Raw genomic sequence first — 144179 nt, forward strand, 5'->3', positions numbered from 1 at the left:
TACCAAGATGTATACTTGAGTGCCAAAAATATCACATATAAACTGGCTTCTCTCCCACCTCTTCGGAGCAGTTTACTCAGAGCTACTGAGTAGCTGTCTGCTGGGCTATAGTCCTCAGTAAGACCTTGAATAAAACTCATAACTCTCACTCACTTTGCTGTACAGCAGAAACTAACACAACATTGTAAATCAACTATACCCCAATAAAAGTTAATTTAAAAAATTTCTTTCAGGGACCTCCCTGGTGGTCCAGGGGTTAAGTGTCCGCCTTCCAATGCAGGGAACGCAGGTTCAATCTCTGGTGAGGAAACTAGGATCCCACATGCCGTAGGGCAAGCAAGCTCAAGAGCTCTAGAGAGCAGCAACTGGAGAGCCCTCATGCCGCAACGAAAGATCCTGCATGCCACAGCAAAGATGCCGTGTGCTGCAACTAAGACCTGACACAGCCAAATAAATAAATATTCAAAAAAATTCTTTCAGTTGACTTGAATCCTTTTAGCTTTATTGAGACTTGTTTTACAATCTGGAATATGGGCTTACCTTAGTAAATATTCTGGATGCACTTTCAAAAGAATGTGTATTCTGCTATTGTTGGATGGAGTGTTCTATAAATGCTAATTATGTCAAATTGGTTGGTTGAATTGTTCAAGTCTTCTATACCCTTAGTGATTTTCTGTCTACTTGTTCTGCCAGTTACTGAGTATCGGTATTGAAATCTTTGACTATACTTGTGGATTTGTCTATTTCTCATTTTATTATTTCCATCAGTTTTACTTCACATATTTTAAAAATCTGTTATTATGTATAAATGTTTAGGATCATTATGTCCTCCTGACGAATTGACCACATTGTCATACACAGTGACTTTCTTTGGCCCTGGTAATATTCTTTCTTCTGAAATCTACTGGTCTGATATTAATATAGTCTCTCTAGTTTTCCTTTTATTAGTGTTAGTATACCTATGTGTGTGTTTATATTTAAGGTGCATTTCTGGTTGGCAGCGTGTCTTGCTCTTTTATCCAATCCGATAATCCCTAACTTTTAATTGGAGTGCTTAGATCATTTATATATAATGCGATTACAGACATGATTAGGTTTAAATCTGTCATATTGATATTTATTGTCTATTTGTCCCATTTGAGTTTGTTTTCTTTTCCTCTTTTACTTTTTTTTTTTTTTGAATTCCATTTATTTCCTTTGTTGGGTTATTAGCTATAGTGCTTCCTTTTGTTATTTTATTGGTTTATAGGGTTCATAGTATATTTAATAATTCCCCGCTAGGACTTTCCCCGAGAGAAATGAAAGCATATATCCACACAAAGACTTATACATGAATGTTCATAGCAGCTTTATTTGTAATAGCCAAAAACTAGAAACAGTCTAAATGTCCATCAATACATGAATGGATAAACGAATCTGGTATATCCATACAGTGGAATACTACTATCAATAAAAAGGAATGAACTGTTGACAGCCATAAGAACAAGAATGATTCCCAAAATAATTATGCTGAAAGAAGGCAGACCAAAAATGTACATACTATATAATTCTATTTATATAAATTCAAAAAATGCAAACTATTCCATAGTTAAATAAACTATATTTGTGGTTGTCTGGGGATTGGTGGGGGATAGGGTAAGCAAAGAGGAATGGGTGGGAAGGATTCCAAAAGGGCACATGGACACTTTGTGGGGCAAGGTTTAATTATCTCGCTTGTGGTGATGATTTCATGAGTGTATACATATGTCAAAATCCATCAAATTATACACTTTAAACATGTGCAGATTATTGTAGGTCAAGTGCATCTCATAAAGTTTTAAAAAGAAAATGGAAGAGAATTTCCTGGCGGCCCAGTGGTTAGGCCTCGGCACTCACTGCCGTGGCCGAGGTTCAATCCCTCTTTGGGGACCTGCAAGCCACACAAGAAAGAAAAAAAGAGAGAGAGAGAAGGAAAGAAAGAAAGAAGGAAAGAAAGGAAGGAAGGAAGGAAGGGAGGAAGGAAGGAAGGAAGGAAGGAAGGAAGGAAGGAAGGAAGGAAGGAAGGAAGAAAGAAGGAAAGGAAGAAAGAAGGAAAGGAAGAAGGAAAGAAAGAAAATAAAATTGGAAAGTAAGGAAATAAAAAGTGTAATTTATAATCTTACCACCCAAATATGATAACTATTAGCAACTTGTTCACTATCAAACTCTATAGACACATTTTCAGATACCCAAGTGGTATCTGAAAATTTTCACAAACTGTAATATTCCATTATGTTAAAAATAGTTTGACGTTTCTCCCATTGCTAGCGTCAGTTTATATTTGCCAAGGTAGTAGTTGCTATTATTGTTATAATTATACTGAAATGAATACTTTTATTATACAGTCATCCAGACAACAGATCTTGAAACCTTCCTAGGTATACCTCTCTTACCACCAAAATCAACTGATCGCTAAATTCTGTCATTTCTACCTTCTCAATATCTCTCATATGTCACCTCCTTTCCACTCTCATCTTTAATGTGTTAAGTTAGTATAATTGTGTTAGGCTTGCATAAATTACAAACAAGAACACAAAAATCATACAACAGAGACTCTACTGTAAGGGGATGTGTTCCCTCTGGCCTTGCAGAGAGTGATGGGGATGAGTAGCTGTATCAAGGCTCTGAGGACCAACGTCCCCAGGAGTGACCCTCATTATTCTTCTGAAAAAGTGAAATAATATCTCTCATTCTTTTATCATAATGTTAAAGATATTAAACCAATAAATCTAGTAAAATGTGAAAAAATCAATTTTTCTTGGACATTTAAATGTTGATTACAAGCTGATCAATTAACTATATTTTATATATCTGAGTATTAATCACACACATATATATATTTGCATGGGCTCAACAACTCTTTCTCAGCCAAATACACCTCCCTTGAAAGGCTTTACCGAACTCTCCCTGCAATTTTCTACTCTAAGCTCTCTAGTGACTTAAGTTTGCACCACTTAAGACATGTCTATAAGTGTTTAATAGCCTCTGAATCCTCAGAGGACAAAGACAGGTACTTAATACTAGCTGTTAAATTTTATGTGAATGAGTGTTTTCTCCTTTGTCCACATACACACTGATTCCCCTCAAGGCAGCTAACTAGTTAGGGATGATTTTCTTTGTGCAAGTATCTAGTTGTATTGGCTTATATGTTTAGTGATCCTATGGATTTGCCTAGTACAGAACCAATCTTTTCAGAGTACCCTCAGGACTTCTTAAGGAAGGGAATTGTTTTATCAAGTGTATACCACAATGTCCATGTAAAAATGTTACCCAATAGTTCCATGGTTTTTCATTCTTGATTTTGTCCAGAATTTTGGGGAGAGTAAGATCCAGTGCTGGGGATTTATCAACGAGGTTTAATAGCATTTATTATCTATAACCCAAGTGGCTTGTAGCATATGGCAACTTGTACTATGTCTTATTTAATTTTAAATTAACATAGTATTCATTAATCATAGCAGGTTGAACCCAGGTGTATACTACTGCTAACTCACAGTATGTCACATTCAAGTAATAAAAAATAATAATAGTAAAAATAAACCCACTGAAACAGCACAAACAGGAGAGGAGTACACAGGGGCACAGTTTCTTACATAAACTTAGCACCACTCTTTCTGTCTTCGAGCACTCCCTGCACCTTGGCTGATGAGTATATTGTACCATCAAGTTTGGAGCCTTTGCAAAGTTCTGTGGCATAAATTGGTTTGCTTACTGTTGACTTTCTGTCACTGTAGACCAACAATTTGGCCTTGTTTTGTTGTTTAAGTTGGCATTCAGGATTCTATCAACTTTCCAGCTTCCAAAAGAGTTGCAATTTCTCATGTTTCATCTCCTCTACTTTTCTCTTTGCCTTATGGGTTTATGCTCTTTGTTTCTTTTCTACCATTTTAGTTAGGTGTGTAATAAACATGGGTTCAATTTGCTATGTTTCAATGAAAGTCTTCTTTCCGTTGCTCTCAATGATTTTGTGTGTGTCTCCCCAACGGATAGTGAACTCCAAGGAAATCACTGTTGAAGTGTTATTTATACATCGTGGTACAGTACCTTCCAAATAGGAGTTATACTGTTTGTGTTTATTACTGATTACCTTGAATAGCAGGTACAAGTGTCTTTGGGGGTACACAAAAGACTTTTCAAGGACATTGGCAATTTCCAGGTCCTCAACTTCCATCTGTAACCTCTCCTAAAATTCATCTGAGAATGTCTGCAACCCAGGTATTGTACTGGCTTTCCTTTCTCTCTTCCTCTCTCACACTGCCTTTCTCCCTCTTTCACACACACCACCACCACCACCACCACCACACCTACATCTTTTTATTTATTTATTTATGGCTGCCTTGGGTTTTCGCTGCTGCGCGCAGGCTTTTCCCACTTGCGGAGAGTGGGGGCTACTCTTCGTTGTGGTGCGCGGGCTTCTCATTGAAGTGGCTTCTCTTGTTGCGGAGCACGGGCTCTAGATGCGTGGGCTTCAGTAGTTGTGGCAAGTGGGCTCAGTAGTTGTGGCTCGCGGGCTCTAGAGTGCGGGCTCAGAAGTTGTGGTGCACGGGCTTAGTTGCTCCGTGGCATGTGGGAATCTTCCCAGACCAGGGATCAAACCAATGTTCCCTGCACTGGCATGCGGATTCTTAACCACTGCGCCACCAGGAAAGTCCCCACACCTAAATCTTTTTATGGCACAATTTTCCCAGGATGTATAAACCCACAGGACAGTATATAAAAATACAATTTGAAATATTACTTTGGGCCAATTTCTTTCAATTAAGGCACTATAACCCAAGGTCTGAATATGGATATATATTTGGCCTATGTCTCAATTTAGATATACTATAGAGTGGGGGATGGGAGGAAGTAATGACAAATTTTTTTTTTTTTTGACTGCACGGCGCAGAATGTGGGATTTTAGTTTCCCCGACCAGGGATCGAAACCTCGTCCTCCGTCCTCTGCATTGGAACCACGGAGTCTTAACCACTGGACCACCAGGGAAGTCTCTAATGGCAATTTTTAATTAAAGACTTTGTCTCTTCCACCTGTTGTCAAAGAGCTTTGCTGCTGAGGAAGAGTCCTGTGAAAGTAAAAAAAGCTAACCTGAGAAATGTTGAATTAACTAATTTCTTCCTGCTAATGGCAGGTCTCCATGTCTTAACTACCTACCTTAGAACACTATTATACAAAATGTATAAGAAATCTACTAAGACAGCACCCAGATCATGGATTCTAAACACCATTCTCCAATTAAAAACCAGGGCAGGCCCCTTGGAGAAGTGGTTGCTTCCAAAGATGGGGCAAGGAGTCCACAAGATGAACCCGGAACATCTTGTGGTCCCACAAAGTAAGGAAGTCCTAACAAAAAGATGAGGATTTGTTGAAAGAATGAAGGAGCCTACGTGAAGGAACTCTTCTAATAGCCAAAGGTGTAAGAATTTGAGCAACAAAGGAACACTATTATTGAATTTTAACCCACAGAACAAAATAAACATCCAGGAGTCCACAGTACCATTGATTAAATGAATGGGGGAGAAGAGGCAGCTCTTCCTTAGAGTATAATTCCAATTAGTGTAGAAGTAAAGAGGGAAATGGAAAATCACCATTTGCAAAACATCACAGTAATAATTGTTCTAGACAAGATCCACTAAAAGTAGTGGCTGACTGTAAGGACAATTTGCAAAGTCTCAAAGTATCTCCTCCAAGATATCTATCAACTAAAAGGGGAAAGACAGTAACTTTGCAATGGAGAAACCTGATGAAACCACCTTCACCAAGTAAGTAATCAAGGTCAACATCACCAATAATAAATGACTTATTGACATTGGGAATTCTTCATTTCTGTGATATTCTTCCAAAAAGCATAACATGAGTTCAGTCATGAGAAAACACTAGGCAAACCCAAATTGAGGGACATTAGACAAAATAACTGATCAATACTCTTCAAAAGTGACAAGGGCATGAAAGACAAGGAAAGACTAAGGAACTCAGCCGCAGACTTAGAAGTAACTAAATGTACTTTCTGGGTAATATAATGGAACAGAAATAGAACATTACTGCGAAAGCTGATGAAATATGAGTAAGGCTTTTGATTTAATTAACAGTAGTTTATCAAATATTAATTTCTTGGTTCTGATCATTGTACTATGGTTATATAAGATGCTAACATTAGGGGAAGCTAGGTGAGGTATACACGGAAATTGTAATATTTTTACAAATTTTCTGTAAATCTACAGTCAGTTCAAAATAGCAAGTTAAAAAAGTAAATAGCGGGGCTTCCCTGGTGGTGCAGTGGTTGAGAATCTGCCTGCCGATGCAGGGGACACGGGTTCGTGCTCCGGTCCGGGAAGATCCCACATGCCGCGGAGCGGCTGGGCCCGTGAGCCATGGCCGCTGAGCCTGCGCGTCCGGAGCCTGTGCTCTGTGACGGGAGAGGCCCCAACAGTGAGAGGCCTGCATACCGCAATTAAAAAAAAAAAAAAAGTAAATAAAACCATGACTATAAAGTACACCTTCTCTGTATTTTTTTCCATTTCCAGTGCTAACTTGGCCTAATGCCATCTTTTGATCCCAAGACAAATTTACTATATTATATAGTCATACTAACAAATGTTTGTGGAGTGAAACCTATCATCTAATTATGTCTCCTTTTGATATGTTTGTGGTTGTGGTTGAGAAATAATACATTTATTACATTTGCCAGGGATTCAACATCCAGAGTTCTGCTTTTAGGCAGGATGGAGAGAAACTCTTTGGAAGTTACTCTCCACTTTGCCATTGATTCTGCTTTTTTGAGTAAACTGTGTGACTAGAATAAAGTTCCTGTCCTCTGTACTTTCCCAGGTATACCTTTTAACATCTGTAATAGTAAAAATAATTAGAATTTAAATGCTCTTACCATGTAAATAGATAAGAAGTGGCATTAAGTAAAACAGCAGAGATAAAAGCAGCTTATTAAGCTCGTCAGCACAAACTGAGCTTTATTTAACTGCAAGTGATGTAACCTATGTACACATTTGTTTCCCTTCCAAGTTTAACTGCTAAAATTGCCCTTACAGAGATTACATTGTAAACTGTATTTCGTTAGTAATTTATTAAATTTGCCTGTCAATTGACACATTCTGTATGGAGCCTTAAAATGATGTTTTGAGAGTTTATTTACAATCATTGAAAGCAACGGTTCTGTAAAACGGGTAATTACAGCTCTTTAAGCTCACAACATACATATACTTAAACATTTAAATAGAAGTCCATTTTCTTCAAAAGTAATTTTCTACTGCTTTTTCATAAAAATATAAAAAGACAACATCTGTAGTTTTAAAAAACCTATATTTAACCCAAATCAAGATTTTTCTACAAATGATACCTCTTTCCAAAAAGTTTAAAAGACATCACAAAATAATGTGATGTTAAACCAAATAATTTCACCATGGCCTGGTACTTTACTTTTAAGAAATACTGTGCAGTATTTCTTTTTAAACTTTCATGCTAGATGTCAACTGTGTATATGCTATGTCAACACACCAGATTAATCCAAGTCATTCATATTTATGCAGTAGACTGTCATATACGACCAGTTACCATATGAACTGTCATACCACAATTGCAAAATGGTAAAAGGCAATCTTTATGAAAACTTAATATTTTAGTAAAAGGCAACCAACATCACTCTAATTTTCTGTAAAAATTACCTCTCTTCCTCCTACCATTTTTTTCCCCCTTTGAATGGTACCTTTTATAGCATATCAACACACAAAGGTATTTATATCACTTTTACTTAAGTTAGCTTTTTTTTTTGCCGTATGCGGGCCTCTCACTGTTGTGGCCTCTCCCATTGCGGAGCACAGGCTCTGGACGCGCAGGCTCAGCGGCCATGGCTCACGGGCCCAGCCGCTCCGCGGCATGTGGGATCTTCCCGGACCGGAGCACGAACCCGTGTCCCCTGCATCGGCAGGAGGACTCTCAACCACTGTGCCACCAGGGAAGCCCTAAGTTAGCTTTTTAAATGACTGTTTTCTTTTCTGATACAATGAATTTATCAAAAGGCACCAAGATTAGAGTCCTATGTAGTTTCAGAATTTTGTTCCTTTTTAAGTTCCTCTAGAATAATTTTTGTCATAAAAGGGTAACTCTAAGAACCAGAAGAAAATGAATGATACAACACAGTAACTTAAAACTTGTACCATCAAAAAGGTATAAATTTATTAATAGATTCCTTGAACTTTTCACTTAGAAGAAGAAGTCAGAAGAACTTTCTGAACATAAACATAAAAATAGAGCACATGTATTAACAGTAGGAAAACTCTAAGCTTATAGAGGTATTAAATCTTACATAGTAACATACAGCCAAAAGCATTAGAAATTCACCGCCAGATAGATATTCTGATGCATTATCCTGAAAACGTGTCTGATACATAGCACTAACATGTAACAAAGTATGGCATTTATTTCACAGGGAGAAAAGATAGGTTTCATCACAAAAAGATTTACTAGAGGGGCCTCCCTGGTGGCACAGTGGTTGAGAGTCCGCCTGCCGATGCAGGGGACACGGGTTCGTGCCCCGGTCCGGGAGGATCCCACATGCCGCAGAGCGGCTGGGCCCGTGAGCCATGGCCGCTGAGCCTGCGCGTCCGGAGCCTGTGCTCTGCAACGGGAGAGGCCACAGCAGTGAGGCCTGCGTATCGCCAAAAAAAAAAAAAAAAAAAAAGATTTACTAGATTTCAGCTTTGATTAATTTTAGAGATATATTTTAAAGATTAAAAAAAAAGATTCACCCCTAAAATAAAAAAGTCTTTATATATATAATCCATTATTAATACTCTTTATGCTCCTACAATGTAAAACATTTAGAAACTTTTGAACTCTAAAAATTTTGATCAGTTAACCTATTTGGTCTTAACACATTCTAAATTCCCTTCTGAGAATCGCATTAACGTTTTTAGTCCATCAGTCCAACATGGATGGAACAATTCTATTTCTTTTTCTTCTTCTTTGGTGGTTCATCCTCAGAGCTACTATTTGTGCTGCTGCTGCTGCTACTGGAAGAGCTGGAATCTGAGTCTGAATCGGAGGACGAGGAAGAGCTTGTGGAGGAGGCTGAAGATGATGAACTGGAGGAGCTTTCATCAGAGTCACTGTCCTCTGAGGAGGATGAGGTAGAGGTCTCTTCACTCTCTGACGAAGAATCACTGGCTGAACTGTCACTGCTATTGCTACTGGAACTAGTTACACTCTTAGACCTATTAGACAATTATATGCATGAGAAGCTGACATTTAATAGAATGTTTAAAAGCAATTTCACTTGAGTATTATGTATATATATATACACTGAAGCTTTGCTAGCATGTTATCTCTAGATCTGATGTTTTGAGGATTCCCTAACTGTAATAACCCCACCGTGCCCACCCTCTCCCCTCAACCACAAGGTCTTTTACTACAGCAATTTAACTCTCTTGGATGGAGTCTGAGATAAGTGTATCTACTATACTATGCTCCAGAGTGAATGATGTTAGAATAAAGTTGCAGTTTAACAACTGGGTTTATTTAAACCTCATGTAGAGTGGTAAATGCTTCATAACCTTAACTACTTTATACCAGATACAGCTGGTCAATAATTTCTTACCACTCTAATAACATTTCCTAATCTAAGACAAGAGAAATTACTATTTCCAGGTATAAGGACTCTAGAAAGTTGGAGAAAAAGGATAAATGAAGGAAGAAACTCCAGATAGGTAAACAGAGGAACATATCAGAAAACAGGATGATATTTAATCATGAATTGCAAACAAGAGACTTCAGATCCAAATCTTTTAACTATTATTTTAAAATCACACACCCCATCCCTCCAACTAGTATTATATATTATCTATATAATACTAAAACCACACATACCTTTTTTTCTTGGTCTTTCTTTCTACATTAGTTTCTCCAATGCTGATAAATGTGAAGGGGGGGAAAAGCTCCTGTTAATACAGTGATTATAAACAGCTCAAATGCTTCTGCTATCCCCAAAACTTTTTTCATTGGAAAAACACTTTGTCTTTTATAACATGTACTGAGAGTCCAGTGTTTATTGCTATAATCAAGAGGAAAGTTTCCTGTTGCAGGTGTATATGGTACATACAGTCAACTTAACCAGCACTTAAGCAAGACAAATGTTATCAACTGTACTTTAGAAGCGAGGTTAAGTTAGTAGTTAAGATGACCAAACGCACCAATTTGATTGTTTTTTAGTTTTTTCCCAACTCATCTATTTTATTTATTCATTCTTGGCTGCACTGGGTCTCCGTTGCTGTGCACAGGCCCTCACCAGTTGCAGCGAGCAGGGGCCACTCTTCTTTGCTGTGTGCGGGCCCCTCACCACGGTGGCCTCCCCTGTTGCGGAGCATGGGCTCTAGGTGCGTGGGCCCCAGCAGCCATAGCACACAGGCCCAGTAGTTGTGGCTCACAGGCTCCAGAGCACAGGCTCAGCAGCTGTGGCGCACAGGCCCAGCTGCTCCGTGGCATGTGGGATCCTCCCAGACCAGGGCTCGAACCCGTGCCCCCTGCATTGGCAGGCGGACTTCCAACCACTGTGGCACCAGGGAAGCCCCTCTTTTTTAGTTTTGAACTTAGACTGACATGGCTAAATCGACTATTTAGTGAACAACAGAACAAAGCAAGTAATAGCACAACAGCTGTAATTTATAATTTGGGTTTCTAGAATGGTATTATAAATGGCCATTTCATATAAAAAAAAAGCAACCTTTAATTTAAAAAACCATTTCTTAATTGATTCACTTTGCTGTACACCTGAAACGAACACAACATTGTAAATCAACTATACTCCAATAAAAATAAAAAGTAAAAATAATTAAAAAATAATTAAAAACTATTTCTTGTGACCTCCTTGGCAGTCTAGTAGTTAAGACTCTGTGCTTCCACTGCAGGAAGCCCGGGTTTGATCCCTGGTCTGGGAACTAAGATCCTGCATGCCGCGAGGAAAGGCCAAAAAACAAAAACAAACAAACAAACAAAATACTTCTTTTTCTGCATGTCCCCCAAACGTTCAGTTATTTACTGCTTAAGAACCAGAGACTTAATACTTCAAGACTGTGTTCCCTCACATTATTTATAAAGAACAAAGTCTGGAGATTTCTGAGTGAAATACACAAATGGCTTGCTGCTATACCGCTGCCAAACAACATGCATAGTAAATCAGGCTTTCAAATTACAGATTTACTTCTATTACTATATACTGTCCTGTAAATTTAACATTTTTATATTCTGAACTTCTCTATATTTCCTAGATAACATTATATCCTTATTTCCTGGGTCCTCAAATATAAATATGTATTTATGTAAAGCTGTTTTACACGATGGAATTACTTACTGGAGAATTGTAATTTTTGCAGTAAAATAAGTGGTAGAAGTACATTTGTTAAGTCACACCACAAGAATGCAAGATCACTGAAATTCACACACTTCCATAATTTTATCATTGAACCAAAAAATCAGCAGTCTTTACGTAACAGAGCCAAAACTAAAATTCATGTAGTTCTATGTATTTTTAAGACCAAGATAGTTGTGTAATACAACTAGAAAAACAAAAGTAAATGTTGAAATGAAATTATTCATAACTCTTATATTTTATTCTTTAGGACAGAGTCTTCAAACATTTTTTGCTTACATTCCTAATAAAAGAAGTTTGAAAAATTATGTTTTTCCCCTCAAAGGTTATAAAGTCTGGCATATTATATATTAAATATTGATATTTTAAAAAGAAAATCGTTACATCATTTTGGTAACTGTAAATACCACAAAATTTGATATGTATCATAATTAATTTTAAAAAATAAATGAACAAGCTTATCTTTAACAATTGGTACTTTTACACTGTCCTTTTTCCTCTTTGAACTTGAATTTTTATTCTCCTTTCCCCACAGAATGTATCCTAATATATTTTCATGCCTGAAAATTTTAGTGATCACTTACATTTCTCTGCAGTAAAAATATAGACATAACTTAATATTGTATCTTTTAATTACTTGTGATCATAAGGTTTTAAAAGTGTTTAAAAATTCTGAGTTGAATTACTATTATCATTACTACTATACAAATTGATTAAAACAATGTAAAATATATTATAACTTTTTGTAACTATTATACATAAAAAAATTTCACTGGAACTGTACCTCTTAATGACATGGATTTTTTTTTTCTAGCTTATGTATCCATGGATCTTATTGCTTGACTATGACAGGGTTCAGTATCAATTTAATTCCTATATTTAACTTTTACAGATTGCACCCTGAGAAAGCTTGTTAACCTGAACAGGTAGATGGGAATAGAAAGAGTTTTGCTGTAGCAATGTCACTCAGTTCTCTGAATTCCTCCCATGTTATATTCCACAAGTCACGTAATGATGTATCATTAAAATATACTTTTAAATTGACAACTCAATTAGATCCTCCTTCAATTTTGCTGAGAAAAAAAATTACAAAAGAACTTGCTCCCAATAATTTGGGCCTTTTACTTTCTTACAAACACCAGTATTTTGAAAAGTCTCTAGGATTTTATACATGAGCACAATATACCAAGGTAAGATTAGAGATAGGCGAGAGGTATGCCTTTCTTTTGTGAAATTAGAGAGGGGTAGGCAAGGTCTCATACAGATTTATCTTTGGAAGAAACATATATGAATATTGATAATCTAGAAACTGATTACCTGTCTATTCCTGTATAACCCTTGAAGAGTCTTCCTGTCCACAAACTGGAAGACTGTTGCCTGGAAAATCCAGATGTTTAAGACACTATTATATTGCTAACGGTCCTCATGAAGGTGCTACTTCTAATATGCAGCACTAAGTAGACCTGACACCTTCCTGTTTCAGTTACTCTGAAACACATAAGCTTACTTATTTCATGGGAATTTGAAAAGCTTTATTCAAAGGGCATAAAAGGATAAATAACAATTTTTCCCTCCTACCCAGTTCTCCTTCTAGAAAAGAACCACTATTATCAACCACTTATAATCCCCCCCCAAAAAAAGCTCCATTATTCCTTTTTTCTTCCTTTTTAACATAAATGATAGTATATTATATATACTGTTCTCTACCTTGTTTATATACTTAGTATAAGTATCTTGGGTACTTACTTTGGATATCTTTCCATATCAGTTCATATAATCTACCTCATAGTATTCTGCTGTCATTTCATTGGCAGTTGAGGCAAGAAAAGCAAAGTGATTAAGAGCATGGACTCTGGAGACTGGCTAGTTGGTTTAACACTTAACTTTTCTACTTACTTGCTGTGTGACACTGAGCAAGTTACTGAATCTCTCCATGCCTCAGCTTCTTCATATGTAAAATGGGAATTATAATAGTACTTACCTTAACGGTATAGATGTGATGCTGAAATAAGCTAATACTTGTAAAGACCTTAGTACGGTGCCTGGCACACAGTAACACTCATTAAACATTAGCTAATATTACAATATAATCTAAATCTGGATAACCACCGTGAGATATTTAGTCCCTTAATAAATTTTATAAATACAAATAAATATTCCTTTGGATACCATATGTAACCTTACCTTTGCTGTAATAATAATCTGTTTTCTTTTTCTTTTAAAGCTTTCTTTAGTTCTGCTGTTCTTGAAGGCCTATGTAGGTACTTTCTTTTTCCTGTGCATTCATAAGTCCAATGCCCAAATTCCAAGCATTTCTGACATCTTACATGTTGTTTATTTGCTTCACTGCAGAGTAAAAAATAGAATACAGGCCTTAAATTTTTGACCTGACATTTTCTGTCATGAGAAGCATAAACAATATAAGCATAAAATGATGCTTATGTAAAGGTACAATCCAAAAATAAGCATCATTTTACACTTTAAATTATTTGTTAGATTTAATCACAAAGCAATATAGTAAGTGGTTAAGAGCATGGACCTGGGAGTTAGACAGAACTGAGTACAAATCTTCTTTCCTCAATTCCATTCCAGTAATGGCAGACCAGGTAACTCAGACCAACTCTTCAGCTCAGAACTAGAAAAGACAGTCAAAACATTTTTAACAATGTGCTCGAGGTATCAGAGAACTAACAAGAGATTAAAGAATAACCAAGCCAAGATATGGAAGAAGCTGGAAACCCAGAGTGGTCAGTCCTACGTTTAAGTCAACTCTGGGTTTTTTTCCCAACTCAGGAGGGTAAGCAAGCATCACTTACAAGGAGCAAGGGAGACAAATTATGCATTCAGAGTTGGGACTCTGAAGGGCTTTACTCTAAGAATAAAGCAACTGCTTATCAAGTGCAGCCCAGATTCTAGTCACCTAGGAGACTAAGAAAAATCTCAGTCCCTGAAATTGAATTAAGGTGTGGCAAGTGAAGAAAAATAGATAAAGGAATTAGAAAGGAAGAAATAAAATTGTCATTCCTTACTGATGATGTATCATGTAAATGGCAAATCCAACAGACTCTACAGATAAAAAAAATTTTTTTTGGCCCTGCCATGCGGCATGTGGGATCTTACTTCCCCAACCAGGGATCAAACCCTTGCCCCCTACATTAGGAGCGTGGAGTCCTAATCGCTGGATTGCCGGGGGAGTCCCAAAACATTTTTCAATAATTAGAATTCATAAGTGAGTTTAGGAAGGTTTTATATTGGGGTCAGTAAACTTTGTCTATAAAGTGTCAGAGTCAATATTTTAGGCTTTGCAGACCAAGAGGCAAAATTTAATATATTACAAAGGTATTTATATCACAAGAGAGAAAACAAATTTCTACAAATATTTTATTAATGAAAATATTTCAAATAAAAGAGGTTTATTAATGAGAAGAATGGAATTCTTTTCTATAACATTTCACTCAATTGAGGTTCAAAATTAGTGTTCTCTATCATCAAATTGATCATATATATACAAACATATGTAAAAAGCATTCTTGGTTTGCAAGCCTACAACAGGCAGCAGGCAGGATTCAGTGGACTATCGTTTGCCAAACTTTCTATTAGATATTAGGTCAACACATAAAATCAATTGAGTTTCTACTTAACAAAAACAGTTAAAAATAAAAATTTAAAAGGTGGTATTTATGGGCTTCCCTGATGGCGCAGTGGTTGAGAGTCCGCCTGCCGATGCAGGGGACACGGGTTCGTGCCCCAGTCCGGGAAGACCCCACATGCAGCAGAGCGGCTAGGCCCGTGAGCCATGGCCGCTGAGGCTGCGCGTCCGGAGCCTGTGCTCCGCAGCGGGAGAGGCCACAACAGTGAGAGGCCCGCGTACCGCAAAAAAAAAAAAAAAAAAGGTGGTATTTATAACATTCTGAAAAATAACAAGCACTTATAAATAAGTGAAAGAAAATATGTGCAAGAATTCTATGCAGAAAACAAACATTACTGAGAGAAATTAAACATCTAAATAAGTAGCTAAGTAAAAGGATTACCATGTTCATAGACTGAAAGACTCAATATTGTAAAAACTGTCCATTCTCCCCAAACTGATCTATAGATTCAAAGCAATGCCAATCAGAATCTCAACAGGTGTTTGTTTGGTATGGAACTTAAACTTATTCCCTAAAATGTATATGGACATTCAAAAGGCCAAGAATAGCCAAAATACCCTTATAAAGGAACAAGTAGGGAAGACTTAGATTAAAATAAATTGACTTGTGGTGATCATTTTGTAATGTACGGAAATATTGAATCTCTTTGTTGTACACCTGGAACTAATGTAGTGTTGTAGGTAAATGATATTTCAAAAACAAACAAAAAAATCATAAAAAAAGAGTTCAGATTTGTGGTTAACAGAGGTGGGGGATAGGGGGAGCAGCAACCAGATGAAGGCAGTCAAAGTACAAACTTCTAGTTATAAGATAAATAAGTACTAGGGATGTAATGTACAACACGATTAATGAAATTAACAGCTGTATGTTATACGTGAAAATTGTTAAGAGTAAATCTTAAAAGTTCTCATCACAAGAAAAAAACTTTTTTCTTCTGTTTCTTTAATTTTGTATCTATATGAGATGATGGATGTTCACTAAACTTATTGTTAACAGTGACTTCATGACGTATGTAAATCAAATCATTATCCTTAAACTTATACAGTGCTGTACGTCAACTATATCTCAATAAGACTGAAAGAAAAAAATAAAAGACAGTGACTTATGATACAGCTATAATAACTTAGAATGTGAGACTGGAGCAAATATATACAAATATGCCAGTGGAACAGAACAGAATGTCCAGAAATAGACTAATGTATACATGAACAATTTATGACAACCATGGCATTAAAGAGCAGTGGGGGGAAAGGTTAGATTATAAATGATGTAGGGACAACTGGTTATGCACATGGTAAAAATAAGACTTAACCATAAGCCCAAAATGATTACAAACTTGGTCAAACAATAAGGTTTAAAAGATAGTATAAAAAAAGTGACATATTTGAGTTAGGAATTCTTGAGAAACAAAAACAAAGCACTAAGACTTCCCTGGTGGTGCAGTGGTTAAGAATCCGCCTGCCAATGCAGGGGATACGGGTTCGAGCTCTGGTACAGGAAGATCCCACATGCTGCGAAGCAACTAAGCCCGTGCGCCACAACTACTGAGCCTGCACTCTAGAGCCTGCAAGCCACAACTACTGAGCCCATGTGCCACAACTACTGAAGCCCACGTGCCTAGAGCCCGTGCTCCACAACAAGAGAAGCCACCGCAGTGAGAACCCTGCGTACCGCAATGGAGAGTAGCCCCCGCTCACCGCAACTAGAGAAAGCCCACGTGCAGCAACGAAGACCCAACGCAGCCAAAAATAATAAATAAATACATTAATTTTACAAAAAGCACTAATCATAAAAGATTGATAAATTAGAATTACTAAAATTAAGAATTTTCAAAAATTAAGAATTTCTGTTCATCAAAATATACTATAAAGAGAGTAAAAAGAGAAGCCAAAGAGTGGGAGAAGATATTTGTAACACATTTTGCCAACAGCTTCATCTTAAGTATACAAAGAACTCTTATGAATCATTAAGGAAATGATGTACAATAGAAAAATAAGATAAAGTGGAAGATGGAAAGGCAGTACAAAAATGGGATTGGGAAACAAATTAATAAACACATGAAAAGGTGCTCATTACTAACATAAGAAAAAGCAAAAACCACTATAGTTGAAGAAATGCATACTCCACAGTCCAGCAATTCCACTTGCAGGTACTTACACAACAGAAATCTACAAAAAACTATACCAGATAACATGTGTAAGAATATTGGAATATTGCTTTCCTTTACGTAGCTTTTAAAAGTTTTGAAATAGTCACAACCTTATAGAAAAGCTGTTAAGTACAGTTCAAAGAACTATTTTTCCTAAATCATTTGTGAACTGTTTTTGCTGAGCCATTTGTAAGTTGCCAACCTGATGCCTCATCAAACCAGAATACTTTACTGCATGTTTTCTATAAACTAGGACATTCTCATATATACAATGTAACCATCAAAATCAAGAAGTTAATGTTGATACCTTCAAGATCCCATTTAAGTTTAATCTTCAGACCCCATTTAAGTTTCATCAAATGTCCCAAAAACATTCTCTATAGCAAAATCCAGTTCTGCATCAATGTTGCACATGTTGTCATGTCTCTTCCTTCTTCTGGAAGAGTTCCTCAGTCCTGTGTCTTGCTTTACATGACCTTGACACTTTTTGATGATTACAGCCAGTTATTTTGTAGAATGTGCTTCAATTTGAGTTGGAGGATTTCCTTCCAAGTTCACTCATGTGGCTAACGGGAGGCTTCAGTTCCTTACCTGCTGGCCTCTCCATCGGGCTGCTTACAACATGGTTTTACCCAGGGAGAGTAACCAAGATAACTCAAGAAAGAAGTCAGTCTTTTATCACCCAATCTTGGAAATGACATACCATTACTTTTGCTATATTCTACTGGTCATACAGACCAACTCTGGTACTCTCTGGAAGAGAGTACACATGAAGCAGGGATCACTGCAGATCATCTTGGAGGCTGGCTACAACATCTGATATCTCTATATGATTAGATTCAAGCCATGTATTTTTGGCAGGAATATAACAGAAATGTGCCGTGTTCTTCTCACTGTATTCCTGTCAGGTGACACAAGACTACAATTTGTCTTGTTACTGATGATGTTCGTTTTGATCCCTTCATTATGGAGGGTCAACCAGATTTTGCAATATAAAGTTATTTTTTGTCCTTTTGTAATTGAGGTGGTTTTAAATTATGTCCACAAATTCTATGATATCCTTACTTCAAGGGTTGGAGCCTAACTACCCTCCCCTTAAGTGTGGCTAAGACTTAGTGACTTGCTTCTAACTAACAGAATAAAGCAGGGTGATGGAGCGTGACTTTAAAGATTAGCTCATGGGCTTCCCTGGTGGCGCAGTGGTTGAGAGTCCGCCTGCCGATGCAGGGGACACGGGTTCGTGCCCCGGTCCGGGAAGATCCCACATACCGCGGAGCGGCTGGGCCCATGAGCCATGGCCGCTGAGCCTGCGCGTCCGGAGCCTGTGCTCCGCAACGGGAGAGGCCACAGCAGTGAGAGGCCCGCGTACCGCAAAAAAAAAAAAAGATTAGCTCATGTAGCTGCCATGTCATGAAAACACTCCCTGGTGGTCCAGCGGTAAAGAAGCCGCTTTACAATGCAGGGTACGCGGGTTCGATCCCTGATTGGGGAACTAAGATCCCACATGCCGCAGGGCAACTAAGCCCGCGCACCACAACTACTGAGCTCCTGCGCCTCAACTAGAGTTCGCGAGCCGCAAACTACATAGCCCATGTGCTCTGGAACCCACGTGCCACACTACAGAGCCCATGTGCCCTGGAGCCTGCGTGCCACAACTAGAAAAGAGAAAACCCACATGCCAATAGAGAGAAGCTCACACGCCACAACAAAAGATCACGCATGCCTCAATGAAGATCCCGCGTGCCACAACTAACACCTGAGGCAGCCCCCCCTACAAAAAAAAAAAGAAGAAAGAAAAAAGAACTACGCAGCTAAGTCACTCCTGAATTCCTGACCACAGAACTGAGATGTTTATTGTTAGAAGTCACTAAATTCTGGGGTAATTTGTTATACAACTATAATTAATATCTAATAAAGCAATTAATAAGTATTTTGTGGGTTGGTATTTGAAAGTACATAAATATCCTGCTCATTAAATTTTTAGTTCATTTATTCATCTATCAGTATGAAGTCTATTTTTCTATTTTATTGAATGAGTTACTATCCATTACCATGATTTATTTTGATGCTCAGATTGCCCTAGATTTGGTCAGTGGGAATCCCTCCAAGTTGGATTCTGTGTTCTTTTGACATGGTTCCTTCATTCTTTGAGCACTTCCTTGCTTTCTGGTACAACAAAAAATTCCAGGCTCATCTTATACTTTCCCTGTCCTAAAATCAGGCCTTTCCAGGCCTGAAATCAGCCTGATGGAACCCTGATGACATTCAGAGTCAAGATCAGGGCACACATGTGCTCACTGTAACTGGAATGTTGCTGCTCCCAGATACCCTCAGTGGACAGAGCTAGGGAACAACACACACATTACTATCCATGTATCAAATACACACATCTACAGCTATATTTAACTATATATTTTGAAAACCATGAATTCATACCGATACCTTTAATTCCAATTCAACTTCACAGAATTTACTCTATTTTCTCCTTCCCCATACCTCCTCCTCCTTCAGTGAGAAATCTGGCTCCCATTATCCTTAACAGATTTAGTTATTTGGTCAATCTGTCTTACGAAACCAATTGCCCATTGTTGCCCCCTCCCCCTTACAGATGCCCTCTTTACTCCATGTGGGCTCTGGTACTCTGCCCTTTGCTGTCCTCCCACACTCCCCATGTGAACATGCTCCTCACCCTGCTTGGGCTCTGACTTCCACTGCCGGGCCAGTCCACCTCACATGAACTCATTTCTCTTTCTATTTAGACTGTGCCACCCCACATCAAATTATACCTCCCCTCCCCCATGGAGACATTCTCCCCACTAGGGTGACAACTTGTGTTAAATGGCCCTCCCTGTGTGGAAACCCCCCTCACTCTGCTTGGGATCTGGTGCCCTGCATTGGACCTTCACTCAACTGGATGCCCTCTGCACCCTGCTGGCACTGCACGCCAGTTCACGTCCCTATGTGGATGCCCTAGTTACTCCCCTTCAGCTCTAATACTCCAGTGCCAAGTCAGTCCTCTGCATGGATCTATACCACCTCATGGCTTTAGGACTGACTTGTTCAAGTAGGGAAGAGGAAGAGGAAGAACTATAGTAATATTCTTAACAACAAGATTTGTAAAATCCTCTAAATTGGAAATAATATCAAAGAAGAATGGATGATCTGTGGTATAGAATACACTGGAATACTTCATAGTGATAAAAATGAACAAATTCCAGCTTAATATAACTCAGATGGAGCTTAGATATAAGAAGCTAAACTCAAAAGAATCTAAATTGTCTGATTCTGTGTAAAGGTTAAAGACAGGCAAAATTAAACTCTAGTGAATAGTTAGATGGTAAAAGCACAGAACAGAAGCAAGTTAGTAATTACCATAAATGTTGGGATAGTGGTTACTTTAGGAAGGAGGGAGGAGGTTGTGATTGGGAAAGCTTGGTGGCATCTAGTATATTGGCAATTTTTTATTAAATACTTGATCTGGGTAGTGGTTACATGGGTTAAGAATTATAAAAATTGAAAAAAAAAGAAAAAAAAGAATTATAAACATTACCTATTAAGGACATATTTATGTTGTCTGAACTTTTTTGTAGATGTGTTATAGTTCACAACAATAAAATTTTTTTAAAATCTTGGCTCTTTCACTACACAGCTTTAGGCTCATTAGCAAGCTAGTTTTTGAACTTCAGTTTCTATTCTAAAAAATGGGATAATATCTACTTCACTAGGTTATTGTGAGAATTAGATAAGACTATAACCGTGGTTTATACTTACTGTGTGCCAGGAATTTAGCTAAGTAGTATTTATGTATGTATTTATACATAAATACATCTAATCCCCATGATAACCCAATGAGTTTGAGAACAATATCCCCATTCTACAGACTGGGATGTTTGTATAGAAAGCAGTAAGGAATCTGGCATAAAGTAATAGACAAATAAATGGGAGTTGTGAATATCAATCCACACATTAGGCTAATCAATTATCTGGACTAACGAAACATGGCAATTTAAATTTTCTCAAAACATGGTTGCATGATGGGATGCTAGATTCTTAATTTCGACCTAGAGCAGTCACCTTTTTATCCCTGGAGAACACATAATTGGTGTTCAGTAAATGTTTCTAAAATGACTGACTGTTTAAATAGGCAAGGGTTTAAGAGGACATATATTGTTTATAGTATGCTTTTCATTAATGAATTCCCACATCATCAGCCAGCTTCTGTAATTTTGACAGTAATTTATTTTTAGCGTTTGTTCAAAAATTAAGCCAATCCTAACATGAAGAACTAATGTTTCAAGCAAGGAAATACTACTCAGTAGTAGTTTCTTTTTTTAAATAAATTTATTTATTTTTGACTGCATTGGGTCTTCGTTGCTGAGCAGGGACTACTCTTCGTTGTGGTGTGCAGGCTTCTCATTGAGGTGGCTTCTCTTGTTGCGAGCACGGGCTCTAGGTGCACAGGCTTCAATAGTTGTGGCACGTGAGCTCAAGTAGTTGTGGCTCGCTGGCTCTAGAGCGCAGGCTCAGTAGTTGTGGCGCACGGGCTTAGTTGCTCCGCGGCATGTGGGATCTTCCCGGACCAGGGCTCGAACCCGCGTTCCCTGCATTGGCAGGCGGATTCTTAACCACTGCACCACCAGGGAAGTCCTGAGTGGTAGTATTGAAAGATAATAAAGAAGAGTCAGCTTTTTACCATAATAGTAATAGTTCATAAATTTCAGTAAGCAACTGCCAGAACCACGACTATAACTTCAGAGCTTATCTGAATGTGTAATGTAGCAAATTGTTAAGGCTATCAATAATAAAACACTCTATGGACTTAATATTAAGTTGCCCACTTTTCAGGCAAAAAGAACCACTAACACACTTAATATATACACAATTGTGATATGCATTCCAGAAATAATAAATTCAAAAACATTAAAGGATAATTAGTAAAAAATGTAAAATCATGACTCTCATATAAATATAAAGTGAACACATGTCAAAGGTTTTATTTAATCATTAATTAATAAGGGAACCAGTAAGATGTTGCAGTTGGTTCAAAACAGAATCCAAACAACACACATATATGAGCAATCAGGAACACAGGAAACGAATTTACAGATAGCTAAAAACTGGTCAAAAAAAAACCAAACAAAACTGGTCAATAGACACAGGGCAAGAATCAGTTGTACTGTCTTTTCATGGGTAAGAATCTTTTCTACCAGCTTTCTACAATTTACAGAGTCATTTTAAAATAGCTCAAAGAGGGCTTCCCTGGTGGCGCAGCGGTTAAGAATCCGCCTGCCAATGCAAGGAACACGGATTCGAGCCCTGGTCTGCAAAGATGCCACATGCCGCGGAGCAACCAAGCCCGTGAGTCTGGGAAGATCCCACATGCCGCGGAGCAACTAAGCCCGTGGGCCACAATTACTGAGCCTGCGCTCTAGAGCCCGTGAGCCTCAACTACTGAAGCCCACGTGCTTAGAGCCCGTGCTCCACAACAAGAGAAGCCACCACAATGAGAAGTCCGCGCACCGCAACGAAGAGTAGCCCCCGCTCGCCGCAACTAGAGAAAGCCTGCGCGCAGCAACAAAGACCCAACTCAGCCAAAAATAAATTAAAAAACAAAACAAAAAACAAAACATATATATATATATCAAAGACAGTGAGGCACAGGCCGTCACAGAGTCACTAGCCAGGACAGGGAATTAGACAAATCAGCCAGTAATCTTTATTTTTTAATCCATTTCAAAGCCTTTCACAATATTTCCTAACAATGAAAAATGGAGGAGTGTGGAAGCCTCTCAGAATCAAGGAAATAAAGTCTTCTCCAACTCATAGTTTGTTTTCCCAATATTAAGAAACTTATAACCTGAGATCACAGCCATTAAAAATATTATCTACCAGCACTGTGGAGTTTGCTTTTTGTTGTTATAAACAAAACATTCACCAATACCTAAAGCCCACCTATGATGTTCTAAACATTAACACCCCTAAAAATACTTAAATCTTCCAGATAGAATACTGAATGAGGCACACCTATAATTTCAAAATAAACACAAGATCAGCATTTATTTCTTTTCAAATGAATACCCTATTTTTTTTTTTTTTTGGTGGTACGCGGGCCTCTCACTGTTGTGGCCTCTCCCGTTGCGGAGCACAGGCTCCAGACGCGCAGGCTCAGCGGCCATGGCTCACGGGCCCAGCCACTCCATGGCATGCGGGATCCTCCTGGACCAGGTCACGAACCCGTGTCCCCTGCATCGGCAGGCAGACTCTCAACCACTGCGCCACCAGGGAAGCCCTGAACACCCTATTTAATAATATTCCATTTCTATATTCTAAGCTAAGGCTTAAGGAAGTGTTTTAATGGTACAGCCTTTTTGGGTGAAACCACCTTCTTTGATACCATTTCTGTCAGATTGGCAAAGCTGTTTTTTAAGCCGATTGTTGGCAAAGATGGAGAATGGGCACCCTAAATGTAGTAAGATACACATTCTTAATTGCTGGTAAGAATGTAAGTTGCAGATACTTTCTGAAGGGCTATTTGGTAATATGCAACAAAAATCTTAAAAATGTACATACCAAATAAACAAAAAATATAATATAAATGATGATTATCTACCTAGAAAATCCCTAAGAATCCAAAATGGAGCTATTAGGACTACTAAATGAGTTTAATAAGGTCACAGGATACAAGGTCAACATACAAAAGTCAATATACTAGCAACAAACAGTTGGACATGGAAATTTTTAAAAAATACTATTACAATACTTACTTTTACCCTTGTTAAATTTCTTCTTGTTAGACTCAACATAGAGTTCCAGCCTGTCAAGACCTTTCTGGATTGGGATTGCGTCATCCATTGTATTAGTTATCCCTCTCAGCTTTGTGTTAACTGCAGGTTTGATAAACACGCACATGTGTCCTCATCCAAGTCATTTATAAAAATGTTGACAAGACCAAACTGAGGACCAAACTCTGCAGGCCACCATGGGATACCTCTATATATTTACTTAAACCCATTAAACAATACTCTTTGTCCATGATGTTCAACTGATGTACCTAATTGTTCTGTTTTCAGAAGAATATTGTGAGAGACTTTTCAAGATGGCTTTTTGAAATCCAAATACCTAAAAGGCAAAAAGGGTATCAATCTGTAATGACTTGATACCTGATGATCTTGGCTTTTCTTTCTGCACGTATTTAATAAATCGAGCCAGAATTTTGGCTGGAATGGATATCAAGTTCACTGGTCTGGTTTGTGGAATCTACCTTTCTCACTTTGAAAATCAAAACAGCATTTGCCTACTTCCAGTCCTTAAGCACCACTCCTGTTTGCCAGGGGTTCTCAGATTACCAGAAGCAGTACAGCCATGTCGCCTGGAAAATCTCTGTTATGCTGGGGAGCAATCACATGGGTCAAGTGCCTTAAACACATTCAGAGTGGAATAGGGCTCTATAACTCACTCCTATCTTCTCATGCTGCATATAATTATATGTGAGTGAAATCTGATTCAAAGTTAAGTCCCTGAAAGATCTGCTGAATGAAAAGTTCAAATTTCCCCCCTTTCCTCCTTTAGTCCAAAGACTTTTAAAAACAATGTCAATAGTACTTTCTCACTTCTCATAACTTGTAGTTTAAGACTTGTTCTTATGGAAGTGCTATATGCTCTTTATAAATAAAATTAAATCTTTTTGATGAATATAAAATGAAAAGTAAAGGCTCCTCGTCTGCTTTCCCCCCCCAAAATATTCCAAATTCTCCTGGACTCCCCTTGCCTCTAAAGGCCCTCCCTCTCCAACTCCCTGGGAATTGTCCCGACAGTCTGCAAACCATGACAGGTTTCATTATAAACCATGTTTTCTTTCCAGTAAGACTAGAAGCTCCTAAAGCTAAGATTGTCTTTTACTTCTGTGTAGCTCATGTACCAAATACAAGCATACTGCAGAAATAGAACATTTGTTTAACTGTGTGATACTCCAAAACTTATGTTAAAAGCACCAGAAGTCTTACTTTCAGCTTCATATTTAAGTGGACATTGGTTGGTTTTGTCAATCTAGCAATCATTACCTCCTCTGACCTACCCACCCATTCGTTTATTTTTATTTTATTTTTTTACCACCCATTGGTTTATAAGGATCCATTCAATTATCCTGGGAAGAGAATGAGGTCCAAGTCAATCAAAGCTTCATAATCCCATAGACATGGTTCAGGGTAGGGTATGTAACCCAACCTAGACAATGAGATGCTATCAACTTGAAGCTGAAAGGATATAAAGGACCCTAGATACTGCAGCCATCTTAGGACCAAAGGAGTGATCTAACCAAGTATGGAACCAACACCCAAAAGGGCAAACCTGAGAGAGATTAGACCCTGGTGACATCATTTACTGCACATCTATTAAGTATTACTGTTACTCCATTCTTGATCTCAGAACCATATGACTTCAAAGCCTTCTTCCTCCACCAAGCATACTACTAATTCATTCTGATTCCTTAAGTCTTTATCCTTATGTTCAAGGAACCTCATCAGGCATAAGAGGTAGTCTGATGAAAGGGAGAAGAGAAGGATCAGGGCTCTTAGAATAAAAAATATAAATATAAAAAGAAATACAGGGCTTCCCTGGTGGTGCAGTGGTTGAGAATCTGCCTGCTAATACAGGGGACACGGGTTCGAGCCCTGGTCTGGGAAGATCCCATATGCCACGGAGCAACTAGGCCCGTGAGCCACAACTACTGAGCCTGCGCGTCTGGAGCCTGTGCTCCGCAACAAGAGAGGCCGCGATAGTGAGAGGCCCGCGCACCGCGATGAAGAGTGGCCCCCGCTTGCCACAACTAGAGAAAGCCCTCGCACAGAAACGAAGACCCAACACAGTCAAAAATAAATTAATTAATTAAAAAAAAAGAAATACAGGGGTTTCCCTGGTGGAGCAGTGGTTAAGAATCTGCCTGCCAATGCAGGGGAAACGGGTTTGAGCCCTGGGTCCGGGAAGATCCCTCATGCCATGGAGCAACTAAGCCCGTGCGCCAACAACTACTGAGCCTGCGCTCTAGAACCCGTGAGCCACAACTACTGGGCCCACATGCCACAACTACTGAAGCCCTCACACCTATAGCCTGTGCTCTCCAACCAGACATGCCACCGCAATGAGAAGCCCGCGCACCACAAGGAAGAGTAGCCCTCACTCGCCGCAACTAGAGAAAGCCCGCGCGCAGCAACGAAGACCCAATGCAGCCAAAAATAAATAAATAAATTTATTTAAAAAGAAATATAAATATACACATTAGAGCAGACTGTGAGCGATATATTATTAACGGGCAAATGGTGATGCCATGAAAAGCTGACAGAGTGAAAAAGTGTCGGACGTTGTTTGGGTATGCAGACTGATAGAAGAAAAAAAGGTTTCACAAGAAAGGGACATCTGGCACAAACTCCTGCATTATCTGTTCACAGAAAACCTCTTGTGCTATTCTCTCTCGCTCATTATCCACAATGGCCATCTTTCATTTCTTAAAAACTAAGTTCTTTGCTGTCTCAAAACAATTATGCTAGTCTGGGTGCTCTTTCCCCAAATCCTCTCATGACTGGTTCCTTTCTCACATTTCCGATCTCTGTTCAAATACCATCTCTTCAGAGATGCCTTTCCAGTCCAACCAACCTAACCTGTACCTTTTTCTCTTTCCATCACCTCTTATTTCCTTCAAAGCTCTTATCATCAACTGTATTTACTTAAAATGCTTAGTTTATCGACTCTTTCCACCAATAGAATGTAAGCTTCCTGAAAGCAGGGATTCCGTCTTGAACACCTCTTTTTACTTACACCCAAATACCGGCATAGAGCGATAGGTAATGCATAAATTAATATTTGTTGGAGAATGAATGGCAGAAAGTGAGAAGAGAGCTGGACAGAAAAGTCAGGCTGTTCCTAGGGAAGGCGATAGGAATGCGGCAGGAAAAGCCAGTGGGCTGGAGGCTGCACAGGAAGCTGAAGGTTTACGTCGGCGAGAGTAGGCGGTGTTGGACGAGGGCTACAGGCTTCGCCCGGTCACGCGTGGGGTGGGCGGCCGGGTTGGCAAAGGGGCATAGAACTCTTAGCGACCAACTCCTGGGCGTTCCCTTCGCGGGAACCAAACACGAGACTCTCTTCAGGCACCCCCTAGGTCCCACCCAGCGGTCTTACGCAGCCGTCTTCCACGAAATCGCTAATCCACAGACATCAAACTTACCGCCCCGGCCCGAGCCCCTCGCGGGCAGGCGACGTGTGAGAAAAACGGCCAACCTCCGCCTGACCACGCTGAGGATCCCACACCGACCCCGCATACCGTCGCCCGCTCACTAGCCGGCTGACGCGCTTCTCCCCGCCCCCAGCCCGCCCAGCGGCCCGACTCCGGCCCTAACTTACGCTTGTCTCCGGGCTATGAGGCGATGCATGGGAGTCGCCATCTTAGCGCGGCTGAGGCCTGCCGCGCTGGGTTTTGGGAAACTCCTCGGAGGGGGCGGGGACTTAGAACCCCGGAGGCCGTAGGCGTGGGCGGGACCAGTCGGGCCTGGAGAGTTAATGGGTCAGCTTTTGGGGCAAGTAGTGGTTAGGGCCTGGTCTGTTGTGTTTCCTGTGTGCGTCTGTAGTTTGAGGGAGAGGAATGAGGCAGGTTGATCGGTCAGAATGAGGGATTTTAAGGATGGGTCCACGTATATTGCGTGGAGAGTCAGAGAAGAACATTCTCGAATGAGGGATCCATCTATCCATCTTTATATACAAATGAATTTATATATATATATAAATATAAATATAAATGAATAAAACTGCATTGTTCAGGACACTAGAAGTAGTTTGGATAGCAAAATAAAAAGGAATGAGTTCAACAAGATTGGGACCATCAATTGAAAAAGAATGACTTTAGGACTTACCTGGTGGCGCAGTGGTTGAGAGTCCACCTGCCGATGCAGAGGACACGGGTTCGTGCCCCTCTCCGGGAAGATCCCACATGCCGCGGAGCGGCTGGGCCCGTGAGCCATGGCCGCTGAGCCTGCGCGTCTGGAGCCTGTGCTCCGCAACGGGAGAGGCCACAACAGTGAGAGGCCCGCGTACCGCAAAAAAAAAAGAAAGAAAAAGAAAAAGAATGACTTTAGCAAATTATAAAATGCAAATATATGTTGTTTATATTTTTCATAATGATGTTATAAGGCTATATAGGTAAAACTGCTTTTTCAACTGGAAAAAGATTATACAAATATTAATTAAGGATATTTTAGTATTTAGTGTCAGTCATAGAAATTTATTCTCTTAAATCCAGTCTTTGAAATATAGATAACTTTTTTTTAACATCTTTATTGGAGTATAATTGCTTTACAATGGTGTGTCAGTTTCTGCTTTATAACAAAGTGAATCAGTTATACATATACATATATCCCCATATCTCTTCCCTCTTGCGTCTCCCTGCCTCCCACCCTCCCTATCCCACCCCTCTAGGTGGTCACAAAGCACTGAGCTGATCTCCCTGTGCCATGCGGCTGCTTCCCACTAGCTATGGGTTTTACATTTGGTGGTGTATATATGACCATGCCACTCTCTCACTTTGTCCCAGCTTTCCCTTCCCCCTCCCCGTGTCCTCAAGTCCATTCTCTAGTAGGTCTGCGTATAGATAACTTTTTGAAATATATATATGTATGTATGTTTCTGTGTCTCCATTCATTTTTTTTAATTTATGTTTTTCAATTAAAATGTTTGAGGAACTGAAGGCAGAGCATTGATCAAATAAAGTCGTTGTACACATGGAGCTTTCTACAGACAATAAACAAACGCAATGTCCAACGTGTGTGAATACTCTAAAGAAAAATAATTTAGCGTAAGGGGTAAAGAGTGATTCAGCAATGGGAGTTAGAGAAGGTGATGTCATGCAACCTTTGTGCACATCTTGTTCCTTAAAAAGTGGAATCTTACTCTCTGTTCTGTTCCTCAGCTTGCTTTGTTCATTCCTCACTGTGTTTATGGACATCTTTTCCCATATCAGCACATGCAGATCCAATTCATTCTTTTCATGTATTATGTTATATGGATTACATGGATATTCCACAATTTATCCAACCAGTATCCTGTTGTTGAACAATTACATCATTTAACACAAAGATGGAATGAACAGATTTTTAAGCACTCACCCATGTTTCTGTAACTTGACTTCCTAGAAGTAAAAGTGCTGGGTCAAAGGATATGTGTATTTTAAATTTTGATAGATTATACATTTTGCTCTTTTTAAAAAAATATTTATTTATTTAGGCTGCCCCAGTCTTAGATGCTGCATGCAGGATATTTTAGATGCAGCACATGGACGCTTAGTTGCAACACGCGGACTTCCTAGTTGCAGCATGCATGTGGGATCTAGTTCCCTGACCAGGGATCGAACTCAGGCCCCCTGCATTGGGAGTGCAGAGTCTTAGCCACTGGACCACCAGGGAAGTCCCTATGGCTATATATATATATTTGTTTGTTTGTTTGTTTGTTTGTTTTGCGGTTCACGGGCCTCTCACTGTTGTGGCCTCTCCCGTTGTGGAGCATAGGCTCTGGACGTGCAGGCTCAGTGGCCATGGCTCACGGGCCCAGCCACTCCGCAGTATGTGGGATCTTCCCGGACCGGGGCACGAACCTGTGTCCCCTGCATCGGCAGGCAGACTCTCTACCACTGCGCCACCAGGGAAGCCCTATCACTTCTTTATTGACTTGAAATGCCACTCCTTCATAACTAAATATGTACAAATTTAATTTGTTTGGACATTCTGTTTTCTTCCAAAGATCTGTTTGTGCCAGGATTTGTACTGCTTTAATTTCCATAATTTTATAGAATATTTTGATATCTGGTAGGGCAAGTCCCTCCTAAATATTCTTCTTTTCCTCAGTTTTCTTTATTGCTCCTAGGTATTTATTTTTCTAGATGAACTTTATTCACAAACTTTCAAGTTTTCCACAAAACGATATTAAGATGTATTTGTCAGGTAACTTTAAAAAAAAAAAAATTTTTTTTTTTTTTTGGTCACACTGTGCAGCTTGCAGGATCTTAGTTCCCTGACCTGGGATCAAACCCTGGCCCTTGGCATTGAAAGCGCAGAGTTTCTGGACCGCCAGGGAATTCCCATTTGTCAGCTAATTTTAAAAGAAATTGCACTGCAGGGACTTCCCTGGTGGTCCAGTGGTTAAGACTCCCCACTCCCAATGCAGGGGGCCCAGGTTCAACCCCAGGTTGGGGAACTAAGATCCCACATACCGCAACTAAGCACGCATGCCGCAACTACTGAGCCCTTGCACTCTAGAGCCCATGCACCACAACTAGAGAAGCCTGTGGGCTGCAATGAAGAGCCCTCGTGCCACAGTGAAGACCCACAGCAGCTAAAATAAATTAATTAATTAATTTTAAAAAAAGGAAACAAATGGCTCAGGAAGAGCTTTAAAAAAAAAAGAAAGAAATTGCACTACAGCAAATGTAAAATGGCAAGAGACAGAATAAGATATAAGAAATAGAGAGGAGGAAGCAAATGACATTTTTTGTGGTGATTTGGTTTGCACACCTGGAAAACCTACAAGAGTTAACTGAAAGCATCTAGATACAGGGGCCAGATACACACACACACACACACACACACACACACACACAATACAATAATGTTTTGCTTTTTCAGGACTTCCCTGGTGGTCCAGTGGTTAAGAATCTGCCTTCCAATGCAGGGGACAAGGGTTCAATCCCTGGTCAGGGAACTAAGATCCCACATGCAGGGCAACTAATCCCGTGCGCCGCAACTAAGACCCGACACAGCCAAAAAAAAAAAAAAAAAAAAATCTTTTTTTTCAACGGCAAGACCAAGCCAATGTAGCTCTTTCCCATTGAGGCCCATGGACTTGAGGGACTCACAACTTTGTCCAGAGGGCCCAGGCTAAAATTCAGACACTAAGTACTGTAAACCTTAATGGGTAGAAGCTGAGAAAAATTTAAAACTCTTGTGAAAGCTGCAAGTAATTTCTAGCTGGCAAAAACACTTTAGGAGGGAAGGGGGGAAGGGCAAGATAGGGGTAGGGGATTAAGAGGCACAAACTATTAGGTTTGCTACAAGGATATATTGTACGGGACTTCCCTAGTGGTCCAGTGGTTAAGAATCCACCTGCCAATGCAGGGGACATGGGTTCGATCCCTGGTCTGGAAAGATCCCACATGCCTCGGAGCAACGAAGCCCGCGCACCACAACTATTGAGGTTGCGTGCTGCAACTACTGAAGCCCGCGCCTAGGGCCCGTGCTCCACAACAACAGAAGCCACCACAATGAGAAGCCTGTGCACTGCAACGAAGAGTAGCCCCCACTCGCCACAACTAGAGAAAGCCCGCGTGCAGCAACGAAGACACAACGCAGCCAAAAAAAAAAGGATATATTGTACAACAGGAGGAATACAGAAAATACTTTATAATAAGTATAAATGGAATATAACCTTCAAAATTTGTGAATCACTATACTGTACACCTGTAACATATAATATTGTATATCAACTATACGTCAATTAAAAAAAAGGAAAAAAATGAACACTACTAAGACTTAAGCAGACTATCCTTTTATCCTAGGAAAGCTTCCGCCAAGTGTCTTATAGTTATGTAAGATGTGGGGGGAAAGGGGGGTTGGGATGAATTGGGAGATTGGGATTGACACATATACACTAATATGTATAGAACAGATAACTGATAAGAACCTGCTGTATAGCACAGGGAACTCTACTTCACATCACTGAACAGTAGAAACTAACACAACATTGTAAAACAACTATACCCCAATAAAAAAAAAATTAAAAAACAAAAAAAAGAAAAGGAAACTGAAATTGAAAGACTGGTTTTGAGAATTAAACCTTACCTCAGCTAATGATTTTAATTGACACTATGCTGCTGTGAAACAAAGCTGGATTTATTTCATAACTCAATGTTAGAAAACAGTAGGAGACATAGACAAAAGGCACATTTTATTATGTGGTATTTATTTTCCATGATATATTCATTTTGGGACAATACACTTTTTTAAAGCTTTATTGAGGTTTGGTATACAATAACTTGCATATATTTATAGTGTATGAAGATGAGATTTGATATTTATAAAATATTTTATATATTATAAGCTTTTTATAAGGCTGAAATCATCACCACAATCATGATCATGAACATATCTATCACCACCAAAAGTTTCTTAATGCAACACTGTAATTCCTGATTACCACCCCTCTGTCACCATCCTTCAGAAACCACTGATCAGCTTTTTGTCACTGTAGATACTTTGCAATGGGTTAAAATTTATATGAATGGAATAATACAGTGTTCTTTTTAACAATGCTTTTTTCACTCAATCATATTGAGATCCACCCAAGTTATTACAATTATAGATAGTTTAATTCTTTTTTTTTTTTTCTGTGGTACGCGTGCCTCTCACTGTTGTGGTCTCCCCTGTTGCGGAGCACGGGCTCCGGACGCGCAGGCTCAGCAGCCATGGCTCACGGGCCTAGCCGCTCCGCGGCATGTGGTATCTTCCTGGACCGGGGCACAAACCCGTGTTCCCTGCATTGGCAGGCGGACTCCCAACCACTGCGCCACCAGGGAAGCCCCGATAGTTTAATTCTTAATGCTAACTTGTACTCAACTTTATTGCTATTCGACAACTTGCTTATCCATTAACTTGTTGATGTGCCATAGAGCATGCCCAGTTGTTGGTTGTTATAAATAAAGCTATGAACTTTTGACTAAAAAAAAAAAAGATGTGGGGGAAAGGTGGATGTAAAAGGATGGATGTGCTGGAGGGAGATTTGCATCTCTGAACTGGGTTGCTTTTGGTCAGGATGGTTGTTTCCTGCCCTGACCCTGACCGGTTCATGAGCATCTGTGGTTAGAGAGCTGAGCACAGAACATAGCTTGCCACCTCATGAGCAGGGAAACGATACACTCCACAGGGACCTGTGCTTAGAAAAGTCCCACACTTGGCTTAATGCTTTGCTATTGCTGTCTTGAAATTCTTAATAACTTTTGAACAGGGAGTCTCACATTTTAATTTTGTACTGGGCCCTATATATTATGTAGCTGATCCTGTTACCGAGTCCAAGCTCACTCTGCTCGCCGCACGGCATGCCAATAAATCGGGAGATGAGGTGTTGAGGCAAGGAACAGCGACTGTATTCGGAAAGCCGGCACACCAAGAAGACTGCAGACTAGGGTCTCCCAAAAACCATCTTATCGGGGTCTGGATGCCAGTTTCTTTTATAGAACAGAGAGGGGGAGGAGGTGAGGAAGTAAAGTAAAAAGGTAATGCATTAGTTTTATCTGGCTTGGCCATGATCGGGAAGGGGATGTGTTAATTTCTTCTTTTCTGCAGCCATTCACAGGTGGGCAGGGTCAGATTGTCTCCCTGTGACCTGAACAAAGGCACTTTAACATTCAGGCAGAGGGGCAGGGTTCCCTGTGGCAGGTCATTATGTATGATTATAATAACAAAAGCAACAGAGAGCAAAGGTTACAGTCAAAGAAACAGATCCAACATGGAGTCCGATTTAGTTCTTCCCTGTTACAATCCTGCACCAGAAGTTGGTGAATGTGTTTTCATAAGAATGTGAGACTAACCACAATGGAAACTAGCTCCACCAGCATCAGGAAGAGGGGAGAGAACAGATCCACCAACTTTAAAGGTTTTTGCCCTTTCATTATGTTTTACAACTAGTTATTGCAACTATTCAGGAAAAAGTGCTGTAAAATTGGACCCTGGTGCAAAATCAAATGTGGGTTCTTCCTTCATATGCCTTTGCGTACCACAAAAAGAGCTCTTCTCCTTCCAGTAGGATAAGAGAATTTGACTAACTTGGTTAAGTAAGGGAGAGGTTCAGAGCAGGGAGACCATTTGTTTTGTAAAGGGGAGTGGCCATGCAAGGGGACTGGTGGAAAGCCATTCGGGCCTCTGTGGATATGAGGCTCTGGTTCTCCAAATGAAAAAAAGGATGGCCCTTCCATCCACCTCTGGCCTTGTGGGTGAGAGTGGTGCCTAAAGCTCCCTGGAGTGGGCTAAGAGCTGCCTTCCTCAATTATTTCCACTTTCCAAGGGGGCTTGAAAACTAAATACTCAAAAATTGTATCGTATTCTCTCATCTTCATACACAGCTGCTCGGGTCCTTGGGCCTTGATGACATGCCTTGCTGTGATATAAAGCTGTGTGCTTTTGAGTCCAGGATTTGCTGGTTTAGGAGAAACGGAAGTTGACATGCTGAGAGAAGTAGAGAAGAGAGACAGAAAGACCTACCTAGACTTGATTGCCTTTTCCTTTGATTCTCTGGGTTATCACAGCCTTCCTTCAGTAAATCTCTTTTGTGATTAAGATGGTTCAAGTCAAGTTTCTGTGCCTTGCCCCCAGAGGATCCCCGTTTTACAAATTAAGGGACTGAGACTCAGACCTCTTTGTTAAGTGATTTATCCAAGGCCCACTGCCCTGAGCTTTTTCCATTATACAACTCTCCTTCCCCTCTAGCCAGTTTTGTTTATAGTCAGCCCTCCTTATCTGCAGGTTGGGTATCTATGGATTCAATCAACCATAGAATGAAAATATTTGGGGAAAAAATTCCAGAAAGTTCCAAAAAGCAAAACTTGAATTTGCACTGGCAACTGTTTACATAGTATTTACATGTATTTACAATGTATATTTATATAGCATTTACATTTATATAAATGTATAAATGCATAAATTTATACATTTATAATGTATAAATGTATAAATTTATATAAATGTATATATTTATATAGCATTTACATTGTATTAGGTATTACAAATAATCTACAAATGATTTAAAGTACACAGGAGGATGTGTGTAGGTTTTATGCAAATACTGCACTGGTTTGTATAAGGAACTTGAGCATCCACGGATTTTTCGGGGGCATTGGAAAGTGTCCTGGAACCAAGCCCCTGAGGATACTGAGGAATGACTGTATTTTGCGATAATATAGAATGAATGCCCTTATATATTTTAGGATTCAATTGCAAGAAACACAAAACAAAACTTTGGCTAAATAAACAAAGACTTTATTAGTAGTTTATTGGCTGGCTCATAATTTAGAAAGAGGAAGTACAGCCTTGAGAAGGCCTTGAACCAGAAAAGTCCAGATCTTAGTCATAGGAGCTTGTGTGCTACCTTTTTAGGCAATTGCCAGCAGATGATCAGGTCCAACCCCCTGTGGTACCTGTGTGCCTCATTTCAACAGTGAAGTTCCCTTGTAGGAGTTTGCTTGGCTTCTTAGTGAGATGTGCCCATCCCTCTGGTAGAGGGTGGGATCCCACAATTAGCAAGCCACCAGAATGAAGAAGATCAGAGGAATACTTTAAGGAATGAATGCTGAGCAGAAAAAACAAAAGCTGTACATTATATCCTATAACAGGACCTCTTCATAAGATATGTCCATGTAAAATTTTTCACAAGTAGACAACAGTGGGAGAGGTAACGTGCTTTACAAAGGCCTACAGGTGGCCAAACATTTAGAAATGTCATATAGGCACTTCCCTGGTGGTCCAGTGGGTAAGACTCCGTGCTCCCAGGTCCGGGTTCGACCCCTGGTTGGGGAACTAGATCCTGCATGCATGCCACAACTAAGAGCTCACATGTCACAATTAAAAGATCCTGTGTGGGGAGATCAGCTCGGTGCTTTGTGACCACCTAGAGGGGTGGGATAGGGAGGGTGGGAGGGAGAGAGATGCAAGAGGGAAGAGATATGGGAACGTATGTATATGGATAACTGATTCACTTTGTTATAAAGCAGAGACTAACACACCATTGTAAAGCAATTATACTGTAATAAAGATGTTAAAAAAAAAAAAGGTCCTGTGTGCTACAACTAAGACCCAGAGCAGCAAAAATAAATAAATAAATATTTAAATATTTTTTTAAAATAGAAATGTCATATAGCAAAAACAAAGGAAAAAAAAAAACAAAAAAAACACAAAGGAAACTAGCTGAAATGAAAATACCCATCTCAGCTCTCTTTCTCTCTCCCTTTTCTGGTGAGGAGGATATAAACTTCTGTGCTCTAAATCCAAACATTTTAATTGCAAGGTCAGATATATGATGGTTGATTTATTAAAGTTCATGTGAAATTTGGAATGATGATCTAATATTTCTTCCAGACATACCCTCATTCATCGAATGTCTCTGGCCGCCCACCCCCTCTAGTGTACCTTTTCTGCGACGTGGGTCCTGAGGCAAAAATGACTTTATCCCGGTTTGAGCTCGAGTCTTGAAACCACACCCCTCCTGCCTTTATTAAAACACAAATGATCCATTTTCATTACGGAAAAACTTAAAATAGAGATTGAGAAAACAATGCATGTTACTTTCCACTATCTACATATAGAGATGTTTGAGGTTTTCTTTTTAAAAAAAAAAAATTATTTATTTATTTTTGGCTGTGTTGGGTCTTTGTTGCTGTGCGCAGGCTTTCTCTAGTTGCAGCGAGCGGGGGCTACTCTTTGTTGCGATGCGTGGGCCCGTGGGCTCCAGTAATTGCAATCGTGAGCTGTAGAGCACAGGCTCAGTAGTTGTGGCACACGGGCTTAGCCGCTCTGCGGCATGTGGGATCTTCCTGGACCAGGGCTCGAACCCGTGTCCCCTGCATTGGCAGGCAGATTCTTAACCACTGCACCACCAGGGAAGTCCCACAACTGAAACTTAACTAATTCTAACACATTTTAAAATATCATGGACAATGTTTCTCGAGAATTTTATTTATTTATTTATTTAGCTGTGTCGGGTCTTAACTGCAGCATGTGGGATTTAGTTGATGTGGCATGCAAACTCTTAGTTGTGGCAGAATTATTTCTAGACAGAATTGTTTCTTAAGTTTTTGACTTTTAAAGAAAAGTTTTACTTCTGGTAAATGTAAAAAATATGGAAAAACACAGAATTTACTTTTAGGTCCTTATGTGTACATAGATTAAACATTTGTAAAAATTTAGTATTGTCTTTGAATGTATATCCTAAGGTTTAAAAAATATGAAGTGAGTAATATTTTACCATACCAAACACTCCTTTCTGTGATAGATAAAACAACTGATAAAAGCTTTTTAAATTTTTTTCCACGTTACTAGTGCTACTAGTGAAAAAACCCAAGTTGGCCAAAATACTTAAAAATAAATACCTCTAAATCATTTTTCATTAGAATGCTAATCAGAAAAATACTAAATCAAGATTCAGTTTATGTGGTGTCTAAAGCAAAACAGAAAATAGTAATTACATTTTTTAATGAATAAGAGCGGCAAGATAGCCTCTTTCTAAAAAAAGCAGGTACATCCTAAGAGCACTTAAATTTTTTGTGAGAAGAACTTTATATAGTGCTTCAAGTTCAAGACGGCTCTGGAGTTGTCAACAGATCCTTTTCTTGTACTTGCTATGGGTAAATTTGCTATAAAGATTTTCTTTTTGCACCATCTGGTTTTTAGCAATCTTTTGAGAATTTGGAAAATTTGAATCAACTCCAGACATTGTTAAGAGTTGCTTCAAATTTCCAAGTATTACCAGCATTTGTAAATCTTCTCCATTTTAGGTATTATACACCTTTCCATTCATTACATGTTGAACCAGGATTATTTTTGTGACAAAACATTTATGCCCTGTCTCTGCATTTTAAAAATTCTAACTGTTGGGAGTTCCCTGTGGTCTAGTGGTTAGGATTCAGCGCTTTCACTGCCATGGCCTGGGTTCAATCCTGCAAGGTACATGTCATGGTCAAACAAACAAACAAATAAAAAAACTAACTATTCTGTTTCTTTTCCATTTTCTTCAGTGAAGTTTCATGAATCCATTTAAAAATAGATGTCATGAAGGACTTTTTTGGGGAGGTATAATTGACACGTATTACTTTCAGGTGTACAATATAATGACTTGTATTTTTATATAGTACTAAATGATCACCCCAGTAAGTCTGTTTAGCATCCATATGAAGGGCTTTTTATCATTGCTAAATCCTCAAAGTGAATTTTTTTTTCCTTTTTGGCTGCGCTGCGCAGCTTGTGGGATCTCAGTTCCCCGACCACAGATTGAACCCGGGCAACAGCAGTGAAAGCCTGAAATCCTAACCACTAGGCCTCCGGGGAACTCCCTCAAAGTGAATTTTAATCCCAATAATTTTTACATGAAGATACTTATTGCATTTAGAAAGTGGGGCTGTTTTTAAATTATATCTCTGATTTTCTTCTTTTTTAAAAAAATTATTTTATTTTTGGCTGCGTTGGGTCTTCGTTGCTGCGCGAGGGCTTTCTCTAGTTGCAGCGAGTGGGGGCTGCTCTTCGTTGCGGTGCACGGGCTTCTCATTGCGGTGGCTTCTCTTGTTGCGGAGCACGGGCTCTAGGCACGCAGGCTTCAGTAGTTGTGGCTCGCGGGCTTCAGTAATTGTGGCGCTTGGGGTTAGTTGCTCCGTGGCATATGGGATCTTCCTGCACCAGGGATCGAACCCACGTCCCCTGCATTGGCAGGCAGATTCTTAACCACTGCGACACCAGGGAAGTCCCTTCATTCTGTTTTCGACAACTTTTTTCAGAGTACTTGCCACTTCTCCCATTCTCCCTCAAAGCCCAATTTGCCTTAATGTGGGCTAGAGGTCACAGAAATCCCTGCTCCCACCATCTAAGAGCTTTAAGGCTTGAAGGTATATGAATCAGTATGGTAAGAAAATAGACCATTGTAATAAAGTTCCAGGGAAATTTGATTCCAAAGAAGCAAATATAGACTAGAAGTCTTAGAATCTAAAGAACATCCGCGAGTTTTGAAATTCCTCACTGCTCCATTTCACCAGGCCAACTGCAGAAAAAGCACAGAAGCCCCATCCTGTGAAGGATCAGGATTCTAACTTGTATTGATAGTTAGCCAGATTTAATTTAATCACAGGTTATTTAATCACGCTGCTATTGGTGAAATCTTTTGTGGTTTCCTTCTTTTTCCCTGCCATTAAAATCGTAACCCAGTTGTCACCTAGAGGCTTCAGTGCACTTAGAGAATTGGGTAAACCTGGCTTTGATATCCAGGGTCTGGGGTAATTCAAAGACTACTCTACTCTTCTAGCGGTTTAATTCCTCTTAGTTTCCTGCCCCAGGTCACACCTGGTTATGAAGTTGCATTCCCCTTTCATGTGCCCACCAGAAATCCCATCACACCAAGTGGCTCATGATTTTACTGAAGATTTATGGGCTGCTGTAAAGGGTGGTCACATTGTAGATGACATGACCACTCTCTCTCTCTGTGGCAATCAATGACCTCTCTCATTTCTTCTCAGATCCAGTTCCTTCTGCCCTTCCAAACTCCCACAGTCCCTACACATTACCTTGTGAAGCTCTCTGGAAAGTGAAGTATAGTAAATGCCCTCCCCTATATATATAATGTTTATTTCAAAGCCCACCCAGGACTATCTGGATTCCTCAGTGCTCTAGGATTCTGGGACAACATCTTCTTCCACTGCATCAACACTGTGAGACATGTGTGGGGTGCCTTTCCAGCTCATGATGACACAGTCTTCTGAGACTGGGATTAGTGACCCTGTATTCTCAGGTATACCTGACTGAACCAGTTTGACTGAGCCAAGCTGGACCATTACCTGGGAATTTTATAATAGAACTGAAGGTCTTCAGTTTTCATCTCTGCATAGGGCTGGACTTGAAACATGTACATTCGGAGCTGACAGGCAGCCAGTACATGAAGAGAGAGAAATTGGGTCTACAGAGAAAGAAGTATATTAAGATACTTTTAGCTTCAAATAATAGAAATCTGGAATCAAAAGGTTTTATACTTGCCTGAGTGTGTCTGTAAGGTTCTCTGTTGACTGTCCCTGTTTCTCTAGTCTATGCTGATGGGTCTCTGTGCTAATACCCACTGTGTGGCACATGTCCAGGATAGATGTCCTTGGAGGACCCCTCTGGGCCTCCTACTCCATAGTTCCCTGATGAGGGGATCCCAGCTCCAGCTTGACCATTCCTTCTCAACTGCTGCCTCCTGTTGCAAGGGTCTCTCCCAGCCAGCAGCTTCTTGGGTAGGGTCTGGTGAAACAGTTCAAGTTCAGCCACCTCTTCTAACGTGCGGTAGATCCAGGGGGAATACTTATTTCCTTGTCACACCATATTACTTTCCTCTCTTGGTCCCTTCATATAGCTTGCTGTCTTCAGTTTTCTTTTCTTTTGTTCATATTTGCCCCTCCTTTGTTCAAAGGGGGAAACTGGCTAGCATGCTGCCTCAGCAAATGGCCAACTAAGGCATGGAATGGAGGTCTCCCCTCCCTATGTACCTCTCTCCAGTCTTTACAAGAGCCTCCCTTCTCATTTGTTTTCCCTGGAGAGAGAGCACCTTCTGCCTCTCTCCTGCTGGGAAGAGAAAATCCCTCCTCATCATGAAGTAATTCTGCACTCCCCGCAAAGCAAATCACCAAGTGCCCTTCACTCCTCCTCACTTCTACAGAGACCTGGAAGGGTGGGGTGGTTGGAGTAGGGAGGAGGCTGGTAATGTCTAGCCTGTTTCTGCTTAGTCTCTTGGGGAGTTGCCTGGCTCCAATTACTGGCAATTTTCTTAAGGGTGTAGGTTAGTTTTCACTTCTTTGTTCTCACCTGTGGGCCCTAATCACCAATTCTGGGACAACTGGGAAAAATCTCACACAATATCCTATTAGAGCAACAACAGTAACGACCACCTCTAATATTTCTTGAGCATATGCTCTGTGTCAGGTAATGTACATTTTATAATAACTGTCTTATTTATGTGTCACATCAATCTTATGAGGTAGGTCCTATTATTTCCCCCATTTTGTAGGTGAGGAAACTGAGGCTTGTAGACTATAAGCCACTTGGAACTGGTATTCAAGCCCAGGCTGTAGGGTTAAGTAGTCTACTATACTCCCTCTCTTGTATACACAGGGGAAGTAAGCTTGCCCATCATTTTGTAAGGATATATTCCTTGCAGTAGAACTCTTGTCACAGAGTATGCACACTTTTCCCAAAATGCTCTCTAGAACGACAGAACCAGATCATATTTTCCCTGATACCTTTGCCAGTAAGGTGTATTGCAGTTTGTTTTATATCATAGTTTTTCCAATATGCTATAAAGAATAGAATTTCACTGTGGTTTTAATTAACATTTTAAAAAATCCCAGGTGAAGTTGAACATTTTATGTTTATTTGTCATTTGTACTTATTCTTTCTTTTAAACCATTTTATTTTATTTATTTGGCTGCACCATGTGGCTTGTGGGACTTTATGTATTATTATTTAGTGAACTTTGTTTTCTAATCTTTGGTCCATTTTTTATGATTGAATTACGACAAGTATGTATATATAAAGAATATTTGATGTCACATACCTTTTTTAAAAAAATATTTATTTTGACTGCACTGAATCTTAGCTGTGGCACGTGGGATCTTTAATGTGGCATGCAGGATCTTTTAGTTGTGGCATGCAGGCTCATAGTTGCAGCATGCGGGATTCTTAGTTGCAGCATGCATGTGGGATCTAGTTCCCCGACCAGGGATTGAACCTGGGCCCCCTGCATTGGGAGCGCAGAGTCTTACCCACTGGACCACCAGGGAAGTCCCTGATGTCACATACCTTAAGGATATTTCTTCCCAAGTTGTTGTCAAAGAATAAAATTTTTTAATGTGGGAAAGTATACAAAACATAAAATTCATCATTTTAACCATTTTTAGGTATACAATTGAATGGCATTAAGTATATTCACAATGTCAGGCAATCATTACCACTATCCATTTCCAGAACATTTTTTATCATCCTTAATAGAAACTGTGTACCTAGGAATTCCCTGGCAGTCCAATGGTTAGGACTCGGTGCTTTCACTGCCGAGGGCGCAGGTTCAATCGCTGATCAGGGAATTAAGATCCAGCAAGCCGGGACTTCCCTGGTGGCACAGTGCTTAAGAATCCACCTGCCAATGCAGGGGACACAGGTCCGAACCCTGGTCTGGGAAGATCCCACACGCTGTGGAGCAACTAAGCCTGTGCTCTAGAGTCTCTGCTCTAGAGCCCGTGAGCCACAACTGCTGAGCCCACATGCTACAACTACTGAAGCCCACGTGCCTAAAGCCCATGCTTGCAACAAGAGAAGCCACCGCAATGAGAAGCCTGTGCACCACAAGGAAGAGTAGCCCCCGCTCACCACAACTAGAGAAAGCCCCCGCGCAGCAATGAAGACCCAACACAGCCAAAAATAAATAAATAAATTCATTAAAAAAAAAAAAGATCAAGCAAGCCTCACCGGCGCGGTCGAAAACAAGCAAACAAAAACAACAGAGAGCTTCCCTGGTGGCACAGTAGTTGAGAGTCTGCCTGCCGATGTGGGGGACGCGGGTTTGGGCCCCGGTCCAGGAGGATCCCATATGCTGCAGAGCAACCGGGCTCGTGAGCCACAACTGCTAAGCCTGCGCGTCTGGAGCCTGTGCTCCACAACAAGGGAGTCCGTGATAGTGACAGGCCCGTGCACCGTGATGAGGAGTGGCCCCCACTTGCCACAGCTGGGGAGAGCCCTCGCACAGAAACGAAGACCCAACACAGCAAAAATAAATAAATTAATTAAAAAACTCCTACCCCCAACATCTTCTAAAAAAAAGAAAACAACAGAAAAATGCTACCCCCCCAAAGAAAAACCCCAAGCTGTGTACCCATTAAAAAATAACTCTGATTCACCCTTTCCCACAGCCTATGGTAACCTCCATTCTATGTTCTATGAATTTGCTTATTCTAGGTACCTCATATATGAGGAAGTCATACATTTGTCCTTTTGTGACTGGCTTATTTCAATTAGGATAATGCTCTCAAGGTTTATTCATATTGTACCATATATCAGAATTTCATCCCTTTTTTATAGCTGAATAGTATTCCATTGCATGTGTATACCACATTTTGTTTATCCATTCATCTGTTGGTGCACACTTAGCTTGTTTCCACACTTCGGCTATTGTGAATAATGCTGCTGTAAACATTGGTGTATGTGTATCTGTTTGAGTCTTTGTTTACAATTCTTTTAGGTTTATACCTAGGAATGGAATTGTTGGATCATATGGTGATTCTATGTTTAACTTTTTCAGGACAAAGTATATAATTTTTAAAAAGTTAAAAACATACAAATATATATAGTGAAGCTATGTCAGTGATTTATTTACCTCAGTGAGGAGACCAGCAGGAGAGTAAAGATCATTCAATGGAGAACTCAAGATCCTGAAGTGAAAGAAACAATGCTGAAATTAGATTGCTAAGTTAAATACAAAACCTGTTATTGTTCTACAGGGCAATGAAAGCATAATCTTTGGGAGTATCTTTTCTACCAGATAGAAATCATTTGCATCTCTCCCAAACAAATACCATTTGTGATATCAATCTTCTACAATCTTTTACAAGTTAACTAAGTTAGCTAATTTTACAGTCTGGCGGTAATCTTTGTGAACTTTGTATTTATTGCTTTTCATTTTGTTTACGGTCTTTTCTGCATTCATTTTTCTATCTTTGCTTTTACTGTTTTTGTCTTTTGTTGTTGTCCTTACAAAAGATCATTATGTGTGTGTGTGGTTGCATAAATATATATAATGTATATATTCACCTTTATTTTCTGGTAATCATATGTTTTTATTTTATTTATTTATTTTTTAACATCTTTATTGGGGTATAATTGCTTTACAATGGTGTGTTAGTTTCTGCTTTATAACAAAGTGAATCAGTCATACAAAAACATATGTTCCCATATGTCTATGTTTTTATTTTTGAAACTTAATTTGTAAACCTTTAAGTATTTGACTTATCAGGAATATATTCTTGCATACGGTTTGAGGTAGAGATCTAAAATTTTTTTCCCAAATGGTTAGCTAATATCCCAACACCACCTCTCCCTCACTAGTGTGAAATGCCAAGTATCATATACTGGATTCTCATACTTGGATATGTTTCTGGAATTTTATTTCTGTTTGTCCTTGTCTTTTCTGGTACCAGTATCACAGCTGTAATTATTACTGCTTCATTACACTGTGTTGCCTCTTATAGAGGGAACAGAATGTCTCTGCTACCAGCAACCACGCCTTTAGTCAAAGGGAGCTACTTCTCACAGAGGCAGGGCAAGTGCCCAGCCTTGCTTCACAAGCACCAGCAGCTCTCAAATATTTCAGTGCTTTAGGAAATTCCACTGAAAATTCTAGAGAAAGTAACCCACCTAAGGGATCTGAAAGTAAAGGCTGAGTGCTATGTGTGTGTGATTGAGAGGTGGGGGGCAGGGGGTGGAGTGAGGAGCTTATTCATGAACTTCCTCTCAACCACGTAGTTTTACTTTCTGTTTGTTTACATGGAGATGCCAGATTGTCACTGTGTCCTCTCTGCTTTAGAAGGGGATTTTACTTTTAGAGAAGAAGCCCTAAGAAAGAACATAAGAGAGAAGCCCTAATGGAGGCATTTTTGTCACTCTACTGACACTCTAAATGACTGGAAGAGAACTTTTAGTGTGATGGGGCCTTCTTGGGGCCCTGGATCTCATCTCATTTAGGGGTAAGATGACATGAGAAAGACGAATATACTACGCTTTCCTGACTTCTCAAAACAAGTGCTAGTACTATTGCAATAAAAAAAGATATCCCAAGCTCTGTTCACTGGCACAAACTACTGAATCAAGTAAGGATATTCAGCTGGGATCTTTTCATTGCTCTTTTCAAAAATAACTCTTGCCTTCAGTGGAAATGGCACAAAATATGGCCATATTTAATAGACTAAATAGTATTCTTAAAGGGCCAGTCATCCATTTCTGAAGAATGACTTATTAACCTCATTTCTACTCTTTGCTGAGTGCCTTATTCTTTCAAAGCATTTCAAGAATACATAAAGTTCTTATCATGCTTTTTGTTTCACAGTATCTCCATAGTGGAAGTTTCTTCCCGCTACCTTTTTCAGGCTTGTCTTTGTCTTGTCTGGAAGAGAAACTGATGCTTCCAGTGAGCTCAAGTCATCCCCTCTGTTGTTTCAGCCTGCTGTAGCTGTTGCTGCTGCCTTTGGCCATGGGGATGGATTCCTGTGCCACTGCCAGGAAAACATGTTAGTCACTCTCCTCTGAGTTAGAGTTTGCACTGCTGGCGTTCAAGTGTCAAACTGTAATCGTCTGTGATATATTTAGATTTTGAACTCACTTTGCATTTGAACATTAACTACATGTCCACAAGAAAATAAATGGTCCTCCTGTGGTTGTGACGCCATGCCTGGGCAGAGTGCCACATGAAATTTTTCATAGTAACACTGTTCATAGTAACACTGATTCTTTATCAAATTACACATATTCATACCCCAGATTCCTCTTTAATCAGGAAACCTGAAAAGTGAATTATTATCTGAGGCCACAGGGCCTTTTAAAATCATTGTCCTTGAGTCTTAGAGCAAGAAGCAAAGAGCATTCTGTCCTGAGACAAAGAAGCTGTATTTAGCTGAAGGGAAACCAGCACAGGATACACTGAGTCCTGATGAATTTGACACTTTAAACAAAAGATGGTAAAAGAGTTTTGTAATTTGCAGACATGAGATGGCAGGATAGCTCCCTGGGGGGGTCCCTCTGTACTCAGGAACAGGACAAGCCAGAGCAAAGCCCAGCCGAGCAGGTGAGTCTGAGCAGGTGAGAGTCACGTTTCTGGTCTCAGCAGACCAGACCAAGATGGACTTTGGGGGTGGAGCTGGAATGTCAGCTGCTATAGAGGTGGAAGAAGGCTGAGTCTGGGGCTGGTTGAGGAGAGGGTGGAGCTTATAGGTAAGGAGGCTATGAATCAGGTCAGGAAAATTATCAGTGATCAAGAGACCTAGATGAAGGGGTTAAAATTTCCTGATGGTATCAGTCTGTGTGGCCTGGAGAAATCTTTGCAAAGTTCACCCAGCATTTTAAGATTACAAAGAGGGAAAGGTTTGGGATACTGATGATACTGCAGGACGTATGTATAAGTGTAATCAGCCCGAATAAAGGCAAAAGAGTGAGGCTTTGGGAAAGGACCTCAGAATGAGATCATAGTGCTACTATGTAAGCAGACGGTATAATAGTGTGAGGAAGGACACTAGGATTTCAGCGAATTTGGGGCTAGGAGTGAACTGTAATGGTAGTTTCTATATCAGAAGAGTGTTAAGATTAGAAAAATACTTGAGGGAAAAAACCAGGAGACTAAATTGTGCCCTACAACTCCTTATATTTATGCTTGTTATACTTGTACTTATAATTAAACAACATTTAAACAGGTTTTCTTTAGACTTCTCAGAGTCTTTAAAATGACATTATTATTATTATTATTTTTTTTTTTTTGCGGTACGCGGGCCTCTCACTGCTGTGGCCTCTCCCGTTGCGGAGCACAGGCTCCGGACGCGCAGGCTCAGCAGCCATGGCTCACGGGCCCAGCCGCTCCGCGGCATGTGGGATCTTCCCGGACCGGGGCACAAACCCGTGTGCCCTGCATCGGCAGGCGGACTCTCAACCTCTGGGCCACCAGGGAAGCCCAAAATGACATTATTAACCTATTCATATCTCATAGAACACAGTTTGGGAAAGGCTGGTTTAACCTAATAAAAAAGGCACAACCAAATTCAACCATCATATATACATAACGAAAACACTGAAAGTAAGGAAAGTATTCCAAAAGGTCTACAATGAATGACTAGTTGAATTAATTTCTCTTATTCTTTTGTTTCCCATATTTACTCTATGGAGCCTTTACAAGGAACATGAGCTTAAAGAAAACAGTGGTGTAGTTGTAGGAGGCCATTTTGAAATTGGAGTTTTAAAAGTTATATAACCTTGGACAAGCTCTTTAACCTCATCAGGTCTGTTTTTTCATCTTCAAAATTGGAAAATGACACCCACCTAATGGGTATGCTGTGAGGATTAAATGGATTATGATATCCAAATCACTCAGCACAATGTCTGGCACATACTGTAGGAGCTAGAGATGAAGTAATTACCATTATTATTGAGTTTAGTTAGAGTTTTAGAGTTTAAGAAAGGAGCGCTGGTTCTGCTAAGGGCATTGGTCCACTCACTGTGATATCAGGGAAGCCAGAAAACACCATTATCTGAGTTTGTAGCTTACTTGTGAAGCAAATGATTCCAGAACCTGCTCCAGAATATAGAACAGGATTCCACTGGACACCTAGCAGGGAAGACTATGAATTCCCAACTGACTGAGAAACTTTTGTCTTGTGGTAGGCAGGCTATGAACACTGTGTACTGAAAACAAACAGACAAAAAATTTGCTAATTGCTTAGAACTAAATTTCATCATTGTATCAGAGAAAGGCATTTAACAACTTCCTTCTAAAATACTCAAGATGCTCTGCTAAATGAAAAGAACTTGTGCTACACCCATGGTGCCTTTAACATTAAATATTCTTGCAACTTTACTGCTTCACAATCGATTCTTGGAAACTTGCTCCTTTAGATTCTTTGGAATTCTTAAATAACCTTTTCTGACTTCATTTATTTAAATATCCCAGAATAGCCTCTTGAGCTATAAGTTTGATGATCAAATACACTATTTTTAGCAGGAAGAGTGCTCTCTGTAACTGATGTTATGCTTCATTTTGAGAAGGACAAATTGTTCAAAAGATTGATAGAACCAATGGTATTTTAAACTGAAAGCAGTGCCAAGGCAAATAAGGCAGGTAGGTATGAAGTTGGAACACAAAAAGATAGGGATGTTTTTTGCCAGTTTAGCTAAAGCCTGGGGAGGCCTCGCACAAGATGGAAGGCAGAGACAGAGTCCACAACCCAGACGTAGTGATCTTCTAGGTAGTTTAGGCACTTCAGCCTAGGTCAGGCTTGTTACCCCAAAACTGGGTTCCCCTCTTGGTGGGTGTTGAGCCAAAAGACACAACCAAGCCAAAGATATGGAGAATGAAGGATTTATTACTTGAAGTTAGAAAGGAGAACACCGGGGATCTTTCCCAAAGCAGTGTCTCCCTGAACAGCAAAACTGGGGAAGTTTTAAGCCAGGAGTACGTGCATATCCATGAAAGGCCTTGTGTGGTATATGCATATTCATGAAGGGGCTTGAGCTGAGGAGATTTTTAACATTGAACTGGGACAAAGCTTTAGGTGATTAAAGCCACAAGTGTCAGAAAAGATCAACATCATTCCATCCTCCATCTGGGTGGGGGCCTTAGTTCCTGTAGAACTTGAAGATGTGTATCATATTATGTACATCCCTTGAGGAGGAACTAGGACTCTGTTTTATTGCTGAACTACTGTTTCTTGACTGCTCCTCCTTTGTTCCTGTATTCCCTCACTTCCCTTACGATCATTAATTACTGAGACCTGTTCAACGACAAGCATTGTGGCCAGGCTTAGATCAAAAAATGGCTTCGGCCAAATATGGCTTTTCTTACGTCAAGAAAGCCATGCCTGGTTCTCTTTCTCTGTGGACCCCCTACCCTATCTGTTTACAGACTGGCTTGTTTGTCCAGTGCTTAATACCCCAGAGTAGACAGATGGAGACAGGACTCTGTCATAGGTAAAGCCAGTAACATCTTTGGTGTTATTGATATCCTCCTAGGTGGGAGAAAAATAGGAGATAGAGGAAGGAAGGTCAAGTACAATTTTTCTTATTTTTCTTTACTTTTAAAATTGTGGTAAAATATACATAAGGAAACTTACCATTTTAACCATTTTAAAGTGTACAAATCAGTGGCATTATGTACATTCACATTGTTGTACAATCAGCACCACTATCCAACTCTAGAACTTTTTCATCATCCCAGACTAAAACTCTGTACCCATTAAACAGTAACTCTCCAATCCCTCCTACCAGCCAGCCCCTAGTGACCACTATTCTATTTTCTGTTTCTATGAATTTGCCTATTCTAGGCACCTTGTGTAAATGTAATTAGTCAATATTTGTTTTTTTTGTGTCTAGCTTCTTTGACTTAGCATGATGTTTTCAAGGTTCATCCATGTTGCATCGTGTTAGAATTTTGTTCCTTTTTAGGCTGCATAATATCCCATCATACGTATATACCACATCTTGAAAACACATTCATGCATCAGCGGACATTTGGGTTGTTTCCACCTTTTGGCTATTGTGAATAATGCTGTGAATATGGGTGTACAAGCATCTGTTTGTCCTTGTTCTATTTTTCAAAGGCTTTTTCTTCCTCCCTCCACACCTGCTATTACAGCCTCAGGGAGCACTCAGTGCTTGTTTTTGAAGACAAAAACAGGTTTGATTTAGCCAAAATGTGAGAACCGTGTGGTGATTAGCAAGTTTAAAGGCACCCAACGTGGGCTTTGGGCATTGCTCCTGGAGACTGAGGTACCTTCTTAGGCAGCAGGTGTGAAATAAAATTCATATTTTATGGCAAGACTAGAAAAATTTAAACAAAAAATTTTCTCTGCCCTTTCGCCTCCGCTCCCCCATTATGTGTGGACAAACTTGCCACCAGGTACTGGGACCCCATTTACCTGTCTAGCTACTCTTGTACTGGATTCAGGTTTTGTGAGGTTGAAGCTTATACAATGCTTAAGTATTTACAAAGTAAATACTTAGAATAAGACATCACATCAAATTACTGAAGACATGGAAATTCAGATTCCCTGTCTTCCATCTTTAAGCGATTTATCAGAAATGCTCATTACAAAGAGTTGCTTCCCGATTGACAGCTGGCTTCCGCTCCACAACTGGAAGCCACCATAACTCTCAGCAACTCCTTGCTCTTCCAGGTGCCCATGCAAGCGAGGGGTCCTGATGATTCGCTAGCTTCATTTCATCCTGCCACTTACCGGCTGGTCTGAACGTACCTAGGAGCATGTCATCCACCTCAGTGTCTCTTGCATCCAGCTCAAGACATGTGCTTAGAATGGGTTGGGGATTGAAAGGCTTAAGTGCCGTAGGCTCCTCAGTCTGATCTAAGGACAGGAGTGGTTTAGAAAACGGTGCGACGAGGCTGAACGAAAAAAACAAGGCGGTGGACTTGAGGGTGGAGTCCTCCCCTCCGCCGCAGAGGGCGCTGTCTTTGACTTTGACAGCGTCTTAGCTAAGACTGCCGAAGGCCGCGTTCCAACGGCGGCCTTCTCTACCCACCAACCTACCTCAAGGAGAGCAGATGAGAGACGCCTCTGGACTTTTAAGATTAGTTTGTGCTCCCATTTCCCAACACAAGGTGTGGCGTAGGAGGTGCCACAACCAGAACTTCCTTTGAGATAAAGAAAAAAGCGGAAGTAGGACAAAAGCGCTTCCTCAGTATTTTGCCTCAAACCGGCTGTCCTACTTTCTTCTGGAAGGGGAGGTGCTCCACTGCTCTTTGCCGCCGCCCTTAGCGCGGCGGCGGGGTCCGTGTACATGCTCAATGGCCAACCCCGCCTCCCAACTGTCTTTCGCCGGCCCTTCCCAGGTTCTTGGGCCTGGGAGTGACGTACACGTGTACGTAACTGGGGGGCGGGGCCTCAGGAAGAAAAGCGGCTGACCCGGAGTCTCGCGAGAACATTCCCGCTAAGTTCTCGCGCTGCTTCTTTACTCTCGTAGCGACGAGACCTTTCGAGATCTTCTCCGCCCCCGCTACCGGCGCCCAGGCTGCGGCCGCTGAGCCGGAGCCGGCCTGAGTAGTGCCCTCCGCTGCGGCCCTCCTTCTAACAACCTAGGCTCTTGTGTGGCCCTCCGCACGTCTCCCACTAGCCCCAGTTTCCTGGCCCACGCGGCCCGCTTTACGCGCGCCAGCCCCGCCGGGGTCCGTGTCTTGTCTTGCCGGCCGGACCCGGGCTCGAGCCTGAGCTGTAGCCGGCGCCATGTCGGTGGTGGGCATAGATCTGGGGTTCCAGAGCTGCTACGTCGCTGTAGCCCGCGCCGGCGGCATCGAAACGATCGCTAATGAATACAGCGACCGCTGCACGCCGTGAGTGTGGGCCAGGGTAGCCGCGTGCACTGGGGGTTGGGGGGTGGTGGGGAGGTAGCGCTTGCTCGGGTCTGTGACCCTCGCGGCTTGGGGAACGCGGGCCGGGCAGTCACCTCCGTTCCGAGCCGAGGCTCCGGTGGGTAGTGGACCCCCACTGCGTTTTAGGTCACTAGGGGCCGCGACCCCCCGTGTGGGTCTGCGCCAGGGGCGAGGCCTTTTTTCTGTGGCCCGCCGGCCGAGCGAGGGCTCCGAGTGGGTACTTGGACCAGCGGAGGCTGTGGGTAGGAGCTGGGGGGAAGGCAGGCCCGGGATGTGGGACGGACCGAGATTCTCTTTTAGAGGGCACATAATAGGCCCAGGGCGTACTGACGTCTCTAAAGCCCAGCACAGAGTTGGGAGCTTTGCACACAGCAGGAGCTTAATAAAAGTTTAATTGAACAGGTCTGGCGTCTGCCGGCAGGCGGTAAGACAGTGCAGAGACCGGAGTCCCACGTGAGTGGGGGGTGGGGTGGCGCCCGGAAGAGAGGGAGTCGGAGCACCAGAGATCTCCAGATAGGATTGGCGCGGAAAGATATCAGAAAAGGATTTAATAAAATCGATGCCTTTTGGATACCTTTTGCATTCGCTTTGGTTTTTCACGTCGCTTCAGTATATTGAACTGAATGTTGGGTCATTCTTTGCTGTCATTCTTTGCGCACCTATCCCTAACAGCGTTCCGCTTTCACTGTAATACATTCCAGCCAGGGTGTTGGCTGCAATTGTTAATGAATGACTCAGGGGCTCACTTTGACTTTTAGAACCTATGGTAAGTTATGGAGCCAGTATAGACACAGCGCTAAGAAATCATGACTCACCCAGGTCTTTCCTTGGATAGGGTAAGAGTCTTGTACGTAGAGACACCTTTCAATCCATTGTCTTCCTCTTGGACAGAATCTCTTTAAGAAGTTTCTGTTATTTGCTAGGTTCTCATTGTGTCTCATTAAGGGCCTCTGTTTTAAGGCTCGTTTTTCACCCTACCTTTTGTTACACTTCTTGAGCAATTTCTGGCCAACTCGATTGCTCCCTATACCAGACTGATATTTGCTACCCAGAAGACTGACAACATTTCCCTTAAACTTATCAAATTTCTATCCCTTATTTTAGACGTAACCCATTTGCTTCCCGCAAAACCCATCCCAGATCCAAAACCACAGTTTGATGTTCCTTTCTCAATTTTATTTATAGTTTTTAACTAATGAGATATAATTCACATACCATGCAGTTAACCCTTTTAAAGTGTACAGTTTGTTTTTAGTGTAGACACAAAACTGTGCAACCATCAACACAATTTTAAAACATTTTCATCATCCCACAAGAGAAACCCTGTACTCATTAGCAGTCACAGCCCAATCCCCAACCCTCCCATCTTAATAGTTTTTAACAGTGGGTCTAATTTGTATTTCCAGGGAAGTGTATTGTACAATGAAGTTTTTAAGTATTTAAGCATTAATTTCCTATTTGTTATTTTCCTCTCTGGATCCTAGTTTGCTTCATCTGTAGAGATAGTTTTCCTCAAGAAATTAAGAGGGCTAGAGCACTGAGTTAGGCATGTAACTTTTTGGTCATTTCCCAGCTAGAATTGAACATACTTTAGCTCCAAAGGTAAGAGAATTCCAAATATTGGAATGAAGTGTTCCTGTCCTTTCTTTTAGACTCTTATGACCCCTTTTCTCCTTTAAACAAATAGTAACTACAGCAGTTTTACCATGAATCTCATTATTTGGAACTGAAAGAGTTGTTTCAGAAAAGAATTTAATCTTCCCAGATCACAGTTAAATTTGTCCCAAAGACTATTTGATGGGTGACCAGATACACCATGTAATTGTGATAAGAATATATGTTTAAATACTTAAAAGTAATTTTCCTTACATGTTCCTATATTTCCAGGAACTTAGAGGGATGCCATACATTCAAGTAGTTTTTTTTTTTTTTCCCCCGGTACACGGGCCTCTCACTGTTGTGGCCTCTCCCGTTGCGGAGCACAGGCTCTGGAAGCGCAGGCTCATCGGTCATGGCTCACGGGCCCAGCCGCTCCGCGGCATGTGGGATCTTCCCGGACCAGGGAACGAACCCGTGTCCCCTGCATCGGCAGGCGGAGTCTCAACCACTGCACCACCAGGGAAGCCCCCAAGTAGTTTTTGAACTGTGATCTCGATTAGCTTAGATTTCTGTGTTGGAGTCTTTGGCTAAGTAGAACATGGTGGGCAGAAAGGTTGATTTTTTTTTTTTTAAGTAGTGATTATGGAAGAATGGATTTATATCTCAGAGGTACACAGGGAATGTGAGATAGGTTTGTTTTAGTGTGAGAGTGGAATGAGATGCAGGTTCTGGAGGGCTGGGTATAGTGAAAGTAACTCATTTAAAATTGTGGGTGCAACAGGATTTGAATTCCATTTTTGAGGAGCCAGTTGAGCCTTACCTAGAAGAGACCCTTGCTTTCCCACCAAATTTAGGCTTCCTTTCATTTCAGCAGATAATGAGTAGCTTCTAATATGCCAGCTGTTGTGCTAAGCACTAAAGGTACTCTGATAAACAAGTAAGATCCTGCCGTCATGGACATGGCTAGTGGAGAAAACCAGATGCTAAACAAATATGTAATTACTGACTGTGGTAAAGGTCCAGATGGGAAAGTACGGAAAGCAATGACGGGGACCTAATTTAAATTGGATATGGGGTGGTGATGGAAGGTGCTTCTTAAAGAAGTGTCATTTAAGATGAAACGCAGAGGATGAGTAGGGTTTTACCATGGAGGTTCGTGGTGGGAGCGAGGAAGAGTTGTTCCAGGCAGAAGGAATAGCAAGTGAGGAAGAACTGAGGCACACTTGACAGACTGAGAGGATTATAGCCACTTGAAAAAATGCTGTGAATTGAATCTGCAGAGAAGTTAGGCAAGACAGGTTAGATTATGGCAGGGCTTTGTAAATCATGTTAAAGATTTTTATCTAGGTGCTGTGGGAGGTGATCCAATTGATATTTTAAAGATGTGATTGGCTTTTTTATGGAGAACGAATTTATTTGAGAAGGGCAAGAGAAGAAGCCGGATGATGCTTAGGAGGATATTGCAATCATTTGGTCCACGTGGGAGTTTATGTTGCTCTCCACCAGTGTGGAAGCATGGGAGAAAAGTGTGGGCGGCTTAGAGATAAACTTTGGAGTTTTAACTTATGAGTGTCGTGTTGATATTTCATGACCATAGGCTTTGGAATAAGATGGAAAGCCTATTTTTATATTTAGTTGGATTATTACACTAGAAAGAGTACAACCTTAAAGCTTCTTTGGAATAAAAATGTTAACGGACTGCCAAACATTACAGGAGTTAATTGGGCCGTACTGTACAAAATTTATAGGGTAGATATGAGTTACCTAAGAAGATAATTTTGTGTATGAATAGTTATCATTTTCATGGACTTAGTTCCTCATAAAACAGTATATTAGGAATTTGAAGAGATGAAATTGTCTGTTAATAACTGCCCTTGGGAGCAAAAGCTGAAAGTAAGGTGGGTTCTGGCTAACTGGCAGATTAATATCTGATACCTTATTTGTGCAAGAAAAGTGTTCCTCTATGGAGTGAATATCTTTACACGTTGTAGATCTAAGCGTGTCAGGATGACTGGATCTTTTGGTTTCAGTGAATAGGAAAGTTGATTGGTTAACTAAAGCTTCAGATTGCTAACACTTCTCATGTCTAATTGAGGTTATCAAAGTAGTTTCTTAGACTCATTTAAGAACTAAAATACAACTTTGTATATAGAATTGGTAGGTGTAATCTACAGGAACTTTATGTCATCAGGTTCTAAATTGGGTTTCCTAAATTAAAACTTTTTCTGACTTCATAAAATACTTGTTTGCTTTAGCAACAACAACAAAAATAAAGTGCTAAGTAAAATTGTTTCTAATTATTTGCTGTTTGCTGTCTATCCTTGCATAAGTTTTTCTAGACTTCTACAAATATATGTGGGGATGTGTGTGCCCATATAAACAAATAGGATCATACTATATTTTGTAATTATTTTCTTTCACTTATATTTTAGACATCTTTCAGAGTCAGTAAATATGAATTTACCTCCTTAAGTACATAATAGTCCATACTATGGCTTTAACATGCTTTCCTCAGATGTTCAGCTTGTTTCTAAATTTTTGCAATTAGAAATAGTCTTCAACAAGTCTTTTATATTTATGTTTACATGTTAATACTTTTATTTTTGTTGGATAGATTTCAAGATGTGAAATTGGTGAAAGGATATATATGCTTAAAATTTCAGTACCTATTGCCAGAATACTTTACAAAAATTTAAGGGATTAATTTAAACCAGGAACGTAAGTGATTTCTCTGTTTCACTGGGGTTTGTGAGGATTATGAGTTATATAAAATATTTAGCATAATGCCTGTTACATAGTAAATACTGCCCAATTATTTGCTCATATTGTTATTATTACCTTTTTGTATATTTTATTAATTCTGTTCATTAATGGACCATATATTGGGACAGTAAAATTAAATCTATGGAAGTTTGCCTTTAGGGTTTATCAAATATGTAGCTTTTAATGTGTAAATCTTACTGACTCAGGAGTTTGTGGTTCTTAAGGAACTGCATATCTTGCTAGTATGAGTTGTTTGATCTGTTCGATATCAACTGTTTTGGGTATTTTCTAGCTCTGGGCTAAGGCAGTGACCGTGGGGTAGTCTGATTAACCTAATAACCATTTCCATGCCAGTCTTGCCTGCTTCTCTTACTTGATAGTCTAAATACTATTGTAGTTTCTCTGAAAAACTCATTTTCTTATATTGTTTAAGAAATTGAATTAGAGTAACAGCTGTCTGAATATTCTGAGAGCGGTCCTACACACACTTATAAACGTGAAACTGTACCTTTTAAGGATCCGTGCTGGTTGCAGCTGTTCATAACATCCTATCAGAATATCCATAAATGTTTGGTCAGTGGTATCTTTTACCCAGGAAAGAGAACAACGGCTATTCTCTGGTTTAAAAAGATGATTATTTCTAGGACTTAAAGATTAGAACAGAAAAGTTTTGAACTTGATTTAAATTAACTTTGTGTAATGTCAGCCTGTAATTTGGAATGGAGAAAAGGTAATATCAGTCAAGTAGCAAGTGTCTTGAGTACTGCCATTTTTAGCAGCATTAACTTGGCCTTGTGTAAAGTATAGAGGAAGTGTAAGATAGAGTCCTGCTGTGGAGATGTAATCATTCTAGTTGGAAATATGAATGACGTAAAGCAACAGTAAATAGAATAAGAATAGAGAGTACAATTATGGGCAAGGTTATTAAATATAGACCTTAATTATACAAGTTCAGAGGACAAGTCATATCTGTGGGAGATAGAGTGATAAGGAAAGGCAGGAGTGGGACTTGAGCAAACAGGATTAGAATACATGAAGAAAGGATTGGGACAGTCTGGTGAAGGTATAGAAGTAGGAATAAATCTAGAGGGTTTGGTAGGCAGTACAAAAGTATGTATGGGGACTTCCCTGGTGGTCCAGTGGTAAAGAGTCTGCCTTCCAGTGCAAGGGTTGCGGGTTCGATCCCTGGTCATGGAACTAAGATCCCACGTGTAGTGGGACAACTAAGCCCACACGCCACAACTACTAAGCTTGGGCGCCTCAACGCCAGAGCCTGCGTGCTGCAAACTACAGAACCCACGTTCTCTGGAGCCTGCGTGCTGCAACTAGAGAGAAGCCTGTGTGCTGCAAGGAGGATGCAGCCAAAAAAAAAAAAAAAAAAAGGTTAAAAAAAAAATGTATGTGTGGGACTTGGAGTTTGGTAGTCCTGATTTTGAATCCTGAGCTCTAGTACTAGTTATGTTTCTGGGCACATTAACTTGCCTTTATTCAGTTCTTCATTTACAAAATTGGGTCAGTAATAGTTCTTGTCTTAGAGTATTTGGGAGAATCAAGTGTAGAATGCTTAGCACACTGCCTGGCATATGAAGGCTCAAAAATGAAAGCCGTGGGACAAGGGAGCTTTACCTGCTTGGATGAAAGAGAGGCTTCCTACATAGGGATTGCATGCAGGCTATGTGAAAATTTGGAATTTCCTGGTGAGTGGGAAATAGTATCAATACATATTTCCGTTAAATATCTGTTCCCTATCCAAATCCTGACAGAATCATTCAGACACTGAAGATTTTTTAGAGTGTTTGTTGAGGAGAAACAAACTTAATGGGGGTATTTAGCTTCTCTTTTTAAAAGAATTACTTAATTTATTAGGATTGCATAGCAGTATTTACCTAAATAGTAATGGCCGTCTCTGGTAGGAGGGTGTTGGTTGTAGAGTTACTGATAATCCCTATGTTCTTTTTTACACTTTTCTAATTTTCTACGATGAGCTTGCACTAGAAAGCACGGAATAGGTTCTAGCGTTGGCCCTAAAATTTGACGTAATCTTTTTGGGCCTTTTTCACATTTAAATATTAGATTTCTTTATGTAAGCTTTTACTTTAAAAACCCTTTCAATTTGTGCTGTTTAACATATCTACCCTCATTCAGTCGTCGTTTTTTTTTTTTTTGCGGTACGCGAGCCTCTCACTGTTGTGGCCTCCGCCGTTGTGGAGCACAGGCTCTGGACGCGCAGGCTCAGCGGCCATGGCTCACGGGCCCAGCCGCTCTGCGGCATGTGGGATCTTCCCGGACCGGGGCATGAACCCGTGTCCCCTGCATCGGCAGGCGGACTCTCAACCACTGCGCCGCCAGGGAAGCCCTCAGTTGTCCTTTTGAAAAGGAAATGGTAGAACTTTTTATTCCTCATGATTTTAAAGATGGCTGAGTGGGTTTTAGTGGATAGTTTGAGAAGGTGAAGCACAATTTACATAGCAAACTAGTTGATATATTTTTGGTTTGTTCTGGTTTTTTTTTTTTTTTCTTTTTTTGTCTGTGCCCTGTGTCTTGTGGGATCTCAGTTCCCCAACCAGGGATTAGACCCAGGCTATGGCAGTGAAAGCCCAGAATCCTAACCACTAGGCCACCAGGGAACTCCCTAGTTGGTGTGTATATATATGTGTGTGTGTGTGTGTGTGTGTGTGTATATATATATATATATACCCATATATATATATGTGTGTGTGTGTGTGTGTGTGTGTGTGTATGTATATATATATATTTTTTTTTGCGGTACGTGGGCCTCTCACTGCCGTGGCCTCTCCCGTTGCGGAGTACAGGCTTCAGGCTCAGTGGCCATGGCTCACGGGCCCAGCCACTCCGCGGCACGTGGGGTCTTCCTGGACCGGGGTACGAACCTGCGTCCCCTGCATCGGTAGGTGGACTCTCAACCACTGCGCCACCAGGGAAGTCCCGGTATATATTTTTTGTATGAAACTCAGACCAAGGTATCATTGGAGGTTTAGTAATATATAATGTTATTTATGATGTGCCAGTCTCTGATAAATGTCCTTTAAAAGTGGATCAACAAATTTAATCCTTATAGCAACCATATTACATAGGTGCGGTAATTTCCCCCATTTTAGAGATGAACAAATTGAATTTCAGAGCAGTTAATTAACAGGTCACACAGCTAGAAAGGTAGAGAAGGGATTCAGACAGACCCATACTGTCTAATTCTAGAGCCTGAGCTCTTTTTACTGTACATGTGTTCAACTCAATCAAATTGACCATAAAGTGGAAAAGCTAAGGATTCCTTTCTTTAATGTACTAGTTGGCTTGTTATAGAACTTTTTTTAGAATGTAAGAATTATGTAATAATATATTAATGATTTTCTATAATACGATAAGAAAAGTGTGAATTCTGCCCATACTTTGCAAGAGTTATGCCTTGTTTGAGGTGTAATTGCCATATTATGTGGTAAAGATTGATGTTCCATTAGTTACATTTGATTGCTTTGTAAGAAGTTGGGAACTGTTTGTAGTGTGTGCATATATAGACGAATAAAAGGATGAATAATTTGAACTGAGACAAACTTTTATTTAGCTTTTCAAGATATACGAACCATTTCCTATCTATTACTTCTAAGGCATATGTAGATTTTAAGAGTAAGTAAAAATGTTAACTGACTTCAAAGAGAATATTACCTAGAGCAGCTCCGTACAGTAGAACATTGTGTGATGATGGAAATGTTCTACATTCACATTGCCCAAAGTCCAGTAAGTTTTAAGCCAAGTCTAATAAGTTTTAAGAGGTAGTAACAATTTTTACTTGAGAGGGATTGGGAAGGCATCACAAGTGTGTGATGTCTCTGGAGAATGAGTGAGATTTAGAAGGACCAGGGCATTTCAGGTGGCAAAAGTGGTAGAGCAAAGCAGGAGGATTGGAAGACTGTTTGACTTGTGTTGGGGCACTGTGTGCTTGAGATTGCACCTGGAAAATGGGGGTGGGGTTGGGATTGTGAGAGGCCTTAGGTTCTACATTACGGAATCTGGACCCTATTTGCTGGTAATGTTTTTGTTTGGAAGGTAATTAGAAGCAAGACAGATTCAGAGTTACCAAGGTAGAATAGGAAATTAACCCTTCAACAGACATACAATAAAGTTGGGAACATTAATTTTTTCATTCTTAGAGCTAGTATTGTTTTGAGGAGATGAAGGCTTGAAAACAGGGCTGCAGGAAACAATGGAAGATAAATAATGTTGGCTTTTAGTTATGTTGGGATTGAGTTATTGGTGGGATGCATGTTAGAAATTCAGATCTGGTGGCTTTTAGAAAGATGTAGGTTTGCATGCATAGGCTAGAAGGAGTGGACAGGGTGAATGGAGTAGGTAAGATTACGGTGGGCAATTTCCTAAAGGGCTGTAATAGGGGAGACATTTAAGTGGTACTCAGGATTTTTTTTTTTTTTAAGTGATAGGTGGTATATTTGCAGAAAGGCTGAGCTTGATACCTGTGCTCTAGAGGGGCTACCCCTCAGCATGTTCTAGGCCCATAGAGCTTAGGGCTCATAGGAAATCTGATGAAATTCCAGGCTGTGTCATTTATTCAGGGCATAGCTGCTTGTAACTTTTCTGGGAGATTGGCTCACAGGGACTCTTGCACCATTGTTTGGAAAGGACCACTGAGGCACAGAGAGGCTGAGCATTCTGCCAGTTTGTACAAGGCTGGTAAGTTTAAGTAAAACAGTTCTACTTAATTAGTAGGTCATCTAGTGCGGTCAGATTTGGACCAAGGCAGTATGGCTGCAGAGCTCTCATTCTTACTCGTTCCACTAAATTCGAAGAATTAGGGGTCCAGGGGGGATAGAGAGAGGGTCAAAGCTAGCTAGAGTGTGAAGTATGGAGAAACGATCTATAGTCCTGACTCCCATTGCTTTCAGATTGTATGACTCTGGACAAATTTACTTATTAATACCTTTTTGGACTCAGTTTCCTCTCCTATAAAGTGGGAATAAGATAGGGTGCTTATGAGGATTAAATGAGATGGTGCATATAGGCAATTTATGCAGTCATTGTTATTAAGTAGGAGGAAGAGAAGGCTTTACTAACCTGAGGGAGAAATGGACTCTGGGAAGAGCTTTGTCTTTTGGATTTTTTGGGGGTGGCATGGGTGAATTTGATCTTATTTTAGCTTGAGAGAAATCAGCTACTGGAAAGGGAGATGACAAATATATCCAAGGTTCCAGAGTGAAAAACAGGGGGAAGCATGGAGGCCATGATAGCAAAAACATCAACTCCAAAATAACTGACTTTTTAAGCTTAAACACAGTGTTTTAAAGTTTTTAAGCAAGTTTCAATTTTGCTTTCTAAAATAAGCAGCATATACATCAAACCAGCAAGCAGTGTATGAATTGATTTGGAAGAATGTGTTCAGAAGTGGGAATGAAGTTCCTTGTCAGAAATTGAGTCTTTAAAAAAAAAAAAAAGAAATTGAGTCCTTGGAAACTAGTTCTAGAAAAATAACTTTTTATGTATTCAATATTCACAATAGGACAAGCGTTGTTTTCAGGGTTTATAGACTATTCTCTTGGTGAAGTTATGAGCTGTTCTAAACACAAAGAACATTTTATTGATGTATTGATATGAGGGTATACTATTTTACATTGGAATTTTGAACACCAGGCTTGAAGAATTAGAGGACAGTGGAGACTGGTTAGTCCACCTCTCTCCAGTATTTCAGACAGATGGTCATACCAAACTTGTACTTCAACATCTAAGTGATGAACTCCCATTATTCTAAGAAGCAGCGCATTCCATGGACAGTTTACTCAGTAGAAAGGTCAAAATCATAGACTTACTGTGTGCAGTTAACAAAAATAGGGCTTTTCGGCTAAGCAGATTTTTTTGCTGTGCTGCGAGGCTTTTGGGATCTTAGTTCCGTAAACAGGGATCGAACCTTCCCCCCCACTGCAGTGGGAGCGCGGAGTCTTAACCACTGGACCACCAGGGAAGTCCTTGCCTGCTTTGGTTTTAGATGTAATAATTGCAGTAAGGTTTGATGTTTAAATGTTTGTTTTGTCTTCTAGGGCTTGCATTTCTTTTGGTCCTAAGAATCGTTCAATTGGAGCAGCAGCTAAAAGCCAGGTAGAACTTTGTTTTTCCCTAAAGTGACTTTCTTCTGTGGTTTGTCCATCCTTCCCATTCAGCAAGTATTTCAGTGCCCATTATGTGCCCACCACTGTGAGCCCCTGGGTGTACAACTGAGAGATGAACCTGATCCTTCTTAACGTACTTGAGTGAGAAGCAAATAGCTTTTTAAAATAGCATGAACATGTATAATCTGTTTAATGCAAAGTGCTAGGATGTTTGCTTGTTCCTGGGTATTTTATTTTTTGAATTTTTTCCTGGGTATTTTATTTTATTTTATTTTTTTGTGGTACGTGGGCTCCTCACTGCTGTGGCCTCTCCCGTTAAGGAGCACAGGCTCCGGACGCGCAGGCTCAGTGGCCATGGTTCACGGGCCTAGCCGCTCCGCGGCATGCGGGACCCTCCCGGACCGGGGCACAAACCCACGTCCCCTGCATTGGCAGGCGGACCCTCAACCACTGCGCCACCAGGGAAGCCCTTTCCTGGGTATTTTAAATGCTCGTTAAAGTGTCTTGTTCTGTCTTCATCTTATTCATATTTAAGGTCAGTGTTGATCAAGGTTCTCAAGGAAGGAAAACATACTTGTAGAAGCACACTTACCATTAGTTTACTTTTAAACCAGGAACCTGACATATTTGCTGGTTCCTCTGTAACCAGAGCAGCAGAACCTGAAGAGTTCTATTTCCCTGAGTGTCTGAGGTTGCTGTAAAATTAAGGAGTTGCATGTTAGATGTTTTAATAGTTCAATCTGGAGCAACGTATAGAATGAATAACTGTTTCTTTTTCTGGACCAGGCAGCGCCTAAGATTTATAAGCCCAAGAAAATTGTGCTTGGCCAGTTTAATTAAATTGGGTGTTTTATAATCTCATTTTCAGAAAGTTCAACATGTTTTAGGAGACAGTAGATAGCAAGTACAGAGCTGTTTTGAAACGTCTTTCCTTCTAAAAAGTCCAGTGAATTCTTCTTGTTTTTAAACTTGCTTTCATTATTGAGAATAGTTATTGTGCTAAACTGGCTGCCTAGTTCTAGGTTGACATAGTTATTGTGATACTGAGTTTCTACTTGGCAGCTTACTGAAACAGGGCCTGACTTTGGAGCCCTCATATTGTTTTACAAAAGAACTTCTGTTGTGCCTTTTGACATTGCTGATGCAGAGGAGCTCTGCTGTTTTTCCTTGGGACTTGTTGCACTTAACTTCTGCATTGGGAAGAGGAGCCTATAAGTCTTAAGCAGAAGTTCATTCTTAAATTTTTTGAATGTCCTTTGCCAGCATTTTTTCCCATAAATTATAATACTTTATTCTAGAGAAATTAGAAAATATAGATGTAAAAGTGTGAGGAATTTAGAAGTTAGCATACTACCATTATCCAAAAATCACTGTTAATATCTTAATGTGTAACCTTTTGTACTCTTTCTAAGCATATAAATGTTTTTCTCCCCACCCCAAGAAAGTGACATCATATCATATAGATACTTGTCTCCAGACTTCTAAAATAATATTAACCATTGTATGGATATGCCATAATTTATTTACCCATTCTCCTGTCATTTACCCTCTAGGCTCTTTGCAGTTTTCTGCTGTGATAAATAATGCTCTATCAGTTTATTTGCATTAGCTTTGTGGGCTTAGTGTCATCTTTTTTTCCATTATGGTAAGTTTTCTTCACTAGAATAACTGAATTGATACATACTGCCAGATTGGCCCCTGGAAAGTTCAAATAACAAACTACGGGTAATTTTTAAAAGATAAAAATTATTTTATGTAAATGTTTGTTAGAAGTTTAAGAACAGAGAATACTTTTATAAGGGTAATGACCTGTCTTCATGAGGAAGTAAGGCAATCTGGGCTCCGGTCCTAGCCCTGCATGTGACCTGTACAGGTCCCTCACTCCTCACTTCACAAGCTAGCAGGCATCGTTCAGAAAGGTTTAGTGCTAAAGAAAACTAACTCAGAAGGAAAATGATTCTAATTTAATCCTGAGATTGTTGAATTTTTTTTTTCATAATTTCATTGCTATTAGTCTTTCCACTCTTTGACTCTGATACACTTTTTCTTAGGTAATATCCAATGCAAAGAACACAGTCCAAGGATTTAAAAGATTCCATGGCCGAGCATTCTCTGATCCATTTGTGGAGGCAGAAAAATCTAAACTTGCATATGATATTGTGCAGTTGCCCACTGGGTTAACAGGTATAAAGGTAAGGTTTTCAAGATAATACCTTAATGATTGAAATACAGGTCATTGTATATTATACCATTCTACTTTCAAGTTGTAATGAAAATGGTTACAAATGCTTTGGAAAGTCTTTTGCTAGTAAAGACCATTGGCAGTTTTTGAATAATCTGGATTTTATTTGGGAGTCATAGGTGGCACTGTTAATAGGGGTTGGACAGATAGGTGGTAATGATGTGAAGTTGCTACTTGTCTTGTTGACTAATGCAGCAGTCTTGCTGGTATGATTTTAGTGAATGACTTCCGGAGGAGCAGGCAAAGAAATCAACACTTTAAAGTCACCGCCAGATATGTGGTCATACTCTTGACAGTAGGATTGGAAAGGTGTTGTTCTTTTGGGGAAAATGGAGTTTAGTCTTTGCTATCTCTGCAACATCTAGGAGAGTCTCTTTGTGAAGCATGCAGTGAACTGATCATACAAAAAAGATTAGAGGCTGAGGGATGGGTACGGTGAACACATTTGTCTCTCTTGCACTCAGGTGGTAAGAGGAATCCAGAAGGTTGTTTGAGCTTTTCAGGCAACTGAGTTTAGAGAGAGGAAATGTGGTGTTTGAGACACCCCATTTGTAGAAATAAGGATCATGGGAACAGGTTCAAAATCCAAGAGATGATGAGAATTGTGGGGAAAAGGTAGTTAATTGTGCCGTTGTAGCTGAGAATTCAGTTGAATTTGGAAGTGAAGAATTTTGATAACTGAAAAATGATCACGGGTTTACTTATGGTATTTTCAGCAATAATTTTAGTACAGTTTGAATGGGCCTGCTAATGGATAAATATGGAGTGCAGAGGAGGAAAAAAGGAAAGGGAGCTGAGGAAATGGGGGATACTTATAGTCAAGAAAGAATAGGATGCGTATTGGCAGATTTAGTCAGAAGCGTTACAAGTGCCAAAGGAGAAAGAGACTAGGGAGAAGACCTGGGAACAAGTGGATCCAAGTATGAGCTTGGAGGAATTGACAAAGACTTAAATGAGGGAAGAAGAGGTAGCTTTGAAAGAGGCTCACTGGGAGGGTTATTTTCCGATCTTTATCATGCAATAAAGTGAGACACTGTTAAATTCTAAACCAGAATAAATTATGGTTGGACTGGGGAGTGAGAAGGTGGTGTTCAGGTTGAGTTGGAGCAGGAACTAAAAGAAGAAAGTGACATTTTCTGGTCTGGGTTGTACTTGGGGAGTATGGGCATGTGGAATAGGACCTTATCTTACTTAGGCAGTCTTTTCAACATTTAAAGTTTGTAACTGTTGTCAAAGTTGCATACCTTTATCCAGGTTTAGGATATCTTGAAGCTTTGTTTGTTGTTTATTCTTTAATTCAACACGTATTTATTGTGTCAAGTTTGTCCTCCGTGTTGGGGCTATGACAGTGAACAAATCTGACAAAAACCATTGCGTTAGATTGGATCCTAATTGGGACGATGATCATAAAGTCAACACAGTAAACAAAGTAAAATACACACAGTACGTCAGACGGTAAAATAGTTTCCACCACCAGATCCCTTTATGGAGGGACAGTGTGGGTCATAGTGAGCTATACCAATTTGCTTCTGCCCAGGTAATTGTCTTCAAGTTTTGTTGGTGGTCACAACGTGCCATTTACATAGTGGTCCTCATCTCCAGGTATCATGCTTGACAAGCATATTAAAAAGCTAAAAGTGACCTTCAAGTTGTTTTCGCTTCTAAAACTAGCTTTCTTAATTCCTTCCTGAGTTAATGTTCCATTGATGATTTAGAGATTATTCATTTTAGGTTTTTAGGACATGAAGAAGTATTAAGTTTAGATCCTTTTGGTTTTTTATTGCAGGTGAAATACATGGAGGAAGAGCGAAATTTTACCACGGAGCAAGTGACTGCCATGCTTTTGTCCAAACTGAAGGAGACAGCGGAAAGTGTTCTTAAGAAGCCTGTCGTGGACTGTGTTGTTTCGGTGAGTTTGATCCCTACACATTATTGGGATCTTGCATGAAGAAGCAGAAAGAAGAAAGCTATTAATTGAAAATAAAATTGCTTTTTGTCTTAGGTGGTAATGGTTATTTTAAGAATTCATCAAACTAGTTCTCATATTCTTGAATATTTTTTTCTGCCCCCTAGTTTTTGCTCATGATTCTGTTATTCTGTCTGTTTAAAGGCTTATCTCAGCCCACTTCTTCCTGGATTCCTTCTAGCACCTAGCATAGTGCCTGGCACATGGTAGCCACATGTTCGTTGAATTAGTTGAATACTCTCAATTAGAAATGCTGTTTTTTTCTTCATTTCTATCTCTGTATCTTTGCTGTTGTTGTATCTAGCACTAAAGGCAAGGCAGCAGTAGACTTGATCTTGTCTTTTCCATTTCCCTATTTAGATGGAAGCCTGGCTGTTTGTAGCTTTGTGCTTGTAGTATGGTGAAGTCCATAGGGACTGTTGAAATTTGGGTGGTTGTATTGGCCTTTCCAATGAATCTCCTCATTCCGCCGCTGTTATCTGATATTTTAGCTCTTTGGCCTCCTATGCCTTTTAAAATTTTTGTTTATTAAAAAAAATTTTTTTTGAAGTATAGTTGATTTACAGTGTTGTGTTAATTTCTTCTCTACAGCAAAGTGATTCAGTTACACATATGTATGTTCTTTGCCATTATGGTTTGTCACAGGATATTGGATATAGTTCCCTGTGCTGTACAGTAGGACCTTGTTGTTTACTGGCATCTTTTGTCTTAATTTTGGTGCATTGGTTGTCAAAGCAAGGACTGTTAGGTGGCTTATTTCACCTCACAGTTTTTTGACTGATGGATTCCTTGGTTCTAGGCTATCTAGTAAAGTAGTACTGACATTTGTCAGGAAGAATTGGCTTATGGCTCATAACCCACATTTTGGGGATGCAAAGAATAAGAATGCTACTTCCCTTAAAGAGCTCAGATTCAATACAGGCACTGTATTTCTTAGATGGTTTCTGCCTTCCCCCAAATCTCTGTTGGACTTGGTGATTTGTCCCCATTTCCCCCCATCTACCGCCCTAACTTTGATTCTGAATTTTGCTCCATGGAAAAGTAAAAAATTTTTTTTATTTTTTTTTCCTCCCCGGAATGCGGGCCTCTCACTGCTGTGGCCTCTCCCGTTGTGGAGCACAGGCTCCGGACGCGCAGGCTCAGCGGCCATGGCTCACGGGCCTAGCCGCTCCGCGGCATGTGGGATCTTCCCAGACCGGGGCACAAACAAGTGTCCCCTGCATCGGCAGGCGGACTCTCAACCACTGCGCCACCAGGGAAGCCCTAGAAGTAAAATTTATGTAAAATGGCAAGACTGCCTGAGTGGCTTTTCCAGCTTTTGGGATCAAGTTAAAAGGTGATGAATTAAGTTATGTGTTGGGGGTCCTCAAGAGTTTTGGTGATTTGATAGGAGAATTTACAGGACTCAGAATAAAGCCATATTCGCGGCTAAGATTTATTATAGTGAAAGGATGCAAAATAAAATCAGTAAAGGGGAAACATACATGGACAATGTCTGGAGGAAGCCAGATACAAGCTTCCAAGAGTCACCTTCCATTGGAGTCAGACCAGAAGTGCTTAATTCCTCCAGCAGCAAGTTGTGACAGCACGTATGAAATGTCATACACCAGCAAAGTTCTGCCTGAGCCTTGGAGTCCAGGATTTCTATTGGAGGTCATTCACATAGGCATGTTATGCCTTGCATGTACCGAAATTCCAGACTTCCAGAAGCAAATTAAGTGTAAAGCATAAACTACATTGTACAGTTTAGGCACAGTGAACCACTCTTATAATTTAGGGAAATTTTTCTGTTGATTTAGGGAACTATTTATCATTCAGATTCCTAGATGCAGAAAAGGGCCAACCTTGCCATCGGGCCTAAGGATAGTGGTCTCTGGCCTCTGTGAACTCTTTTCTGCACAGTCTTCTCTGCACAGTCATTGCTCTAGATTTTGGTACTATGGTATATCTGATTGCTATGTAAATAAGGCCTGGGTGGATTTTGCTTTATTTATAAACTGATTATTGTTAAAATATAAGCTTTATTTTTGGGGGAAGGTAATAGTAGCCCTCGTGTTCAAATCAAATGAAATGTGTAAAAGGGTATATGGGAAGCTTTAGCACATCTGTTACCTAGTAAAGTAGATTTTCCTTCCTAGAGGTTACCAGTTTTACCACCCTGTTACAGATCTTTCCAGAGGTTTTTATGTACCCAGGCAAATATGTATAGGTCCTTTTTTACTTTCATTTTTCTTTTAGTATATTTTGGACAATTTACCTTATATATGTTCCATAGCAGTAAAGAGGTGCTTCGTTCCTTTTAGTGGAGCAGTGTCGCAGTTTATGTGTACCATAATCTGTTTAACTAGTCTCTTTTTGTTGGACATCCAGGTTGCTTCCAGATTTTTTTTTTAATTGCAAAGAATACTACAATGAGTAAACTTTAACAAGTATCATTTTGCTCTTATGTGATAAGTTTGTAGGTTATAGGCTAAATTCCTAGAAGTGCAATTGCTGGGACAAAGGATATGTGTATTTTAAACTTCAACAGCTGTTGTTTAATTGCCCTTTAGAGAATTTGTGCTGATTTACACTTATATCAGATGCCTGAGAGGGCTTGTTTGACCACAGCCTCACCAGCACAGCTTATTGGTATATTAAATAATTCTGATAGATAAATAATCATAGCAAAGTGTGTGTGATTTTAATGCTGATATTTACTCTTTAGGTAAGCTAGAACATTTTAAAATTTATGAACCATTTTGTATTTTGCTTTTTGTGAAATGTTCCTATCCTTTCCTCATTTTATTTTGAGTGTATGGTCTTTATTTTGATTTGTAGTTCTTCGAATATTAGAGAGTTTAACTCTTTGCTGTTTTATGATGTGAGTAGCAAATATTTTTCCCCATTTGGTCATTAGAATTTTTTAATGAGTCAAATGTATCAACCCCCCTCCCCGCCTTTTTCTTTTCTTTTCTTCCCCAGCAAAACATTCTCTTATTTTTATCTCAGCAGATGTTCTCATTTGGCACCTGACATCAAACCAAAGACCTTAGTTCGGTGGGCTGAGACCATTTGTAAACTTAGTGTTTGTAGGTCTCAGTGCCTATGAGCATCAGAGCACCTGCCCTCCCTCTGATCCCTTAGGGATGCCTAAATCTGTCTCAGTGTGCTAACAGTGCTGGCCACAGGGTGGTGGAAAAGTCGTGGCACTGCCATCTGCTGGGATAGGAACCCAAGCTGCGCCTTGAAAGCAAGTTCTTTTCAAGTCTCCAGAGAGAGTCCCAATTATGCTTATTCAACATACTCTTGTCTGCCTGGGCTGGAATGAAGAAAGGACCATTTTCCCCAGTGGCACAGGGGAGGATTCACAAGCTGGTTTACACTTTTTAGAGCTCAAGCATCTAAGGAAGTCTTGTCTTGGGGGCTGGAGCAGTGCGCTTCCAGGTCAGTGCTGCTACCCAGGGGAAACCCCAAGTCCAGCTTGGCAGCCTTTGCACAATGGGTACTTTCCCAGGATCCATGAAAATATTCAGAGCTCATCAGAACATTTTACTTATATGCAGTTTACAACTGTCAGAGGAGTTCAGGACTGTCTGGCCTGGGACTCTTATCAGGATCTCATTTTAGGATTAGTTATTCAAAGCATGAAATAAAGGGGAATACTTTTTTTTTTGCCATACCATGTGGCATGTGGAACTTCCCCGACCAGGGATAGAACCTGTGCCCCCTGCAGTGGAAGTGCGGAGTCTTAACCACTGGACCACCAGGGAAGTCCAAGAGGGAATACATTTTAAGGATCAAGGCTGCTCTTTGTAGCCCTGCTGAGGCAACTATTTCAGACATGATCAGTACAGAGAAAAGTGGGTACTCAGCAGGGCACAGCTGGCTTTCAGACCCAGACTTCTTCAGTGGTGTGGTTGAAGAGGGACTTCAGCTTGGGCATTCTGTCAATAGCTTATCCTCTGCAAGGCTGGTTGACCCAGCAGGTGCAGGTCAAGAGCAGCTTCAGGAGAATGAAGACCAGAGACTTGATCAGGTCAAAGGAGAGCTCCCGAGTCTGCTCCACCAGCTTCTGGCATAATAACATCTTGAAAATGAACTTGAGGCTAAGAACTCTAAGGACCCAGAAAAGGCTGAGCATGGCCAGCTGCTTCTCTCTCTCCGTCCTGGAAGAGATGCACGGAGATGATAGTGGGGAAGTAGGTGCTGAGCCTGTTAGCGGCGAAGAAGGGCACAGACACGTTTCACCAGGAGAGGCTTGGAGCCAGGCTGTCCACACGCAGGGTCAGTAGCACAGAGAACACCAACAGGGCCAGCCAGGTGCACGAAGATCTTGAAGGTAGTGAAACCCAGCCACTGTTGGCGAGAAAAGCATCACGCAGGTTGAGCGAGCCAGGGACAGCTGTACGTCTCACCCACCGGGCTGCGCCTCCAGTCCCCACGGGCCTCACTGATGTCTGCCGTTGTTGCTGCCAGGCGAGCGAGAGGCAGCGAGTAGCCCTGCCCGCTGCAGCCCTTGGCCCAGGTGTGCCACTGATCTCCCGGCCCCGGCTTGGGACCCAGCACTGGCCACCGGCGGACTCCCACCTTGACCTGCCGGTTCTTTTGGGTTTTGTGTTATATTTAGAAAATTCCATCTTTTCTTTGACGGTAAAGATTCCCTTTTATTATGGTACTCATGATTTTTAAAAAACATTTAAAATTTTGATTTGAAATATATTTTGGTATTAGGTGTATAGTAAGGATACAACTTTATTATTTTTTCTGTATGGCTGTCCATTTGTCCCAAGACCACTGAATAGTCCAGCTTTCTCCTACTGGTTTGAAATACTTCCTTGGTCATATACAGAATAAATTGCTGTAAGTATTTGAGGACGTTTCTGGATTTTACTGTTGTTTGACAGGTATATTTTAAATGAGGGATCTCCATAATACAGTAAACTTCCAAATTTTTTTATAGGTTCCTTGTTTCTATACTGATGCAGAAAGACGGTCAGTGATGGATGCAACACAGATTGCTGGTCTCAATTGCCTTCGATTAATGAATGAAACTACTGCAGGTAAGAGATTATTAACTGAAATTCTTGACTTACTCCATTTTGAAGGTTGTGAAATCTTAAAACCCTAGGGTTTCTTGTTCCCTGTTTTGCTTGGAGCACTTACCACCTGTGTGTCATAGTATTTTTGGATACTCTGTCACATTCTGTGAAGAGTTCACCTGAGAAGTGCTTTTTCTGTATCCTCATAGCACTTACTTTGGTATTTAATTGCATGCTTGTTTGGGAAGGAACGCATTTATTGTGTGTTTGGAGTATTGCTTTGGTTTAAATATTGGGTTTTTCTCCAGCTTGTGGATTGGTGGAGTTACAGGGGTGGGGTATAAAGCAACATCTCAGGGGGTAGAATATATGGGAATGTTGAGATGGCACAAGGATGGTAGAAGCATGGGAAGAAATGTTTGGAGAAGTGGAGGAAGTGGTTTTGGGAAAAATTGTCAAAGTTGTTGGAATTGGAAACGTAAGGAAGCCTAAGTGAATGTCGGCATTTAACTATTTGAAGTTAGTGTTCTTCATGAATAAATCATGCAGAGCTTATAAAGATTTTGAGTCTTTCATGGATCTGTATACAGAGTCTGTTTTTTCCTACTTAAATGAATTTTAAGTTTAGTACTTAAATGATAACATGTTGAATTTTTTTCTTATTGTGTAGTTGCTCTTGCATATGGAATCTATAAACAAGATCTTCCTGCCTTAGAAGAGAAACCAAGAAATGTAGTTTTTGTAGACATGGGGCATTCTTCTTATCAAGTTTCTGTATGTGCGTTTAATAGAGGAAAACTTAAAGTAAGTATATTTTTTCCAGAAGACTGTATTACAAGTGTATGTTAATTAGGAATTTATGAGAGACAACTTAAAATAACTGGTTAAAGAATTTTGTTTCACTAGTGGAAACTTGGTATGAGCCATCTGAACCTGGAATTAGGTAGATAGGGGTTGGGTGGAAGTTGTAAGCCCAAAATAATTTATCAAGAGTTGACATGGTATGAAGCAAAGAGCATAGACCTTGAGGAAGAAACTCTTAGAGTCCTGAGCCTATTTTTCTTACCTATAATGTGGGGAAAATAATGCTTGCCTTGCAAGCTTACTAGGAGGAATCTTTAACATGTAGTCCCTTCATATATCTTACACTGAGGATTGAGGAGATGATAAACGTATTCTCTTAAGGTTTTGAGTGGTCTGGGAACAGGATGAAGTGACTAGAACTTGGGTGGCCGAAAGAAACCAGACTAGGAGTGATATTCTAGATGTCTGGAGACATTAGAGCTCTGGAGAAAGCAGTTTTGTACACAGAGAAGTCTAGCAGTGTTAATGGCAGAGAGGGACCAGAGGGTGATCATAGTCACAGTTGAAAAAATTTTTAAAAAATATGTATACACATTTCCTGTATTAGTCTCTTTATTAAGGTCAAATTTATATAGAGTAAAAGGTATAGATTTTAGATGTTCAGTGAGGGTTTTTTTAAATTTATTTTTTAAAATTGAAGTATAGTTGATTTACAGTGTGTTAGTTTCAGGTATGTAGCACAGTGATTCAGTTATACATATATATTCTTTTTCAGATTCTTTTTCCCTTATAGGTTTTTACAAAATATTGAGTATAGTTCCCTGTGCTATGCAGTAGGTCCTTGTTGGTTATCTATTTTATTTATAGTAGTGTTAATCCCATCCTCCTAATTTATCCCCCCGCCCTTCCCCTTTGGTAACCATAAGTTTGTTTTCTATGTCTGTGAGTCACAGTCAAATTTGGTGGTATATGCTAGTTCCTCAGTGGGATATAAAATCAGTTCTCTGGCTTGGTGATTTTATCTAGAATTTGCTTAAGAGCCAAGGATATTTTGAGTATTTAATTATTTGGGTTCTGTATCAAGGTTCTTAGTGCCAAGTCTAATTCTGCTTCCAATTTAGGAGTTGGTCGAGTGGACTACCTATCCCAAAATAAGTACTTGTTAGGTTTGGAGGGCATTTTGAGTTTCTGTTACAATCCTGCTTCTTTGAAAACTGGGCTTGCCTCTGCTTTATATTCTGATTTGTTTCTATGGTTTATGTGTTTTTTTTTTAATACAAATCTTTGGGATGGTTGGGAAATAAGAGGTTCACGATTTTTACAGATATGAATGATGGACCAAGTGTTATTCTCACTGTTTAAGCTTTACTTTTATCCATAATAGGATTATTTCTAAATTCCATTTTGTACTCTCATTTTTTAACTTTTAATTATTTATTTTTAATTTTATTTATTTATTTTTGGCTGCATTGGGTCTTCGTTGCTATGCGCGGGCTTTTCTCTGGTTGCGGTGAGCGGGGGCTACTGTTCGTTGCAGTGCACGGGCTTCTCATTGTGGTGGCTTCTTTTGTTATGGAGCCAGGGCTCTAGGTGCACGGGCTTCAGTAGTTGCGCGGCATGTGGGCTTAGTTGCTCCGCAGCGTGTGGCAGCAACATTGGCATTGTTGCTCCCTGCATTGGCAGGTGGATTCTTAACCACTGCGCCACCAGGGAAACCCTCTCACCTTTTTCGACAGAAGATACTGGCCATAATTTAGTCTTGTCTTTGAGTCAAAGTGATGTGTATTAGTTTCTGCTTCATTATCAGCTGTTCCTTGTCAGTTTTCCAATTATAATTAAAACTTAATTATCAAAATACTTATTATAAAATCAAATTTTGGAACATTTGTGTATAAAGAAAAGACATTCATGATCTTACTACAGTTTGGTGTATTTCATTCTAGTCTTTTATGAAAACAAAATTGGAATTACACAGAACTGTGTCTTGTCTTTTTTTTTTTTTTTCCTCTCCTATGAGTTCACTTATTAAGAAAAACTTCCTGAGGACATTTAACATTCTTTGAAGAGATTGTTTTAAGGGTGTGGGTCATCACTTATTTAGCCAGTCTTCTATTATTGGATCTGATTAGATCTAGTTTGCTTCTAATCTGCCAGAGATTTGGAAAAGGATAACCTAACCTAATTAGTCTTCTATGTTGAATAGAAACAGATAGCTGTGACTTCGGACTTTAGCATATTTTCTGGTAGTAAATTGCGTAGAACTAAATAAGCCTTTGGTATTATTCACAGTTTTGTGGTAGCAATAAAACTAGAACTGTACATGACATGTTAGTGTATTGGGCCTTGAATTATAATTGTTGCTTGGAGTCAGATTGGTGTAGTGGAGAAGGCATAGGTTTTGGAATTGAGGTTGGGTTTTGAATTCTATTTCTACCACTTAATAACTTTGTGACCTGTGACCTATCTGATCTATCTAGGTCTTTGTATCATCTGTAAATTGGGGATTGCAATGTCTCTTTCCATAGTGGCTGTAACCATGATTAAATGACACATGCGCATTGCCTTGTTTCAACCTTAATGTCCCTTCTCGCCTTTTTATTACAGTTTACCAGTTAAATATATACCATGATAAAATTTTAAATTGGTTAGTTTTTGAATTAATTATCATATTTTTTTCAAAGGTTCTGGCCACTGCATTTGACACAACACTGGGAGGCAGAAAATTTGATGAGGTGCTAGTAAATCACTTCTGTGAGGAATTTGGGAAGAAATACAAGCTAGACATAAAGTCCAAAATCCGTGCATTATTACGACTGTCTCAGGAGTGTGAGAAACTCAAGAAATTGATGAGTGCAAATGCTTCAGACCTTCCTTTGAGCATCGAATGTTTTATGAATGATGTTGATGTATCTGGAACTATGAATAGGTAATCATATTAATATTTTGGTGGTAAACTGAACTGTGATGTTTCTCTACTTATATTAGCCTTAATTAGCTAATTGTTGAAATTATATGGATGTTATATAACTTCAGTTCTATAGGTAAAAATCAGAGGCCATTCAGGATCTTGCCTTTATTTTATTTAAAAAAAAATTATTTATTTATTTATTTTTATGTTTGGCTGTGCTGCATGGCACATGGGATCTTAGTTCCCTGACTTGGGTTCGAACCCGCACCCCCTGCATTGGAAGCGCAGAGTCTTAACCACTGGACCGCCAGGGACGTCCAGATATTGCCTTTGATGTGAAGGCTGGGTTTGGTTAGTCTAATAATGTAGACTATTTCCAGGAAATTGGCAGTTCCTTTACATGTGCATGTATTACACGTGAGTTACCAGTTTTCATAAATTCAGGGCAAAGTGCTTTAGTGCAGGATTAAACTGAATTTGCTTTAGTCATTGATTCAGAAATTGGTGGTTTTGAGTAGTTCAGTATCACTTGAGGACAACGGGTCTTTTTGTATAATACTACAAGAATTCTGGGTAACTGACATTTCAGGGCTATCCTCAGAAATACCCAGAATGCTTCTGTTATCTGGTTAGGTTGCTTGGATGTTCTTTAGTATGTGAACTCTACTGGTAGAATTCAGGCAAGACTGATGGCTTGTTTGGAGAAGGGTGGCCTGAGCCATCTTCAGAAAATTGTGATGGAGTCAGAATTGCTTTTAATCTGCCACAATTAGATTACTGTGCCTAGTAACCAGATTTGTAGTCACCTCTCTCTTCTACTTGAAAGTGATGGTTTTCATTATTATTAAACAGCAACTTTTTGTGTATCTATGATGTGTTAGGGGGAATCATACAGTATGTGTTTGGCTTCTTTTGTGTCTGGCTTCTTTAACTTAATGTTTCCTAGATTCATGTATTAGTACCTCATTGCTTTTTATGGCAAATAATACTACATTTGTGTGGGTATATCACATTTTATTTTTCCATTCATCAGTTGATGGACATTTGGGTTTCCACCTTTTAGCTATTGTGACGAGTGTTTCTATGAACATTCATGAACAGGTTGTTTGAGTATCTTGTTTTCAGTTCTTTTGGGTGTATAGCTAGGAGGGGAATTGCTGGGTCATGTGGTAATCATATGTTTAGCTCTTTGAGGAATCACCAAGCTATTTTCAACGTGTCCAGTGCATCTCTAGTGGCAGTGCACACTTCTCTTCTAAAAGCTCAGAAGGGACTTCCCTGGTGATGCAGTGGTTAAGAATCCGCCTGCCAATGCAGGGGACAAGGGTTCGAGCCCTGGTCCGGGAAAATCTCACATGCCGTGGAGCAGCTAAGCCCATGCACCACAACTACTGAGCCTGCGCCCTAGAGCCTGTGAGCCATAACTGACCCCTCATGCCACAGCTACTGAAGGCTGTGTGCCTAGAGCCCATGCTCCGCAACAAGAGAAGCCACTGCAATGAGAAGCCCACGCACCGCAACGAAAGGGTAGCCGCCTGCTCCCTGCAACTAGAGAAAGCCTGTGTGCAACAACGAAGACCCAATGCAGCCAAAAATAAAAAAAAATAAATAAATTCATTAAAAAAATAAAAGCTCAAATACTTATTTCACATAAAAATGAGTAAAATATAGAGTTATCATATGATTCAGCAGTTCCACTCCATACCCAAGAGAAATGAAAGCACATTTACACAAAAATTTATATATAAATGTTCTTAGCAGCACTACTTATAATACCCCCAAAATGGAAATGACCCAAATGCCCATCAACTGATAAAATAAACAAAATGTGATATGTCCATACAATGGAATATTATTTGGCAATTAAAAAAATGTTGTACAGATGCGTACTGTAGCATGGATGAACCTTGAAAAGTTTATGCTAGATGAAAGAAATAAGTTAAACTGGACTACATTTTGTCTAATTCTGTTTATATGAAATGTCCAGAATGAGTGGTTGCCTAGGGCTGTAGGGTTGGTGGGGGAGTTGGGAGAATAATGTTAACGGTGATGAAAATACTCTTTTTTAGGGTGATGAAAAGGTTTTAAAATTGATAGTGGTGATGTTTGCACAATTCTGAATATAGTAAAAGCCATTGAATTGTATACTTTAAATGTGTCAATTCTATGGTATGTGAATTAAATTTCAATAAAACTTTAAAAAAAGGAACAACCTCTACTGCTGCTGCTGCCATCTTTCTAGAATGCTCTCTGTACCTTTGCTTTTCATGTTTTTATTTTGGACATTTTCAAATATGCAGCAAAACTGAAAGAATTTTACAGTGAACATCCTTATCCTGCCACTTAGGGTCTACTGATAATATTAACTGTACTTGTTTTTTCCACATACCTATTGATCTGTTCATCTATCCATCCTTCCATCTACCCATCAATTTATTTATTTATTTAGACAAAGCTAAGAGTTTTAAAAAAAAAAATCATTTATTCATTCATTCATGCATCCTGCTCCAGGTCTTAGTTGCGGTATGTGGGATCTAGTTTCCCCACCAGGGATTGAACCTGGGCCCCATGCATTGGGAGCGTGGAGTCTCAAACACTGGACCACCAAACCGTCATTTTAAACTGTTTCAGTTGCTACACATCCTCACCAAATATTGGTATTAGTGATCTTGAATTTTTGCCATTCTGGTGGGTGCATTCTATACCTCCACTATTTTTCTTTTTTTTTTTTGAGATGTAATTCATAAAAGTCACGCATTTAAAGTATATAATTCACTGGGTTTTAATATATTCATGGAAGTGTGCAGCCATTACCACAACCCAATTTAAGAATATTTTCATCACCTGATAAAGAAACTCTAAATGAGCTATCATTCTGTGAAGAGACGTGGAGGAACCTTAAATGTATATTTCTAAGCAAAAGAAGTCAACCTGAAGAGGCTGTATGATTCCAACTATATGACATTTTAGAACTATGTGACATTCTATATGACAACTATATGACCTTCTAGAAAAGGCAAAACTATGGAGACAGTAAAAAGATCAGTGGTTAGCCAGGGTTCAGTGGAAGGGAGGGATGAATAGGTAGAGTACAGAGGATTTTTAGGGTAGTGAAACTATTCAGTATGATGCTGTAATGGTGAATACTTACACCATTTGTCAAGTTATGTAGAACCCTAATTTATACTATGATGTATCAATATTGGCTCATCATTTGTTAGAAATGTATCTTACTAATGCAAGATGTTAACAGGGGAACTGGGTGTGGGGGTAAGAGGTGTATGGGAATTCTCTGTACATTTTGTTTATTTCTCTGTAAACCTAAAACCAGTCTTAAAAAATAAAGTGTATTAATTAAAGAGAAAAAAATATCTGTACCCATTAGCTGTCTTTCCCCATCTGTTCTTCCTCCCCCAAGCCCTAGGCAGTGGTTAATCTACTTTCTGTCTCTTTGGAGTTGGCAGTTCTGAACATTGCATATAAATGGGGTCAGTCATATATAACGTGTTCTTTGTGATAGGCTTATTTCACTTAGCATATTGTTTTCAAAGTTCATCCATGTTCCAGCATGTATCAGTCACTTTTATTGTTTTTGTTCCTTTTTGCTGAATACACTTGATGGATAATAGGGTTTTTCACACTATTTTGCCTGTGAATAATGCTGATATGAACATTCATGTGCAAATTTTGTGTGGTCATGTGTTTTCAATTGTCTTGGATAGATACCTAGAGTGGAATTGCTGGGTCATATGGGAGCACTATATATAACATGCTGAGCAATTGCCAAACTCTTGCAAAGTGGCTACACCAATTTTACATTCCCACCAGGAATGTGTGTGAGATCCAGTTTCTCTCCATCCTTGCCAGTACTTGTTATCTGTCTTTTTGATTATAGAGATTTATTTTACATAAAAGTGGAATGTGATTTAACCTATTATTGTTCTTTTCCATAGAGGCAAATTTCTGGAGATGTGTGATGATCTCTTAGCTAGAGTGGAGCCACCACTCCGTAGTATTTTGGAACAGGCCAGTAAGTATTATTGTGACTGTTCATCTTGGACTCTTTGGAAAATGTTAATTACTTTTTTTTCTTTCCAGTTTTACAAATTTTCATTGTATGAACTACTTCAGTGCAATATGAAACTTCTTTTTATCAATATCGTCCCCCTGGAGGACCTCCAGTAGTGTCTAGGGAAATCTGATAGTTTTCCCAGGAAATGTAATTCAGATTCAAAGATGGATTTAAAGTCTCAGGTATTTCATGGTGGTAAAAATTGTCTTTAGCAGTGTTGCTGTGGTAGTCTTGTAGGTTTTTTTTGTCAGTGAATCTTTTGTTGAAAAATAAGTAAAGGGAGGATATGATAATCACATACTTACCAGGATGCTTTAATTTTATCTTGGGCTAAAAGGTGGAAGTTTGATTTAGGAATGCATTACTAATGTTCTGCAAACCTTTGACAAACCTTTTCCTAGAGTCCACTCTTGTGTTGGTTGCTATTTCATGGTGTTGAGATGTACTCTAATCTTGACACAGGCTCAGCTCTTAAATCAAAATGATTATCACAGATGGGCATGTTCTTTCCATACTGGGTCAGCCCATTTCTTTAAATAGCCCTTCTCAACAAATTGTCAGTGTTTGTTGCACAAAATGTGACCAGGAAATCAGGTGGGTTTTGTTTTTTTTTTTTAATTTTTATTTTTGGCTGCGTTGGGTCTTTGTTGCTGCGCGTGGGCATTCTCTAGTTGCGGCTAGTGGGGGCTACTCTTTAGTTGCAGTGTGTGGGCTTCTCATTGTGGTGGCTTCTCTTATTGCAGAGTATGGGCTCTAGGTGCGCAGGCTTTAGCAGTTGTGGTGCACGGGCTTAGTTGCGGCATGTGGGATCTTCCTGGACCAGGGATTGAACCCGTGTCCCCTGCATTGGCAGGCGGATTCTTAACCACTGCGCCACCAGGGAGTTCCCAACCAGGTGGTATTAAGAGGTGTTTTATGAGTGACAGCAGAGCCTTGGTGTGTACCTTCTCTCCTTCTGATATGAGGAGATTGTACCTGTGTTATAATCTGGCCTATGCTTATACTCTGGCTGGAGTGCTGGAGTGACTAGATGTGCATCTGCATACTTTTTTTTTTTGCATGCCATGTCAGGGATAGTCCCAATATTTTGAGGCCCTTTTATTTTCCTTATGGCCAGCTCAATTATTGATGTTTTAACATTTATTTGTGTGAGGCTGTTTCCAAGATTGTAGGATTTGTGTACTGTAGGACATTAGGTATTCCTGACTCTCACCTCTTAAGTCCCAATATTGTCGTGCCACTCTGCCCTCATTATTTTGAGCGTGCACCTGTCTGTGTGTGCGTGCTCACGTGTTATTGTGGAGGGGATTAGGGGTGGTGGGGCTTTGTTATACATTTGTGAATTATTTTGTTGTGATAAGATGTTATATTGCTCTTTTTATTTCACTGTAAAATACTAATTAAAAGATTCTTTTAATATAAATGTCTATTCTAATTGTTTTTAAATAGAGTTAAAGAAAGAAGATATTTATGCAGTGGAGATAGTTGGTGGTGCAACACGAATCCCTGCAGTGAAAGAGAAAATCAGCAAATTTTTTGGTAAAGAACTTAGTACAACACTAAATGCCGATGAAGCTGTTACTAGAGGCTGTGCATTGCAGGTGAGCTTGCTTTCTTTCACAGGTAGCCATTTATAGGTCATTGTAAATACAGCAGTGGTTTTATGTATCCAGCTAGTCTGAGATCAGCTCAGTGATCTTAAGGTCTAAGATTCTAAAACTTCTGTTTTAAAATTGGTATCAGAAGTTGTGTTCATAAATGGAATTGTTTGTACTATATAACATGTAACAAGATGAAATAAGTTACTAGAAACATACGTAAGCCTGAAATACCACTAGAATTTGACGTATTTGTTGCATGAAGTAGTGTTATACATCAGTTAAATAAAGGTTGAGGTTAATGGAAAAGTAATGAGGAATAGCTAGATTATATGGGTGGTTTGACAAATGATAGACATTTATAAAACCACTTATTTAGGTACTATTAAGTTATTAATGTAAGTAGATGTCTTCTGAAGTCATTCTTTATAGGTATTGTAATAATTAGTTCGTATGTCTACTTGCCAAATGGAATTTTTAAAAATTATTATTCTAGTGTGCAATCTTATCGCCTGCTTTCAAAGTCAGAGAATTTTCTATCACTGATGTAGTACCATATCCAGTATCTCTGAGATGGAATTCTCCAGCTGAAGAAGGGTCAAGGTAATAATGTTTTTTAATCATTTTTTACTTAAATGTTAAGTCTTAGAAAATACTCTCCATTTCAAGTTATACACATCTGTAATATTTTGCCGTAGTGCATGAAGCAAAGTGATTATTTAGTCATTCATCAGAATAAGTTTGTGTCCTTACTAGCTTCTTTTATTTGATCCTGCTGAAATAATTGGTGCCTTTTATGTGCTGATTGAAGTATATATATATGTTTAAAACTGACACTAGACACACACACACACACACACACACACACACACATATTTTTTTTCTTAGGAACTCCTATAATCTGCAAACAGTGCCAGTTGAGAAGAGTAACTAGAGCTATACAGTGATTACAAATCTAGAATACATGGGTAAAAAGTGTTAGCAATGTCCTAAATTTGTGTTTTTGTCTTTTTCCTCTCTCTGTTCAGTGACTGTGAAGTCTTTTCAAAAAATCATGCTGCTCCTTTCTCTAAAGTACTCACATTTTATAGAAAGGAACCTTTCACTCTTGAGGCCTATTATAGCGCTCCTCAGGATTTGCCCTATCCAGATCCTGCTATAGGTAAGTAAAGAATTGGGAATTAAAAAAAAAGAAAAAAAAATTATGTGTGCTTGGGAGAACTGGAATAGCAAAGCAAGTAGAGTATGCTGAAATTTAGGTATTTTAGATCACACGCACAAAAAAACCACTTGCAGTCGTATTACCAGGTTTAGAACCAGCAGGATGGTCATTATTTAATTGGATCTCCTATTGTGGGCTGTAGTTCTTGTTTTCTTTTTTTTTAATTAAAATTTTTTTAGTTTAGTTTTTATTTTTATTTATTTATTGATTGATTGATGCTCTGTGCGGCTTGCGGGAAGTTAGTTCCCCGACCAGGGATCCAACCCACGCCCTCGGCAGTGAAAGCACAGAGTCCTAACCACTGGACTGCCAGGGAACTCCCTGGGCTGTAGTTCTTGGTTAATGCACATTATTGTTATACCTTGTGCATAATGTGGTGCTAGTTACTGAAAGGAGTTGAAGAGATTCAATTCTGACCCTAACATAGAGTTAGGTGTACACAGAAAATCATTAGAAAATTGTGATGATCAGTATCACAGGTTATGGAACCATGTTGGCTTGAGTCTTCATTGACTCTGAGAAACTTAGAATCTGGATATAATACCAGTCGAGGAGAGAGAAACTAGAGTTAATATGATAATTATGGAACTAGAATACATGGGTAAAGTATTAGGAATATCTTGAATGGCACTTAGAAGCTTGGAAAGTTAACCTACTCTATTTTCCTCATTTGTAAAACAGGACTAGGTATGATAATTCATACTTTACAGAGTTTTATGAATTAAAAAACATAAGCAAAACCCTGGTATAGTAACTGAATCTAGAAATGTCAGTTTCTTGATAAGTGACAAGCAGTATGGAATCACTGGGGTTTTCAGTAGAGGAAAGTGGGACAAATCTATTCTAGGAATTTATCTGGCAGTAGCCTATAAAGATGAATTGGAGTAAGGCACTGGAGGGAAGGACATGTTTGAAGAGTTAGGAGGTAGGTACTTGAGTCCTTAATTGAGACAAGATAAATAAGAGTTTAACTCTTTGTGAGAGAGGAAGGAGAAATCTGATGATTTAGTAAGATTCTAAGAGTGCCCACTTCGCTTATTTGAAGTATCATGTTACTGACCTTTCACTGAGAAATGGACATAACCTGGCAGTATGGGCATGTATTTGTGTTTGAATTCATCCTCTTAGGTTATGTGTTCTCTTTTGTCTTTCTTATGTCCTTAGCTCAGTTTTCAGTTCAGAAAGTCACCCCTCAGTCTGATGGCTCCAGTTCAAAAGTGAAAGTCAAGGTTCGAGTAAATGTCCATGGCATCTTCAGTGTGTCCAGTGCATCTCTAGTAGAAGTGCACAAGTTTGAAGAAAATGAGGAACCGATGGAAACAGATCAGAATGCAAAGGAGGAAGAGGTAATCTAGACAATCTTATACCATTTTAGGCCATTCATAATGGCTCAGAGGTGACACTTGTCTAGAAATTCTAGCAAATAGACTGGGTGACAGAGCTGCTGAGAGTAGGTTTGCATACGTACCCCATCATATGTGAACTAGCACAAAGTCTTTATACAGAATTTGTATAGAAGTGGGACATAGTTGGCTTCCTCCTTCAGACCATGCACCTCTCAATTTGACTTATTCTTGGTTCTTTCTGATTACTGGGGAATGCTGAGTCTCAGTTGATTATTTCCACAGGTAGCATAGAATTCACTCATTTGTTGGAATCATGCACTGGGTCTTGTACTTACTGTGTATAAAAATCAAGGCTTTATAAAACTATAAATGTTTGGGGTCTCATCCCCACAGATTTTGTTCGACTTGGTCTGGGCTAGAGCCCAGGTGTCAGTTTTAAAAGCCTCCGAGGTCATTATAATGTGCTGCAGGCATTGAAAGCCAGTGTGATTCAAGGTCTCTACAAACTTCTCCCTTCTTTGTCATTTCTGTCAGCCTTTGTTCTTTTAACACCTTTAACAGAATTTTCAAGGTGTCCACCTCCCCTAATGTACACAGTGGTTGTACTTTTGAGGATGGAAAGGCTGATTTAAAAACTGCTAGAAAAAGTTAAGACTTTGGAGAGAAATGTATTCATGAGGAAGCTAGGAGAAACTCATGCTTTCTTCGGATTTTATTGTGTTAAATATTGCCACGCTGTTTGCTTATAAGTACTGCTATGGTTTTACAATGTAGTTCTATAGCCGCTCCTATTTATATAAGGACAAGGCAAGAGTTATTTCCATTGTACAGATGTAGTAACCGAGATCCAGAGAGGAAAACTTTCATGTTCTAAGTGTAACATATGTGTTATAGCTGGAATTTGAGTCTGGGTTGTCTGATTGTTGGTAATTAGTAGGAATTCCACATCATGTGATTTTGCCAGTGTGTCATGAAGGTTGCTTAGTCTTTCACTAGTATTTCCTAGTTTCAGGATTTGATGTGACCTGTTTTTCAGAAGATGCAAGTGGATCAGGAGGAACCACATGTTGAAGAGCAACAGCAGCAGACACCAGCAGAAAATAAGGCAGAGTCTGAAGAAATGGAGGTATGAATTGTGTTTTAGAGTATGATTTGCCGTCTTTTTACATAATGGTTTTGGCTGACATATTATGTCTTGGAAGGGAATTATATTAGAAATCTTCGTTTATCTGAACAGTCTTTAAAGCAAGATTTTGTAGTATGGTTGGAAAGTATCTTTGGCAAAATGGTCTTTGAACTTCAGTCTGGATGGTTTGTGGGAAGGAAGCACTCAGAAGCCCTAGTTTTACTAGGCTAGTGATTGGTTCATGCTGGTTTCTGAATGGCTGTTACTAATAGTCATCCTACCCATAATTTATTCTTTACTAATAAACAATGAAAGATGTTTCTTTCAAGTTTTGTCAACTCTCTGAAACTTGTCTTTTTGTTGAAATACAGTTTTCAATAATAATGTTTTGAAATATATTTTGTAAATAATGTTAATATTTATCCCAAGTATTTAAATGAATATGTAGCATTTTTGGATCCTTTACAACCTGTTCTTTAACTTTTGAGTTTTCATGTTTAAATTTTGTCATCAGCATTGAAAACAGCTTTTCTTTCAAATTATTTGACATTGCAGTGTATAATTTCACCTTCTAATGTATTTCTGATTGTGGCATTTAAAAAAGTTTGGCAGAGCCTTTAGGAGGCTTAAGTCTGGTACCCATTTTCATGTCAGTTAACAAATTTTATTCCTTTAGCTGTGCAAATAATTGTAAAAAAAAAAAAATGCAGAGGAAATCATCCTCATAGATGCTTTAGTGTACTGTAGGCCTTTTCCAAGGTGGAAGACCTGTTATTGCCTGGGTTGGGGGCAGCAGTGGGCAAGAGAAGTACATATTTTTCTGTGTTTGGGAAGGTCGGGGAGGAGAAAGGAGAGAGGTGGACCCGCCTGCCTTCCCCACCCCCCACCCCCCCCACCCCCCCCCACCCCCGCCAATTTGTGGATCAGCAAGAGCTTTCAAAGCGTAAAAGCAATGAAAGTAATCACAAAGGAAAAGGTGAATAGATTCAACAATAAAAGCTTGCATAGACAAATAATAGAAGATTAGAAAAAAGCTAGAAGAGTCAATCACTTGGGGGGAAGAATCACAAAGATCCCAAGAGAACGCTGGATGAAATATGACTAGGCTATTTGAAGAAATAAGTATGCCTTATAACTTTGTGAAAAAAGGTTATTGACCCAACGAAAATAATAGATCATGGTAAATGAATTCCTTTTTTTGGCCGGGGTACAGTGGAATGGATTCTGTTACTCCTTGTGAGAATGTAAATAGGTGCAGATACTCTGGAAGTCATATTAGTACTGGATTTCTGATCCTTAAAAATTTCATACCCTCTCCCCACTAATTTCCTATGCATGTTCATATGTTTAGATAAGAGTGGAAGAAAATTAGAGAATATTTAATAGTGATTACATGTTGATAGTGGGATTATGGCAGGTTGTTTTTGTGTGTATGTATGTAAATAAGTGTATGTGTGTGTACAGATCAGTAGTGTTAAGTATAATCACATTGTGCTACAATCTTTTTCATTTCGCCAAACTAAAACTACCTATTAAGCAACAATTACCCATTCCTCTATCCCTCCTCCCCCCGTCCCCTGGCAACCACCATTACTTTCTATCTCTATGGATTTGACTATTTATAGTCAAAAATATTTATATTTTTAACTTTCCAGATATTGTAAGAACACAAACTAAGTTAATAAAAGAGCAAAACCAGCTTTTGAAACATGACTCATTTGGAAGTTTAAGAGTCTGTATAAGTGTTCTTAATGATTTCTGTTATTTTAGACCTCTCAAGCTGGGTCAAAAGACAAAAAGATGGACCAGCCCCCTCAAGCCAAGAAGGCAAAAGTGAAGACCAGTACTGTGGACCTGCCAATTGAGAATCAGCTGTTATGGCAGATAGACAGAGAGATGCTCAACTTGTACATTGAAAATGAGGTGGTTATTTTAAGTCTTCTAGAACAATAAGCTAAAAAGTTAACTTGACCGTAACGTTCAAACTCTGTATCTAGTGACCTTCATGTATTTTAGGTTGTATGGGGTTTGAGAACAGTTTTAGGTTTTGGGGTAGTGGAGGACAAGTTTAATAGATCCCAAGACATAACATCAAAATTCTTTTATGGTGATATTATGTCTTTTTTGCTAAAAACTCTGTTTTGAGATCTTTGACATTTAGGGGAGGTATCATTCATGTTTGGGTGTGTGAGTTTGATTGTTCACTAGCGATTGGGATGTTTGAGGCCAGGGTCAGGGAAGTTGATCAGCAGGAGAAATTACATTAGCCTTAATATTTTGTTTATTAGTTCCTTTCCCTGTTGCCAGTCAATATGTAACTCTAGTTATGGTGAGCGATGCAAGGTTTGGGACCCTGGAGCACAGTTATTCATTTAATTATTGTCTGTGAGGTTTCTCATCATATATACATTGGATCTTAGAATAGTTTTGTTTCATAGACCCTTTAGCCTCTATACTATATGAATAATTTGATTTTCCTGGGTATGTAATACAAGCAGAGTATACTCACCTTGTGACATTGAGCTAATAGTTTCTTAAAGTTCTCTTGTCTTAAATTCTTTTCCTTATTTTTGCTTTTGAGTTTGAACATCTTGATATTTCTTCTATTGCTCTTTTTTTCTAAGTACACCCACAGAACTCTCACTTGATCTTAATAATTTACTAAGGACTGATGCTTCCAGCTCTCTTTCCGTGAATGATTCGCAGAACTGAAAGGATTTGAGGAAGAAGGCTTTTCTACTTTTATATTACTTAATAGTTAAGGGGAAATTGTCTCAGTTTTCTGAATGTCTAACTGTACTGTTCACAGGGTAAGATGATCATGCAGGATAAACTAGAGAAGGAGAGGAATGATGCTAAGAATGCAGTAGAAGAATACGTGTACGAAATGAGAGACAAGCTTAGTGGTGAATATGAGAAGTTTGTGAGTGAAGATGTAAGTATGTGCTGCAGTGTGTCTACTTAGTGTGCGTCTTCCGGCAGGATCCTTAAATGTAGTTAACAAGGGGAAGTTTGTATCTGTAGGTATACAGAAAAATGATTAAAAATGCACTTTTTTGGGGAAAAGTTTTATATCGTTTTATTTTCTATTGATGGAGTGTTTCCCACAGGTTAGATGTTGTGCATCACTCTTTTTTTGGTGTGTCACTTTTTGATACATTTTTGCATGCTATTATTTACCTAGTATTTCTCTTTAAATCAGTTCACTTTTCCCTGATGTTTATTTTAACTCACTTCTTAAAAAAAAATTCAGTATAATTGACATATAACTTTATATTAGTTTCAGGTGTACAGCATAATGATTCGATGTTCATATACATTGTTAAATGATTACCACAATAAGTCTAGTTAAACATCCGTCACTACACATACTTAAAAAAATTTTTTTCTTGTGATGAGAACTTTTAAGACTTATTCTCTTAGTAACTTTCATATATGCACTACAGTATTATTAACTATGTAACTCAGTTTTAAATGTTTTTAATTCTGAAATTTTCAAACATATTCATATGTCCCCTACAGCGGAGAAAATAGTGTAATAAACCCCTTTGTACCTATAAAGCAAAATAACATTTTGTCAGTCTTGTTTTCCATATCCCCATCTCTCCACTCCCCCATATTTTAAAGAAAATCCATATATATCATAGTTTGTGCCTGTTTCTTCATTTGTGAATCTACTGATTTTTGACTGACTAAATTGCAATGTTTCCTTCATCTTTAGGACCGTAACAATTTTACCTTAAAACTAGAAGATACTGAAAATTGGTTGTATGAGGATGGAGAAGACCAGCCAAAGCAAGTTTATGTTGATAAATTGGCTGAATTAAAAGTGAGTGACTCTTGAAAGCAGAAATGCTGTAGTTTCCATGGAGAGTATCTCAAAATTGAGAGTAATTCTCATGTTAAGTAATTGAAGGCAGATTGAAAGTGACTGAAGAGCTATACTTTTTATCACTTAGGTTCACTTTCTTTCACAACTTTGTAACAGCAAAAGAATTTTTCTGAAAATTGAGTTTAGCCCTAAACTGTTTCACTGAATTGGAGCTTGACTATGTTCTTGGTGTCAAGAGATTGAAAGACTAGCAAGATGCATCCCTGTCCTAAAGGTACTTGCAATGCAGTTGGAGCAGGGCTGCGTGTATACAGCTTTGATTCTCAGTAGAGAAGTGTCTGGTTTTGTATTTAAAGAAGCTGATAGTTACACCTTAGAGTTAAAAGTACAAAGAATTATTTAAAGTTGAGTTGAGGCCTTTTTTTTTTTTTTTTTTTTTTTGTGGTACGCGGGCCTCTCACTGTTGCGGCCTCTCCCACTGCGGAGCACAGGCTCCGGACGCACAGGCCCAGCGGCCATGGCCTATGGGCCCAGCTGCTCCGCGGCCCGCGGGATCTTCCCGGACCAGGGCACGAACCTGCGCCCCCTGCATCGGCAGGCGGACCCCCAACCACTGCACCACCAGGGAAGCCCGAGGCCTTTTGTTTGGAAAAAGATGCAAATACACAAGAAGAACTTTTTGCATTTCTCTGGATTACTTAGTTTCTTGTCTAACTGGGCCATTGTGACTAACCTCTGGAATGGAATTGCTGAAGGACAGTGCCTGCAGTTTCCTGTCATTCTGGCAAGAATATAAAGAGTCTCCAGTGAGATCCTTGCCATTGAGGTTTTTGATTTACTTTTTATTATGGGAGATGTCCAACACGTGAAAGTAGACAGAATTATAGCTTCAACTGTTGTCAACTTATGTCTGGTTTTGTTTCATTTCTGCTCGTTTCCACTCCCAGTTATTTTAAGCAAGTCTCTCAGGTTATATTTAATCCAAAAATATTTCAGTGTGTATTTAAAAGAAAATGTAGCCTTAAGCTGTACCATTATCACATGCATAAAAATTTCTTAATGTCACCATTAATATCACCATAAATTCAGTCTGTTTTCAGGTTCCAGTTGCTTCATAAATTATTTTTTAGTTTGTTTGACTCAGGATCCAAACAGGGTCCATATATTCTGTTGATATGTCTCTTAAATCTGTGTCTGTACTTCTCCTTCCACCATTTCTCCTCCCTTACTTAGTAGATGAAAAAACTTGATCATTCGTGCTCGAGGATTTATTCCTGGTCTGGATTTTGCTCCTTTTCAACTCTGGTGTTTAATCTTATCTAGTAAATTGATGGTTACAGCTGGAGGCTTTGTCAGATACAGGTTTAAAAGAAAATTTATTTTTTATTTTTCCAAGTGTACTTCATATATGGTGAAGTATACCATATCACTGTCTGGAGGCACCTAATTTTTGGTTGTCTCCCTAATGTATTTTGAGAACTAGGGTTCAAGTGACAAGTTGAAGTGGCTCCACTTGGAACAGTATTGAGGTATATTCTCATGTAGACTGAGGATATATTTCAATTGGCTGGGGAAAAATATTCAACTTCTTATATATAGAACATGGAGATTAAACGTATTTTAATTCATAATCAGTCTTAGTAGAAAGATAATACTCTTAAAGTTTAAACTCCCCTGTGAAGAATTTGTATATTCTCTCTTCTGTTAAGAATCTAGGTCAGCCTATTAAGATACGATTCCAGGAATCTGAAGAAAGACCAAAATTATTTGACGAACTAGGGAAACAAATCCAACAGTATATGAAAGTAATCAGCTCTTTCAAAAACAAGGTATCTTTTTTTTTCTTTTTTTTTTCTTCTCCTCTTCCCTACTGTTGTTTCGGTAGAGTTAAGTATTGAGACATTTACGTAGCATTTTTTTGTCTTCTTTTTAACAGTTGTTTAATGATAGTATTTTCTTTTTGGATGTTAATGTAATGTATAATATTTTATCTAATCTTACTAACAACCCTGGGATTTGCTGCTTCTCTTTAATAAGGGGACTATGGAATTGAGCAGTATTATTCAGCTTCCTTTTCTTGTTTTGAAATGTTTGATCATTGACTTAACTTGCTCTATTTTGGTGTTAGAACACATTAGGCAAATAATTTGGTTTGTTATGCAGATGTAGGACTGTCTCAACAATAAACTACTTTCATTATTTTTGAGCACTATATGATATATACTCCATAAATATATTATCTGATTAAATTTGCACAGTACCCTTATGAAGTAGGTGGTAGCATCAACATTTATAGATAATTTCTAACATCTTTAATCCTCACCCAAGGTTACTATTGGGGGAGCTGGGATTTGGCCTGAGGTCTGATTCCAGAGTTTCGATGGCTCCCAAACTTTGGTAAATAGTTTGGTTAAGTCCACTACTATACTCAAGGATCTTGATGTATTGTCAGTGTAAGAAACTTTAAGACAGATAAATTGAGCTTTCTAAAAAAATTACTTTTAAGTAAAAAATTGTGCTTCTTTCGAAAGGACTCTTTTTTTTTTTTTTTTTTTTTGCGGTACGTGGGCCTCTCACTGCTATGACCTCTCCCGTTGTGGAGCACAGGCTCTGGACGAGCAGGCTCAGCAGCCATGGCTCACGGGCCCAGCCGCTCTGCGGCATGCAGGATCCTCCCGGACCGGGGCACGAACCGGTGTCCCCTGCATTGGCAGGCGGACTCTCAACCACTGCGCCACCAGGGAAGCCCTGAAAGGCCTCTTTTAAAAAACTGTACTCATTATTATTTTGGTTCCTAACAAGGATGCCTAAATCTCAGGTCTCATACCTAATGACATGTAATTTTTTTTTTGCATTGTATAAGGTTTTGTGTAAAGCATGTGCTATGTATACTGCTGAAGCATTTTAATTACCACCTTGTGTAATTTTGGCCTTTAAATGTATTTCCTCTGTGTTTTAAAAATTGGGGTTACTTTTCTGAATTCTTCGGGAATTGAATGTCTATGTAGTTTGCGAGGCTAGATGGGCTTCATTTTGGGAAAGATTGTAACTTTTTGAAAGATGGTGAAGAACTAGGCAATGTTTGAGTAGGGACAGTATCATCCTTTGACACTTGTCTGGTTGGCTACTGGTTGCAGGAGGACCAGTATGACCATTTGGATGCTGCTGACATGGTGAAGGTAGAAAAAAGCACAAATGAGGCCATGGAGTGGATGAATAACAAGCTGAATCTGCAGAACAAGCAGAGTCTGACCATGGATCCAGTTGTCAAGGCAAAAGAGATTGAAGCTAAAATTAAAGTAATGTATGATTTTAAAGATTTAATAGTCTTTTCTAGTCAGTCTCATTATTATATTATTAATAGGAGAGAATTTCATTATTGCATCTTTGCTTCTGGCTTGGGGATAGGGTGGACTTGGATTTTAGTATGCCATGTAAAATTTGTTACAAGAAACCACAGTTTTCTCTCCTGTTGTTCTAGGAGCTGATGAGTATCTGTAGCCCTATAATTTCAAAGCCGAAACCCAAAGTGGAACCTCCAAAAGAGGAGCAAAAAAATGCAGAGCAGAATGGACCAGTGGATGGACAAGGAGACAGCCCAGGCCCTCAGGCTGCTGAGCAGGGTACAGACACAGCTCTGCCTTCGGATTCAGACAAGAAGCTTCCTGAAATGGACATTGATTGATTCCAACAATTGTTTATATTAAAACAGACTATTATAAAGCTTTAAGTTGTCAACTTTGTTCTAAATATCAACTAGAGCAATTAAATACTGGAGATTTCTTAGTTTTTAGGGGATTTGGGTGGCAGGAGATATAGGTAATGTATGGAGCATTTTGACTTCGAAATAGTTAGATACAGAAATGAAGTGCATTGTATCTTTTTCATAATGGTACTATTTAGAAGCCCAGTTAGTCTTACTGAGCTTATGCTTCACTCCTTTTATGTTTAATCATGCTTATACAAAGAGAAGTTTGTTTTAGAAAGTTGAGCTATAGCACAAGCTATACCTAGCTATCAAGCAGACTTGTTATGACATATATGGCAGGAACTCTAATTGTGCTTCACAGATCTGCTGTGGAGATTGCCACAAAGGCTCCCCGCTTGGTGTGGGGATGGAGGAGGGGTCTCCCTCTGTTTCTGAGGACTAGAGAGCATGGCATGGATTAACAGAACAACTAAAAGGTATGCTCTGAGCTTCATCACGTGTCAGTCAGCTCCGCTGGGACTCCCACCCCGTCTTCCTATCTTCCCATCTTCCCCCAGTTAAAGGAGCTCCTATTACAAATGCCGTGTGTTGCTCCTGGGAAAATAGATCCTTTCACCTGGAGCAAGTTGTTAACTGAGGATTTTAGACCTGCAGGCTCTTCCTAAGAATGTATGTTCCTGAAAGTATGTCCACTAATATCCCAAGTATCAAAGTCTAAATAATTTTCTCTTCGGAAGGTTAGAATTGGGTAGATGTGCTGTTGGATATAGGCCTGGTAAATTTAACTGAGGGACTGATTCTTGTTAATTATGGTGTGAAGATTTGTATCCTGGCCTGCTTATTCAGGTGAGATGTTCTGTGTAAATTTGAGGTATAGCTTGAAGTCTTACGACAAGAGTTAAAAGTTCTTTTTTGCTCATTCACAATCACTTATGTGTTGTGTTAATATCTGTCATGAATCTGCCAATTTGTATGTGTTAAACAGCGGACAGATCATACAGAAAACTAAGATGCACTGGATTGTACTGAATGAGTCTGAAATAAGTGTTAAAGAAGTGTGGTGCTGACTTTAGCAACACCTCATTCTTACTGTGCAGCCAGTGTCAGGAGCACCAAAGCATTCCCTGTGACTGCCCTTTGGGCAGTGTTGATAAGAGTGAGGCATTTTGGAAACTAAGGGAAACCTGTAGTATTAGAGGCCAGAGCTGGTACCTGCCCTAGAAACTGTTACAATCTTTGTTGGTTACTTTTTGGACCTTTGTAATTGTTAATCTGTATTAACAGAGAGCTGCTCTGTTAATTTTGGCCTATGTTGTTAGAAATAAGATTATACCTTGCATATCTAGAATATGTTTCTGTCCATCTCATGCACTAAAATATTTAGAGTGTTACAAGCTCTAAAGTGCTATAGAGAAACATCACTTAGAGGAGGAAGGTGGAAGTGTATTTATGTTGGAGTGTAAGCATGTGTGGAAGCCTCGCAGCACCAGGACTTTGGCCCTGTTCTTAGAGCCTCCTCTATCCATTCTCTACCTGTCCTGCTTCAAGAGTTCCAGCTGGCCTGCTGTGAGGCCAAGAGCTACTTAGGAGTGCTGGCTGCAGGATTAAGCCAATTCTTAGGCAACTGACTCAGTTCCTAATGGCCATTTCTTCTAAAAATTTTCTTTTGTGTGTGGGGGAGGGTGTGGGTCTTGGGATGGGGGTGAGGTTGAGGTTTAAAGTTTAAACTAGAAATAAGATGATGTGGTCTGCTTGCTCTCTGTTTAGATAGGCTTTAAGACCAATTGGATTTACATGGAGGCCAGGCCAGAGAATCGTAATCAATGACTTGTGTGCAGACAAGCATTTATCCAGGTTGCATTGTCCCAATTGGTTTGTTAAAGCTCCAGGTTATGTTCTTACACAAAGAAAAACATTCAGTAAACATGAGACAAGTTTTAGGAAAACTTAATAAAAAGAAACCTGTCTTACACTCAAAGGAATGGTTTTCTTAATTTCATAATGAAGGGTGTGTATGTGTGTGTTTGTATGTTTTTGTGTTTTAAATAAAAACTCTTCTCTAGAGGTAAGAGTCCTCTAAGCTAAATTCCAAGTAGTTAACATTTGTCAGAGACCTCCATTCTGAAGAACATTTGAGGCTTAGCACACTGGGTGGTAAAAAGTAGCTCTTTCCATACTTACTCTCCCATGCTGAGTCTTGGCCCAGTTCTCTGACTTAGAAATCCTTACCTTGCTCCTGTGACTGGGCCTTTGAGGGTTTTGGTATTAGCAGGAGGTGGGTTACGGCCCTATAAAGGCCAGTGCCAGGACTGATGCCTGCCCCTTCGAAGAACAGGACATGGCCCAGAATGTGCTAGTAACAGTTGTTACCAGTGACAGTTCCAACAGTGTGTGCATGTATGTGTGTCTTGGTGTGTATGTGGGGTGGTGTTGAGTGTTGAAAGGGGGTGAAGCCACCAGAAGAGACACTAACTATACAAAGCATAGGGCCTAGATGGGGAGGGGTCTGGGGCCTTCCTCGCTGTAGTCCTGCTACTTAATAGTCCCGGTGCCAGGCCTACCAACAGGGCCTGTGTCCACCACCTTCAAGAGGTGTCTGGAGTAAAGTCTTTTTTTTTTCTGGGCCTCTGTCTTAGGGAGAAAAGTAGACACCTGGTAATATGAGTGGGAAGCCAGCTAGCTAGTGATTATCCAGAGTGTAGCCATTTTATAGGGCTGTTGGAATCACCTGGAAAGAGTAACATACCTGTTTACCCAGGAGAGATACCAGCATCCCCGGTGTCACTGGGGAAGAGGGTGTTGGAGGCAAGCCAGGGCTGTTGGGACGGTTTTGCAGTGGGGCAGCTTCAGCTTAACGTGAAGAACTTCTGTGGCTCCCGTCGGGTTGATGAGAATTCACACAGAGGCTTTAGACCAGTGGCCTTTGATATGCCTATCAAACATCTTGAGGGGTTTTTGTTGGGGCGCTGTCAGAGGTGGTAGGGCTGAGAGACTGGAGTCCTGGTGTGGAGCACTGGGGCTTTTAGCCTGACCTGAGAGTGACAATGTTTTAGGGATGCTCATGTGATATGTGCAGGGTGAGTGGGGCCTGGGGGAAGTTGGAGGTAGTGGAACTTTTAAAATAATCCACGTTTTAGGGGGATGAGCCAAATGAAGGGGGAAGTGGTAGGTCTTGGTACAGGAGGAAGGGGGAAGATGGAAAAGTAACTAAAACAACCATGCTGTTAGAAGTAGAGGAAGTAGTTAACCTTTACGGGGTAATGACAAGGCAACTCAGGCTAGGCTTCAGGGGCCTACTGACATTTTATATTGAGCTGGCTTTTGGTAGTACACTTTGTATACTTGATTGATTTCAATCATTCTTTAAGTAGCTTAACAGATCATTTCGTATGTAAAATTATAATACAGGTTATAAAACAATACGCACAGCTTCCCATGTTTGGAAAGAACATGGAAGGTGTTTGCATAAATATCAAAACTGGATAGGTGTTTCAAAATGAAATGGTTTTCTCCCAGTTGTGGGATTGCGAGTGATTTCTGTTTGTAAGTTTTTGCTTGTTTGTATTTTCTAAGATTTCTGTAATAAGCATTTTGGAATTTTATAATGTTAAATTAAAAATATATTTCAAAAAGAATGGCTCCAAGGTTTCAAACCTGGAATAAAAGACATAATCGACATGTGGAGCTTCCGGTCTGCAGGAGTCAGTGCAGATGTTTGTGAGAGTCTGGATAAGATTAGGAAATTGTACAGACATGGAATCGAGAGATCCTGAAGCTGCAGTTGGGTGTGGAAGGAAGCTTTGGGCGTCAGGGTGTGTTCTTCCTGCTTTAGAGAGTAAAGGATGGTGTTTGGCTGTGTCAGGAAGAGGAAGTGGAAGCTTTGAAGGAAACGAGCAGCTGCCAAAATGATCATCCATGAGGCATGTTAGGGAGGAGGGAGATTTGAGAAGTGAGAGGTGGCAGTGGCCAGTGGGGTTAGATGCTGAGAGGATGCTTTAGAAGGGTAGCTGGGCTTTGTGGGCGTGCAGTGAGGCCTCAGGTGGAGGAGAGTATCTGGTCAGGAAGCTTGGCCTAGTTGAAATGAGGGATCTACTTGGGGAGGAAGGAGGTGGGCAGCATCCTAGGCCCGCTGTCTTGTGTGCAAAAGGGGATAGTTTCCTTCAGTTACCCGGAGACCATGGCATTCCTTTCCTGGGTGGTGCTTCCTTGCCTCTGGCTGGAGCAGCCCTGGGATATGACTCAATGCCCTGGTCCTCTGAGCTGGATTACTGCAATTTGGAGCAGGTGCCGTAACTGTAGAACTCAAGGAGGTGACCTCTTAAGCAGCAGGGTAGGAGGCAAAATGGAAAAACAGCCATGTTGTTGGGATAGGAGCAACATTTCCAGGATGGTAACGGAGGGAATACATTTCTGGGGGATCAGGGAAGGGAAGATCTCAGAGGATGTGAAAATACAGACTGGTTTCTAGATCCGTCCAATAACCATGAGCAAGTGCCACGCTAATCCTGACCTTGTCACTCCAGTTTTGACACATGCTGTAAGGGCAGGGAGGGAGAGAAGGGGAAATACTTCTAACCTGGGATTTGCCAGGTTCAAGGACAACAAGCAGAAAAAAAAAATGGAGCTATGTTTGGGGCCATTTCCATTAGTTGTGTCTGTGTGTACATCCTTCAAAGTCCAGGTAGACTGGTAAGATATGGAGTCCTGGATCAATGGAGGGAGAGAGCACTTAAAATTCTTATCACAAGTAAGCAGGCCCTGACCCACCGCATACATTGTTTTTTCTACCTGCACATTATTTTAATTAATTTAGTTTTGGCTGTGTTGGGTCTTCGTTGCTGTGCGTGGGTTTTCTCTAGTTGCGACGAGCGGGGGCTACTCTTCGTTGTGGCGCACAGGCTTCTCGTTGCAGTGGCTTCTCTTGTTGCGGCGCATGGGCGCCTGGGCTCTAGGCGCACGGGCTTCAGTAGCTGTGGCTTGAGGGCTCTAAGCGCAGGCTCAGTAGTTGTGGCTCACGGGTTTAGTCGCTCCACAGCATGTGGGATCTTCCTGGCCCAGGGATCGAACCTGTGTTCCCTGCATTAGCAGACGGATTCTGAACCACTGCACCACCAGGGAAGCTCCCTCAACATGCACTTTAAAATTTAAAATAGACTGGTCTACTATTTGGTCAAGACTTGGCTAAATGCTCAGGGGAGAGAAAGCTAGAAACACTTGGGAAACCGCCTCAATGCCTCAGCTTCCAAGATGTAAATCCCAGCAGAGCATTTCTGAGGATGAGCAGGATCAGTAGATGTTCCAGAAAAGGATGACCCAAATGATAGGGTACCTTTCAGCAATGCCGGTAGGCAGTCTTCTAGAAATCATGTGAGACTGCCATGAAGACCAGGAGGGTTGTGTGTAACAGAACTTAGAAAATTGAGAGGGCCCATGTAGTCATAAACAAAGCCCCAGGCTGGGTGAGGGGCCTTTCCTCTCTGACGGGTCCTGTCTGTGTTTATTCTATATCTTTCAACTGAAGGATGGACTCTGCCTAGTTCACAACTGCCCCCTGCAGCCAGCATGAAGCACGGGATACTTGAATACACACGTGCAGTATTTTCAGTGAATAAAAAACTCAGAACATGAGAACTATTCTTGAAAACATATTCAACTCTCCGCTTTGTGGATGAGGAAACAGCCAAAGCAGGCGAAGCTGACAGAGCAGGTGGATGGCAGAGTCAGGAATCCCTATTCCAGCTATTTTGAAAAACGTTTATCTTCTGGAAAGGTGTGTGCCTAGAATATGGGGCTTTTGCCCCCCAAAACAATTGCTCTGCATATTACATCATCTGGCTCCCTGAAAATACGATGGCCTTCCTCCAGTCAGTTCTGATTTGGTGTTGTGTGAGCTGCAGTGTTGAAGCTGCCACTTGAGGGCGGCATCGCTCTTCGTTTGCCTGGGGTGACACCAGTAAAGGCTTTATTCCTTGAGGAGTCCCAGAGTTCAAAGAATGCAGACCTCCATCTCCTCTCCAGGGTAGCTAAGAGCAAAACAAGTGTGGTTTAACAGAGCCCCCAGGCGAGAAAGCAGAGAACTTTTATGGACTTTTGCTAGTAAAAGGTCCTTATCACTCAAAGTGTGGCATCACTTGTAAAAGAATATTGGGGACTTCCCTGGTGGCCCAGTGTTTAAGAGTCCGCCTGCCAATGCAGGGGACACGGGTTCGAGCCCTGGTCCAGGAAGATCCCACATGCCGCGGAGCAACTAAGCCTGTGTGCCACAACGACTGAGCCTGCACTCTAGAGCCTGCAAGCCACAATTAGTGAGCACACATGCCACAACTACTGAAGCCTATGTACCCTAGAGCCCGCAAGCCACAATTACTAAGCCCACCTGCCACAACTACTGAAGCCTGCAGGCCCTAGAGCCCATGCTCCGCAACAAGAAAAGCCACTGCAATGAGAAACCCGCACACTGCAACGAAGAGTAGCCCTGGCTCGCTGCAACTAGAGAAAGCCTGCGCACAGCAACGAAGACCCAACACAGCCTAAGTAAGTAAATAAATAAATTTATATATTAAAAAAAAAGAATATTGGACTGGCCCCAGATCTTGAGTAAGTACCCAGCCCAGTGCTTCTCAAATTCAGGTGGGGCTCTTGCTAAAAGGCAGATCCTGATTCTGTAGGGTCTTGGGAGACTACAGTTCTAACAAGCTCCCAGGTGATGCTGATCATGGACCATATTTTAACTTGGAAAAAGACCTCTAGGAGCCTTAGTTTCTTCATCTGTGTAATTGTGATCACACCAGTTCTGCCCATTACATGAAATGATGGATGTGGAAGACATTCTAGACAAGCAAGAGGGATAAAGGTATTGTGAGCACCAGGCATGTAATTTGCCTTTTTATGCCCTATTAGCAGTGCAAGGAGCAGCTGACCCAGGTATAAGCAGTCCCAGGGCTGTGGAGGAAACTTTCTTGCCCTTGTCCTGCCAGTAGCCCAGATTCCTAAGGAACGTTGTTGATGGGCAGCCTAGGGAGCTGAGAGGCACTGACCTCCTTCTGGGGGGCATGGTCACTAGCCCCTGGGTTGGAGAGGGAGTGTTGCTTCCTGCCCCTGAGCTGCACGTGAATCCATCCTACCTAGTGCCAGAGGACACTACTTATGACTTGAGCCTATCCTGTTGACTCGGTGTGATCCCACTGGTAGCCCCAGAAGGGGGTTGCTCCTGACCTCTGTAGAGGTTAGGGTCTCCAGGTGTGCATAGAGATTCCCAGGAATCAGCTGTATGACTCTCTGAATCCTGGGCTCTGCTGCAGAGGATTAAGACCAGCTTCAGAAGAACTGGGGTAAATTTGAGCCTCCAGACACCTAGTTTAGTGTCCCCTCCTTGCCTCGTGGTAGGTATCCCCGTTTGAGTGATATGAAAGACACAAGGTTCCCTAGTGTATGAGGGTCCCCAGGCCTTCTCCACCCCCAACCATTTAAAGAGGATTATCTCCTGCCATTGCCCACCCTCTGTGAGTTCTGTCTTGGCTACTTGTTCTCCAGATTTCTTTAATGCCAAATCAGGAGAACAGGTACAAGAGATTGAACTGAAGCAGCAGGGCAGAGAGTGGTGGGGAGGATCCTCCCTGTGGATCAGCTCCTGGGCTCTCCTCTGAGGTAAAGCAGTGGCTCAACTGTGCCTCTGAAAGCCTTGGGGAGCCTGTTAAAACCCAGGTTACTGGGCCCTACACTCAGAGTTTTTGAGTCAGAAGGACTGCTGTGGGGTCCGAAGATCTGCATTTCTAACAAGTTCCAGGTGATGCTGATGCTTTTGTTCTGGGAATAGAGAACCTGGGTAATGGGTGAAGGGGAAGTGAATGAGGCTGTTGATTGACAGAATCCGCAGTTGAGGGTGAAGGTGGTTGTGGGCTGGAGGTGGAAAGGGAGAGACTGGAGGAGAGTCGTGGGAAGCAGGAGGCGAGGAAGGTGCAGCGTTCCTCTGGAAATGCCAAGTCAAGTTTGGAATTTGTTTGAGACTACTTGTGATGGCAGGGTGATGCGTCTCTTTGGACACAACATCTAGTTTACACTTGTCCTGGCGTGACTGGGGCACTAGTGTGTGGGGCTTCTCTTCTCCAGGACCAGTGGCCTTCGGCCTATCTCCACGGTGCATCTTACTTCCCTGGCCCTCACAGGGTAGGTAAGTCTTGTGATTTCTTACTCTGCGTGTGTCTTTCTCCTGGCTGTAATAAGAGCTTCTCCAGGGTGGAGAAGCATTTGCTGGGTTGAGTTCCCTTCTCGAATTGGGCCCACAGGCTCCAGAGCCTAGCTTCATGTATGCACACCCCTGTCTACCCCCTCCTCAAACTGGAGGAGATATCTGTAGCTTGGAGGGGTCCTCACAGTTCAAGGGAAAAGCCTCGGCATTTCGATATTCTCAGCTGAGACATAATATCATGCGATTTCCATTAAATCAGACTCAGCTCTTCAGCCTGCTCCACACAGCTTTTAAGGACACTTTAAAAATAAGCCCTGAATTGGAATGAACTCATCAAGCAGCACTATCTGTTAATGAAATTGCTTCCTGTTAATTTGAGTTTACAAAATAAATGGTTCCCGACAATCTGGCATTGCTGTGATGGCGCCCACCTCTCAGACTAGGCTGCCGGCAGTGGCCACCAGAGGACAGCACCTGGGAGCCATGGCAACCGCCGCAGGAAACCTGGAGGTTGCAACAAATGGGGAGCCTGGACTTCATTTGTTGGCTCACTGGTCCTTTCCACAAACATTCTCTGAGTAGCCCTGGGGCTCTGCCCTGTCCCAGGGATGTAAATACAACAGGGCCCAGAGCTGTCTTGCTGTAGCCCGTCCTTTGCTGGGGCCTACAAATAAATAGATAATTGACCATCAATCCCAGGGTGGGATTGGAGCTGAGAGGTAAAGGGTGAGTGGGCGGCAGCTACATAAGCAAGTAAAAAGGAAGCGGTTGGTGCAGGAGCCCTAGACAGAGGAGAAAGAGTGACCAAAGGTGTGCAGGGATCGACAAACAGCTCTGGGTGGAAAGTGTGGGCAGGGCAGGGAGTGGTCAAAGATGAGGGGTGGGGGGCCACTGGGTGGAATCACATAAAACACCCCTCCCCACAAACCCTTTTTGCAGCCATTATTTTATATGGGGATTCGGGGCCTTTTGAAATTGAAGATGATATACACCACCAGAGATGGGGGTGGTGGTGAGCAAGGTCAGATTCTAGGAAAGGCCACAGGGACCCATGAGAGGGTCTATAAAGCAACCAGGAATCCGGCCTGGTGATAGAGGAGGGAGGAGAAGCACATCCTCACCCTGCCCGCTGCAGCTTGAGGACACCTGGGTGTGTGTGTGGAGACAGCTGGCCCCCAAGCCTGCAGTGCCTCGGCCCCAGGCACCTTTGCCTGAGTGTGGCTCTCTTGAACGGGAAGGACAAAGGGGTAGGTGGTTTAGTAGGTGTCTCACGTCTGGGGACTGTCTGTGGCTACAAGCACAGCCTCTGGGCCTGTGCTGATGTCTGGCACCCCTTGTAGGACGTGGCAGGTAAGTCACCTGTGCAAGCAGCATCCTGGGAAGTCCTAAGTACTTGGGGAGGGAATTCCTGGGGCTTGGATCCTTGTATATTTCATAAGAGACAAAAACGGCCTTGATTTTCTCCTGAGGGTGTTGATGAGCCCTGGTAAGTTTCTAAGCAAGGACACAGTTCGTGGGATTTGCATTGTAGAGAGGTCCCGCTGTTTGGGGGTAGGGGGGAGGAGGGGACGGAATGGCAGCAGGGAGGCTGGTGAGGAGCTGTGTGAGGCCGAGTGGTTGGCTGTGGGGTCATGGCAGAGGGCCTGTGTCTCTGGGAGATAGTGATCCTACGGCTGGGTGGTTCACTGTGGAGGAGGGTGGCCAGAGATCTGGCCAGGTTTCTGTGATTAGGCGGGGGCTCACGTGTGCTATGAGCAGAATCAGAGGGAATCAATCTGCTTTTTAGGAAACACACAGTTTCCATACGTTAAGAAAGGCACGGCATGTGTTCAGAGTGGGGATCCCGTGAGCACAAGCAGGACAATCCGTTTGGGATGTGTCTTCTCTCCAGCCACCACTTCCTCCAGCTCCTGGCCCTTCGGCAGGGGAAGTTGAGGGTGAAGGATGAAGGCTGGGGGGCTCTGCAGGAGGAGAGGCCTTGGTGAGGATGCAGGTGACTTGGTGAAGATGGGCAGGTGGAGCTCAGGCCCCAGGGGTCTCTGGAAGTGCTCACTCGAGGACACACTGGCCATTTGCTGTCCTTGTTCAACCCGGCTCCTGAATTTCCAACGTTTAAAATGGACTTGGCTAAGGTTTCTCCCCCCACTCATAATTGCAGTGATCAAGGTCATTCCTCAGCTCCCTGACAGCTGGGTGACCTCATCTTTTGCAAGGGAGGGGGAAAGAGGAACACCTGCCCTGGATCTCAGAGAAAACGGCCCAGCGTGTGGGTGTCGGGCATCACAATTGCCATTCCCAGTTGGAGGACACGTGTAAGTCATCTTTCGGGACAGTCATTTGTGTCTTTTTTTTTTTCTTTTTTTTTGTGGTACGTGGGCCTCGCACTGTTGTGGCCTCTCCCGTTGCGGAGCACAGGCTCCGGATGCGCAGGCTCAGCGGCCATGGCTCACGGGCCCAGCCACTTCGCAGCATGTGGGATCTTCCCGGACCGGGGCACGAACCTGTGTCCCCTGCATCGGCAGGCGGACTCTCAACCACTGCGCCACCAGGGAAGCCCCCATTTGTGTCTTTTCTGTTCGGCCCTCTCTCTCTCACGTAGTGACCTATGTGACTGACTATCAGTGGCAGTTTTTGTCTCCTGGAGAAAAGGTAGATGGATATTCCTGCCTTCTTTTCATACTGGGCTCTTGGGGAACAAGATGGGCAGTATTTGAGGGAGCTTCCGTGGAGGTTCTGGTGATGCCCCCTTCATGCCATTTTTGAACCTTTTTCTTCTTATTTCATAGGCCCACTGGTGTTGATGAAAATTCCTTTCTTTTCAGCCCTATTTGTGTTAAAATGGCCCAGTTAACAACTTCACCAAAAACATGGGACCACGTGAACACCTTAGTAGGGCCTTTCACAGGGCCTGGAGGAGGCTCATGTTAGGGGGGGCCCGCTTTTGCCCTGTCAGCATCCCAGTGACAGTGGGGTGTTTGTTTGCTGGGGCTGCTGTAACCAAGTCCCTCACGCCAGGGACTTACACAACTGAATGATTCTCTCACAGTTCTGAGGGCCAGAAGCCTGAAATCAAGGTGTGGGCAGGGTTGATTCCTTCTGAGGCTGTGATGGAGAATCTGCCCTTGACTCTCTCCTGGCTTCTGATGGCTTCAGGCATTCCTTAGCCGTGGATGGCGTTCTTCCTGTGTCTTATCATCGTCTTCCTTCTGTGTGGGTCTGTCTCTGTGTCCAAATTTCTCCTTTTCATAAGGACACCAGTCACATTGAGTTAGGGTTTACCCTAATGAGCTCATTTCACCTTGATTAACACTGTAAAGACCCTATTTCCAAATAAGGTCCCATTCTGAGGTACTGGGGTTTAAGACTTCACCCTATCTTATTGTGGGGGAAACAGTCAACCCATAACTGGCCCCTTTATGTGTGGGTTTCTCAGAGACTTCAGGGCACACGTGCTCAGAGACGAGGGTGGGTCGGCTGAGTTGCTGGGATTGCCCTGTGAGCAGGTCCAGGGGCTGGTCTGTCAGGAAGGGCCTCCGGGTTTGAGCAAAATGTCGAGAAACTTTGCTATTGAGAATTCTGTGCAGGGAGTTCCACTTTCGCAGACTCCTTTTTCTGTGTCCATCCTGCATCCACTCCTCCCACTTCCTCTGTGGGCAGTTGTGTGAGGAGGCACGTGATGTAAGCAGTGCTGGTTGCAGTGCTGGCTTCCTGGAGTCCCTGCTGTGGGTGGCCCAGGGAAGTCCCAGAGGCCCAGGTATAACCTTAAATGCTAATCACATGCAAATGTGCAAGAACTCACCTTCCTATTTGGCCCGTATAAATGTGCCGAGAATCAGGCTGATTTGGGTTCTGGAAGGGTGGTCTGCTGGACCAGGTTTGGGTCACCTAAAGTATAAACTCCAGAGGGCAGGGGCTGGTGACCCCTTTGACCTGTACTCTGGGGTCATCAGAGGTGAGCCCTGGGGGCCTGTCCTCTGCTGCACTTCGTGCCAGTTTGTTTCTGTATGTTGTTCCTGGGGTTTCAGAGTAATTACCAGGGCACCAACTCCAAATGCAGCCTTGGCTTCAGAAACATGGGACAAAATGGCAACAACTGAATTTCAGATGTAGATCTTGCCGCATTTAACATTTATGTGTGGCAATAAAAGGGAAGGTTGGAATTGTATCTGCAGTTCTCAACCACAAGCCATAATTTTACACACTCCAACATCTGTTTTAAGATCATAGCAGAGAGTGTCGGGTAATTGTCTCCCTTTTGCCCTGGACCCATCAGTCAAACCCCATCAACTTCGTTATACGTTCTCAGGGATTTATTAGTAAACAACATTTAGGGAGCCTGATGCTGCCACACTGCAGCCAGGGAGTTTGAAGCATCTGAGCATGGACCTGCCAGTCAGTGCTTTCCTGGGTAGCCCAAGAGCTTCTAACCTGGGGAGCCCCAGGACAGGAGGTGGGGAGAGAAGTTAGAAGGTACAGCTCCCTGGGAAAGAGGCCGTGCAAGCATGGGCAGGGGTGGTGGTTCCCACCGCCTGATGCACTCTGGGGTCTGGTGCATTGGAGATTTGGGTGCAGAGAGATCTCATAGGGCTGGAGGCTGAGGGAAAAGGTGGAAGGCTTTGGAATTGGACAGGCCTGGCTTCAGTCCCAGCTCTACCATGCACCAGCTGGGTGACCCTGGCAAGGCATTTAAGTCTCCTCATCTATAAAATGGAGATGATGCTATAGTCCCACCTGCGAGGATGATGAAGAGGAGTAACAAGACTGCGTGTGAGGGCTCAGCACCATTCTGGGCACACAGAGATCCCACAAAGTGGGATATTAGTACCAGGCAGTGAAGGGAGAGGGCTAAACCAAAGAGCTGGGAGGGGTGGGCAGCTGGCTGTCCACAGGAGCAGTTGAGGGCGCTGGGTTTGGTGGGTTCTGTATGGCTGCCTTCCTTATGGCAGGTGTGGGCCTGTGCAGGAGAGGGAGGAGGTGCTGACTGCATACTACTGCCTGGGCTGGGAGAGTGGGCAGCGTCTCTGTATTGCAAGGTCTTTCCTGGCTCATCTGGGCCTCCATCCTAGCTGTCACGTTGTTCTCCTAGTCTTTTGGCCAGACTCTTCATCTACCAATGGGTCCACCCACCCTGCCTCAGCTCCTATGGGAGCAGAGGTGCCGAGCAAGGCTCAGTAGGAGTTGTGGTTGGGTGTAGGGGACCTGAGGTGGGGTGGTCCTCAATGTCCTTTGTCTGGGGGTGGGTTCTGGCTTAACTTCCTCTCTGTGTCCATGTGGTGGGGCATTCCCAGGACACAGGGATGATGGGGACCTAACAGGTCTGCAGACCTGCACTCCAGGGTTTGAGGTGCCATAGGGCAGAGGGACTGGCTGGCTTGGGGCTTCTTTTTTGACCCAATGGCCTTGACACAGCTCGTCTGGCTGACCTGCCTGGAAGAGCTGGAGCTGGGCAATTTCTTTGGGGAGGACATTGCCCAGGATAGCTGCTCCCAGCCTGGCCGCAGACAGGCTTCCCTCCCCTGCAAACCCCAGTCTGGCCTCCTTCGCGGCGGGCCGGGGGGTGGCAGTGATGGTGACAAATCCCTGACTCAGTCTGCTCCAGAGCACTCCAGGGTGACGGGTTCCCAGCAACGAACCCATGACTGGTCATGTAGCTCACACAGCCCTGAGCCCGAAGCCATGCCCCTGCCACCCAGCCCTGGAGCCTGCAGTTAGCTTCCTGACTTGTGAAATGGGGTAAGGACAGAATCTGTCTGCGGGGATTAAACAAGATACTGTGTGTCAGTGCTTAGCGCCACACCTGGCACCTAGTAAGTCCTAAATAAACGCTAACTCATCTTATTCCTCAGGGTACACGAATCATATAGGCATTCAGTGTGGGATAAGCCCACCTGGATCTCGGTTGTGAAAGTAATCCTCTTGATGAGGCATAAACAATACAGACTCTGGAGTCGGGCAGGGCCCAGTTCAAATCCTGTCTCTGTCACCTGTGTGACCCTGGGAACGTTACTGTCCTCTCTGAGGCTCCACTTCCTCATCTACAAAATGGGCATAAGAACATTGCCTACGTCATTGACTTGTTGTGAGGATTAGATGAAACATGCTCAGTAAGTGTCTGGCTCAGTGAATGTTGGCTTCATTGTTATGAACATGTTTATTCACATTAAGGGAACAGTTTTTTTTCTGAGCTGTGCTCTTCCTCCTCACGTCACCCTGGTTCAGGGCTCTGATGTACATGGAGGTGGTGACAGAGGGGAGAAACCCTGTCAGCACGTGGCACAGACGGTGAGGATGGGTTGGGGCCCAAAAATTCACCCCGCTTTTCTCCATGTTCAGCATACATCCGTATTTTTCTCACCCGAACTCTAAACTATCAAAGAAAACCTTGGATCTCATGGCACAGGACTGTGGTTGTAATTAGTTTTCAGGTACTTGCAGATCTGGGAGGGAATAAAAAGACTGTTTTTGCCCCAGATGGGAAATGAGTGGCAGGAGAGGCCAGCTTGGCAGGGAACTCATGCCACATTGTCTGCCAGCTGGATTCTGAGGTGCCCTCATGGGCAGCTGGGGCTCTGGCCTCACCCAGGAAAGGATCCTGCCCTTCCCATCCCTCACCCTGGGGCGGCTCCATGCTACTCTCCGGAAGTTTGGCTCCCCAGGGGAGTGCATGAGATCTCTGCTTTCTATCAACAATAAGACTTTATCTTATGTGAGCTCCCCAAAGGCCCCAGAACGTGCAGGGCCCCCTGGCAGATGAGGAAATGGAACTCAGTGTCAGGGCCCTGTCCCGCGCCCCCGCCATCCAGTGGGAATCAGAGCCCTCACTCCACTGGTTCAGCGTGTACTCGCCATGGACTGGCTTTTCGTGTGCTTTGAATCAAAGCTTCCCTCTTTCTCAAGGAGATCTGGGTCTGGTCTCCTCTGTAGCCCCATTAGCGCCCACTGCCCTCCTCCTGCTCTGCATCCAGCCTCAGCAGCCCTCCTTTCATTCCCTGATCACGCCCACACTTGGTTTTGCATCTGGAGTTTGTGGTGCAGTTTCTGCTGCTTGGCAGGCTGCTCCCCAGGTGCCCCCACCGTTCCTTGCTTCCTCAGGTCTCCATCCCTCCTCAGAGAGGCCGTCCTGGGTTCCTGTAAGTAAAAATGTCTCCCCCCAGTTGCTCTTTCCCGTTACCCTGTTTGTCTCCTTTATGGTCTTATCACAAGAGACGCAGAGTGAGGGGGTTGAGAGAGAGGGCTTAGAACCAGACACATCTGTGTTTGTGGTTCATGACCCTCCATTTCTGGGCCTGTGTGACCTTGGATGAGTTATTTAACCCCTTTGTGCCTCCTGTGTAAAATGGAGATAATAATAGAACTTTCCTCATAGGATTAGATGAGTTAATACATGTAAAATACTGAAAATAGTGCCTGCCAGTAGAGTCAGGCTTAGGGAGTGTAAGCTTTTATGATTATGATTACAGTCTGTACTTGTCCTATTTGCTGGTATCATAGCCACTAGACTGTAAGCTCAGTGGAGGAACCACTGAGCCATAGTCTTCAGACGAAGGCAGGAACCACGTCTCACCTGTTCATTGCTGTGTTCCAGTGCCTATGACACACCCAGGATGTCATGGGTGATCCATAAATGCTCATTGAATAAACCAACAGTACCAAGCCCGTCTCAGTGGATGGCAGAGTTCAGGCCCTGGAACGGGCCTCAGGTGAGAGAGGGCCTGAACTTTGTTCCCTTTGTTTACCCTACACTGACATTCCTAGGTAAAAACATTCTAAATTATTTAAACTCAACTCTTTTGGTTCAGTTTTATGCCTTCCCTCAGGAAAGTAATTCGTAAAGGAAAATAAAAGGGTATCTTTCATCGCCGGCTGGAACTGTGCTGTAGCAGGAGAGTGGCTCGGTCACAGTGGTGTGGGTGAGATGGGAGCAGGGGGCAGGCTTGTCCTTGCCTTCCCTTCCCTTCCCTTCGTTCATCACAATGGTCATCTGTCCCAACAAAAGACCCACAGCGATGCTGGGGTGGGAGCGTGGGGGTGTTGTCTGCCTTGTCCTCAGCCCTCTGGTGCTAGGATTCCCATGGGGGTCTGTAAAAGGCCTGGCGTTTATCTGGTGTCCACTCCAACCCAGCCTGGCGCTTGAGTCTGGGAAGAGCAGTGGGGAAGCAGAAGAACACTGGGGAGAAGGCGCTTGGGCAAGGATGGAGGGGACTTTGGGGAGTGGTCCCACGTCCAGTTGCCCTCAGGATGTGCTTGGTCCACGTAGAGGGACATTAGGGGAGATGTTGGCATCTGCCACCTAGGCAGGAGGAGAGCCAGGCGGCTGAGCTGACCCAGCTGCCTCATCTTGGATTATTCACGTAACTTCTGGGAGCCTCAGTGTGTAAAATGGATATAGGAATTCTGTCTTCTTCTTCCCCTCCCCTAGGCCACACTTCTAGGGCTGTAGTGCCACCAGGACTTGTGAGTCCACAGTTCAGGAAACATATAGGGGGATGAGCTTGAATCTCCCTCCTGGCGGAGGAGGGAGAATCTCCCTCCTCTCCTGAAGTTTCCATGCAGACTTGGGGGCCGAGCATCCTCTCTGCTCCTCCTCTGGGAGGGGACCTTCCACAGTTTCTGGGCAGGAGGGGTGACAGGGTGTATAAGGGCCTGCTTGGCCATGTCTTAGTAAGTGGGCAGAGCTGTTCTCTTTGAAATGTGTGGGCCTTTCTTCATGGTGTCCTGAGCTTTGTGGCTCAATCCAAACTCCAACCCGGGAAAATCCCATCGACAGAATGTTCTCCTCTTCCCCAGGAGATCGGCCTGCTCCAGGAACAGCTCTTTCTGGGGCTTGATCCTCCCTCTCTCCGGACCTGGCTGGGCACCTTCATCATAGTTGGCAGGTATGAGAACTGCCTATTGCATCAGACCTTACTCTACTCAGTACACACTAGGAACCAGATTGTTTCTGCCTCCCGAGCCTGAAGTCCAAGGGCAAAGGATTGAGGTGGGTCTGGTTGGGGTGAGGGGAGTGAAGCTCAGGCCTTGACCCTTCCCTGTCCCCCACCTGCTCTGAACCAGTGTCCCTGAGATTTAGGTGCTGCTGGCCTGTGTCCATGTCTCATTACAGATGGGGCTGCAGGCTTATTTGTCTGATTTATGTCTAATAGTCTCCTGGTTCTCATCAGTTTAATAATGATCCATAAACCTGTCTCCCTGGACTTAGATTTGGAAGGTCTGAGTCTCTGGGGACCATTTTGATTTTATACATTTTGTAAAGTAACTGGGGGATTTAAACTCTCTCCTGGCTGGCCCACCTTCACACACATTTCTTTGACTCTCAGCTCATCGGGAACCGCTTCCCATCATGGTCTCCCCATGTATTTTGTGATTGCCCTTTATGTCCTTGAACAGGTTGAGTCCGGGTTCATGGTGGTGTGTCTGGGTTGTGTTCTCCTTATTTGTTCCAGGTCCATCAGCTGGTCTCTGGTAGGTCCCTTGGGCCCTCCTGACTCTGGCTAGGTCCTCCTGGTTCTGAAGGTGCTGCTGTCTCTCCCTGGAGCCTGTTTCTTGGGTATTTCAGGTTCATGCATATAGCCCTGAGCTTCTACAGAAGTGAAGAGAAGGTACATCTTTCTCTTTCATGTTTCCTCAGCTGGAGGGAGTGTAGTGCAGCCAGACTGCTGACGTTCTGCAGCACTGCAGTGTTTGTAGGAGAGGGGCTGTTGGTTTTAATTTATAGCCCTCTTCTCTCTTACACCCAGGTTGAATCATCAGGGACAGAGCTGGTCACATCATCAGGCTTGGTCTCTGGGTTAAGTTCGTCAGACTTGGTCATTTTTCTCTCAGGACAAGTCCTCTCCTGGGAGATGCTTCAATGTCTTAGCAGATGGACACCCAGGAAGCTCATTTTACTCTGTTGTCAAGCTTGCTGGTCATGAGCCCAGCCCGGCTTAGCCTGAAGTGTCTCCCCATACACATGTTTTTTCCTGGGGATTGTTTAGGGATGATGTTTTTCTCTGAAGGATGTTGAGAGGCCTACAAGATGAGGGCTGCATGCGGAGTGGGGACAGACAAGGGCAGATGGAACTGCCCATGAGGGAGTAGGTGGTTCCAGTTTAGTGGACCCCAAATTTCTGAGAGAGAAGCCTATTGCTTCTTCTTTTTAAATTTAAATTAATTAATTAATTTTGGGAAGGGCTGATGGTTTTTATTTTATTTAATTTATTTTTTACTTTATTTTTTTTTATTGAGGTATAGTTGATTTACAGTGTTGTGTTAATCACTGCTGTACAGTAAAGTGATTCGGTTATGCATATATATATACACAACTATATCTGTATGTGTGTGTGTATATATATATATATATATGTATATACACACACACATTCCTTTCTAAAAATATTCTTTTCCATATGGATAATCACAGGATATTGAATATAGTAGGAACTTGTTGTTATCCATTCTATATATAAAAGCTTATATCTGCTAACCCCAACCTCCCACTCCATCCTTCCCCCAACCCCCCCCCCCCCCACCTTGGTAACCACCAGTCTGTTCTCTATGTCTGTGATTCTGTTTCATAGATAGGTACATTTGTGTCATATTTTAGATTCCACATGTAAGTGATATCATATGGTATTTGTCTTTCTCTTTCTGACTTCACTTAGTATGATAATCTCTAGTTGCATCCGTGTTGCTGCAAATGCCACTATTTTGTTCTTTTTTATGGCTAAGTAGTACTCCATTGTATATATGTACCACATCTTTATCTGTCCATTGATGGACATTTAGGTTGTTTCCATGTCTTGGCTATTGTGAATAGTGCTGCTATGAACATAGGGGTGCATGTATCTTTTTGAGTTATAGTTTTGTCCAGATATATGCCCAGGAGTGGTGTTGCTAGATCACATGGTGTTCTGACTGGTGTGAGGTGGTAACTAATCATAGTTTTGATTTGCATTTCTCTGATAATTTGTGATGCTGAGCATCTTTCATGTGCCTGTGGCCATCTTGTATGTCTTCTTTGGAAAAATGTCTATTTTGGTCTTCTACCCATTTTTGGATAAGGTTGTTTTTTGTTGTTGTTGTTGAGTTGTATGAGCTTAATATTTTGTAAATTAAGCCCTTGTCTGTTGCATCATTTGCAAATATTTTCTTCCATTCTTTTTTTTAATACATCTTTATTGGACTATAATTGCTTCACAATACCGTGTTAGTTTCTGTTGCACAACAAAGTGAATAAGCCATATGCATACACATGTCTCCATATACTCTCCCCCTTGAGGCTTCCTCCCACCCTCCCTATCCCACCCCTCTAGGTCATCGCAAAACACCAAGCCAATCTCCCTGTGCTATGCTGCTGCTTCCCACTAGCCAACTATTTTACATTCGGTAGTGTATATATATCGATGCTACTCTCACTTCGCCCCAGCTTCACCCTCCCATCCCATGTCATCAAGTGCATTCTCTATGTCTACCTCTTTATTCTTGCCCTGCAACTAGGTTCATCAGTGCCTTTTTTTTTTTTTTTTTAGATTCCATATATATGCTTTAGCATACGGTATTTGTTTTTCCCTTTCTGACTTCACTCTGTATGACAGGTGCATCCACCTCACTACAAATAACTCAATTTTGTTTCTTTTATGGCTGAGTAATATTCCATTGTATATATGTGCCACATCTTCTTTATCCATTCATCTGTTGATGGGCATTTAGGTTGCTTCCATGACCTGGCTATTGTAACTAGTGCTGCAATGAACATTGGGGTGCATGTCTCTTTTTGAATTATGGTTTTCTCAGGGTATATGCCCAGTAGTGGGATTGCTGGGTCATATGGTAATTCTATTTTTAGTTTTTTAAGGAACCTCCATACTGTTTTCCATAATGGTTATATCAATTTACATTCCCACCAACAGTGTAGGAGGGTTCCCTTTTCATGACACCCTTTCCAGCATTTATTGTTTCTAGCTTTTTTGATAATGGCCATTCTGACTGGCGTGAGGTGATACCTCACTGTAGTTTTGATTTGCATTTCTCTAATGATTAGTGATGTTGAGCATCTTTTCATGTGCCTCTTGGCCATCTGTATGTCTTCCTTGGTGAAATGTCTATTTAGGTCTTCCGCCCATTTTTTAACTGGATTTTTTTTTTTTTTTTTGATATTGGGCTGCGTGAGCTGCTTGTATATTTTGGAGATTAATCCTTTGTCTTTTGTTTCATTTGCAAATATTTTCTCCAATTCTGAGGGTTGTCTTTTTGTCTTGTTTATAGTTACCTTTGCTGTGCAAAAGCTTTTAAGTTTAATTAAGCACCATTTGTTTATTTTTATTTCTGTTACTCTAGGAGGTGGGTCAGAAAAGATCTTGCTGTGGTTTATGTCAAAGAGTGGTTTTCCTATGTTTTCCTCTAAAAGTAGTATAGTGTCTGGTCTTACATTTAAGTCTTTAATCCATTTGGAGTTTATTTTTGCATATGGTGTTAGGGAGTGTTCTAATTTCATTCTTTTCCATGTAGCTGTCCAGTTTTCCCAGCACCACTTATTGAAGAGGCTGTGTTTTCTTCACTGCATGTTCTTGCCTTCTTTGTTGTAAATTAGGTGCCCATACGTGTGTGGGTTTATCTCCCATTCTTTAGGTTGTCTTTTTGTTTTATTTATGGTTTCCTTTGCTGTGCAAAAGCTTGTAAGTTCGATTAGGTCTCATTTGTTTATTTTTGCTTTTATTTCTACTGCCTTGGGAGACTGGCCTAAGAACACATTGGTACAATTTATGTCAGGGAATGTTTTGCCTATGTTCTCTTCTAGGTGTTTTATGGTGTCATGTCTTATGTTTGAATCTTTAAGCCATTTTGAGTTTATTTTTGTGTATGGTGAGAGGGTGTGTTCTAGCTTCACTGATTCACATGTGGTTTCCAAATTTCTCAACACCACCCGCTGAAGAGACTTTTTCCCATTGTATATTCTTGCCTCCTTTGTAGAAGATTAATTAACTATAGGTGTGTGGGTTTATTTCTGGGCTCTCTATTCTGTTCCATTATACATATGTCTGTTTTTGTGCCAATACCACAGTGTTTTGATTACTGTAGCTTTGTAGTATTGTCAGAAATATGGGAGAGTTATGCCTCCTGCTTTGTTTTTTTTTCTTCAGGATTGCTTTGGCAATTCTGGGTCTTTTATGGCTCCAAATGAATTTTAGGATTATTTGTTTTAGTTCTGTAAAAAATGTCATGGTAATTTGATAGGGATAGCATTAAATCTGTAGACTGTGTGGGTAGTATGGCCATTTTAACAATATTAATTCTTCCAATCCAAGAGTATGGGATATCTTTCCATTTCTTTGAATCATTTTCAGTTTCCTTTATTAATGTTTTATAGTTCTCAGCATATAACTCTTTCATCTCCTTGGTCAGGTTTATTCCTAAGTATTTTATTTTTTATTTGGTATGATTTTAAAAGGTATTGTTTTTTACATTCCCTTTCTGATATTTCATTGTTGGTATAAAGAAATGCGACTGATTTCTGTATGTTAATCTTGTATCCTTCTACCTTGCTGAATTTTTTTTATCACTTCTAGTAGTTTTTGTGTGGAGTCTTTAGGGTTTTCTATATATAGTATCATATCATCTGCATATAATGACAATTTTACCTCTTCCCTTCCAATTTGGACACATTTTACTTCTTTTTCTTGTCTGATTGCTGTGACTAGGACTTCCAATACTGTGTTGAATAGAAGAGGTGACAGTGAGCATCCCTAACTTGCTCCAGATTTCAGCAGGAAGGCTTTCAGCTTTTCACCATTGAGTATTATATTGGCTGTGGGTTCGTCACAAATAGCTTTTATGATGCTGAGATATGTTCCCTCTATGCCAACTTTAGTAAGTGTTTTGTCTTGAATGTGCACCACCAGGGAACCCCTTGATTGGATGTTGAATTTTGTCAAATGCTTTTTCTGCATCTATTGAGATGATCATGTGGTTTTTGTCTTTTGTTTATGTGGTTTATCACATTGATTGATTTGTGTATGTTGAACCATCCTTGTGAACTTGGTCATGGTGTATGATCCTTTTTATGTATTGTTGGATTCGGCTTGCTAATACTTTTTTGAGAATTTTCACATCTATATTCATCAAGGATATTGGCCTATAATTTTCTTTTTTTTTTTTTTTACCATCTTTATTGGGGTATAATTGCTTTACAATGGTGTGTTAGTTTGTGCTTTATAACAAAGTGAATCAGTTATACATATACATATGTTCCCATATCTCTTCACTCTTGCGTCTCCCTCTGTCCCATCCCCCTATCCCACCCCTCCAGGCGGTCACAAAGCACCGAGCTGATCTCCCTGTGCAATGTGGCTGCTTCCCACTAGCTATCTACCTTACGTTTGGTAGTGTATATACGTCCATGCCTCTCTCTCGCTTTGTCACAGCTTACCATTCTCCCTCCCCATATCCTCAAGTCCATTCTCTAGTAGGTCTGTGTCTTTATTCCTGTCTTACCCATAGGTTCTTCAAGACATTTTTTTCCCCTTAAATTCCATATATATGTGTTAGCATACGGTATTTGTCTTTCTCTTTCTGACTTACTTCACTCTGTATGACAGACTCTAGGTCTATCCACCTCATTACAAATAGCTCAATTTCGTTTCTTTTAATGGCTCAGTAATATTCCATTGTATATATGTGCCACATCTTCTTTATTCATTCATCCGATGATGGGCACTTAGGTTGTTTCCATCTCTGGCCTATTGTAAATAGAGCTGCAATGAACATTTTGGTACATGACTCTTTTTGAATTATGGTTTTCTCAGGGTATATGCCCAGTAGTGGGACTGCTGGGTCATATGGTAGTTCTATTTGTAGTTTTTTAAGGAACGTCCATACTGTTCTCCGTAGTGGCTGTACCAATTCACATTCCCACCAGCAGTGCAAGAGTGTTGCCTTTTCTCCACACCCTCTCCAGCATTTATTGTTTATAGATTTTTTGATGATGGCCATTCTGACTGGTGTGAGATGTTATCTCATTGTAGTTTTGATTTGCATTTCTCTAATGATTAATGAGGTTGACCATTCTTTCATGTGTTTGTTGGCAGTCTGTATATCTTCTTTGGAGAAATGTCTATTTAGGTCTTCTGCCCATTTTTGGATTGGGTGGTTTGTTTTTTTGTTATTGAGCTGCATGAGCTGCTTGTAAATTTTTGACATTAATCCTTTGTCAGTTGCTTCATTTGCAAATATTTTCTCCCATTCTGAGGGTTGTCTTTTGGTCTTGTTTATGGTTTCCATTGCTGTGCTAAAGCTTTTAAGTTTCATTAGGTCCCATTTGTTTATTTTTGTTTTTATTTCCATTTCTCTAGGAGGTGAGTCAAAAAGGATCTTGCTGTGATTTATATCATAGAGTGTTCTGCCTATGTTTTCCATTAAGAGTTTGATGGTGTCTGGCCTTACATTTAGATCTTTAATCCATTTTGAGTTTATTTTTGTCTATGGTGTTAGGGAGTGTTCTAATTTCATTCTTTTACATGTACCTGTCCAGTTTTCCCAACACCACTTATTGAAGAGGCTGTCCTTTCTCCACTGTACATTCCTGCCTCCTTTATCAAAGATAAGGTGACCATATGTGTGTGGGTTTATCTCTGGACTTTCTATCCTGTTCCATTGATCTTTCTGTTTTGTGCCAGTACCATACTGTCTTGATTACTGTAGCTTTGTAGTATAGTCTGAAGTCAGGGAGCCTGATTCCTTCAGCTCCGTTTTTTGTTCTCAAGATTGCTTTGGCTATTCAGGGTCTTTTGTGTTTCCATACAAACTGTGAAACTTTTTGTTCTAGTTCTGTGAAAAATGCCACTGGTAGTTTGATAGGGATTGCATTGAATCTGTAGATTGCTTTGGGTAGTAGAGTCATTTTCACATTGTTGACTCTTCCAATCCAAGAACATGGTATATCTCTCCATTTGTTTGTTTTGTCTTTAATTTCTTTCATCAGTGTCTTATAATTTTCTGCATACAAGTCTTTTGTCTCCTTAGGTAGGTTTATTCATAGATATTTTTTTCTTTTTGTTGCAATGGTAAATGGGTGTGTTTTCTTGATTTCACTTTCAGATTTTTCATCATTAGTGTATAGGAATGCCAGAGATTTCTGTGCATTAATTTTGTATCCTGCAACTTTACCAAATTCATTGATTAGCTCTAGTAGTTTTCTGGTAGCATCTTTAGGATTCTCTATGTATAGTATCATGTCATCTGCAAACAGTGACAGCTTTACTTCTTCTTTTCCGATTTGGATTCCTTTTATTTCCTTTTCTTCTCTGATTGCTGTGGCTAAAACTTCCAAAACTATGTTGAATAAGAGTGGTGAGAGTGGGCAACCTTGTCTTGATCCTGATCTTAGTGGCAATGCTTTCAGTTTTTCACCGTTGAGGACGATGTTGGCTGTGGGTTTGTCATATATGGCCTTTATTATGTTGAGGAAAGTTCCCTCTATGACTACCTTCTGCAGGGTTTTTATCATAAATGGGTGTTGAATTTTGTCGAAAGCTTTCTCTGCATCTATTGAGATGATCATATGGTTTTTCTCCTTCAATTTGTTAATATGGTATATCACGTTGATTGATTTGCATATATTGAAGAATCCTTGCATTCCTGGAATACACCCCACTTGATCATGGTCTATGATCCTTTTAATGTGCTGTTGGATTCTGTTTGCTAGTATTTTGTTGAGGATTTTTGCATTTGTGTTCATCAGTGATATCGGCCTGTAGTTTTCTTTCTTTGTGACATCTTTGTCTGGTTTTGGTATCAGGGTGATGGTGGCCTCGTAGAATGAGTTTGTGAGTGTTCCTCCCTCTGCTATATTTTGGAAGAGTTTGAGAAGGATAGGTGTTAGCTCTTCTCCAAATGTTTGATAGAATTCACCTGTGAAGCCATCTGGTCCTGGGCTTTTGTTTGTTGGAAGATTTTTAATCACAGTTTCAGTTTCAGTGCTTGTGATTGGTCTGTTCATATTTTCTGTTTCTTCCTGATTCAGTCTTGGCAGGTTGTAAGAATTTGTCCATTTCTTCCAGATTGTCCATTTTATTGGCATAGAGTTGCTTGTAGTAATCTCTCATCTTTTGTATTTCTGCAGTGTCAGTTGTTACTTCTCCTTTTTCATTTCTAATTCTATTGATTTGAGTCTTCTCTCTTTTTTTCTTGATGAGTCTGGCTAATGATTTATCAATTTTTTTATCTTCTCAAAGAACCAGGTTTTAGTTTTATTGATCTTTGCTATCGTTTCCTTAATTTCTTTTTCATATTTCTGATCTGATCTTTATGATTTCTTTCCTTCTGCTAATTTTGGGGTTTTTTTGTTCTTCTTTCTCTAATCACTTTAGGTGCAAGGTTAGGTTGTTTATTCGAGAAGTTTCCTGTTTCTTAAGGTAGGATTGTATTGCTGTAAAATTCCCTCTTAGAACTGCTTTTGCTGCATCCCATAGGTTTTGGGTCGTCGTGTCTCCATTGTCATTTGTTTCTAGGTATTTTTTGATTTCCTCTTTCATTTCTTCAGTGATCACTTTGTTATTAAGTAGTGTATTGTTTAGCCTCCATGTGTTTGTATTTTTTATAGATCTTTTCCTGTAATTGATATCTAGTCTCATAGAGTTGTGGTCAGAAAAGATACTTGATACAATTTCAGTTTTCTTAAATATACCAAGGCTTGATTTGTGATCCAAGATATGATCTACCCTGGACAATGTTCCATGAGCACTTGAGAAAAATGTGTATTCTGTTGTTTTTGGATGGAATGTCCTATAAATATCAATTAAGTCCATCTTTTTTAATGTATCCTTTAAAGCTTGTGTTTCCTTATTTATTTTCATTTTGGATGATCTGTCCATTGGTGAAAGTGGGGTGTTAAAGTCCCCTACTATGAATGTGTTACTGTTGATTTCCCCTTTTGTGGCTATTAGTATTTGCCCTATGTATTGAGGTGCTCCTATGTTGGGTGCATAAATATATACAATTGTTATATCTTCTTCTTGGATTGATCCCTTGATCATTATGTAGTGTCCTTCTTTGTCACTTGTAATAGTCTTTATTTTAAAGTCTATTTGGTCTGATAGGAGAATTGCTACTCCAGCTTTCTTTTGATTTCCATTTGCATGGAATATATTTTTCCATCCCCTCACTTTCAGTCTGTATGTGTCCCTAGGTCTGAAGTGGGTCTCTTGTAGACAGCATATATATGGGTCTTGTTTTTGTATCCATTCAGCCAATCTGTGTCTTTTGGTTGGAGCATTTAATCCATTTACATTTAAGGTAATTATCAATATGTATGTTCCTATTCCCATTTTCTTAATTGTTTTGGGTTCGCTATTGTAGGTCTTTTCCTCCTCTTGTGTTTCTTGCCTAGAGAAGTCCCTTTAGCATTTGTTGTAAAGCTGGTTTGGTGGTGCTGAACTCTCTCAGCTTTTGCTTGTCTGTAAAGGTTTTAATTTCTCCATCAAATCTGAATGAGATCCTTGCTGGGTAGAGTAATCTTGGTTGTAGGTTTTTCTCCTTCATCACTTTAAATGTGTCCTGCCACTCCCTTCTGGCTTGCAGAGTTTCTGCTGAAAGATCAGCTGTTAACCTTATGGGGATTCCCTTGTGTGTTATTTGTTGCTTTTCGCTTGCTGCTTTTAAAATATTTTCTTTGTATTTAATTTTTGACAGTTTGATTAATATGTGTCTTGCCGTGTTTCTCCTTGGATTTATCCTTTATGGGATTCTCTGTGCTTCCTGGACTGGATTAACTATTTCCTTTCCCATATTAGGGAAATTTTCAACTATAATCTCTTCAAATATTTTCTCAGTCCCTTTCTTTTTCTCTTCTTCTTCTGGGACCCCTATAATTCGAATGTTGGTGTGTTTAATGTTGTCCCAGAGGTCTCTGAGACTGTCCTCAGTTCTTTTCATTCTTTTTTCTTTATTCTGCTCTGCAGTAGCTATTTCCACTATTTTATTTTCCAGGTCACTTATCCATTCTTCTGCCTCAGTTATTCTGCTACTGATCCCTTCTAGAGTATTTTTAATTTCGTTTATTGTGTTGTTCATTGTTGCTTGTTTCATCTTTATTTCTTCTAGGTCCTTGTTAAATGTTTCTTGCATTTTGTCTTTTCTATTTCCAAGATTTTGGATCATCTTTACTATCATTATTCTGAATTCTTTTGCAGGTAGACTGCCTATTTCCTCTTCATTTGTTAGGTCTGGTGGGTTTTTATCTTGCTCCTTCATCTTCTGTGTGTTTCTCTGTCTTCTCATTTTGCTTATCTTACTGTGTTTGGGGTCTCCTTTTTGCAGGCTGCAGGTTCATAGTTCCTGTTGTTTTTGGTGTCTGTCCCCAGTGTCTAAGGTTGGTTCAGTGGGTTGTGTAGGCTTTCTGGTGGAGGGGACTAGTGCCTGTGTTCTGGTGGATGAGGCTGGATCTTGTCTTTCTGGTGGGCAGGTCCACGTCTGGTGGTGTGTTTTGGGGTGTCTGTGGCCTTGTTATGATTTTAGGCAGCCTCTCTGCTAATGGGTGGGGTTGTGTTCCTGTCTTGGTAGTTGTTTGGCATAGGGTGTCCAGCACTGTAGCTTCCTGGTCGTCGAGTGAAGCTGGGTGTTGGTGTTGAGATAGAGATCTCTGGGAGAATTTCGCTGTTTGATATTATGTGGAGCTGGGAGGTCTCTTGTGGACCAGTGTCCTGAAGTTGGCTCTCCCACCTCAGAGGCACAGCACTGACTCCTGGCTGCAGCACCAAGAGCAAAAAGAGGAAAAGGGGAAAAAATAATAAATCTTGCTCTCAAAGTCCACCTCCTCAATTGGGATGATTCATTGTCTATTCATGTATTCCACAGATGCAGGGTACATCAAGTTGATAGTGGAGATTTAATCCGCTGCTCCTGAGGCTGCTGGGAGAGATTTCCCTTTCTCTTCCTTGTTCGCACAGCTCCCTGGGGCTCAGCTTTCGATTTGGCCCCGCCTCTGTGTGTAGGTTACCGGAGGGCGTCTGTTCTTCGCTCAGACAGGACGGGGTTAAAGGAGCCGCTGATTTGGGAGCTGTGGCTCACTCAGACCGGGGGGAGGGAGGGGCACGGAGTGCGGGGCGAGCCTGCGGCGGCAGAGGTCGGCGTGACATTGCAGCAGCCTGAGGCGTGCCGTGCGCTCTCCCGGGGAAGTTGTCCCTGGATCACGGGACCCTGGCATTGGCGGGCTGCACAGCCTCCCCGGAAGGGGGGTGTGGATAGTAACCTGTGCTCTCACACAGGCTTCTTGGTGGCGGCAGTAGCAGTCTTAGCGTCTCATTCCCGTCTCTGGGGTCAGCGCTGATAGCCGCAGCTCGCGCCCGTCTCTGAGCTCCTTTAAGCGGCGCTCTTTTTTTTTTTTTTTTTTTTGCGGTACGCGGGCCTCTCACCGCTGCGGCCTCTCCCATTGCAGAGCACAGACTCCGGACGTGCAGGCTCAGCAGCCATGGCTCACGGGCCTCGCTGCTCCGTGGCATGTGGGATCCTTCCGGACCGGGGAACAAACCCTTGTTCCCCGCATCGGCAGGCGGACTCTCAACCACTGCGCCACCAGGGAAGCTCCTAAGCGGCGCGCTTAATCCCCTCTCCTCGCACACCAGGAAACAAAGAGGGAAGAAAAAGTCTTTTGCCTCTTTGGTGGTTCCAGACTTTTCCCGGACTCCCTCCCGGCTAGCCATGGCTCACTAACCCCTTCAGGCTGTGTTCACGCCACCAACCTCAGTCCTCTCCCTGCGATCCGATGAAAGCCCTGAGCCTCAGCTCCCAGTCCCCGCCCGCCCCGGCGGGTGAGCAGGCAAGCCTCTCGGGCTGGTGAGTGCCGGTCGGCATCGATTCTCTGTGCGGGAATCTCTCCGCTTTGCCCTCCGCACCCCTGTTGCTGCGCTCTCCTCCGTGGCTTCGAAGCTACCCCCTCCGCCACCCGTAGTCTCCGCCCGTGAAGGGGCTTCCTAGTGTGTGGAAACCTTTCCTCCTTCACAGGTCCGTCCCACTGATGCAGGTCCCATCCCTATTCTTGTGTCTCTGTTTTTTACTTTTGTCTTTTGCCCTACCCGGGTACGTGGGGGAGTTTCTTGCCTTTTGGGAGTTCTGAGGTCTTCTGCCAGTGTTTAGTGGGTGTTCTGTAGGAGCAGTTCCACGTGTAGATGTATTTCTGATGTATCTGTGGGGAGGAAGGTGATCTCTAGGTCTTACTCTTCCGCCGTCTTCCCCCTCTCCCAGGCTTTTTTCCCGGCAGGCGGATTCTTAACCACTGCACCACCAGGGAAGTCCCTTGTCCATTGACATTTAAGGTATTTATTTATTTATTTATTTTGGCCACGCTGCACAGCATGTGGGATCTTAGTTCCCTGACCAGGGATCGAACCCGTGTCCCCTGCATTGAAAGGTGGTTTCTTTACCACTGGACCACCAGGGAAGTCCCAAAGATAATTATTGATAGATGTGTATTTATTACCATTTTAAACCTTGTTTTCCCATTGATTTTATATTTCTTCTTTGTACCTTTTTCTTTTTTTTCGTTTTGTTGTTTGATGATTTTCATTTTCATTTTCTTTTTCTTTTTCTTTTTTTTTGCGGTATGCGGGCCTCTCAGTGTTGTGGCCTCTCGTGTTGCGGAGCACAGGCCCTGGACGCGCAGGCTCAGCGGCCATGGCTTATGGGCCTAGCTGCTCTGCAGCATGTGGGATCTTCCCGGACCGGGGCACGAACCCATGTCCCCTGTATTGGCAGGCAGACTCTCAACCACTGCGCCACCAGGGAAGCCCTCATTTTCTTTTGTATTATACTTATGTTCTTTTCTTTTTGGTTTTTGTGAATCTGTTGTATGTTTTTGATTTGTGGTTACTCTGTTTTTCAAGTATACTCACTCCTTCCTATCTCTACTTGCCTTAGACTGGTAGTCATATAGGCTCAAATGCGTTCTAGGAAAAAAAAAATCTACATTTTCTTATTCTCCTCCCTAACATTTTATGATTTTGATGTCCTCTTTTAGATCTTCATGTTAATCCTTTAGCTGTTCATTATCATCACTTCCACAGAATTTTGTTGATTTTTTTTTCAATCTGTGTACTGGCTTATTTAATGATTTACTTTCTGATTGTGATTTTCTCTTTCCTATAGATTCCTCTTTTCTATTTAGAGAAGAACTTTCGATATTTCTTTTACGATAGGTTTAATATTCTTTTAGTTTTTGCTTGTCTGAGAAGTTCTTTATTTCTCCTTCTATTCTAAATGATAATCTTGCTGGGTATCCTGGGTTGCAGATTTTCCTCTTTCAGGACTTTGAATATATTTTGCCACTCCCTTCTGGCCTGCAGTGTTTCTGTAGAGAAATCAGGTGATAGCCTTATGGAGGTTCCCTTGTAATTAACTCTTTGTTTTTCTCCTGCTGCCTTTAGAATCCTCTCTTTATCTTTAACTTTTGCCATTTTTATTATAACATGTCTTAGTGTAGGTCTGTTTGGGTTTATCTTGTTTGGGACCCTCTGTGCTTCCTGTACCTGGATATCTGTTTCCTTCTTTAGATTTGGGAAGTTTTTAGCTATGATTTCTTCAAATACATTTTTGATCCCCTTTTGTCTTTTTTCCCCTTCTGGAATCCCTATTATGCATAGATTGGCACATTTTATATTATCCCATAGGTTCCTTATATTGCTTTCTTTCTTTCTTTCCTTTTTTTTTTTTTGGTTTGGCTTTCTGTCTGCTGTCCTGATTGGGTGATTTCCATTATTCTCTCTTCCAGGTCACTTGTTTGTTCTTATGCATTATTCATTCTGCTATTTTGCCTTTAGCTCAGCTTTTGTCTCTGCAAATGAGTTTTATAATTTTTCTTTGTTCCTTTTTATAGTTTCTAGTTCCTTGTTATAGTACTCTGCCTTTCTGTTGATAGCCTTTCTTAATTCCTTCAGTATTTTCATTACCTCCTTTTTGAAATTGTTGTCTAATAGGCTGAAGAGCTCTGTTTCATTGTTTGTCTTTCAGGGGAATTCTCTTGGTCTTTTAACTGGGAGTGGTTCCTCTGCTTCTTCATTTTACTTATATTTCTCTTACTCTGTGAGTTTAGGAGAAACAATTATCTACTCTGGTCCTGGAGGGCTATTTATATGTATGGGTGTCCCTGTGTAGCTTGTGTGGCTTTAATATATTTGGTGCGAGGGCTGTTTTTAGTACCAATGCCTGTCGTCTCTTTCCTCAGCATGTGCTCGTCATTATCCCCTTGATAGGGGGTGTGCAGATATGGTGGCTGGTTCCCAGTCCTAGGGTTCTTGGCAGCAGTGGCAGCTCAGGTGTGCCCCTGGAGCACATGATGGGAGCAGAGGTAGCTCCTGACCACTCCTAGAGTCTGCGAGGACAGTGGTGGTGGCTGGCGACCACTCCCAGGGTCTGGGACGGAGGCAGTGGGGGCTTGCAACCACTCCTGGTGTCCGGGAGGGAGACATCAGGGGCCTGCGACCACTCCTGGCCTCTGGTTGGGTGGTGGTGGAGGCTTGCGACCACACTTGGAACCCGTACAGGTAGTGTCCTGCTCTCTGCAAGTGTGCACACAGGGAAAAAGGCTACAACCCGGGTTCCTCCTCTCACCTCATGCTCCCCCCAAACAATGGCGACTGGCCTCTAAGGCAGCCCAGACTTTCTCTGCTTACACCCTCAGTTGTGGGTGCACTGGATTCCAGCCTCCTTAGGCTGTTTCCACACAGCCAACCCCAGTCCTCTCTCTGGTTCTGATATCTGAAGCCTGAGTTCTAGCACCCAGCCCTCAGCCACACTGGGGATCATGTGTCTAAGGCTGGAGAGTGCAGGGTGGCAGCACTGACTGTCTGGGTAGTTCTCCCTCTGCTCTGGCTGCCACAAACCAGCTGCTGTGTTCTCCTCCGAGGCTCTGAAGTCCCCTCTGTCCCTGCAAATCTCCCTGCTGATGAGGGGGCTTCCCAGGGTGCAGGAAACTTTCCTCTTTCACAGCTCCCTCCCAGGAGTGCAGGTCCCATCCTGATTCCTTGCTCACTTTCTTTTTTTTCTTTTTCTTTTTTCCTACCTGGTTACATGGAGATTTTCTTGCCCTTTCAGCAGTCTGAGGTCTTCTGCCAAAGTGCAGTAGATATTCTGTGGGAATCGTTCCACATGTAGTTTTTTTTTTTTTTTTTAACATCTTATTGGAGTATAATTGCTTTACAATGGTGTGTTAGTTTCTGCTTTATAACAAAGTGAATCAGCTATACATATATCCCCATATCCCTTCCCTCTTACATCTCCCTCCCTCCTACTCTCCCTATCCCACCCCTCTAGGTGGTCACAAAGCACCGAGCTGACCTCCCTGTGCTATGCGGCTGCTTCCCACTAGCTATTGGTTTTACATTTGGTAGTGTATATATGTCCATGCCACTCTCTCACTTTGTCCCAGCTTACCCTTCCCCCTCCCCATATCCTCAAGTCCATTCTCTAGTAGGTCTGTGTCTTTATTCCCGTCTTACCCCTAGGTTCTTCATGACCTTTTTTTTCCCTTAGATTCCATATATATGTGTTAGCATACATTATTTGTTTTTCTCTTTCTGACTTACTTCACTCTGTATGACAGACTCTAGGTGTAGATGTATTTTTGATGCATTTGTGGGAGAAGATGAGCTTCACGTCCTACTACTCTGCCATCTTGATCACTCTCTGCCTATTGCTCCTTTTCCCATTGTGTCACTGATGTGCCTACAGGGTGTGCCTGGGAGAGCACTGGGGTGTATGTCTTCAAGTATGTGGCCCTGAGCCATCCACAAACTCTCACTCAAGGGAGGAATAAATGAGGGGCTGGCTCCAGAGTCAGTTTGCTATTGGGGCCAAGGGTCAATCTAGGGCCACTGGGGGCTGACATTTTGGCTGAGTCATGTGGAGAGTATATTCTTCCTTTGAGAAAAGGCACTTGGGCCATGAGAGAACCCTGATTTTGTCCTTATTCATTATTCATCTACATAATAATTACTCACTGGAGGCATGGTGATAAGCAAAATCTATGGTCCCTGCCCTCATGGAGCTTATATTCTAGCGGTGCCAGGTATTTAATAATCATATGTATGAAAGCATTATCGTAAACTGTGATGAGTGCTGTAAGGAAAATGTGTACATGGTAAGGAAGACTTCCTACCATGGGAAGGCATGTTTAAGCTGAGACCTGAAGGATAACCTGAGATACTTAAGCAAGAAAAGTGGGGTATGAATGGAGGGTAAGGGCCCTGTGATGGGATGGTCGAGGTGAGTTCAAGAGACCAAATGATAGCTGGAGTGCAGAGAGCAAGTGTCTGTAGTGGGAGATGGAATGGGAGAGACAGGCTGGAGCCAGACCACACAGAACCATGAAGGCTGGAGAGGAAATGTGGTCTTTATGTACAAGCAGTGGGATAGTACTGAAGGTTTTAAGCAGAGGGTAAGTGACCCTGGCTCCTGATTGAGAATGGATTGTCCAGGAGCCAGAATGCAAGTAAGGAAGCCCGTTAGGGGATGAGGGCAGGTGTCCAGGTGAGAGACAGTGGTGGCTTGGACCAGGTGGTGGAGGTGGAGATGCAGAAAGGTACACTTATTCAAGAGGCAATAAAGAAGTGGAATCACTGGGACTTGGGAGGGTCGGGCATGTGGTGTGAGCAGAGGGGAGGTGCTGAGGGTGGCTTCCAGGTGTCTGGCTTGCCCTGTGGGATGGCTGGCTGGAGGAAGGTGCCAATCCCTTAAGTAGGGGAAGTCAGGTTTGGTGGAGAAAATCACTAGCCCAAATTTGGATGGTTGAGTTTTAAATGTCCATGACTTTGTAATGATGTTGAAATGTCTGAGAGGAAATGTCAAGATGACAGTTGGCTATTTTAGTCCGGCACGTGGAGTAGAGAGATGGCCGGAGATAGCTATCTGAGGGTCACGTGGGAATAGAGTCCACAGGGGTGAAGGGGATGGCCTAAGGGGAGTGTCTAAGTGAGGAAGGGTCACCCAGCTGAGCAGGGTGCCCAGTACCCCGCTTCCTTCTTGTCTCTCCATCCCAGGCTTTGTGGAGCTGCTCTCTTTGAGATTCGGGAACCCAAAAGTGCAGGAGGTAAGTTCCTTCAATGCGGGGCTGTGGCTGAAGAAGGACAGTGGTCCTGCCTCCCTCTCTCAGTGACTGTCGCCAACCTCTGTGTGGGTTGATGTCTAGATACTCCCAGAGTCCATCTGTACCTGGGAGCTGGGTCCCCACCCCCTCCAGGAGCCCTTACCATAAATACCCCTGGACTTGAAGGCCAAAGATGCTGACCCCCAGAGTCCAAGGCTCTCTGGGAGTCTGCACGAGGAACACTGCCATGCTGACTCATGTGGGCTGCTCCAGTGAGGGCCGTCCAGCCTTCAGTCCCAGCAAGAGGACTTGGTGGCTTTCTCAGGGGAGGAGGGAGGATGAAGCTGTTTGCACACGCAGTGTGACCCTCGTCATTCCTACTCATCATTTTAGGTGGGCTGTGGCTACTCTGGAAATGACACCCAGTGCTTTTGCCTGGAGGAAATGGGGAAAATTTTTAGTGTTCAGAAAAATAAATTTCTTGGCTGGGTTGAAGATATTCTTTTTCCTATTCTTTATTCATTGTTATGAATTGCAGTCAAAGACAGTTTAATGGTGAAATTGCTATAAAACGGTGGAGAAAATATTTCTTTTGGTATTAGTTTTGTTTCAGTAAATTACAAAGTAGTGATTTAACTTGCCACTTTCAGGATTATTTCTGCCTCTCAGTGGGGTAATATAATCAGCGAGATCTACTATGGCCTTCATTTTCTAGAGAACACAGATAAATAATCTCCCGATATGCTCTTGAGCAAACTAAATTACCTGTGACTTTTGATATCTCCCATCTAGATCCAAGAGGATGTCGCTTTCAGTGGGTGGGTAGAGAAGGGGAGAGGCTACAGGTCCCTGGGAATTTTGCTGCCAAGGGGACAGACAGTTAAAGATGGAAGCTGGGACCCCAGGAGAGTCACTCCAGGAGGGGCTCTGCATGTGAACATGTGTACAGGGTTTTCCCAATGGCCCTGCTGCACCAAGGCTGGGGTGTCCACAGGCACATGGGCTTCTGGAGAAATGGGAGGAGGCTGAGATTAAGAGTGGGGACCCAGAATAAATCAGGAGGTTGGGATGAACATACACATACTACTGTATGTAAGACAGATAACCAACAAGGACCTACTGTGTAGCACAGGGAACTCTATTCAATATTATGTGATAACCTACGTGAGAAAAGAATCTAAAAAAGAAAGAATATATGTGTATGTATAACTGAATCACTTTGCTGTACACCTAAAACTAACACAGCATTGTAAATCAACTGTACTCCAATAAAATTAAAATAAAAAAAGAATGGGGACCCAGACAGCCCATTGGTGACACAGGTTATTAATGCACCATAAGCTTCCCACCTGATTATTTATAAACATTTTCTGAGTCCTTACTGTGTGCCAGTCCCTGCTTTTTGGGCACTGTTTTGGTTACAGTATCCATATCTGCTCTTTGTGCGGGTCAGAGTATGGAGGGGCACCTGAATCAGCAAATGTATTGTTCACAGGGAAAAATGCAGGTGGAACAGTCATTCTTCTTGGGGCTGTCATGGAAGGCTTAACTGAGCTGAGCTCTGGTCAAGCCTCAAAGGCTGTAAGGACTTTTTTGAGCAGGAAAGGGGAAGGAGAACATTACAGGCAGAAGGAGCAGCATAGGTGGAGGCATGGAGGTGTGAAGTCCCTGAGCTTGTTGAAGGCACCTGCAGGTCACGCTCTCCAAGGCGTGCTGTCTCTGGGAGGAAGGTGGGACTGGTTGGTGAGGGCTCCTCTTCATGGGCCTGCCTTGGCGGTGGAATGGCTCTGCGACCTTGGAGGAGACCCTCTGAGAGCCCTCTCCTCTGCCTGTTCTCTTTGTCTAGAGGGGCTGCCTGTGGGGAAGGGTGGGAGGGAAGAGGGCAGCGATGTAGACAGTGGGCAGCCTGTGGTCCAGTCTGCTGCATCACTTTTATTGATACCCTATGTAACTCTGGGTAAGGCACTCAGCCTCTCTGAGCCTCAGTTTCTTCATCTCTAGAATGAGACAGGCTTCTGTACCCCATAAGCTGCTGGGGGATCTCAGAGAAACTATAAGTTCTCCAAGTATGTAAGAACTGGGCAGTCTCTGTCCTGGGGACCAATATTTGTATATTTCTCCAGCCTCATCGGCTGGTCCTGGAGAAGAGAGAATTCACTTGAACAGAGAAAATGGAATCTGAGCAGGGATAAAGCTGGTTGAGAGGTGGGCTGGCTGAATAACATCCTGGAACCCCATCTCTCAGGGGAGCTAAGAGAAACCTGAATGTGGACAGAGCTGTGATGACAGGTCTCACTGCCTATGGTTGGGAAGAATTCCCTTAGGGTCTTCTAAGAAGTGGGGACAGTCTTCCGGGGAGCACGGTTAAGTAACTCAAGGTGGTTAGACTGTGTTTGGAGGAGGCCAGTCTGGTGACTGCAGAGCCTGAGTTTTGCAGAGAGGGTTTGCCGGTCTGGGGCTGGACCTTAATTGCTCAGGACAGTGGAGGAGGGGCTGTGAGTATCATCTGCAGTGCCCTTTGTTTTCCTGTCCTTCCTGTCACACTGCTTAGCGAGTCCTCTGATTAACTGCTTAGCAAACGCTTAGCAAATATCAATTTGAAAAGGCCCCACATTATTAGGGTGGCCTCATGTCTGGGTCTGGCCTTAAAATATGGTAGCTGCGAGCTGCATGTGGCTGTTGAGCACTTGAAATGGGGCTCGACCGAATTGAGATGTGCCGTAAGTATAAAATACACACTGGATTTTGAAGACTTAGTACCAAAATACGTGAACTATCTCAATAATTTTTATACTGCATACATGTGGAACTGATAATATTTTAGATATATTGTGTTAAGTAAAATATATTAAAATTAATTTCACCTTTTTAAAGACATTTTAAAATGTGACCCCTAGAAAATTTAATATTCAATATGTGACTTGCATTTTATTTATTTATTTCTTAACATCTTTATTGGGGTATAATTGCTTTACAATGGTGTGTTAGTTTCTGCTTTATAACAAAGTGAATCAGTTATACATATACCCCCATATCTCCTTCCTCTTGCGTCTCCCTCCCTCCCACCCTCCCTATCCCACCCCTCTAGGTGGTCACAAAGCACCGAGCTGATCTCCCTGTGCTATGAGACTGCTTCCCACTAGCTATCTATTTTACATTTGGTAGTGTATATATGTCCATGCCACTCTCTCACTTCGTCCCAGCTTCCCCTTCCCCAGACTTGCATTATATTTTTACTGGACAGCACTGATCTAGAGGCTGAAGGGAGGAAGTGGTGTAGATGAGGGGCCCTTTGTACCTTGAAAAGAGATTCCCCCCCACCCGGTCGGGGACTTGAGCAGCACGGCTCTGGGTGGCTGGGAGCTCACTTCTTGGCAGCTCCATGTGGGATGTTGCTCCCCTCTTTTGCCTTCTGGGTCTGCTAGGAAAACGTCCCTGGGCCAGGCTGTGATGGAGCTGATGGGGTGGGAAACCAGAATATGCTGCTTGAGGATCCCAGACAGAGAACACATTCAGGTCTCCAGAGGAGCTAACTGCATGGGCTTTATTCATAAAGGACCCTCTTCACTGGACTGAGAGGTCTTTATGGGTGGGGTACTCATTTCTGTAGCCATAGACCCTGGCATAGATCCTGCATGCAGTAGGCTGGTTGGATAGATGGGTGAGTGGATGTGTGGCAGGATGGTTTTTTGAGGACATAAATGAACCTAGAGATTGAAAACATTGCAGTTGGATGAATGGTTGGCTGCATGGAGCTCAGAGAGATGGACAGATGGGTGGTTGGGTGGAAAGATAGATGAATAAAAGGGTGGATGAAAAAGAGGGTGGTGAATCTGTGGATGGATAGCTGAAAGGAGGATGGGTGGATGGATGGATGGATACATGCATGCATAAATAGATGGAGTGGATAAAAGGAAGATGGGTGATTAGGTGGATGGATAACTGGGTGGTGGTTGATGGAGGATGGAGAGGATGAATGAGGTGCTCATTCCAACACAAGCATTTGTCAGGGCCTGTTGAGGACATCACATCTTATGGTCAGCACATTTCTTGGCACATTTCTCTCCCCTGTTTTGCACAGACATGTCTTGAGATCCTCCAGGCTTTTGTTGTGTTCTCCAGAGAGTTCTCATTGCTATGGCTATGCTAGTGAAGTCTCTCTGCCTAATTAGAACTGTCAGCTCCCTGGGTGGGCCATGCTCTCCGTTGTCGGGGTCAGGCTGGGACATGATGTGCATGGGGTGCAGGGGATGACGTGTTTGCTAGATTGTGTGGGGAATTCTTTATGACAGGTCAATCATCTTTCTATACAAACCTCATAGGTCTTTCCAAATAATCAAGGAATCAAGAGTGTGACAGGAGAAGAAGGAGGAGAAAGGATTCTGAGTTAATGGGATGGGGGAGACAAGATAAAAATAAATTTCTTTTCAGGACATTATTCCTGACCCATGTGGGACTGTCCTCACATATGCAGACATGGACCTTCCAGAAAGTGCTTTCTCTGATACCCCAGTCTCCTTTCTCAGCAGTCCCAGGAGGCCACAGGGAAAGCCTGTCTCCTTTGAGGAAAATGAGCATCAGAGAGAAGAAAGGATTGCCTCCTATCTCTGGATTTGACTTGTTTCTCTGGAGGTGGCAGGAATGGGTGCTGGAATGGGAAGCTCTTTGTCTCCCTAGTGATAGGGGCCCTGCGGGTGTGGAGGGGAGACCAGACTTCTCCATCCTGGTTGGACTGCATCACTGCCCAGGGAAATCGGGGGAGACATGCCAGCTCTGGTCCTTTCAAAGTTCCAGATTTTCTGCATCAGCAAAGGCTTTGATCATCCTGATCAGCAGTCAACTCATCACCATTAATTGAATTACGTTTCAAGCAGGGTTCCTGGAGAGGTTCTGTTGCAAATGGCGCAGGACAATGGGGCTTTTCTGCACACCACAGCTCATCCTGCACCCTGGGAAGTTGGGGGAATGTGTGCTTGCCGGCGGCGCTCTCCTCAGAAAATGCACAAACCTTCCTGTGCTCCTTTTCCTCTTATATTTAGGATCACAACCACCAAATCTCATCCTCTATACTCCATCCAAGTAGTGCATGGATCGTTTTTTCCCCCCTGTGAAATCAGAAAAAAAAAAAACTGGACCTCTTTTCATTAAGACAGTCTCAATACAGTTAAGCATCTAGAAGAAATGCACAAGTCTCTCAAAGCCTCGATGGGGATAATGAACAGATTTACTGAGGTTTTCTTAATGGGATCACCAAGGAGGATTTATTAGCAAACTTCCTAAATGTTCTCTTTTGTCCCTTTGTGTCCTTGAAGACTGGATCTTCTAGCAACTGCTCAGATCTCTGCTTTCTTTTCAAAATGCCCAATCTCCAGACTGTCTTTCTTCCTTCACTATTCCTTCTGGCTCTGGCCAAGGCTTTTTAAGCAACTCCCATCTCCAACATTTTTATTTTCCTTCCAGTAAAGACAAGTCCATTTTTTTCTTTTTTTTTAATAGATGTTGGGGATAGGAGTTTATTAATTAATTAATTAATTTTTGCTGTGTTGGGTCATCGTTTCTGTGCGAGGGCTTTCTCTAGTTGTGGTAAGCGGGGGCCACTGTTCATCGCGGTGCGCGGGCCTCTCACTGTCGTGGCCTCTCTTTTTGCGGAGCACAGGCTCCAGACGCGCAGGCTCAGTAGTTGTGGCTCACAGGCCTAGTTGCTCCGCGGCATATGGGATCCTCCCAGACCAGGGCTAGAACCCGTGTCCCCTGGATTAGCAGGCAGATTCTCAACCACTGCGCCACCGGGGAAGCCCCAAGTCTATTTTTTTAAAATTAAATTTTTATTGGACTATAGTTGCTTTACAAGTTGTATTAGTTTCTGTTGTACAGTAAAATGAATCAGCTATACGTTTACATATATCCCCTCTTTTTTGGATTACCTTCCCATTTAGGTCACCACAGATCACTGAGAAGTGTTCCCTGTGCTGTACAGTAGGGTCTCATTAGTTATCTAATAGTAGTGTCTATAGGTCCATCCCAATCTCCCAATTCATCCTACCCCCCCTTCCCCCATGGTATCCATATGTCCTTTCTCTACTTCTGTGTCTCTATGTCTGCTTTGCAAATAAGTTCATCTGTATCATTTTTCTAGATTCCATATGTAAGTGATATTATACGATATATATTTTTTTCTTTCTAACTTACTTCACTCTGTATGACAGTCTCTAGATCCATCCTTGTCTCTGCAGATTGCACAGTTTTGTTCCTTTTTATGGCTGAGTAGTATTCCATAAGACAAATCCATTCTTATATAGTTACCTTCTGGCTCTCCTCATTCTCATCCTTCTCTGGTTCCCCACTCTGACCAGTCCAATGAAGGGAGCTTGGTGTCCAAGCTGGTTTGGCCAAATTGCCTGGAGTGACTTTGGCCAGGCTGCACAGGCCGAGGTACAAGGTGCAGCCTCTGGGAAGGTGAAGGTGGACAGAAAAGAAGTCAGGGATGCTGAGGGTGAGGTGCCCTCAGATTGTGTACGGCATCCTAAGGTTTCACTGTTAGAAATGTGCTAGTAAAACCATGGTTCTGAGGAACAGAAGCCCATTCAAACTAGTTAGTGTCAAAAAATTATTACAAGGACATAGGAATTTCTTTCACAACCCAAAGAGACGGAGGAAACTGGGACTCAGGAATGGGCTGAGACTAGAATCTAGAAAGTGGCCCACTCTCTCCCTGTCCCTCTCTCCCCTCCCTCGGTCTCCCCCTCATCCCCCTTCTCCCCATCTCTCTCACTTGGCACTCAGTTCCAGTCACATGAGGAAATTAACATTAACATTTTGAATTCAAATACCTGGAGAAGATTCTCACTGACTCAGCTTGGCTCAAGTGGTCTCTCCAGGTCTGGTCAACTGTGGTCAGGGAGTAGGGATCATGAGGCACAAACATTGGTGCCAGGACCCACACTTGTGGTGTGGGAAGGCAAATTCTCAGGGAAATGGGCTGACTCATGGGCTGTGCAGATACCCCTAAGGTGTTTACCATAGGAGGTACTTGTTGGATAAATAAAAGTGGGAGAAATGCTTATGAGACTCATTGCTATTAACATGGCTGTGATCAAACTATTTATGATTTTGTTCTTTTGCGTTCTTGTTTTAGTAGTTTTCCATATTATTATATATATTTTATAGACTTCAACTGGATTAATTATAAATTACTTAATAATTTTCTCATTGTGGGACATTTAACTTGTTTAAAAATTTTTCAACCATTATAAATAATAGAGCAATAGTCATGTTTATGTGTAAGGTGCTTTCTAGGTTTTGTATTATTTTCTTTGGAATAGATTGCTAGAGGTAGAATTAAAGTTTCAGGCTCTTGTTTGTAAATGAGAGAATCTACTGGGGATATTTAAGCAGAAAGGAATCTTTACACAAGATAATAGGTACCTCTGGGCGGTTGGGGTGGTGATGCAGAGAACTAGGCTTGGATATAACCAGGAACAGTGCAGCTGGAATCTGCTCCATCCCATTGTGGGACTTTCTAGTGAAACACTCTTGCTGCCATTTCCTGATGCTTTGCTCTAATGACTCCTGGGTTTTGGGCTCCAGAAACTCTGCCACATATTCTCTAGGAGGACCAGTTGCCTCCAACAGCACACTACTAGAAAACTGAGCTCTTTGCACATGGCTGTCATTTCACCTCTCCCTTCTGAATCCAGGTCTCATGTGGGTGAGTCACACTGGCAGAACTTGGGACCCATGTCCTCAGTCTAGTAATAAGGAAGTCTGATAAGTGGATCTTTGGATTCCTAGTACAGGGAGGTAAGACTCATGTGAAACTGCCAAAATATCATGGGGTTATTAAAAAGATGTCAGACAGCCATGAATGATGGATGCCTAGTATGTGTTCAGATGCAAATTTAGAGGAAAGACTATATAGGCTGGAGGAGTGGCTCAGTGATATTATCAAGAGCACAGGTGCTTTCTGTTTTTCAGTGTATTGATAATGTATGCCCTCATGGTCTAAAATAGCTGCCATAGCTCCAAGCATCACATCATTATTTGATAGAATCCCAAGGAGGAAGGAAGAAGGTAGGAGCAAAAGGGATTTCTTCTTAAGAGCTTTCTATTTGCAGAGATTAATGTCTTGAGCAGACTTTCCTTTATGTGGTCTAAGTCAAATGTGTACTCCTACACCCATCACTGGCAAAAGGTAACAGGACTACCATACCATGATTGCCTTAGATCTGGGCTGAGTACATTGCTCCCCAAAGTTTAGATTCTTTTTTTTTTTTTTTTTTTGTTGTACGCGGGCCTCTCACTGTTGTGGCCTCTCCTGTTGCGGAGCACAGGCTCCAGACACACAGGCTCAGTGGCCATGGCTTATGGACCCAGCCGATCTGAGGCATGTGGGATCTTCCCGGACCGGGACACGAACCCGTGTCCCCTGCATTGGCAGGCAGACTCTCAACCACTGCGCCACCAGGGAAGCCCCTAGATTCTGTTAGTAGGAAAGAAGCAGGAATAGATTTTGGGAAAGCAAGAGTATCTGTCATAAGGGGAATTAACATTTATTTATTTATTTAATTTTTTGATTTATTTTTAAAATTTATTTATTTGGTTGTGCTAGGTCTTAGTTGCAGCAAGCAGGCTCCTTAGTTGTGGCATGTGAACTCTTAGTTGAGGCATGCATGTGGGATCTAGTTTCCTGACCAGGGATCGAAACTGGGCCCCATGCATTGGGAGCAACGAGTCTTAACCACTGTGCCACCAGGGAAGTCCCGTCATTTATTTATTTTTATGTGAATATTCTAAGATTCCTAATACCTATTGCCAAATTGTTTCCAAAAGGGTTGTACCAACTTAAAAATTCTTACGAACAACATGTAAGTATGTCAGTTTTACCACACCCTTGCCCACTCAGGAGTTTTGCATATTTATTAGTAACATGGTACTGAGCTCTCTTATTATTTCTGGTACATTTTTAGATTAAATTGTCTTGAATTTTACAAGAACACAATCTTGTCATGAATGAATGAATGAAAATGATAGTATAGTCTCATTTTTAATAGTTATAGATTTAAATGCTGTTTCTTATTGTACTGATCAGGCCTTTCTGAACAGTCTTAGTTAATAACGGTGATAACAAGCCTCCCTGTCTTGTTCCTGATTTTCACATCAAAATTTGAGTGTTACGTTGGTAGGTGTGAAGTGAATTGTTCATTTGAGATATGTCTGATTTCCTCAGATTTAAGCTATTTGTTCTGAGATGTACCAAGTTAATGATAACTTGATGGGAAGGGGAGGGGAAGGAATTACTTAATATTAACCTTACACATTGATCGAAAGGTATTATTTCAACAAGGTGAAAGAAATAGAATAAACAAGGAGAGTATTTATATATTTTCTTCCCATTGATAGTGTCATATAATTAAATACACAATTATTTGAATATAACCAGGCTCCTCATGGAAGATAAATTCTTTGTATAATATATACTTTATTATGTTTAGCAAGTATCATTCTATTCCCAGATTTTAGAATTTTCATGAGGTAAACATGTTGAATTTAACAAGAGTCTAAGCATAAGGCTGTCACGAAAAAATTGATGCCCTGATCTGGGAGATTATATGACTAATTTCCTAACACTAAATCATTTATGCAATCCTGGGATGGATCCTACTTTATTGTTAAGCATTATTCTTTTAATATTCTATTGAATTCTATTTTCTGGTATTTTATTTAGGATTATTACACTTTTTAAAAAATTTATTTTATTAAAGTACAGTTGATTTACAATGTTGTGTTAATTTCTGCTATACAGCAAAGTGATTCAGTTATACATATTTATACATTCTTCTTCATATTCTTTTCCACTATGGTTTATCACAGGATGTTGAATATAGTTCTCTGTGCAATACAGTAGGACTTTGTTGTTTATCCATTCTATATGTAATAGTTTATATATGCTAATCCCTATACTTATTTCTTTTCTTTTTTAAAAATTTTATTTACTTTTGGATGTGTTGGGTCTTCGTTGCTGTGTGCAGGCTTTCTCTAGTTGCGGCAAGCGGGGCTGCTCTTCTTTGCCGTGCGCGGGCTTCTCATCACAGTGGCTTCTCTTGTTGCAGAGCATGGGCTCTAGGTGCGCGGGCTTCAGTAGTTGCAGCACATGGGCTCAGTAGTTGTGGCTCATGGGCTCTAGAGTGCAAACTCAATAGTTGTGGCACACAGGCTTAGCTGCTCCTCAGCATGTGGGATCTTCCCAGACCAGGGATCAAACCCTTGTCCCCTGCATTGGCAGGCGGATTCTTAACCACTGCACCACCAGGGAAGTCCCCAGTCTTTCTCTTTCAGGCTTACGTTGCTTAGTATGATAATCTCTAGGTCTACGCATGTTGCTGCAAATGGCATTATTTCATTCTTTTTGATGGCTGAGTAATATTCCATTGTATACATATACACCACATCTTTTTTATCCACTCATCTGTCAATGCACATTTAGGTTGTTTCCATGTCTTGGCTATTGTGAATAGTGCTGCTATGAACATGGGGGTGTATGTATTTTTTTGAATTATAGTTTTGTCTGGGTATATGCCCAGGAATGGGATTGCTGGATCTTATGGCAACTCTACTTTTAGTTTTTTGAGGAACCTCCATACTTGTGGAAACATGCATACATGTTTCCACAGTGGCTGCACCAACTTACATTCCTACCAATAGTGTAGGAGGGTTCCCTTTTCTCCACACCCTCGCCAGCATTTGTTATTTGTAGACTTTTTGATGATGGCCATTCTGAGTGGTGTGAGGTGGTACGTCATTGTAGGTTTGATTTGCATTTCTCTATTAGTTAGTGATGTTGAGCAGCTTTTCTTGTGCCTCTTGGCCATCTGTATGTCTTCTTTGGATGTCTATTTAGATCTCCTGCCCATATTTTGATTGGGTTGTTTTTTTGTTGTTGAATTGTATGAGCTGTTGGTATATTTTGGAAATTAAACCCTTGTCACTTGCATCATTTGCAAATATTTTCTCCTAGTCTGTAGGTTGTCTTTTCATTTTGTTTATGGTTTCCTTTGCTGTGCAAAAGCTTGTAAATTTGATTAGGTCCCATTTGTTTATTTTTGTTTTTATTTCTATTGCCTTGGGAGACTGACCTAAGAAAACATTGGTATGATTTATGTCAGAGAATGTTTTGCCTACGTTCTCTTCTAGGACTTTTACGGTGTCCTTATATTTAGATCTTTAAGCCACTTTGAGTTTATTTTTGTGTATGGTGTGGTGTGAGGGTGTGTTCTAACTTTATTGATTTACATGTGGCTGTCCAGCTTTCCCAACACTACTTGCTGAAGAGACTGTCTTTTTCCTGTTGTATGTTCTTTCCTCCTTTGTCGAAGATTAATTGTCCATAGGTATTATGAGTGCCTTACACTTTTTAATTTTTTCCCTATATCTGCTTCATTTTTTATCATTTAGCATTTTATCTTTTTTGTTATTTGCCAGAGATTTGACTGTTTTAACTCTGGTTTTCCCCAAAGAAGAGTCTTAAATGTATTTATTAATGTTATTGTTTTATGTTTGAATTTTCTCTGTTTTTCTTTAAATAATCTAATGTTTTCAGTCCAAGTCAGTATTACCTGTTTTTCACACAGCTGATGAAAGTTTGACTTCCAGTTTGATCCATGACTGTTTTGTTGCTGAGTTTTGGCATTTCTGGATTGCTGTGTGAATCAGAGCTACAAGGCAGGGATCTCTGTTCTTTTTCTCTGTGATGTAAGCATCTAGAACATCTAGAACAAGCATCTAGAAGAGTTCCTGGCCCATAGTCGGGTGCAATATGTATTTATTGGCCAAATGAAAGAATGAATCTAGGGAACTGGTTGGAAGCTGCCGGAAGCCTCCTCTCCTGGGAAGACCTCTTGGGGGACGGGGAGGAGGGGGAGACAGGTCACAGGCCTGACTGCACAGTGAGCTTTTGCCCCTGCTTCTCCTCCCTCCCCCGCCCACAGCCGGCTCCCCACACATTACAAAGGAAACTCTTGGAACCTGTGGTAGCCAGTGTTAGGGGCCAGGCCCTTTTGAGCTCCATCCTCGTAGGCCTTTGGCTTCTGGTGGTGAAGTCTCTTGTGGCCACAGCTAGAGATGCTGGCAAGAGTGTGAAGGTGTGGAGAAGGCTGTCTCCTGGAAGGTGAAGGTGAACTCTAGGTAAGAGATGAGTCAGCTGGATGGAGGAGCTGGACAGGGGCAGGGGCTGAGGCAAGAGCACACAGTTATTTTGATGAAAAAGACCTCCAGGTAAGGTTTCATTTGTGGCCCTTCAGAGTTTTGAGCCTGAGCCCAGGATACCTGATGTGTTGAGGATAGGAATGACCATGCGGCAGCTTGTGCCTTAGGAACAAGAGAGACCGCCTGGGCTGGCTGGGGAGGTGCCCATCCGGTGGACACCTGCATCCATCTCATCTCCATCCAGAGATTCAGGATAAAATGCAGGATGCCCCGTTAAATTAGAATTTCAGATGAATGACAATTATTTTTAAAACACAAGCCCTACAGATTTGAGGCCTCTTGATTTACCCATATCTGAGGCATGAGGCTTCCTAGAACCTGGAAGGGACGACTCATTGGGAGGGCAGTAAGGCACGCATCCCCTCCAACCCAAACACACCCTAAGATAGTCCCAGCAAAAAGTGAAGCCTTTGTTAGAAGTCCTTATTAGACTCATCCCACTCAGTCTTGCTCCTCAAATGCAAGTGTGAACTAAGCAAGCTCTCTACACCTTCTTCCTCTTGGTGATGGCCTTTTGGGAGATGCAAGTTCTGTCTCACGGGCTCTGCTGGATACAGGGGTGAGTGAGGTGAGCGCTTGCCTTCCAGCAGGTCCCAGTAAGTCAGAGGAGGTGGGGCAAGGGGCCAGGAAATAGTATTTTGGGCGGACTGGGGGTTATATAAACTGAGTGCTGGGGCTTGGCCAGAAGGACAGACTGGAGGTGTGAGGTGGGCAAGGGGGCCATGCAGGAGATGACCAGAGGCTGAGGGGGAGCAGCCTGATGGCTACAGAGGGGAGATGTGAATCCTGTAAGATCACGGGGACCCTCCCTCCCAGGTACTTCTTCAGTGCCATTTGCTTCCAGGGGCTCTGAAAAAGCTGAAGGACGACCTCTAAGTTTCTGGGCTACAAAACAAACTTTGGGAAGTACTCTAGGTATTGTCACAAAGTGTGTGTTACCCTTTGACCAAGCTCATTTATTTTAAGCAGAAGGTTAAAAACTATACAAATAATTTTAATGGACATAATTATGTTCTCATCACAAAATAATGTGACACAGTTTCATAATTACTCAAAAATGATCATTGTCTGAATAGCTATTAATTAGTGAATAGCTTTGGAAAAAAATTTCAATAGATTTGGGAAGCATTGTTAATAGCCCATTACGTTATGTCTGGGGGGTCAAATCACCATGTCATGTCAAAGCATAGATTTATGGCTCTATTTTTAATCATTTCAAAATAATTAGGAATGTGCTGTGCATCTGACTGGGCAGATTTGAGACATGAAAACCATATATCTGCATTAGGAAGGGAACGGATAATTTCCAGCCACAATGGAGATCAAAGCTCTTTCGACATCCATTTGTCAAGAGCAATGCACATTTTATAGCTTCTCAGAAAGTATTAGTGATTTTCGATAAATAGCATTCAGCTTTTCTTTTCCTCTCCCCATGGCCTTCTCTCAAGCCAAGAGAGGAAAATCACACATTGTCAGGAACTTCTGACCTTGACTTGGAACTCTGGGGAGTCCAGCCACACGTTGTTGCTAGTAGAGTGGGGGTATTTCTACAGTACTCTTTGCCTTTCTCTAGAGAGGGTCAGCGGGAAGCAGCCTTGCCCTTCTCTCTGAGGGAGACGCTCATGCTTTTGGGGGATGGGTGCTGGAATCCCTTTTAGGCCAGCACCCTTCCTGTCTCGCTGGAGCCTGCAATATTAGGGTGTTTTGAGCCTTTGGGAGCAGCCCCACCTCCTGGACGTTCCTGGAATCCTTGTTGGGTAGGGGAGGTGAGTTGATGCTTACCGAGAGTCTCTGTGTGTCAGGTGCTATACTGGACACTTTTTTATTTTTTTAATTAATTTATTTATTTTTGGTTGTGTTGGGTCTTTGTTGCTGTGTGTGGGCTTTCTCTAGTTGTGGCGAGCGGGGGATACTTTTCATTGGGGTGTGTGGGCTTCTCATTACGGTGGCTTCTCTTGTTGTGGAGCACGGGCTCTAGGCGTGCGGGCTTCAGTAGTTGTGGCTCGCAGGCTCTAGAGCGCAGGCTCAGTAGTTGTGGTACGTGGACTTAGTTGCTCCACGGCACGGGATCTTCCCGGGCCAGGGCTCGAATCCGTGTCCCCTGCATTGGCAGGCACAGTAACCACTGTGCTACCAGGGAAGTCCTGGACACTTTATGTACATTATCTCAAGCCTGCACTGGAGCAGGTACTGTCATCCCTGTCTTACCAGTGAGGGAACTGATGCTCAGAGAAGTGAGGGGATCCTACAAGATTGTTTATCTTGAGGAGGACGCCTAAGGCTTGCAGAGAATCTTTAGGTCCAATATGCTATCTGATGTTTGACTCCTTTGGTGACTTACCCATGTCACCAGAGGGCTGACCATTTGGTCCTCCAGTCCAGGGCCACCACCTCTTGCGGAGGGGTGCTTACTACCAAATGACCTGTCCCATTCAGCATGAGTGATGAGTGTATATACTCATTGTTTAAACCAAAAATGCATATAAAGTAGAAGATGATAGCTCTCCCATGTCCCTTCTAAATCTATTCATCAGAGGAAATGACTGTTAGCACTTGAGTGTCATTCCAAATAGCTTCCTATGCATGTATAAATATGTCGTTTTTATAGTGTAAGTAGGATCATATGTACGGCTCTAATATGCTTCTCACTCAACCATAGACTGGGGATGTGCTTTCAGATACGTATACGCACCTACACAATCTCTCTAACCATCTATCTTTATCTGTCTAGTTGGTTCTACCTTCAAAATACAATCTTCAAGGTAGATCTGACCATTTCTTACTTCTATCTTCCTGTATCTTAATTGGATTTTGATCATAGCCTCCTACCTGGAACCCCTGCTTCCACTCTAGCTCTGCCCTAGAGGCAATTCTGAACCCAGAAGTCAGCGCGTGCCTTTCAAAATGCAACTTGGGGCACATCACTTCTCTGCTCAAAACCCTCCCATCAGAGTAAAAGCCATAGCCTTGGCTTATAAAAGCCGTGGGCTTGGAGTCTCTCCGTGGTCTGCCTCCTGCTGCCATCCTGATCCATTTCTTTGATTACCCCGCCCACCACTCTCCCCCTTGTTTACTCTGCTCCTGCTGTGCTGGCATCCTTGTTCTTTATTTTATTTTATTTTTTAACATCTTTATTGGGGTATAATTGCTTTACAATGGTGTGTTAGTTTCTGATTTATAACAAAGTGAATCAGTTATACATATACATATGTTCCCATACCTCTTCCCTCTTGTGTCTCCCTCCTTCCCACCCTCCCTATCCCACCTCTCCAGGCGGTCACAAAGCATCAAGCTGATCTCCCTGTGCTATGCGGCTGCTTCCCACTAGCTATCTACCTTACGTTTGGTAGTGTATATATGTCCATGCCACTCTCTCGCTTTGTCACAGCTCACCCTTCCCCCTCCCCATATCCTCAAGTCCTTTCTCTAGTAGGTCTGTGTCTTTGCCTAGCATGCTACTGCCTCCAGGCCTTTGGCTTTACTGTTTGTGCTGCTTGGAATGTTCTTCCCAGAAAACCTTGTGGTTCCTTCTCTTCCTTCCTTTCAGATTTGTGCTCAAATGTAGTAAAGACCTTTCCTGACCACCCCTCTATAGATTGATATAATTTCTTAGGGTGATTTAAAAAAATCACGTGCACATACACCCCAAGTCTAAGCCATCATTATAATTACTGATGAAATATAAAGGCATTCAAATTTACACGAGGAAAAAGACAAACCTGTTGAATTGGTCTCTCTATTCATGCGCCTGCACTGCACTGCTGGATTGGGCAGACAAAGAAGGGGTGGCAAACTGGAGGTCCTGGACTGGTCACAGAATGTCCAGAGAAGTAGTAGGCTAACAAACAACTTGGGAAGAGGAAGGTGTGGTCAGAGTGTGATGTCTGAATTAATGATGGTAACAGGGGAGTACTGTTGGTAGATGACAAGGTCCAAGGTGTGACTCTTGGTGGCCGAGATGGAGTGGAGGAGGAGGGCACCGGAACGAGGTGGTCTAGGAAGCGGAGGTCAGGGCGCAGGATGGGTTATCCATGTGGATGTTGGTAACCCAGGAGGAGGGAAGGAGTAGGGGTGAAAGGGATGATGGGTGCCAGGCGCACAAGTCTTAGATGAATGAGTTGCCAATCAATGGGTGACACGATAAGGAGGCTATTGAAGGTGGGGGAAGTATTGATGTAACAGCAGAGAGGGAGAGGACTCCACTTCCCATCCCCGAGGGCCTGGGGAAGCGGCATCTTCCATGGAAAGTCAGGTTGCAGAGAAGGCAGGCTTTTGAATAGAGGCTGATGATATGGGAGGATTTTTTTTTTTTTTAGATTTGAGAGAATGCTTTATTAACTGTAAAACACTATCCAAGTTGCAGTCACAGTTATTTCCTGTCCTTTTCGATATGGGAGAATTTTAAAATCATGGAGCTGTAGTTCTAGAAGCCCTAGTGGAAGGCTGAGGTATTAGAGGAGCTCTGTCCTAGAGAATTACAGATATTAAAATTCCTAATTGAAAATTTTAGACAGTCTTAATAATATAGTATATTTCTAGCATTTTATACTTATTTCCCTTCACAGTTTACCAATTTACGTATAATTAACATTTGGTTGAGGCCAAAGAAATGGCTGCTTTCATTCTGCGCACTTAATGATTCCTCACGTGTCTCAACTGATGTGTCACCTCCCAAGTCGGAATGAAAAACACCTTTGGCTGTAATTGTCTCTGCTCTTTCCATAGCCTCTTACCTGAGGTCTGTGAGCCCAGTGGGACACTTTCTGGCTGGATTCCCCCTGCCCCACCATCCCCTGAACAGCAGACAGAGCCTTGACACAAACATCAATAACGCCACAGAGACACTAAGGCAGGGTGAGGCCACCTTGCAAGGTTTCTTGGCTGTGGACGTCAATGAGACTCCTGGAGGGGGCTGTCTGAGTGCATAAGATCCAGTCTTTACTCCAGGTTCTGGGCAGATTCAGCTTACTCTAGGATTACATGAGAAAGAGCCTAGAAAAATGTCCAGCAGGTTTCTTGGTGCACAGTAGGTTGTTTTTTTTGTTAGTCAAAAGGTATGTTGGTGGCAGCAGGGTGTCCAAGTGGTTTGTTCAGGCTCTGCGTTGCAGTAGTGTTTCTGGCTGCAGTCCCATCCATCAGGACCATGGCTGTCGTGGAGGAAGTTGCTGATGCACAGCCATGAATCACAGTGTGCGAACTGCTCATAATTGCCTAATGTGTGTTTTCACTTCTCAAATTTAAAACCGTTTACTGCTGGGAGCAGATGTTAAATTCAGGACACTTGTCAATTGTTGGTGCTATACACAAAAAAGATGCTTAAAATTAGAGGCCTGATTGAATTGTAAGTACAGTGATCACAGTGGTTGGAACTAAAATAATTGAAATGGTAAACAGCTTATTGTGGGAGATGGGAGGAAGCAATGGAAGGAGAAACCGAACTTAAATTTGAAAACCCATGATGCAGAGTTACAATGGGAATTCTACAATGGTTGTTAAGTTAATTAATACTTAATTGTAATAGAAACTCTCCAGCAGGGCTTGAAGAACATTCATTCTTAACTTACATGATTGCAAGAGAAGCCATATGGCTTCAGTAATAATAGTGAGAATGATAGCCATCATGTATTGGGCCTCTACTGTGTGTCAGATATGGGATGCACAGCCGGACAGGCTGGCCTGAGGCAAGTCTGCACCCCCTGGGTGTGCTCAGAGGAGGCTGGGTCTTGGCTGCTGAGCTCTGGTGGACCTGCTCCTCATCCTTTTGGTGCTCGGGGTGAGCGCATGCCGTACGTCAGCTGCAGCAGCAGCGGCGGCAGCTTTTAGTTCTTTGGCCATATTGGTCCTTCTTTTAGGGACACCTCCCCCCGCTACGCCCCCTCCCCACCGCCTTCTCTGCTTTGCCAAGGTGACTTCTAATCCTTCAAGCCTCAGCTTAGAGGTTTCTCCAGGAAGCTTTCCCTGATTCTGCCATGACTCTCACCCTCTGCTGGGTCTAGTGACTGCCTGTCCTCCCAGTGTACCCTGCACATCCTGTATCACAGTTCTGATCACACTGGGCTGTCAGCGGCTGTTCACTGGCCCAGCTGCCCCGCTAGCTCATTGGTTGTGTGAGGGCAGGTCCAGCTCTCGCTGGGCTGCAGCCTCAACATCAGCAGTGGGTAGTAGGTATTGGGCAAGTGTGGGATGAAGCCCCTTCACAGCTTCCAGTTCTTGGGAAGAAGC

At 41.7% G+C, this 144179-nt stretch overlaps 2 protein-coding genes and 1 long non-coding RNA gene across 5 annotated transcripts; 1 reads left to right on the plus strand and 2 right to left on the minus strand.

Annotated features, from left to right (window-relative positions):
* Positions 1–7982: 7982 nt before the first annotated feature.
* ZCCHC10 (zinc finger CCHC-type containing 10) lies at positions 7983–28181 on the minus strand. Of its 2 annotated transcripts, XM_070045193.1 has the most exons (5): positions 28088–28181; positions 27582–27726; positions 13575–13736; positions 9893–9934; positions 7983–9240 (listed from the first exon to the last, which is right to left on the minus strand). In XM_070045193.1, the coding sequence occupies exons 1-5, from the start codon at positions 28164–28166 to the stop codon at positions 8973–8975; spliced, it is 696 nt and encodes a 231-aa protein (XP_069901294.1). In that variant the 5' UTR covers positions 28167–28181; the 3' UTR covers positions 7983–8972. The 2 variants fall into 2 exon arrangements, with proteins under 2 accessions (XP_069901294.1, XP_060152198.1); XM_060296215.2 differs by lacking the exon at positions 28088–28181 and having other exon boundaries at positions 27582–27754.
* A 7871-nt stretch (positions 28182–36052) lies between these two features.
* LOC138842622 (uncharacterized) lies at positions 36053–50563 on the minus strand. Of its 2 annotated transcripts, none has more exons than XR_011377332.1 (3): positions 50281–50563; positions 43362–43416; positions 36053–36474 (listed from the first exon to the last, which is right to left on the minus strand). It is a non-coding gene; the product is annotated as an uncharacterized lncRNA (long non-coding RNA). The 2 variants fall into 2 exon arrangements; XR_011377333.1 differs by having other exon boundaries at positions 49990–50563.
* A 139-nt stretch (positions 50564–50702) lies between these two features.
* Positions 50703–93430, plus strand: HSPA4 (heat shock protein family A (Hsp70) member 4). Its single transcript, XM_030869640.2, has 19 exons — positions 50703–51080; positions 61544–61601; positions 63664–63804; positions 65641–65763; positions 70763–70862; positions 71512–71645; positions 74327–74571; positions 78507–78583; positions 80075–80226; positions 80720–80826; positions 81252–81385; positions 82610–82791; positions 83828–83917; positions 85688–85840; positions 86727–86852; positions 87639–87746; positions 89459–89578; positions 90887–91048; positions 91231–93430. The coding sequence occupies exons 1-19, from the start codon at positions 50974–50976 to the stop codon at positions 91432–91434; spliced, it is 2523 nt and encodes an 840-aa protein (XP_030725500.1). The 5' UTR covers positions 50703–50973; the 3' UTR covers positions 91435–93430.
* Positions 93431–144179: the final 50749 nt, after the last annotated feature.

The sequence above is a fragment of the Globicephala melas genome, chromosome 3 (genome assembly GCF_963455315.2).
Source record: "Globicephala melas chromosome 3, mGloMel1.2, whole genome shotgun sequence".
Taxonomy (NCBI): Eukaryota; Metazoa; Chordata; class Mammalia; order Artiodactyla; family Delphinidae; genus Globicephala; species Globicephala melas.

Excerpts from the sequence above, each read along its gene's own strand:
- HSPA4 (XM_030869640.2), top strand. The coding sequence starts at position 50,974 with ATGTCGGTGGTGGGCATAGATCTGGGGTTCCAGAGCTGCTACGTCGCT. Across the intron at positions 78,584-80,074 it reads TAGTATTTTGGAACAGGCCA|AGTTAAAGAAAGAAGATATT; the intron begins GTAAGTATTATT and ends GTTTTTAAATAG. Across the intron at positions 89,579-90,886 it reads TCAGCTCTTTCAAAAACAAG|GAGGACCAGTATGACCATTT; the intron begins GTATCTTTTTTT and ends TACTGGTTGCAG.
- ZCCHC10 (XM_070045193.1), bottom strand. The coding sequence starts at position 28,166 with ATGTGGGATCTTCCCGGAGAGGGGCACGAACCCGTGTCCTCTGCATCG. Across the intron at positions 13,737-27,581 it reads CTCATAGCCCGGAGACAAGC|TGAAGCAAATAAACAACATG; the intron begins GTAAGTTAGGGC and ends TTTACTCTGCAG. Across the intron at positions 9,935-13,574 it reads AGATTATTATTACAGCAAAG|CATTGGAGAAACTAATGTAG; the intron begins GTAAGGTTACAT and ends CACATTTATCAG.